General features: G+C 39.0%; 1 long non-coding RNA gene across 1 annotated transcript; it reads left to right on the forward strand.

Annotated features, from left to right (window-relative positions):
* Window positions 1-11,041: 11,041 nt before the first annotated feature.
* LOC108425032 lies at window positions 11,042-12,197 on the forward strand. The gene is made up of 2 exons (XR_001857675.2): window positions 11,042-11,231; window positions 11,660-12,197. It is a non-coding gene; the product is annotated as an uncharacterized LOC108425032 (long non-coding RNA).
* Window positions 12,198-144,179: the final 131,982 nt, after the last annotated feature.

A 144,179-nucleotide genomic window follows, 5' to 3' on the forward strand; every position in this document is an offset into this window, starting at 1 on the left:
CTGCCCGGATCAGGGTTACCGGGGCCCCACCCTGGAGCCAGGCCTGGGGGAGGGGCTCACCAGCGAGCGTCTGGTGGCCGGGCATTCACTCATGGTGCCCGGCCGGGCCCAGCCCGAAGGAGCTACATGAGTCCCCCCTCCCATCGACCCACCACCGATGGGAGGGGCAGTAGTAGGGGTGCGGTGCATTGTGGATCGGGCAGTGTCCGAAGGCGTGGGCCTTGGCGTTCTGATCCTCGGTTGCTGAAACTGGCTTTTGGAACTTGGAACGTTACCTCACTGGCGGGGAAGGAGCCCGAGTTGGTGCGCGAGGTCGAGAGATACCGACTAGATATAGTCGGGCTCACCTCAACACACAGCTTGGGCTCTGGGTCCAATCTCCTTGAGAGGGGCTGGACTTTTTTCTTTTCTGGAGTTGCCCATGGTGAGAGGCGGCGGGCAGGTGTGGGCTTTCTCATAGCCCCTCGACTCGGCGCCTGTATGTTGGGGTTTTCCCCGGTGGACGAGAGGGTAGCTTCCCTACGCCTTCGGGTTGGGGAACGGGTCCTGACTGTTGTCTGTGCTTATGCACCGAACAGCAGTTCAGAATACCCAGCCTTCATAGAGTCCTTGGAAGGGGTGCTTGAAAGTGCTCCTCCTGGAGACTCGATTGTCCTACTGGGGGACTTCAACGCTCATGTGGGCAATGACAGTAAGACCTGGAGGGGTGTGATTGGGAGGAATGGCCTCTCTGATCTGAACCCGAGTGGTGTTCAGTTTTTGGACTTCTGTGCAAACCACAGTTTGTCCATAACGAACACCATGTTTGAACACAAGGATGTCCATAAGTGCACATGGCACCAGGACACCCTAGGCCGCAGTTCAATGATTGACTTTGTAGTCGTGTCAGCGGACTTGCGGCCATGTGTACTGGACACTCGGGTAAAGAGAGGAGCTGAGCTGTCAACTGATCACCACCTGGTGGTGAGTTGGATCAGGTGGTGGGGGAAGATGCCAGTCAGACCAGGCAAACCCAAACGTATAGTGAGGGTTTGCTGGGAACGTCTGGCAGAAGAACCTGTCAGATTGATCTTCAACTCACACCTCCGTCAGAACTTTGACCAGATATCGGGGGAGGTGGGGGACATTGACTCAGAATGGGCCATGTTCCGCTCCTCCATTGTTGAAGCGGCTGACTGTAGCTGTGGTCGCAAGGTAGTTGGTGCCTGTCGGGGCGGTAATCCTCGAACCCGGTGGTGGACACCCCAGGTGAGAGATGCCGTCAAGCTGAAGAAGGAATCCTACCGGACATGGTTGGCCTGTAGGACACCAGAGGCAGCTGGCAGGTATCGACAGGCCAAGCGATCTGCGGCTTCAGTCGTTGCCAAGGCAAAAACCCGGGTGTGGGAAGAGTTCGGTGAGGCCTTGGAAAGTGACTTTAAGTCGGCTCCGAAAAGATTCTGGCAAACCGTCAGGCGACTCAGAAGGGGAAAGCAGTGTGCCACTAGCACTGTATATAGTGGAGATGGTGTGCTGCTGACTTCGACTGAAGACGTCATTGGGCGGTGGAAGGAATACTTTGAGGACCTTCTCAATCCCACCGACACGTTCTCCAGTGAGGAGGCAGAGTCTGGGGACACGGGAATAGGCTTGTCCATTACTGAGGCCGAAGTCGCTAAGGTAGTTAAAAAGCTCCTTGGCGGCAGGGCTGCAGGGGTGGATGAGATCCGTCCCGAGTTCCTCAAGGCTCTGGATGTTGTGGGGCTGTCTTGGCTGACACGCCTTTTCAACATTGCGTGGACATCGGGGGTGGTGCCACTTGATTGGCAGACTGGGGTGGTGGTGCCTCTTTTTAAAAAGGGGGACCGGAGGGTGTGTTCCAACTACAGGGGAATCACACTCCTCAGCCTCCCTGGTAAGGTCTATGCAAGGGTACTGGAGAAGAGAGTCCGGCTTATAGTCGAACCTCGGATCCAGGAGGAGCAGTGCGGGTTCCGCCCTGGTCGTGGAACACTGGACCAACTCTTTACCCTCTCCAGGATTCTCGAGGGTTCATGGGAGTTTGCCCAACCAGTCCACATGTGCTTTGTGGATTTGGAGAAGGCATTCGACTGTGTTCCCCGGGGTATTCTGTGGGAGGTGCTTCGGGAGTACGGGGTACATGGCTCTTTGCTACGAGCCATTCAGGCCCTGTACAAACAAAGCAGGAGCTTGGTTCGCATGGCCGGCAGTAAGTCAGACTTTTTCCCAGTGAGAGTTGGACTCCGTCAGGGCTGCCCTTTGTCACCGATTCTATTCATAATTTTTATGGATAGAATTTCTAGGTGCAGTCAGGGGATGGAGGGTGTCCGGTTTGGTGACCTCAGGGTCACATCGCTGCTGTTCGCAGATGATGTGGTCCTATTGGGGACATCAGGCCGTGAACTTCAGCTTTCACTGGATCGGTTTGCAGCCGAGTGTGAAGCGGCCGGGATGAGGATCAGTACCTCCAAATCCGAGGCCATGGTTCTCACGCGGGAAAGGGTGGAGAGCCCTCTCTGGGTTGGGGATGAGCTCTTGCCTCAAGTGGAGGAGTTTAAGTATCTCGGGGTCTTGTTCACGAGTGATGGTACAAGGGAGCGGGAGATTGACAGGCGGATTGGTGCTGGGTCAGCAGTGATGCGGGCTCTTTACCGGTCTGTTGTGGTAAAGAAAGAGCTGAGCCATAAGGCAAGGCTCTCGATTTACTGGTCGATCCCACCCTCACCTATGGTCATGAGCTTTGGGTAATGACCGAAAGAACGAGATCGCGAATACAAGCGGCTGAAATGAGTTTCCTCCGCAGGGTGGCTGGACTCTCCCTTAGAGATAGGGTGAGAAGTTCGGTCATCCGAGAGGGACTCGGAGTAGAGCCGCTGCTTCTTCACGTCGAGAGGAGCCAGTTGAGGTGGTTCGGGCATCTTGTTAGGATGCCTCCTGGACGCCTCCCTTGGGAGGTGTCACAGGCAAGTCCACCGGGGAGGAGACCCCGGGGAAGACCCAGGACACGCTGGCGTGACTATATCGCCCAGCTGGCCTGGGAGCGCCTCGGAATCCCTCCCAGGGAGCTAGTGGAAGTGGCTGGGGAAAGGGAGGTCTGGGCTTCATTGCTCAGGATGCTGCCCCCGCGACCCGAACCCCGGAGAAGCGGAAGATGATGGATGGATGGATGGATGGATGGATACCAGTATGTTACAGGATAGACTTTAAGGTACTATTACTGGTCTATAAATGTCTTAATGGTGCAGGACCAGTATATTTATTAGATGCGCTCCAGCAATATGAGCCGGGCAGAACTCTCAGATCATCAGGAACTGGTCAGTTAGTGCAGCCTAAGGTAAAAACTAAACACGGAGAGGCGGCATTTAGCTACTACGCTGCTCTGAAATGGAACCAGTTGACAGAGAGCATTAGAAGAGCCCCAATACTCGACACTTTTAAATCCAGAATGAAAACCTTCCTGTTTGAGCCTTTAGCTCAGTTTAATCCACTTTTATCCTGTAACGGCACTCTTATGCTCATTCATTCATTTCTATTGTTTTAATCATGTTTCTTATTTTTATTCAAATTTTTTATCTCCTTCTTTTAAATTTGATTAACTTCTTTTAAATCTATTGTTTTAATTGTTTTTAAATTTTTTTTTATTTACATAAATTTTATTTTATTTACATTAATTACATTTTTCTGTATTTTTTCATTTGTAAAGCACTTTGAATGACCGTTGTGTATAAAAGGTGCTATATAAATAAACTTGCCTTGCCTTGCCTTGAAATGAGACTCTACATCCCATTATGAATAACCGCTGGCTCACTTTTCCCTTTTCAATTGCAGTTTGCTGGAATCTGGTTGGTGGTCAAGTCACAGTAGTCTACATCTCTCTCTCGCTGTCTTTCTCTCTCTCCCTCTCTATCCTTCTATCTGTCTCTCTCTGCTTTACACAGCGGTAATAGTGCCGAAGGTAAATGCGCTCAGGAACTGAACTGAAGTGTATGTGTGTACATACTGGTCCTCAGGGGCTTCCAGCCATACTCCTTCTATTTCCCACAGAGAGGCGATGAAGCACGGATACTCTCATGCAACAGAGCATGTTCCACCCTTCTCTTTTTATTAAAGCCCCACTCTCTCACTCCAGTGAGGATTTACAGACATATAAAAGTGCTTTATATCACTCCCACCTCCACTTCATCTCCCCCCGTCCACTCTTCACTACAAACACAACAAGAGCAGAGAGGAGAAAAAGGGAATGCTGTTGTTGGAGGTTGTGAAAAATTGAAGAGATGTGAAAGATTCCAGGCGACGTTTTAATGGAGAGGGGAGCTTTTAATTGCTCCCTTCAAGGTGTTTGCAATTGAGTGCAGAGCAGGCTCCATCACAGAACGACACAGCCTTTTGTTTTAATGGGAGTGGAGAGAGGGAAAGAGAGAATGAGTGAAAGAGCATATATATCACCCCATTCCTCCAAGTCTTTTACCCTTAGGTAGATGCCATTATCTAGGTAATTGTGTGCATATCTCCTCTTGTGTTCATTCCGTAGGCATGTAATCTGGATGGAAACAGAAGGTTTCAAAGAGACACGGTCGTTAAATCTGCATACTGACGCAATTACTTTTATTAACTTTTATTAACACTGCTTACATATTTATTTCTTATTTATCTTCACAAGGCCCTGGTCCTGCATTTTTCTTGCACATTATTTATTTATTTATTTATTTTCTTTCCCTAACATCCAGTTAGGCACCAAAAGCATTCAAAATTCAATTCTACATGAACATTTTCCAGTTGCTCTTCATCTCTTGGAATTTGACTGTTTCCGCCACTTCTGATGTATGTAAATGATCTCTGTTATGGTTGGCTGCATTGCGTTGGGCTTTCAAAAATTCACAGCATGAATGGGTGGAGTTAAATTGCTTTAGGCTGAGCTGGGCATACAGTTGAAGGCAAAAGTTTGAACACCACCAAGCAAATGATATGTGACACACCCTTTTCAACTAATTCTAGTGTGCAATTTCTTCAGTTCATCATGTTGGCCACAACTTTTGCGTGGGCAGCAAGGATTTGAGCCTGGGTTCAAATCCCCGACCAGGCGACCAGGGTCCTTTCTGTGTGGAGTTTGCAGGTTTTCCCTGTGTCTCCATTGGTTTCTTCTGTGTTCTCTGTTTTCCTCCCACAGTCCAAAGATATGCAGTTAGGCCAATTGGACACTCTAAATTGCCACTAGGTGTGAGTGTGGGTGTAAATATATATGTCTGTCTGTCTGCCCTGCGATGGACAGGTGACCTGTCCAGGGTGTATCCTACCTTCCACCCAGTGATTACTGGGAAAGTTCCCCCTGTGACCCAGAAGGATAAGCAGCTTAGAAGGTGTGTGTGTGTGTGTGTGTGTGTGTGTGTGTGTGTGTGTGTGTGTGTGGGTGTGTGTGTGTGGGTGTGTGTGTGGGTGTGAATATAGTTTTCATTTAGAAACATAAGTTAACCAGGGTGCCTAAACTCATGCATATAATATCATGCACACGTGTTTTTTTCTGTGACTTTATAGAAATAATATATTTTTAAAAAGCTTTAGAAGGCCATTTTAATATGGACTGTATGGACTGAAGAACGGAACACTCTAACTCTTTTATTTAAAAACAGAAAGTTAGGAAATTTCTGTGACATAAGCCCTTCAACAGAAAGGAGCTCTGAGACACTGACAAAGCCATCATTTTGTATACTTGCAGACATTTGATTCTTCTTTTCTTCTTTTCAGCGTTTTCCCATGATCAGCACATAATGTTCTTTGTTATACCTTGCGCACATTCTTTCTATCCTGAAGGCCTTCATGGCTTCCGTGACATACGTGTCATTGCTCTCCGGCTCCCTTTGATTTTAATACACACTGGAGGAAATCTGACAGTGACCTATTTACATTCTGAATATACACCCGTACTCTGACTTATTTGTATAGGCACAATGGAAGTGCGTGGAACACAATACAAAAGATCAAAGCTGGTAAATCCTCCTTGTATTTTCTTTATTGCCAAGATGCATTTTGTTTGTGGAGGTGGTGGGGGGAGGAGAGGAGAATATCGCAATTTTGAATGTCAGGGTCAAAGAGCAGGTTTAAAGTCACAAGGTAATATTGACACGAGATAATATTTATGTTACTAAAATAATGTGATGTTACACAATGTTACCTGTTGATAAACTTGAAAAAACATCATAAAGTACCTTAGCAATGTGTTGGACCACCAGAAGTCATTAAGACAAATTCAAAGTCTCTAGAACTGTACTGGATGTAGGTGGAAAATGCTGTCTAATGCTGTCCAAAATCTCTGGTTTATTTGGGTTGAGATCTGATGACTGTGAAGGCCATAGCATGTGATTTACATCATTTTTGCACTCATGAAGCCATTTAGTGACCTTTCATGTCCTGTTGATGAAAGAATCCTGAAAGAGAACACTCCCATCAGGATTGAAATGCTTCATTACAGGATATAAGTCACTTAGAATAAGTATGTATAGATCTGCAGTGACCCTTTCCTCTAAGGTGACAAGCAGATGAAAACTATGCCAGCAAAGGGCCTGTCACAAAGCCACCTCACCCCCCCTCTTTAGGGGTCAAGCATTCAGGCCAGTACCTGTCTCTTGGTGTATGCTGCACGTGCAGTGTTCCACTTGTCAAGAATATAGTGACTCATCTGACCATATCAACTTTTTCCACATCCATGTAGACGATTACCCAAGTTTTTATACTATAAATTTGCCTTTAAAGGCACTTGTATACAACATGATACCCACATATTATACACTGCTCAAAAAAATAAAGGGAACACTCAAATAACACATCCTAGATCTGAATGAATGAAATATTCTCATTGAATACTTTGTTCTGTACAAAGTTGAATGTGCTGACAACAAAATCATCAATGGAAATCTAATTTATTAACCAGTGGAGGCCTGGATTTGGAGTCACACTCAAAGGTAAAGTGGAAAAACACACTACAGGCTGATCCAACTTTGATGTAATGTCCTTAAAACAAGTCAAAATGAGGCTCAGTATTGTGTGTGGCCTCCATGTGCCTGTATGACCTCCCTACAATGCCTGGGCATGCTCCTGATGGTGGATGGTCTCCTGAGGAATCTCCTCCCAGACCTGGACTAAAGCATGGAGCGAGACATGATGTCCCAGATGCCTTCATCTTGCAGGAACTGCTGACACACTCCAGCCACATGAGGTCTAGCATTGTCCTGCATTAGGAGGAACCCAGGGCCAACCGCACCAGCATATGGTCTCACAAGGGGTCTGAGGATCTCATCTCGGTACCTAATGGCAGTCAGGCTACCTCTGGCGAGCACATGGAGGGCTGTGCGGCCCTCCAAAGAAATGCCACCCCACACCATTACTGACCCACTGCCAAACCGGTCGTGCTGAAGGATGTTGCAGGCAGCAGATCGCTCTCCACGGTGTCTCCAGACTCTGTCACGACCGTCACACGTGCTCAGTGTGAACCTGCTTTCATCTGTGAAGAGCACAGGGCACCAGTGGCGAATTTGCCAATCCTGCTGTTCTGTGGCAAATGCCACGCATCCTGCATGGTGTTGGGCTGTGAGCACAACCCCCATCTGTGGACGTCGGGCCCTCATACCATCCTCATGGAGTCGGTTTCTAACCGTTTGTGCAGACACATGCACATTTGTGGCCTGCTGGAGGTCATTTTGCAGGGCTCTGGCAGAGCTCCTCCTGTTCCTCCTTGCACAAAGGTGGAGGTAGCGGCACTGCTGCTGGGTTATTGCCCTCCTACAGCCTCCTCCATGTCTCCTGGTGTACTGGCCTGTCTCCTGGTAGCGCCTCCAGCCTCTGGACACTACGCTGACAGACACAGCAAACCTTCTTGCCACAGCTTGCATTGATGTGCCATCCTGGATGAGCTGCACTACCTGAGCCTCTTGTGTGGGTTGTAGAGTCCGTCTCATGCTACCATGAGTGTGAAAGCACCACCAACATTCAAAAGTGACCAAAACATCAGCCAGAAAGCAGAAAGGTACTGAGAAGTGGTCTGTGGTCCCCACCTGCAGAACCACTCCTTTATTGAGTGTATCTTGCTCATTAATTTCCACCTGTTGTCTATTCCATTTGCACAACAGCTGTGAAACTGATTGTCAATCAGTGTTGCTTCCTAAGTGGACAGTTTGATTTCACAGAAGTTTGATTTACTTGGAGTTATATTGTGTTGTTTAAGTGTTCCCTTTATTTTTTTGAGCAGTGTATATCAAAATGTCAGGACAATCTCAGCTCTCTCTATAACGAGCCTTTTTGGCTGGAAGCACTGGGTAAAGGGCCTGAAAGCTGAGAAAACATAATCTGGTTTTTGTCATTCATTAATATCGCTTGTGAAAACATAGCCTTATTCACATGGATGAATTGCTTGGTGCTTGAAAGAGGTTTAACAAAGTCTTAGGTTGACAAAAGTAGTGGAGTGCATGAAAAAAAATAGATAAACGTTTTCATAATCCTCATTGCTATTTTCCAGAACTGCTGCGGCAACTGCTGCTCCTTTTTTCCTCCAAATATATTGTTGGTGACTGTGGTCTAAGAGTTCCCTTAATTACTTCGTCCACAGTGCTTGCTTCCAAAGCACCTTTTGCTTATCAATATATTTTTTTACATAATTTAGCTGTTGGATTTTGTGATGAGGCTACAGGTAAGATTGCCTTCTGATGACTCTTCCATACAGATTATTTTTGTGCAAGATCTTCTGCATAGTAGAATTGTGTACCACCACTCTTGCGTCATTTGCTGTCACTTGAGGGTTTTACTTTGCCTTTCTGGTCAGCATTTGAGCAGTTCTATATGAGAGTTTTCTTGGTCTTCCAGATCATTCCTTGATTTCCACAGGTCCCCTTAACTGTCACCTCTTAATGACATGTTTTAAACTGCAAGCTAGAAGTGTTTCAATATCTTTGTATAGTCTTACCCTGCTCTGTAGACCAATTTTGAAGAGTCAGAGAATAATGATTAGTAATGACGATCCTTTACCTGCTAAACAGTCAATTAAAGGCCTAACAAGTTATATAAGTTGTCAGACTTTGAAGTCAGAAGGGTGTCCAAACTTTTACAAATACAAATAATAATTATCATTTTTTGCTGTTGTTAAAGCTCATTTATTACAAAGTAACTGTGCCCAAATTTTTGCATACAACAATTTTTACTAATAAAGATCTACCATGAATTCAACAGTGACCCACCAATAGAAAATGGCATAAGCAATGGTTTCTTAAATTGTCCCCTGTTAGCAGATGGACAATAACACCTGAACCCACTTTATATCCGCAGTGTGTGTGGCTCACTCATTTTAATATGGGTTTGTGCTGTGTATGTGACCCAGCGTGCTCAGAGAGCCTCATGCTCTCATTACGCTTTTCTTCTGCTGTTCACAACCCCTGTGAACTTTGAGCATAGAGACTGGTGCATAATTAAGCCACGGGGACGTGGGAGCACTTCAGACGTGACAGCCAATGAGGCAACGAAGCCCAGGCTTTAGTTTAATGTAATGAATAATTCCCCACTTTCAGTTACTTCATACAATTTCTAGCACACAGCATGTAATATGCCATTGCTTTGACACATGTACATGGAATAAGACTAGTAGCCTCCTGTGGATTTTACATTTATTACTGTTTGAAAAAGCACACGTACATTTATCAAAGCTTGTTTCAGAGCAGTTTTCAGAATCAATTGTATTAAAGTGTCAGGCTCCAGTATTCAAATATTTTCATAATTGTCATAATAGTGCCATGATGTGGCATGCAGAAGAAAAGATGACCACAAATAAAACATGTTTGATGTACGTTCTTTGAGAGGAGATGCTGTGCTGCACATTTTCACCAAACTTGATCAAGTGATCAAAGTCCCTCCAATACTCTCGAAAACAAGACTCCTGAAGTCTTCTTTATGTGGAACAGTAGGGTCCCGAGTGCAACAAAGCAGATACCAAAACCTACTAGCCTCTTGAAAGTTGGAGCAGCCACATTAAAAAAAAAGATAACATTCCTGTTTCATAGAATTCTCAAAATTGTTGAATGATCTAGTGAAATGGTTAAACGGGGTCATCACTTTTGGCAAACGCTGAAGCTAGCTGCTTTGAAAGAGCCGAATAAATACAGGCCCACTCCTCAGTGTTCCCTCCAAAGCATTACACCCTTAAAACATAATGTTTATTTTAAAGAATTATAGAGGTGTATGTTTGATTTCTTGCTGATAGTGGATCACATTTTACCAGGCAACAGTGGTGCATTTACTGTTATAAATACTTTACCTCTCTACATACTTACCCTTGTTGTGGTGTTGGGGTCTGTGGGACCCATTTTCAATGTTTACCAAAATTAAAAGAAATATGTAATTTATTATTATTATTATTATTATTATTATTATTATATAAATGTGCCTTTGCTGAAGAACATATGAAATTTTCAGCACCATTTTCAGCACCTTCTCACTGTTCACCCCCTACACATTTTACACATGTGTTGTTGGGGTTACCCCACGGGGAATAAAAGTGTGGAGGTGCTGTTGGCCTGTTGTTAGTGTTTGTGTGTTTGTGTATGTGCGTGTGTGAGGGTGGACGACATGGACAGGCTGCTGACTGGCTACAGCTGCTAAAGGAGAACCCTACTGTAACCCAGTTCACAAAAGCCTTTAAAAATATCTGAACAAAACAGTTAAATGATTAAGAATTATGCTACAGAACACTAGAACCACGAATAACTCATTCTTAATTCTCAGAGAAGAAAACTAATAAATATTTAACTGTAAAAGTTTAATGTATAAGTACTTCTGAGCCTGAACCAAGCTCAATCTATATGAAATGAGCTGAGAAAATAAAATGAAATAGACACAAATATTAGAAAGAAAAATAGGCTTTATTTAGTCTGTAAATATCCATTTCACTGATGTGTGGAGGTATTTCACGTCACTGATCCAGCCAGCCAATAAGGTGACCGGTTACATTAACGTGAGGGTAAAATCCTGCTGGACTTGGTGCCGAACTTCCTATTGGATTCAGCCAGCAGCCAAAGTGGTGTGTTTTCCCTGCGAGAGAACCGAGATAAGCTAAAAGTTAGATTTACTCAATAAATACAGCGCTAGGATTGAGAGAATCTTTTATTTATTTAAACTGCTCAGCGCTTGGAACTAAAAAAGCACTTCACCGGCGAACAAGGAGTTTTACTTGCTGACATAAACGGATTTTCGCATTGGTAAGTGTCCTGCATTGCAGATGCTATAGTCGATTATGCTAGGTTCGTATTTACTTATATACAACGAGCTAAATACTAGCGGTATAGTTGTTTGAACGTGTTCTTATAACTTTGCAGTGGAACTATGAACCAAAAGTAAGCTATATTTGAGATATCTGTCGAATTCCAGAGTTTGTGAGTTTTCTGGCGCGTGTAGTCACGGCCTGTGCTGCGCGCGGCCGAGGGAGGCGACGTTACGGCGCACGCGGCAGAAGTTAACCCTTTCATTCCCGAGTGATGCAGTTTTCTTCATGTTTACTGTGTAGAAACAATGTGCAGACAACTTTGTAAGAAATGCAGTTATATGTGAATTACGTCGGTTAAAGTTTATGTTCACGTTTATAGACACTTTGAAACATGAATTTAACAGTGATTTATGACCTTATTAGAGTCAAAGTTGGCGATGGCGATCCACACTGGAATATTGACCCTAAACAAGTGATTTGCAAGCAGTGGACATCATTTAATCTGTGAAGTTCCCTTTTCCTGTTGAGCTTTGCACTGAAGCCTTTCTCCAGAGCTGTAGGAGGAGTACTTACTTTTCTATTCCACGGACTGGAACGGTCACAGCCACATGTGCATTTGCAACCTGTGGAACACCAAGGAACATTGATTATACACACAAACACACATATGGAAAAAAAGGGGATACTGAAATTGTAATGGAGTCATACTATTTTACTAAATGAAACTGAATTGTATTATATTGTTGAACTGATTGAAACCGTGATTGAAGACTGCTTATTACTGTAAACTTAAAATTTAGAATTGGATGTTTTATTTCCTACCTGGGTAGAAGTAGTAGCTTTACTGGCTAATACAGACACAAATTTGAATGGGTTATTGTAAGTTTTATTTATTTGTTTTTTTTTTATTTACATACATGTTTCTTTATTAAATGGAAATTTGCATAAACTTCCAAACATAGCACAGTGGTGCAGCGTCGTCTCTTGGGTAGTAGTTTGCCCCGGCTGCGTAGGCGATCCCGGGATCGTTCTGATCGGCCCACAGTAGCTTGGCGTTTTCTTCTTTTGCTTGTTCAGTTAAACCCAAGGTTAATGATAGAAATTGCCTTCTGTGTTATCGCTTTTAATTTACAATTCTCTAACCAAGCTAACGCCCCACTGTCAGCTAGAATCCGTGTTACACTACGCTGGTCATTGGTGACATTTTAAAGATCTGGTATTTTTACGTAAATTGTTGTGGCTGTGCTCCAGCATCCCCCTGCGACCCTGACGGAGGAGCGGCTTATAAAATGGATGGATGGATGGATGTTGTGGCTGTATTGATTAAAAAACACAATAATGTGGTGGGTCCACCAGACCACTGAGTAACAAAAACATCAACACCGCACAAAGGTAACATTTCTTCCTTCTTCTATGAAAAATCAGCTGCTCAACTCTTCATGTTTCACATGATGAATGCCACACTTTTATTTCAGCAATACTACATGAGAGAGAAACACAAACCCAAACACTTCCAACAAGACATACAAACAATCAGTACATCTAACATCAAACAAAGACCAATGAAAACGAAGGGCAAACACAGGGCTTAAATACGACATCGGGAAGACAAGGGACAGGTGTAAACAATCAGGGGGGAGTCACAAAACAAGGGGGCAGGACTAGGGATATCAAAACAATAAAGCACACGGACTATCAAAAGTTAAACAAAAAGTATGTGACAGTTAAGATTAGATATTGCTTTGTCTTATTGCTGTTTACAGCCAGTGCATCACAATGGGAAGTTATTTTGGCTCAACTAATGTTCCTGCAGGTGTATTATAACTATTAATAACAACAGTTGCTTGTAATGTGTCAACTAACAGCAATGATTTGCCTCTCATGAAGTATTCATGCTGAATACCTGACCTGGGCCTTAAAACATATTCAAACCCTGAAAAAGTGGAGCTTTGAGAGAATAAAAGAGTCATTTAGTACCTTCCATGCTGACTTTCATTCTCATTGCACTGTCAACAGATTTCAGCCTTTGAGACAGCCTTATACGTGTAGGTTTAAAGTAAAGAAAACCTCTGCATATCTGTGTGTGTTTGTGTGTGTGTGTGTGTGTGTGTGTGTGTGTGTGTGTGTGTGTGTGTGTGTGTGTGTGTGTGTGTGTGTGTGCGCGTGTGCTGTCTCCAGGCTGTTTTGCGTTAAAAGCTGCTTTCATCACATTAGCAGACCTGCGCTTTGATCCTGTCTTTGACGGCAGAGACGATTGCTGTCCACACGTCACTTTCAAAGAAGACTGAAGTCAAAAATCTTACTGTTCCCTTTCTTCATTTCTTCTGCTTTTTTTGTCCCATTGTACCTGCTTATACCTCAAGCGTGGCATTTTCCCCCCTCTAGAATTTGATTTTGGCTCTGACAGATCTGTGACAAAGGCTGTCATCTTTTTGTAACGTCTCTCTCTCTCTCTCTCTCTCTCTCTCTCTCTCTCTCTCTCTCTCTCTCTCTATTTCTTCTTCACTCTTTCTGAGTACCTCACAAGAATCTTGAGAAACTTTTAATCTAAAGAGAGATTTGACGAACATATCTATTGCAGTGCTTTATTACTGTATGTGTACTGCAATATTTCAGAATGAATCATTTATTCCATTACAAATTTGCATATTGAATTATGCAGCAAAAGGTTTAGCATCCATATTGAAACTGTGTCCTACCTACTGAAAACTGCAGAATACAGTTCATTTTAACTGGTTACAGGTTGGTTAGAGGGGCAGCTAGGAATCATTGTGTCCCAGAGACATCAAGATAATGAGGTTGACAACCAGCCTAATTCATTATAGCTTCCATAACCCAAGGGAAAAATAAATAAATACATTTTAATCAAAACACACGATTGCTAATCTTACATTTAGTTGACTGGATACTGTAACAGCTGACAAAATACCATGGCAGGTAAAGGATGATTAACCACCTTTCACAGCATTAGGAGTAGAAGTCTGGGGGCAAATGGATGAAGACTGTGATTTTCTTGACATGTACTCAAATTGTTTTCTTTTGCACAGCTAACTTTACTACCACTGGCTGGCTAGGTGAGTAGCAGGAACTGCCACAGTTCAACTAAATTCCCACAATTCCAGAAGTAGTGGAGCCAGGTGATGCTATATTTACACATTGGCATTACACATATTTTTCGTTAATCATACAGTTGGATAAAAACTGCAGTGGTACATGACCAATAACAGCATGCAGCTGTGTGAACATTGCCATGGTGATAGTAGCTGGCAAAAGTTAGTTACTCTTGTTGGCGATATATTAGATTAGACTGCAGACATGTTTACCAGCTATGTGTCAGATATTTCTCAGTGGATGCCACAGAATGTCTTAAAACTTAATAATGAAAAACTGAAATACAGAGACTTGGTACAAAAGTCTTTATGCTTGATGTGAAGTTCATTTCTTTTGCTTGGTATACCAAACCTGAAGTATGAAATCTTAGACCCTGAGCTCTGTTTTATCCCACATGTAAGTGCAGTCACTAAAGTAGTTTTTTATCATTTGAGAAAAAAAATCTTAAAGCATGGATTTTCTACCTCAGAACAACACAGAGAAACTTGTTCATACAACCCCAATTCCAGTGAAGTTGGGACGTTGTGTAAAATATAAATAAAAACAGAATACAATGATTTGCAAATCCTTTTCAACCTATATTCAATTGAATACACTACAAAGACAATATATTTAATGTTCAAATGGATAAACTTTATTGTTTTTTACAAATATTCAGTCATTTTGAATTTGATGCCTGCAACATGTTCCAAAGAAGGGGCAAAGAAGGACAGGGGCATGTTTACCACTGTGTTACATCACCTTTCCATTTAACAACACTCAATAAGCGTTTGGGAATTGAGGACACTAATTGTTGAAGCTTTGTAGGTGGAATTCTTTCCCATTCTTGCTTAATGTACAACTTAAGTTGCTCAACAGTCCGGGGTCTCATGTTGAGAAACGTTCTTAAACTGTTGGACTATTTGCTCACGCAGTTGTTCACTAAGTGGTGAACCTCATCCCGTCCTTGCTTGTGAACGACTGAGCCTTTCAGGGATGCTCCCTTTATACCCAATCATGACACTCACCTGTTTCCAATTAACCTGCTCACCTGTGGAATGTTCCACACAGGTGTTTTTTGAGCATTCCTCAACTTTCCCAGTCTTTTGTTGCCCCTGTCCCAACTTCTTTGGAATGTGTTGCAGGCATGAAATTCAAAATGAGTGAATATTTGCAAAAAACAATAAAGTTTATCTTTCTGAACATTAAATATCTTGTCTTTGTAGTGTATTCAATTGAATATAGGTAGAAAAGGATTAGCAAATCCTTTTTTATTTATGTTCTACACAACGTCCCAACTTCATTGGAATTGGTGTTGTACATTTGTTACAAGTAGAGTGGATGACTGTGATGTTTTTCTTACTGGACTTCCTAGAAAAAAACTAAATGCCTCAGCATGCATCCTAACAAAAGCAAAACAGAGAGATGAAATCACTCCCAAGTCAAAAGAGCTACACTTGCTACGTGTATCAATCAGGATAGATTTTAAAGTTCTGCTAATAGTTTTTGACCTAGAGTGTCTGTCTGTTCATGTTCCAGCACGTGATCTTAGATCTGCAGGTACTGGCCTTCTACAAATTATCTTCTATTTAAATACAGAAAACATGGAGAGGCCTTGTTCAGTTATTCTCCTTCTAAACTGTGGAACTATTTTATTAGACAATCTCACTTGAATTTAAATTCAAAGTCTCTTTGGTATTTTTTATCACCTGTCTGTAAGGCACTTTGAGCTGCCACTGGTATTATTATTATTATTATTATTATTATTATTATTATTATTATTAGTAGTAGTAGTAGTAGTAGTAGTAGTAGTAGTAGTAGTAGTGTATTAATTACTGTCTCAGAAATCAGTTTATTTGGGTCCTTCCAGTAAAGAGGGAATTACATTTTGTGACATTCTTATTGGAATCAGATGATCCTTGTTTCTTTTAAGCAGTCAGAAATCAGCTGGATGCCCATTTCTACACCCTTGCTGTAGTGTTCTGTATGCTAGCCCATGGTTACAGTACATAAACTGTATATCATATGATGGCAGAGCAGAAAGAGCACATTCAGAACAACAAACAGTCTTAGTAATTTTATCAGACTTTTCAGGGTCAGGTTTAAAGGTCAGGTCCATTTTTTTACTGTGTCTGAAAATTGTGTCATTTAGCATCCAGGACAATTTCATTTAATGCCAAGCCAGAGTGTGTATTTGTGTGTGAGTGTGTGTGTGTGTGTGTGTGTGTGTGTGTGTGTGTGTGTGTGTGTGTGTGTGTGTGTAGGGCAATGGTGTGTGTGTGTTTGCATGTGCACGTGTGTACTTATGTTTCTGTGTGTGTCAGTGTTTCTTTATTTGGGTATGTATTTCTTTGTGTACCAGTGTACTGTGTGTGTGTGTGTGTGTGTTGCTGTTTATATCAGTTCACGTATGAATGTGTGTTTGTGTGCAAGCAAATGCACAAATGTTTGTGCATTTGCTTGCCTCTTTGTATCAGTGTGTGTTTCTGTGTGCATCAGTGTGTGTATGTGTTTCTGTGTATATCAATGAATTTGTGTGTGTGTTTGTGTGTCTGTGTGTGTTTCTTTCTATGTGTATTTGTGTGTGTCAGTGTGCATGTGTCAGTTTGTGTGTGTGTGTGCATTTCTGTGTGTATTTCTGCGTAAATCAGTGTGTTTGTGTGTATTTCTGTGTGTGTGTGTGTGTGTGTGTGTGTGTGTGTATGTTTGTGTGCGTGGTCTGTGTTCTGGTTGAGAGAGGTCTGTATCTCTGCATCTGCTGAGGGCTGCTGTCAAACGAGTTTGGGAGACAGCTCTGACAGGCCCTGTGAGAGACCACCCCTGAGTCAGCCCGGCCACACCCCTCCCCTCTCACAGGCAGCTCTGACCTGTCAGTCAAATTCACATCACTCTGCAAGATTAGATCACCAAGCACTTGGGTTTCCAAGAGGTCATTTGACAGTTACAGTAAAGTTATGAGAGAGAGAGAGAGAGAGAGAGAGAGAGAGAGAGAGAGAGAGAGAGAGAGACTTAATGACTCATTAGTCATTATGTTTACAGGTACAGTAATGGTTTGATATCAATCTAAGACTGCTAGTCTGACTCAGATATGATCACAGTCCAACTAAAGTCTTAGTGTATACAATCACAAAATCATTGTTGCATTTTTGTACCAGTTCATTTTATGATCAAAAGTCAGATAAAAAATCACAACTGATTGGGAACATTTTATGATGTACGTTTAAAGACAATAACTGGAATAATTTCCCACAAGCTCTCTAACACATACTGTTCTCTGGCCTAACTACACTCCTGGGTTTTATGAATGTCTTTTCTTTTATACATATCTAATACTATAATTCTCTCAAGACACAAAAAAGGAAAATCACTAATGCATGGCCTCAAGTGGGTGACTGCTTTTCTAAATTGCCTCAGCTTTGTTTTGAAACTGAAACTATTCATTTTATAACTGTTAATGCTGATCTCATACAGGGATGATAAATGCATAAATATGTCCACAATTCACCTGTTGCAGGTACCAAAGAGCGCCTGCAGAGAGACGACGTTCATTCTGTTTTTGGTCGATATAATATTCTGTGGTCTGTTTTGCATTCACATTTCAAACTAACTTCGCCACAGTTTCTTTGGCAGCAGACCGAGACTGACCTCCTCCACTTATTTTGTTTGCACCTTAATTGCTCAAATGAATCCATTTAACGGAGCAATGGTATTTTGTTTTGAAGGGGAATTCTATCAATTCCTAATAATTTCGCAAAATTAAATGACTATAATCTTATTTGAGCAGCATTCGTTTTACCAGAGAAGGTCCAGTAATGTAATAAGTGTGTGATGTAATTGGCCAGTTCATCTGGATCAAAACATCATCTCGTGGATGTTTACCTCAGCGTTATGCACCAGGCACCAAACGTCCAAACAATAAGTGTCTCATAAGTCAGTGCCTTCGAAGGCAACTATGTCCACTGTGTCACTGGAGTTTTCTGTTATTTTGTTCCACCCACGTCAGTGCGGGCATAGCATTATAGGCTATGTAAAGCAGCAGAGGATACAGCTACACTGCCATGGATGAACCTCAGCAGACAGCATTTTATACAAATGTTAGATTCGAACTTGACTGGAAAAATAGGAACATTCAGCCTGATCCATTTTCTATTACTTGGTTTTGTTATTACATTACTGAGATGTCAGTTTGAGCGAGACTATTATTAGTGTGGAGCTCTGATAAAAATTCCAGGAGATGACTCACTCTAGAATTATTACTTGCCAGACTTGTAAAAACTACGGACATGGCAAATTTGTACTGGATTAAAATCACGGACCTCAATTTACAGCACCTCCCCAGGTAATACTAATCCACCTCAATAGGACTAAGTGTAGGCTCATGTGAAATGTACCATTCCAGAGAACCTTATAGAGCTGGTGACAGGAACCAGATGTTCAAAACACTTAATGCTTCTAAAAGCAATATCACAGAAACATATTACATTAAATGGTTATGGATATGCTGTCTGATGCCTTGTTTTAGAATATGTTTGAGATAAGATTTTGGCCTAAAATCCATTTTTTTAATCCATTCATACCAGGGAGGTATATGCAAGGTGGTACAAGGCAAAATAATTCAGAACTTCATTTTTCTAGATTGTCCACTATGTTACTATTATTAAACATGAACATATTATTACACATACAATATATAAAGCCACATGTAGGTTCACTGGTCATTATGGATTGTAAGTAATATGGCTATATTTGTGTTGCAGGCTGCCATGTATGGAGATGAGGCTGGATGTAGTTGCAAGCAAACTTTAATAAACAAAACAAACTAGGACTAACACTGAAAATGATACCAAATAAGAAACTACAAAGCTTTTACGCAAGGAACACACAGAACAAGCCAAACACAGGGCAGACATGTAAGCACCACCTATGGCATAGTGTAGACTAGACAACCAATTACTGAAACAAAGGTGTATTTATAGCTAAAAAGAATAGGGACCACCCGGGAGAAGGAGGAAAAATGAACTGCAAATGGGTGGGTATCCTAATAGGGAAGGCGGGATAAGCACGGCACAAAGGAACCAAAACAAAAAGCAAAAGCACATGGAGAAAAAGCACATAGCTACAATAAAGGGGAAGAAACAGGTACACTCAGAGGGGCAGTGGGGAGACTGTGACACTGGCATTGTGATCCCTGGTTCCTATCACTACCATTGTGTAAAAAAAAAAAAATCTGGCAGTTTTTCTTCAGTATGTGGCCCAGCCTGATATTAGCTGGACTATTGGAGATATATTTGGATATGCAAGTCTTAGATACCTCCCCTGATGCTCATCACATGAACAATGACAGCTTTCTGAATCCAAAACACACAAGTGACTAAATGTACTTTGGGGGGAGAGGAAGAGGCATCACTTATGTTAAAGATTTTGACATAAATAGATATCTTGAGTTTAGATGGAAGGAATAAAGAAAATCCAAAAGACAGGGAAGTCACGCATGAAAAAAGGCATGTTTCACATTGCAGTTTAGCCAAACAAAACCGGTCTACCTGCACAAGGACTACAAAGGGTCTAGTATACAACTTGGTTCAGTTTCTTAGACTATTTTGTCAGGCCATGTTATGCATGTAAATGTAATAACTGACCTTTAAGAGAGACTGAGAGAGTCAGACACACAGACAGACAGACAGGCCAAAAATGGTGATTGCTTTGACCTGAAAATGTTTTTGCAGGTACAAACATTAAAGGTTTTAAAGTGGAATGAAAAGGGGTTTGTCAGTGTTAAATGACTGTATCACAGAAATGTCTTCTTAACGACACTGCTGAAAGACAAAAGGAGAAATGTCAGAAAGGAGGTTTTTATTTGAGTCTTCTTTCAGAGCTCTCAGAAGGTGATATGACATTGATCAGTTTGACAGTTATAATAAATATGTCCCATTTCATCTGTATATTTTGGCTACAATGAAAAATCCTTTGAATTTCTTGGCACATATTTCCCCTTCAGCTAAATGACAAACCAAAGGCTGCCTTCACAATGATGAATGTCCGTGGAGAACGCAGCAGATGTACTGATCTTCCAGCTGCCCTTTCAGTGCACTAGTGTTGGGTTATAAAGAGGGTGGGTGGTGGCCTCCGTAAATGACTAATCAAATACGAATAAGAGTTAAAGGTCAGGACTGATGCCAATCAAACCTACGCTCACCATCTTACATTACAAAATGTGAAAGTCACCAGTCAGGTTATTAGGATTTCCAGCTTTTTCTTGCTTTTTTTCCCCAAATAACTTACTTTGTACTTTTCAGACAAACTCTACTTTTCATATGCTTTTCTTCCTAAGGCTAAGTTTAGCCTCAGTGATGGTACATAAGGTAAAGTCTTGTGCAACTAACTTGAAACTCTTTTGATAGCATCTCAACTTTGTGAAATGAGTGTCATGAAACAATCAAAAAAACGCCATGTACTCACATCAACTAATATCACTTCAACTGGCTATAAGTAGGAAAATTAAATAAAGGATGGTCTGCTGGAATAATAGAAGTTGTTTGCTATTATCCAGATAACTTAATTAGTTAGTTATCTAGCCAAGTAATGTTAGCATGACAGCATTACAGAGATGCGCATTATGTTACAGGAGGACAACTGATTAGACAGATTTCTTAAATGGTGATTTTCTCTAAATGTGACTTTTCAGTTGATTATTGAAGGTGTCTACCCCAGATGTTTCAATCTAGATTTATTTTTATTATTATTATTATTTTATTTTTATTTTTTTGCAGTGTAGATGCACTACCGACTTCATGCCTACTCTCAGCCTGACCACGCCATCCGCTAATTTTCCCCGCCCCACCTTTGACGCAGTTGTGAAAATAAGGCCTGGTAGATCATTTTCTCCTCTCTTGACTTAAAACCAATGAAAAAGAGCTTACATATTCAGAACAATGCAATATGAAAAATATTAGAACATAATGTTGTTAACAAGTGAAGTGAGAGAGAGTTGAGTGGGATTTTTTTATTACTATATTGTGAAACTGTAAAGTTTACTGGTACTTGATCTCTACACTGTGAATGCTTGTCTATGTGTGAAATGTAAGCAATTAATGAAAATATAATAAAAATGCTGTAAATATAATAAAAACCCATAACTACAGTTTTTGTCCAGACCCAGGACTGTTTGCTTCATGACTTTGGTATGTTTGGTCGAGTATGAAAGCTGTTTTTGAGCCAGGCAGCACTCCAGAGAACTGATCTCTGATGCTCCTGAAATCTGTGGTCTGGAGGTCGCTTCCAGTGAACTCTGGTATGGTCCACTGAGTGTGTGGAAGCTATCTGGTCCTGGTGCTGAGTGTAGGGTTGTGTGATTGGTATTTTGCACAGAAAAGTGACAAAATGAAATTGCAATTGATCCATGGTTTGGATGGAATTCTTAGGTATGAAAGCAAATCAGCAATAATGAGCCCCTCCCCCAAAAAAAGCCCAGAATGGGTTTTTGATTCAAGTATTCAGCACAAGTGTAAAAATGCCCTAAAACTCCTTAAATTTCTTAACATGTTCATACTTTTTCATTTTCTCTTTCTCATTCCAAGCTTGCATTGATTCTCTCTGATTATCCATGCTTTTCGTAAAACTGAGCACAGAAGGCTGTTCAGTGTATATCAGAAACACACATCACTGCTTGATGTCTTTGCAGTGCACCCAAAACATCATTTCAAACTAGTCACTGTCCCTTATATTCTCTTAAAATGCCATTAAAAGACTTCACAGCACACTGCAGTGAGCAGTTTCCAAGCGTTAAGCGAAATTTACTCCTCAGTTTATCACAACCGTTTTCACAGCATCCCTAAACATTTAAATATTTTAACACACACACAGACACTTAGCCTGAACTCATTCTTAATATCCGCTATCTTTCAACATGGCTAATAACTTGGCATAAGTGTAACGTATAATGCCAAATGTAAAACATTGGAGCTGAAGTCAATGACTAGAATCAGCTGTTTCAGGATGCGTCACATTCCATACGAGCCCCAGGAGTGTCCACTGAAGCGATATGGACTTTTGTCTACGATGCATTTATTCTGCCGGCTGATGTGCAGCTGAAAAGCTGCTTATGCTATTTACTCACCAACATCACAGTAAACACAGGGAAATGTCAGGCTTTTAAATCCCCAGCTTGAAGCATTTGAGAGTCGGACAATAGGCCGAGGATGGTACGCTGTGGCAACTGCTCACATTTCATTCAGCTGTATGGAATTGCTGTAATTGCAGCTTGGCTCATTGGCCCTATAAAGTCCTATGATTACTGTCCTCTATCTGCACTCCAAAATGGGTAAATGACAACATAACTAACAATTGTGCAAAACTAAAGTGTCAAACAAAGCTTACTTCATAATTATGTCTGCCAATAAAACAACAAATCAAGTGGAGAATTGCATTTAGATGGCTGTGCAGCTGCATGTTTCCTTGTTCTTTTTAATCACAATTGGCCCAATAAAAGCAGCATCTTCATTATTGCGCAATGCACCCAAAGAACACTTCAAGGATAAAGGGAGAGAAATAGATTTTCCATTTTCTCCATTAAAAGTCAAAGTTAAAGTGTTTAAATTTTCATGGTGAACATAAAGCTGACCCAGATACGTTCAAATGTTCCATGGCTTCAAACGCATTTGTGAAATGTGAGGAACCTCATGGGGTACTCCATGTTCATCATGCATAGCCTCACACTCTAGATGCAGTTCCAAATCTCTAAAGGCCTTCAGAACTGTCATATGTGAGGCTACATTCACATCTTTATGACTGGCTTAATATCCATCATGTTGTGTGAGCCATCGTATTCTATTTTTTTAGGTTTGCTTTATTGGTGAGGCACCTTGAGAAGGACTCTGATTGTTATTAGCAAGTATAAAAAAAAGGGTTGTTTATTATTATTGTTGTAGTAGTTGTAGTTGTAGTTGTTGTTGTTGTTGTTGTTGTTGTTGTTGTTGTTGTTGTTGTTGTGTCCCGGGTCATCGTTGCTGTCATTGTAGTTGTTGCTGTTGTTATTGTTATTTCCACTGATTATTATTAAAAGACCCACACAGAAAAATTGTATTATTATTGTCGTTGATGTTATTGCTACTGATGTTATTAATATTGTGTTTGTTATTGTTGCAGTAATTGCCCTTATCTTTGTTGTTGTTATTGTTGTTTTCATTGATTATTATTTAACTACCCACACAGGAACGGTTAGTAAGTATTATTGTCATTGTTGTTACTGTTATTGATGTTGTTGTTGTTGTTATTATTGCTATTATTATTATTGGCATTTGTAATTTAATTATTGTAGATGTGATTGTTGTTCTTTTTATTATTATTATTATTATTATCAATGTTGTTGTTGTTGTCGTTGCTACTCTTGTTTTTTTTATTATTATTTACTTTTTTATTGTTGTTTCTTTTCTTGTGCACCAGATACTGCAATCATTTTTCTGTGGTCTTACCAAGTGCTGAGCTTCTTTATCTGAAAACATAGAGCTGATCTTTCTGGCAGGTCCTCCATAAGCAGGTGAAATCCTCGCTCACAAATCACATTTCTGTTCTCTTGCACTTGCTGCAATGTTTTTCCTTCTTGTTCTCTCACTTGTTACCAAGGTTACCACCCTTGACATTACATAAAACCTTGTAGATCTAAAGCCATATGATCAAAGAGCTTTAAATCCAGATGATTAGGATTCACACAACTTTATACCATGCAGTGAGTTCACTGTGGCTGTAAGTTCAGCACGGAGAATAATGCTGTGAAAGAGACAGAGTGGGGTGGGGGGGGGGGGGTGAGATGAGATTTTGAGTTGCAAGCTCTGAATTCTGATTGCATGGGTGGCAGTCTCAAAACAGAACCATTTGCAGCAACTTCTCTTTTGTTGACATTAAAGGGTCCATGTCATTGCATTGTTATAATAAAAGTGTTTGATGTAGTATGTGAATGCTGTTAAAATTCCAGAATATACTATTAGTCAGCCTACACATCATCCATTCAGGACGTTAGGAGCCTGAATAAGGTTACAATACAAGACAGCCAATCAAAACACAGGCGGTTTACACATATATCAGACTTGAAGGCACAGTAACAAAGATATCTTGTTTAAGGGAAAAATACACAGAGTGTGGAAAACAGTCATGTGTATGATCCTGTGCCATGCATGAAGAAGCATAAAAAAGGCATCAGAACACAGGGCTTTAAAAATAAACAGTCCTGACTGCACTTCAGTTGGACAAATAAAGAAGGAAAGAAAATCACACAAATTGCAATTGTCACTTTCACTTTCAGGCATTTTAGTTCCATGTAACGTAAGTTGCACTGGAGCACAGGGAGGCCTCAGGGCTTGCCTGCACGCCAGAGAGAACTATTGGCTTCTTGATGGCAGATAATGTTTGCCATGCTTAAATTGAGCATGTAAGCAGTAGGGAGCTGTGTAGAGAGATAGAAATGACAGAAAGCCGTAAAACTATCACAACAGGGCTCACTCATCTCTCTCCCAACTCTACTTTAGCCATGTTCATGGGAATAGTAAGGAATGGTGGGGAAAAAGTTGACGTATCCATGCATCACACAAGTTTTACAGGTCTAAAAATCCAAATGAGAATTTGTAGTAAAAATGCTATTAACTGTGTAAATTTTTGTTACTAATCTATACTTGTGCAAAACGAAACAAGTGTAGTTACTACAAAGCCTGTGTAGGGAAGTCATTTCATCTTTTCTCAGTACCAGAAAATGGATGATGCTGTCAAGAGTTGAAGGGAGAGCCTTGCAAGGTCCACTATTCAAATATAGAGTGCCAGACTAAAGGGCCAATAAGAGCTTCAAGATAAATGCACCATTGGTGGAAATTCAGGGTGGGGCTTGGGCAAGGGGAAGAACAGCGAGTCATCCCCCTCAGTGTAGCATTGTAAACATTTCTATATGATTTTAGATAATATAACAATTAGCATCAAAATTATAGCCATGACTTTCTAAGTTGCAAAAGATTGCATCCTCCCTTCATGTGTCTCACAGGCGTTTAGTCCACTGCCTACCATCCCCCCCAAACCATAGATGCCACATTGGCACCTTTTTAGGGCGGTCAGCATTGCTGCCTGACTGCATTCAGTACCATTACAGAATGACAGTGTAAGAAAACTATACTATTTTAAGAACACTGCCGTCAGAAAGTGGGATAGGATTAGATATTGGAGAGGATGCAATGATTGACATTCATGTTTCTGTCATGTTTATGTTTAGATATGACCATGTGCTTGGGGAAGCACAAAGAACTAATGGTTGTGTAATTATACAGACATAATTGTTTTTTCCTCTGGTTTATATTAAACTTATTTCATTTAATAACATTTCCAGCAGATCTTAACTGGATGTGAAGGGGTTAAACACATTTATTTATAATGATTGTTAATGCTAAGTAAGCACTGAAGGAACAGCACTCTTTAATCTGTATGGATATTCACATTAGATTATCATATTGTCTGTGTGATTTGGGCATTTTGTTTCCTTTTTATGTCCATGAAGATTAGAATTGATCCACACTTGCATTATGTGATCATTTTCATACACACAATAACACTCTGATTGAGCTCTACCACTGGGCTGTAAATAAACTCGCATTTACATCTAGTATGTAGTTTTATGAAAGCTAGTTTAACATTAATGTTCAGATCTCTAGTTTTCAAACCTATATCATGTTGATTGTTATGTGTCTGACCTACTGTATGTCATTGCTGACAAGCATCAGATAAAAGTAAATCTAAATATTTATTTAGTCAAACACTTTGTCTTGCTGTGTCAGGTTGCTTAATTAAATTTTGTTGGAAACCAAGGTGCATTACAAGTATAGCACAGTGAGGATTATAACAAAGAAATTGAGTGAAAACTGGTGGAGGCATAATTAAGTTGTGTGATTAAATCATGAAAACTCATCACATCTCAGTGCATGCGTATTTGTTTACAAGTGGATTTTGACCACTTCAGCATGGCAGGTGAGCAGATATATCACCACAGATTAAGAACAACAGACAGTGCAGCATCTATGTACTTATGTCTATGCCCCAAACTACCTTTCATATCCCCTTCAGGAACTGCTTTTGAAAATCCTTTCCATTTATTGTCCCCCCAACAGTAAATGAAATATCTGCCTTTGAGACATGCATATTAAACTGGCAGCTCAGAGAGTGTCTTTATATTGCATATTGCTTTACTTTGCTGCTGTAAAGCATACATTTCTTACTGTGCCACAGAAAAGACTGAGAAGTCTGAAGCTGTGTGGCTAGGAAAAGACAGGGTGGGATGAGGAGAGACTTTTTTTTCATTTTTTATAGCTCAAATTAAGCTGATGGCAATTGTGTCAGAGTGAAAATTGATTCACAGTGGTTGCCATTGAGAAAGTGAACCAAAAGAAGTTAACTGATTGGTCTTTTTATAATTCCATGTTAGCTAGCTAAATTCCTTCCCTATGATTTTTTTTTCCGGGCCTAACTAAATACAACATTTGACAATACGGCATTACAGACAATCACATAGCAATTTCTATGCAAAATGACAATTTACAAACTTTTGCACATGCTTGTTTAAGCCTTATTTGCCAGCTTCATTTAATTTCATCATTATTTATTTTGGGCATACAATTTAATCCAGGTCAGCAGCATATTAAACTAGAAACTCTACACAAAGTAAGGTAAAATTTCTCATAAATCCCCATAGGCTTATTACATACTAAGGCTTATTGTTCAGTAATTATGTGGGCTCTAATGTAAACTAATTGAGCTATTCTTAGCTTACAGAAGTGTGTAATAAAAGTTTGGGCCTGCCGGTCAGCCCTGGCCATTTAAGGGATTGAGTTGAGTGGGGAATTTGCTAGTGCTCTGTAAAGCTTGCCCAACCATAGCAAGAGTTACTTTTAAAGAATGTACTTGTGAGCAGAGCATGAGCAGTAAGCTGGATATACACTGCTCAAAAAAATAAAGGGAACGCTCAAATAAAACATCCTAGATCTGAATGAATGAAATATTCTCATTGAATACTTTGTTCTGTACAAAGCTGAATGTGCTGACAACAAAATCACACAAAAATCATCAATGGAAATCAAATGTATTAACCAATGGAGGCCTGGATTTGGAGTCACACACAGAATTAAAGTAGAAAAACATACTACAGGCTGATCCAACTTTGATGTGATGTCCTTAAAACTAGTCAAAATGAGGCTTAGTATTGTGTGTGGCTTCCACGTGCCTGTATGACCTCTCTACAACGCCTGGGCGTGCTCCTGATGAGGTGGTGGGATCTCCTCCCAGACCTGGACTAAAGCATCTGCCAACTCCTGGACAGTCTGTCCAGGAGTCCACCCCTACATGACGTTGGTGGATGGAGTGAGACATGATGTCCTAGATGTGCTCAATCGGATTCAGGTCTGGGGAACGGGCGGGCCAGTCCATAGCTTCAATGCCTTCATCTTGCAGGAACTGCTGACACACTCCAGCCACATGAGGTCTAGCATTGTCCTGCATTAGAAGGAACCCAGGGCCAACCGTACCAGCATATGGTCTCACAAGGGGTCTGAGGATCTCATCTCGGTACCTAATGGCAGTCAGGCTACCTCTGGCGAACACATGGAGGGCTGTGCGGCCCTCCAAAGAAATGCCACCCCACACCATTACTGACCCACTGCCAAACCGGTCATGCTGAAGGATGTTGCAGGCAGCAGATCGCTCTCCATGGCGTCTCCAGACTCAGTCATGTCTGTCACATGTGCTCAGTGTGAACCTGCTTTCATCTGTGAAGGGCACAGGGCGCCAGTGGCGAATTTGCCAATCCTGGTGTTCTCTGGCAAATGCCAAGCGTCCTGCATGGTGTTGGGCTGTGAGCACAACCCCCATCTGTGGACATCGGGCCCTCATACCATCCTCATGGAGTCGGTTTCTAACCGTTTGTGCAGACACATGCACATTTGTGGCCTGCTGGAGGTCATTTTGCAGGGCTCTGGCAGAGCTCCTCCTGTTCCTCCTTGCACAAAGGTGGAGGGAGCGGTCCTGCTGCTGGGTTGTTGCCCTCCTGCGGCCTCCTCCACGTCTCCTGGTGTACTGGCCTGTCTCCTGGTACCGCCTCCAGCCTCTGGACACTACGCTGACAGACACAGCAAGCCTTCTTGCCATAGCTTGCACTGATGTGCCATCCTGGATGAGCTGCACTACCTGAGCCACTTGTGTGGGTTGTAGAGTCCGTCTCATGCTACCACGAGTGTGAAAGCACCACCAACATTCAAAAGTGACCAAAACATCAGCCAGAAAGCAGAAAGGTACTGAGAAGTGGTCTGTGGTCCCCACCTGCAGAACCACTCCTTTATTGAGTGTGTCTTGCTAATTGCCAATAATTTCCACCTGTTGTCTATTCCATTTGCACAACAGCAGTGAAATTGATTGTTAATCAGTGTTGCTTCCTACGTGGACAGTTTGATTTCACAGAAGTTTGATTTACTTGGAGTTATATTGTGTTGTTTAAGTGTTCCCTTTATTTTTTTGAGCAGTGTACAACATCATTTGCAAAATATTTAAATGTTTGCATGTTCTCTGTAGAGGATGTATTAAATTCAGAAAATCAAAACATGTCATTCAGCAGTGCCTAAACTTTTGCATACAGCTATATACTGGCTTTTAAATTGTTTTTGTCATTTCAGGATAGACTGAAAGGATCAAAGAAGGAAAAGTAAGATATCAGAATGAGAGAGTCAGAACAGGCAAGAAAAATCACACAGGTAGGAAGCGACTGAAGGAGAAAGAGCGGAGGGCAGAAAGACTGAGAAAGAGAAAGAGACAAACCCCCTAGTGTTAATGTGTGCACATTCACAGTAATGAATGTAGTTCTAACCCAGTTGCTTGGCAACACAGTAATATACTCTATCCTTTACCTGATTTGCTTGTAGCCTGGTGGAATGGACGCACGCAGGCCCCAGCCTGACACTCGTCAGGGTTAAGTCAATAGCAGGCAGGGGGAACGGGGAGGCTGAAGAGCGCCGCTTATGTGTGAGCGTGTTTCTACCTGTGCTGAAATGCTGTAGTCAGCCCTGCAGGAGACCCAGCAGGCTAGGAGGAAAACAGCCTGCTAAACCAACACACTCTCCCCAGGACTCTCCCACCCTGAGACCATCGAGACCAGCATGAATACCGACGCACAAAATTCAGCATGCGCTATGCTGAATAACAACATGGTCAGGGAATTCAGAGAGAGAGAGAGAGAGAGAGAGAGAGAGAGATAAACAGTACTTAAGGCTTTCATCTTTTGAGAGATCAAGCTACTCCACCAGTGTTTTTGTCCATCTTTCTACTGTGAGAAGACAACTCAACACTATGGATCTGAAAGGATGTGTGGCTGTCAAGCAGCCGTTACTGAGAAAAGGAAATAGACAAAAATAGAAATGTAGAAATGTTCCATTAGAAGATCTGAGAGGTGGAGTAATGTCTTTAGTGATCTTTGAAGGCAACAGAAGGCAGTGTATGTGCACCTGAAGCAATGAAGGACTCTTTAACCCATGCCCACAACCATGACTCAAGCATGGAGGAGGATCAGTGCCAGTTTGGAGGTATCTGGAGGTATCATGAATGCTGATAAGTACAAACCAATTTGAATACATCATGCCGCACTCTTGAAAATTTCTGACTGGGAAGAAATTTGTTCGACAGCAAAATAAAATCAAACACTGCTGAGAAGATCAAAACCAAATTAAAAATAAAGCTGCTAGAGTTCTCAGAACAATGGACTGGCCAACCCAGAGATTACTTGGGATTGTTTAGATTGTGAGATACAGAAAATGCAATCAACAAACTGCTAAGACTGAACTTTGGAAGTGTGGAAAAATATCCCTTTAGATTTCTTTGGAAAACTGGTCATTTTCACTTGAATCAAAATGAATGAAAGGGTGGTCTCAGAATTTTGTACTGTAATTTATGTTTTTCTTATACATATTTCTATGTACACCAGCCAAAATACAGACATAGGCTTTCACTACCAAGTCCATCTCAACTCTGAGTAAACTCAAACTCTGAACATCAGACCTGACAGAATAAAGCAGTCATCTATCCTCTGAAAAAGATTTAGACTTGTCATCTGTCTGATTGTCACTAAAATCCCATTGTTAAACCCTATCATGTATCATTATCATAAACCCTATCCGTGTATAATTTACACTGAGAGATACAGAGAGAGAGAGAGATGTGTGTGCAGTCTTAGTCCTTTCTTTTTTTGCCATTGGCCTTGGCCCTTTCTCAATTTAACAATGCCTTAATATTCTGTTAAGATTGTATTCATTTGTTAGCAGCAGTTATTGTTTCTGTTATATCTTCAAATCAATTTGATGTTGTTCTTGTGAACCTCTTAACACTTAATATCTCATTTTCATAGCACTTGCTTGTGTGTGTGTGTGTGTGTGTGTGTGTGTGTGTGTGTGTCAGCATACTAGTTACTGAAAGTATGATTGATAACTGAATAATAAGGGTTATATTTCTTTGTATGTCACATCCCATAGTTCATTGTTTGGTTATTACATGGAAATCATTGCAAAAACTATTCAGTTATTATCAAGTAATAACAATGAATTACATTATAAGACTAAAAAAATCTGCTTTGTGGCAATTAATGGGGTTTATCACCTAAAATCCATTACTTATTACATTTTAAACATTTCATAATTACAAGAGAAATAATAGAAAGTTATAGGTATGAGAACTGAACACCCAGACCCTCCAGTAGCTCCTGGCCATTTACAAGGTTTTTCCCACCCCTATGCCTTGCTTTTTATCATTCATGTATATGTTCAACTGTGATCTAATATGCTGAAAGGTGAGTGTCAATGCTTTCATCAAATAAACCAACTGAAATTTGAAATGTTAAAAGTCTCAACAAAGCCTCGGTCTTTCCAGTGGGCAAAGAGGTGCTGAAGAGTGAAAGGGTTGTGGAGTCAGGCAGAAGATGAGCTCTGGTGAACAGACGAGAGAGATGATAGGAGCACGGAGGGGGTTTGGCATTTGAGAGGTCTTTTCATGTCCACATTTGCAGCGAACGACTGCACATTTGAGCTGAAAGCCTTTTGGACCTCATTTGTAACACTGTCAGAGGCTGCTTCATGTGCTGCTGATATACTAACGACCTCTGAGTGAAAGAGAGAGTGAGGGAGGTATAGAGAGAGAGCAAAAGAGAGAGAGAGAGAGAGAGAGAGAGAGAGAGAGAGAGAGAGAGAGAGAGAGAGAGAGAGATTGAGAGAGAGTTCTGTAATAGGTGGGAGAGAGAGAGAGAGAAAGAGAAAAGCAGAGCAAACACCCATCTGGCTAACATATTTCCACTTTGATCCATCTATGAGAGCATGAGCTTTTACTGGAAAATGTCAAACCAAATCAACCCCCAACTGTGACTCACACACACAAATCGAACACCATGCAGCTGAACCTCACACACAAATGCTGGGAGATGTAAAGAAACAAAAACTGCTGTCGAGAAATGAAAACTGATTTCACTGTTCCAGTAAACAATGTATATGTTTTATGTGTTTGAGCAGTGCAGAGTTGGCAAGCAGTGGGGGAATGAATGTTTTGATCGTGTTGGCAGTCAGTAGGACTTTGGCACTATGGAACACAAATTCGACTCCAAAATAAACAGTGACTTCACATGAACAAACTTCTCATTGTCATTGTAGGGGTGATCCAGACAGACAGGAAGATGTGCTAATGCTAATGATCATCTGCTAGTCTAGTGTTGGAATGAATGAAAGGGGAATTCCACTGATTTTTCAACATTTCTGCATAATTCACTCAATAATATGCAAACAAGCTTAATCACAGTGATTTTGTGGTAGATTGCAGAGAAGCTTAACCTTTCACATTTTCTCTATGAATATGGTGGTGATAGGAACCAGGGGTGGCATTGTCTACTATGCTAATAAAGCAAATATGTATTAAATTTCTTAAACAACCAGCAAACTTGCATATGTCTTCTGAGGCTTGATAATGGAAAAAACTTGGTTTATCTGAAAAAAGATAAAGCAAGTTTTTTTTCCATTATCAAGCCTCAGAAGACACCCTAGAAAACACCCTAGACAGATTACCAGTCCATCACAGGGTAGACGCAAAGACACACACTCACAACTAGGGGTAATTTAGCATCTCCAACGAAGTGCCTGGATGTCTTTAGATTGTTGGAGGAAATCAGAGCACCCAGAATAAACCCACACAGAGATGGGGAGAACATGCAAACTCCACAAAGAAAGGACCCTGATCACCTGACCAGGGAATCAAACCCAGGTCCATGCAAATGCTTTTTTTGATGTTTTGCCTTACAGCTTTGTCTCAGCGTATTCAACGTAATTCATAACCATTTCATTTAATAGTTTCATTTGTGATGTCCTTTATAGTCATTAAATGCATGCCATATCTGGTTCCTGTCATCACTAGCACTACTTAGAACAATTCAGAGTGTGTAATTTTCTTTAGAATGCAGCCTTTTACATCAAACCACTCTGAAATGTTTTATTTACATGGGAATGATTTACTTATGCAGGATTGTTGAATAAGTTGTGGAGTTCCCATACAGAGCACATACACATTGGTCTAAGCAAAGCATATGCAGGCAAACTGTGACTATTACAGCTAGACCTTTAGTCCAGGTCTAAAAATGTAAAAAAAAAAAAAAACTTGGTCAAAAACAAGGCTAAACACCTCTATGATTAGATCAATATATATATGCTTATCTCTCTCTCTCTCTCTCTCTCTCTCTCTTTCTATATATATATATATATATATATATATATATATATATATATATATATATAGCTGTGGTCAGAAGAAAACTTTATATCTTCAAAATGACAACTTTACAGGAAAAGGGAAAAAAAATTAAATGTAAGTCAATGGAACCAGAATTTTTGGTAATTTTTGTTGGTCCATTCATCAAGAAATTTACACAAAATATATAGGACCACAGGTATATATGGCTCACTCACTCATCATCATCTAAATCAGTTATCTCCTGGGTCACAGGGGTTGCAGTGTCAATCACAGGCAGAAAACATCCTAGACAGGTCAGCGGTCCATCACAGGGTAGACACAAAGACACACTCACAACTAGGAGTAATTTAGCATCTCCAACCAAAGTCCCTGGATGTCTTTAGATTGTTGGAGGAAACCGGAGCACCCAGAATAAACCCACACAGAGATGGGGAGAACATGCAGAAAGGACCCTGGTTGCCTGACCGGGGAATCGAACCCGGGTCCATTTTGCTGTCAGGTGACTATACATTATATTTCCAAAAGTCTTTTCTGCCTTCACACGCATATGAAATTGAGTGAGATCCCATTCTTAATCTATAGGGTTTAATATGATGTCGGCTCACTCTTTGCAGCTATAACAGAGGTCTTCAAATGTATGAGGCAGTGCCACTGCTAAGAAGGCCAAAGGTTTCATACTGTGTTTTCAATTAAATTATTCCAAGGTGGTGTTAAATTAGCAGAGAGTAAGGCTTGTTAAGCTGTAGAATTTTCTTCTAGAAGTTAGTAAAACAGAAATACTTTGCAGAGCAGTGTATGCGGGTTGCTTTTCATGTGTTAACTCCCTAACAAGACCCACTAACGGAATGAGAAGTTAAAACATGCTTTTACTTAAAAGAGCCCAAAAAAATAGACATCCAAATATTCATGAGAGCAATTAAAAGGCTATGCAAACATGAAAAACCAAACATAAATACAGCCCAAGTGAGTTTTAAAAGTGTGCCAACCTCTGAGGAACTGCAGCAATAGCTGTAATTGCTGGCTCAGACGTCATCCTCCAGAGCTGGACTAATGGAGAGGGCTGTCTGATGGTTTATTGAGATGCTTTGCCGATGATTACGAGGAGATGTTATGGGATTTGAGCCTGTTAGGGGTAACAAGATCGCTGTTCACCGCACGTGTCGTGTTAGCAGGCTCGGCGGGATGGCGAGACCTATATTATTGGGTACAAACTCTAAGCATGTCGTGACGGGGAATAACGCTCCCTCACTGAGGTAATACGGTTATGCACCCTCATCAGGTTCAACTTTTGGGGTACTCGAGCTGAAAACATTTCGTCATGATGCCAGGAAGAGGAAAGTGCCAAACAGGGAGGATATTTACCTCCTTCATTTTCTCTCCACAGACTGCAAGATTATTGCCTAGCGTTATTACTGCCTTCCAACTGGGAGCAATTTATTTAGATTAAACCTCACTGTTGTTTCCTTAATGCATTTCTGGAAATATTAAATTGTCTGAGGTTGGATATGAGCAGAGAGAGGAGAACAAGGGAGAGAGAAAACAAGAAGAGTGCGCACAAAAGAGAAGAAGGTAGAGAGAAAGAGAGAAAGAGAGCTTTAAACGATAGCCTTAAATTGTTTCATGAAGTCAATGATAAACAAGGCAATTCCGACACATTTTCATCAGGACGGTAGTCAATGAAATGCAGAGAGGGGTTCTCCATGTGCCTTTTGCACTGTGAAAGTTATAATGATCTCAATTACACGCCCATCCATCAACACAAACGAGTTTGTTTTCTGCAGGTGTCACCGTCCCTGATGGAAATGTCAACAATCCTTCCATAGATGTAATGAAAATGTCAGGGGAGAATATGACAAAACGTTGGCGGCAGACGCAAGCTGTCCCAGGAGTACTCGAAGGCTGATGAAACCGCTCCGCTGCAATCGTGGCCCCGCAGCCCTGGACAGGGGTGAAAATGCAGACTGATAGAGGTTCATCTCTCTCCACTCACTCTCCAGCCAAGAACGTATTCCTTGTTTGTTGTGTCATATTGCTGACACATGTAGGAGTTAAAGCTCGGACAAGCCGTGCACCCTTAAGGTCACGCCAACCCAACATTCTGCAAGAAATACAAGAAACGCTAACATTCTAACTCTAATGCTGTATTAACATTTTTTCATGGCAAAATGTTTTGTGCCCTATAGGCCTGTTTATGCCTTCCATACTGCATTTTCAGTGATAGGCTCAGGATCTGATCTGGACTGGATCTGATTTAATGTTATGCTGGTTACATGACCAGCAGAAGAGAGTTTAAACAAGGAAACGAAAGAAGAAGGATATGTGAGGTTAGAGTTGTCCTCAAACCACTCTGTGCAAAATGGCCCTGATATTATTGTTATTATAGTTACAAGCTACCACTGTTGCACACTGAACTGACATCAGAGGACTAACAACCTCAACACAATACCCAACACAAACCAGCAAGCATTGGTAGCTAAGTTGCTTTGGCAGTAGAAGGCTACAGTTTTACTACCTGATGTTATATGAAAGTGTTTGTAGACCTACTTTCATATTATTTCAATACAATAGTAGTCTGCTTATAGCATGTATGTAGCATTGTCCATATTTTGACTCATAGGTGACCTTGTAATTCTTAGGATCCAATGACATTCTTGGGCAAAATGTAGAATTAAATATATCAGGTTTGGGTCCATTTTGTTTATAACTTCATAAACTGGATTCATTATTCCCATAGAAAAGTCTGCTTAGCCCTAGACTTCCTAATATGGGCAGAATGCCGAGTACCAAATGATGCACAGCTTTAGAGATTTTTGAGTGCACCTGGACTTCAACAATGAGATGTTCAGTGTCCATGACTCCCAAACAATTCAGCATCTGTCGTCAATTTTATTACCATTTTTATGTGATCTTGTACACTTGGCATCACCGTTATTTTATTAGCTCAAGTGAAGTGTATTAGATGAGCCCATGAAGGGACAAGATGTCAAGTGAACACAAGTGAATTTGGCAGCACACTTTGTCCAGAAAACTTCGCAACTTGATACATTTCCTTCTAGAAATAATAAAAAAAAATACTTAAAATTTTAAAACAATGATATTTAATATGCGACATTCAAGACAGCAAACTACTCCACCTGTTATCATTGACTGCTGATACAACTTCATAACCTGACCCTGCTAGTTTGCTAGTAAGCAAGCTAAAAGCTACACATTTAACAATAAAGGCAGAGTATTTTGGAGCAATGTCATAGAACAACAACTTTTTTTCCCCTCTGAAGAACCTTTCAATAGATAGTCAAAGTAAAGGTAATAATAAAAGGTATTTGCCATCAAGCTCAGCTATTTAGAAACCTTTAATTACAAAAGTGTAGTGAAAACATGTGTTTAAGATTTTTTTTTGGCCAAATCATTCTTGATTAGAAAAGTCCAACATACATCACTGCATAAAAACTGCTACTTCAAGCTGTTTCTTCTAAAACCTTGTCTAAGAGAAGGTTGAGAATCCATCCTTGTACTCCAAGTGGCCACTTGCGTAGCAATAGGTGCGAGGTACTTCCAAGTGGTGAGTTGAAGCTGGCAAGGGCAAGTTAAAAATAGTTTTGAAACGGGGTCTATTTTTATTTCATTGCTGTGGTTGGCGGCAAAAGTTACGGAATTGATCAAGCATTCTGCTAAATTACATGGCAGGCTGCCATTGCTGCTGGAACGTTCATTTGGAGCCGCTGTTCTGAAACAATGCTGAAAATAATGAAATATCTGGTTTGCCATCATCCACCTGCAATGATAATGTAAATGCAGTATAATGTTTGTGGCTGTCTAAACAATGTCTAGAGAAAAGACTGGCAAGCCAAAAAAAGAGTGAACGAGAAAAGAAGATTCTAGAAAATCCCAACAATCAAACATTAAACAATCAGACACATCAATCAATTATGACACACAATCCATTGGTTTGGTTAGTGTGCTCTTGTCTTTAAAAGCAACAATGCCAGATCTGGTTCCTTAAAGTGATGCTATAGAAGAACAACTTCTGGTTTTCAGAAGACCTTTTCAGTGGATGGTAATTTAACTAACCATTCTGGTAGATGTAATGTGTTTCAAAAAACGTGTTAAAGTTTTGCATAATGTAAAGGTTCTCAATTATTTTTTTCTTTTCGTTCCTAGAACCGTACCTGCAAGCCAGGAACCATTTGGTGTGGAAAACATGGACTCATTTGAGTGGCCAGTTCTTTGCTCTTTGTAAATTAATAGTAGAATCTAAGCTAGATAGATGGATGGATGGATGAATAGATGGATGGAAAACAAGGAATCATTTGAGTGGCCAGTTCATTGCTCTTTGTAAATTAATAGTAGAATCTAAGCTAGATAGATAGATGGATGGATGAATAGATGGATGAATAGATGGATGGAAAACATGGAATCATTTGAGTGGCCAGTTCATTGCTCTTTGTAAATTAATAGTAGAATCTAAGCTAGATAGATAGATGGATGGATGGATGGATGGATAGATAGAAAGATAGATACATATGAATGGGTGTATAAACAAGTGGCAGTCCAATATGCAATATTTATGGATGTCTAAACACATACAGCATTGCTCAGAAATCTGTTGTTTCTTGCTTGTTGTCTTCAAACACTCGGTTGTTGTGCTCCTAAGAATTTAATTCTTTTATCTATCCCTAGATTTGTAAGAGTGACATGAAAAAGATATTTTAACGGTACCAAATGCCAACACTTCACCCACTCCCACCCCTGAGCAGAACACAACCTTGTTCATAGTGTTTGTACAAATTCAAAATCGTGATCTCATGAAGTTTTCCCTCCGGTATACTGTAGACAAGATCTCCTTTGTTTTCCAAGTCAAAAGCAGCATGAGGAACCATTCCTGAGGGGATAAAAATATCCGTAGTTCCCGTAGTTTATAGTCCCGGCTTTCTTTTCTAAGTACCAGAGTTGACACTGATGTTTTTGACAGTAAATATAACCTGCAGTATGTCCATGATGCAAACAGGCAGTAAGAGAGAGCTTGAGGAGAGAGGCAAAAAAGAACAGTGGCCCACAGAACAACACTTTGAACAAGTCACGCATTTATATCCCACCAAGAGATTTAACTCGAGCTTTTATCAGGAAGAAAAGCAACCTGTGATATTTCAGGTACAGCATACATCTAATCTTACACTGCTGAATACATCTGTGTAGTGTTAGATTTTCATCAACAGTTATTTTAACCCTTGGATGTTGCAGTTATCACTACTGAGAACAAAAGCATGTTGTAATTTGATAAGATGTCTCATTTGCAGCTTATTGCAACAAAGGAAGGAATTCTGTTGAAAGTGTGGAATCTAAGGTTTCACACATTTGTGGAATGTGAGGAGGAAATTTGGTTGTTGAAATATTGTTATGGTTTTAATTTGATGATGTTCTTACACTATTCTAACCATATAATTAATCACATAATTACATTCAGAGTATTGTGCATAGCCAGAGATCACTGTTCATTTATATAATTTGCTGTCAAAATGGCCATACGTTATTCATTTTTCACCATCAGCCTCCAACACTAAGCATATTAGAATGTTCTCAGTATTTAGTGTAACCCCTGTCTGTCTTTATTACATCTTCCATCCTTTATGGGAAACCTGCATTCAGTTTGTCATAAACATTTGCAAGGATATTTTTCAGTCTTAGAAGTCAGTTGCATTGTCTGCAATTCAAGTAATATCAAACACATTCAGTGATGTTGAGATCTGAACTCTGAGGTTGGTAGTCGTTTGTTTTGAGAACATCAGCAGCTTCCTTATTTGATTCTTGGCAGCTACACATCCTTTCTGACCCATAGCATTGAGTTTTCTTCTCACAGTGGAAGGATGGACAGAAACACCTGAGGATTTTTTCAAATCTGAAAGTAACTTCAGATAACTTTCATTTAATGGCCATTTTGAGTGGAAATTCAGTAAATAAAAGGTGGTCTCTGACAGTGGTCCAATACACAGTATTCCAATTACATTAAATAGTAAAGCAAAAGACAGTAACTCTACTTCTAGGAGTTTAGAAATACCTGGCATAAGTTACACTTTATGTGTGCATTAGCTGTTTATATTTAACAACTTTGGGTGTAGATTTACAAAGTCAGTCCTTCTTTGGTCACAGATACTGCACACAGCCCATTAAAAAGCCCTCGGAGTTTAGCAGCATATGTCCAGTACGGCTCCACAGAGCTGAAATGGTCTAGATTGAGCTGACCAATGTCCAAGCTGGCCTGTTGTCATGCCTTTTCCCCCCATGACTGTACTCCTTCCCTCAGTATTATGTTCATGCAGTCTCTGCTTGAGCCTCAGCTCTCCATGGAGTAGGATTCTGACACAGAACGGACTTTAGTGAAACACATGGCCGGGCTCACGCTGTTCCAGTCTGCCTCCTGTGCCCCAGGGCTTCTGAGGATAATGCATGCTGTCTGACACTGCCTCTCTCAAGCAGGCATCCACGTTACCATGCTCACCGTCCACTGTAATAACCATGTAATTGTGCTAGAAAAAGCATGGAAATTGCTCATTATAACAATTGCTTAGTAAACATTAGTTCTGCCCTTATATTAACCTTATCATTCACTTCGGCAATTACTGTAGGTAACCAAGTCTAATCACAGTCTTAATTAGATTGTTTTCACCTGTGTAAATACACAATTACATTGGATGGGAACATAATATTAAAGTTGAATATAATCCTGGCATTTCAGCACTGGAGATTTTGAGATCTTGCTAATGTGGACAAACACGAAAAAAAAAAAAAACTCTCACTGCTAACTTAGATACAATTAGTAGTCAAAGATGACCCCAATGTCCTTACACTAGCAATGTGGAAACAACATTTGTTCAACACACCAAGCGAACAATGACATTTTCAAAAAATGCAAAGTCATATTGTAGCAGCATTGGCTTCAGGCATTTAATACTTGGAGAATTTGGTTTCCAAGGCAACTGTGCATTCCAGGAGAGCAGAGAGAGAGAGAGAGAGAGAGACAAAGAGAGAGAGAGAGAGAGAGAGAGAGAGAGAGAGAGAGAGAGAGAGAGCAAGCAGATATAATTTTTATGAGATTATATAAATGAGAAGGGGGCTAGGGAAGGAGTGATGTTATGCTGATTATGTAATGAATGAATACGGCTAGGTTGGAGAGGGGGGAATCATGCTTTCCAACTGATCATTCTCCTGTCTCATATTCTTCTCCTTCAGAAAGAAGTTTGAGACGTTTGATGGCAGTCAGGATGCTGTAGCAGGTTCCTGTGGCTGAGACTGTTCAAAGCCCTGTTCCTTCTCATGTAGAAACATCTGACTGAGTTAAAGGTACAAAAAGCATAGAGAAGCAACAGTGAAGGCACTTGTGGCCATATTTGGAGTTTTTTTTTAAAGAAGTTTGAATTCTTTTTATTACAGACTGCACATACCAGACAGTACATGGTAAAATAAAGATTCATAAAAACCTTTCTTCTTATGCCATGTGGAGTTCTCTGGGGGCCTGTATTGGCTGTAGTTTTGTCTAGCAGGGCTACTGTTGTGAGTTCTTGTTTTTGTTTCGTCTACTTCTTCTTTGCCTGCACATGGACCCATGTCTTCTTGTGTAACAAGAATTCCCTCCTTTAAATTACCATAGGATAGATTTTTCTTGTATTTCTTTTCTACACATGACCTTTTTCCAGCCTCTCTTTATCCCTTGATATTAAACAGGTTGTTTTATTACTGTGCTGTTAAAAGGATACAATTTTTTCACATCTTTAACATAATTTTGTAACTGATATTTAAGCATAGTCAATCAACCATTCTAGTGAAACTGATGAACCTAGAGTTGTCATGTCTAAGACATAAATATAACCATTTTATTTACTACCCAAGACCACAAGTGAAACTACACTGATTTTCTTATATTTTATTTTTATTTTATTTTCAGAATTACTTTCACTAACAAAAAAAAAAAGGTTTATTTGGCAACTAGTTTGCCACAGAATGCCCTGCATATGCTCTCCACCATGAAAAGGATACCTTTTTAAAAACCGACCTTTAATAAAGAAGCATTAAACTCTTCAGACGTCTAGTTCCTATGACCGCCACTGTGAACAATTCTGACTCTTTAAGAGCAATTCACAACAAACCACTCTGTTTTGGTTAGCTGCACTGTAATGTGCATATTTCAAAAGCAGTCCATGCTGAAACACTCTTATGACTTCAAAATTGGGTATTGCCTACTGATGTAGGCTGAATAGGTGATGTATGTATGTAAAAAAAAGTCAAAAATAAATCCATGGCATGAGCCCAAATTTTAACAACATAATACGAGTTGAAATCGATGAAAGTTTTAGGCTGTGACATTCACAAAAATACAGCTTATTTTTGCTTCTATCCCTCTGCCCAGTCGTCCATAAAAGAGAAATAAATAAATAATAGCCTCATCAATAAATAAACACAGACGTATTCTCATATGCAGCTTGTTGCATCTTCTCATTCCCAATCCAGGACACACTAATAGACATGGGCCATATACCACATACACATAGCTATGGCATCTACTGGAGCAAACATAGGATGAAATCATTATTGGTATATTTGGGTAAAGTGTGTAAATATGATTCATGTTGCCATATTTTGAGTAAACAAAACAGCAAGGATTACAGGCTAGTATAGGGAGATTACATAGATCAAGTTAAAACCTGTCCATCTAAGTGCAAGAGTGTTTGGAACAGGAAAAAAGGGGACTGTGTATTGGAACATATTTGTTTTTTTTTTGTTCTTTGTGTGATGGCTCCTCGAATTGTGACCATTTACTCTCAGGTACTGTTGCAGCAGCTGCCAATCACATTAACCAGGGAAATGAATTATTATCAATACACAGAGAACAGAAAGGAAAATGGCTCCTGTAGTCCACCAGAACAGAAAGCAATGTTTCGCATCACTATTCTTAATGTTCCATCATTTCAGAGCGATATGAAAACAGCATAAAAAAATCCTTACAGCAACATAATTGACACTTTGAATTTCCCAAATGTCATGCACTGAAATGTAATTTTAACCCAGAGAGGACTGTGTACTGCAGCAACATAAAAGCAAAACAGTTTCATAAATGCTTCTGTAAAAATTATGCAAAAGAAAACAAACAACAAAAAAATGTTCTGCATTTTTACCATCATTGTTGTGTATTCCCAGGGAGGGCCAACATAAACAATAATGCTGAATAGAAAATATTTTGAAAAACGCTTGGAAGGAGAAATATGGGAATTGGTTGTATATATATATATATATATATATATATATATATATATATATATATATATAATGTATACATGGTGGCTGCTGTTAGCCACAGGGATAAGTAATAACTAGTAACCTCATGTGTCACCTCAACCATTGCAGGAAAGAAAAGGCATTTTTCCAGCTCAATGATCCCCATAAACTCATATGTCATGTCACTGCAAACCATTTCATGTCTGCTTCCACTGAGTAATACTGATTTTTTTCAAGTTTCACACATTAAACTTACTGTATAACAGTAATGCTGAGACAGACTCAGAGATTTACCTATTACATGTTTAATTTTCAGTTCAAAATAGCCATTAAGGACAAGTTGTCTGAGAGAAACTTACTTTACTTTTATTGTAACTCAATGGAACCAGACTTTTTACAAATCATTTTGGTCCACTCTCCACAAAATTTACACACACTGTAAAAAGCAACAGCCATTTTCAAATTATGTCAAAAACTTTTTTTCTGACAATCCACTTACATAAGAAAGGGTCCATTCAATGGACAATAAGTTAAAAAAGGAATTTTGTACAGAGCCATGCTGGTGACATCTTGTATAAATAAATATAATGCGTGAACACGACTTAGTAAGACATTAACTTGTTCCCATGCGTTAATAACGTGTTCCTACATATTATTTTTATTTATATTGGATATCACCAGCAGGGCTCCTTTATTTTCAAAACTAGATTTTTAAAAAAAATTAAGATATAGAGAAGATATAGAGACGGGACTCATAACAACCATGCAAGAAGTGATAGCCCACCTAAACTGTCACCATCAGATCCAGAAAATCAATATCCACTCTTGCTTCAGATGTGAAAAAACCTCACAGGTGTTTCTGTTCGTTCTCCCACTGTGAGAAGACAAGTGAAGCACTCGTAGCTGTCAAGAAGCCATTAGAGTGAAAGAGGAAAGAGAGATAGACAGAATGTTCCACTAGAGCACTGAAACTGGACAGTTGAGATATGGAATAAGGTTTTATGAATTTATGAGTCTATATTTGAAATCAAGATAATTGTGAAAATGCAACTTCTAAGACTGGAGGTCAGGAAAAATATGCCTGCAGATTTATTTAAATTACTTGAAGGTAAGTCTCCCAGAAAGAATGGGTACTGTTATAAGTGTAAAACATGGACACACAAAACACAAAAAATAAATAAATAAATAAAAATATATATTTTTTAATCATCTATGTAATTTTGTTATTGTTGTATGTGTAAATGTTTTCTTCTTTTTTCCCTGATTCTGAAAAATTAACAACTTAAAAAAAAAAAAAAAACTTACTCAAAAGTTATTTTGACTGAAAAGAAAAGTGAACAGGGTCATCTTTTGAACAGTACTGTATATAATAGAGAACAATAGCAGTATAATTGGAAATAAAGCAATATAATAGGGATTTGTTGCTTTTGTCTGTACTTTCTGCTCAGTTTTATGCCTTTTTCAATTTTACATCCCAGGACAAGGGTTACTTTAAGAGCTGCATTTGTCTAGATGTACTAGATAGATTTCCGGGCATTTAGGCTGAAATGTCTACAAATGCAGAGGCCATTAGTATGTGTCAGTCCTCAGTAAAGCAGTATGTGTGTAAAGCAGGCTCATGGGCACCCAAGGGAGCCCGTGGATGTGGGGCAGTGTTGAGCCGGCTACTTCAGGACAGAGCTCAGAGTCTGCAGCCCACTGACTCTGAGGACAGAGCTTTTTTTCTGTTTGGTCTCCGAAATATAATGCTGCTTTCCAGAACAATTTGCAACAATGAATTAATGGACGCTACTGTGGTTTGTTTTTGTAATTATGTGTGCCATTGTGGCTGTGTATTGCACGCTGGAGCCCGTTAGGCAAAAACAAATGTGTGCAAATGTGCTGGCAATAATGTCCATGGTGCAAATGGCACTTGGCTTCAACTGGCAGCGCTAAGCTGTGCCAATAATTGCAATGGGGCACACTCTTGTGTATTATGGCATTGCGTGAAGCTTAGTTTTGTCTGCAAATGATTAGATGAATGGCATTGAGTTTGGGGGTCAAAAGGGAGCAGCGTTTGCTGTCCAGTTCCAGAGCAAACAGTAGTGACCCAGGGACATGGCCAAAGCCCAAAGGCTACAGCAATATCCAGACTGGATACTCCAAAATATGCCCTGCCACAAACGAAAATGTCTCTTGTCAACTCTTGAGCAAAGATGCTGAAAATCTGAAGAACAGCCCATGTTATGGTTTTTCCTTTAATATGTTTTAAAGTTTGATGTAGACATTTAGTTTCAATATGCACTATTCATTTCCTAGTGCACATACGCAACTTAAGCAGCAAAAAAAGGAAGTTTTGGATTGCTTTTATGATGTCACAAAAGTCAATACATTTACATGTCTTTGCCAATTTAGCCCACAACATTCTCAGCAGAAAAAGTGCTTTAGCCTGTTTTTTTTTTTTTTTTATGAATACAGGGCAACCCATCAGAACAAAGGCCTTTTACATATATTGTTCCTAAAGGCATAGTAGCAATAAGCAATCTGTTTAATTCCAAAGAATAAAGAAAGAATTTTCCAAATTCCCAAGGCATCTCGACATGAGTAGTCATGTGAACTGAAATAAAGGCTAAGTCCTAGTGTTTATGGTATCGGAGTCCCAGAGCCTGGAGGCGCTACCAGGAGACAGGCCAGTACACCAGGAGATGTGGAGGAGGCTGTAGGAGGGCAACAACCCAGCAGCAGGACCGCTACCTCCGCCTTTGTGCAAGGAGGAACAGGAGGAGCTCTGCCAGAGCCCTGCAAAATGACCTCCAGCAGGCCACAAATATGCATGTGTCTACACAAACGGTTAGAAACCAACTCCATGAGGATGATATGAGGGCCCGACACCCACAGATGGGGGTTGTGCTCACAGCCCAACACCGTGCAGGACGCTTGGCATTTGCCAGAGAACACCAGGATTGGCAAATTCACCACTGGCGCACTGTGCCCTTCACAGATGAAAGCAGGTTCACACTGAGCACGTGTGACAGACGTGACAGAGTCTGGAGATGCCGTGGAGAGCGATCTGCTGCCTGCAACATCCTTCAGCATGACCGGTTTGGCAGTGGGTCAGTAATGGTGTGGGGTGGCATTCCTTTGGAGGGCCGCACAGCCCTCCATGTGCTCGCCAGAGGTAGCCTGACTGCCGTTAGGTACCGGATGAGATCCTCAGACCCCTTGTGAGACCATATGCAGGTGCGGTTGGCCCTGGGTTCCTCCTAATGCAGGACAATGCTAGACCTCATGTGGCTGGAGTGTGTCAGCAGTTCCTGCAAGATGAAGGCATTGAAGCTATGGACTGGCCCGCCCATTCCCCAGACCTGAATCCAATTGAGCACATCTGGGACATCATGTCTCGCTCCATGCACCACAGACTGTCCAGGAGTTGACGGATGCTTTAGTCCAGGTCTGGGAGGAGATCCCTCAGGAGACCATCCGCCACCTCATCAGGAGCATGCCCAGGCATTGTAGGGAGGTCATACAGGCACGTGGAGGCCACACACAATACTGAGCCTCATTTTGACTAGTTTTAAGGACATCACATCAAAGTTGGATCAGCCTGTCGTGTGTTTTTCCACTTTAATTTTGTGTGTGACTCCAAATCCAGGCCTCCATTGGTTAATAAATTTGATTTCCATTGATGATTTTTGTGTGATTTTGTTGTCAGCACATTCAACTTTGTACAGAACAAAGTATTCAATGAGAATATTTCATTCATTCAGATCTAGGATGTTTTATTTGAGTGTTCCCTTTATTTTTTTGAGCAGTGTATACCTATTAGACTTTACATAAATACATTTATATACACCAGTACTGCACCATTTCCATATATGAGATGCAGGATACAGAGGGGTAGAGTATTGATAATTATGTAACTCATTGGGAATAATACTCAGGGCTACACTCACAGTGTTTCTAGTACAAGTGCTATCTGCTGAAAAAGTACAGCCCTGAAGAAATTTGGAGGATTTGGGCTCTTGAACACTGATTTCAGATCATACTGTCATTCTGTGGCATAGATAAAATGAGAAAAAAACAGTCTCACACCACTTCGCTCATTCTTTCTTTAGGCCATCTGTTCATCATTCTTGGCCTTGCCTTCATGCTTCTCTTCTCCCTCGTGTCCATGGCATGGCCATGCCAGCTGAGAATGGCCGAGCTGCTGAAGAGGCCTGGCCCCCCTTACTCTTTCTATCTCTCTCTCACTCTCTTTCCAACAGGCCCTTGGTGGATGCTGCACTCCATATGCAGTCTATGGTGCTAATTAAATAGCCTAGCTTGGCATTGATGCATGCCATGCTCATGTGAAATTTCTTTCTCCATTGTGGTGTATGTTCCAGCTGACCCACATATGCTTCCTCACTGCTTTGAGAATGTGGACCACCATGGAATTCTGATGTATGACACTTTCACACACTCTCCATGCTCGGAATGCCATACGGCTTGAAATATGTACATATCAAAGTGGTCTTGAGGGAAATAATGAGAGATTGTGGATTCCCTGTCAGATTTGCATGTCAAGAGTTATTACTGTCATTTTGTTACACTATTCAAATGTAAATGCATAATTATGTACTTAATTGCATAGGATGTTATGCAGTTAATTATGTTTACGCTCAGTTTATATTCTGTAGTGACAGATTCAAGTCTGCATTTCTGACATTTTCCCTTTTGTTGTCATGAAATGATAAAAATGTGACAAAATGTAAAGGATATTTTTCATGCATGAAACAAGACAACACACACAACAATAGCTTTATCAAATCAAATATTAAATATCGTCTTTTCAACTTACAAATATGGGATTGATTGAAAGTTTAGACTCAGCACTTTCAATCAAATCAAAAGAAAATATATCAAACATAATAGTTTAAAACACACATTTTTTCAAGTTTTACAAGTTCAAGTCTTAAGTCTTTAGAGTGCAGGTACAAGTGAAGTCATAAGTTCTTAGCAGAGAGTTTTGGTGTATTTTGTTATAAGCTGCAGGTGTTGCATTGTATTAAAGTAAAACCCTATGAAAAACCTGTCAGATTTGACACAACGTCAGAGAGGAGATTTTTATTGTAGAAAAACCTTCAGACCAAAGAACACAACTGAAGCTCTACACACAGTCAATGCTGTGTTTAAAGGAAAGAGGCAAAATAACTTGTTCATTAGTCTGGTGTTTGTGTAGTAACTATGCTAGCTAATTAGCATGATAGCTAATATAGTTATAGTTTTAGTACATTTTGAAGGAAAGAGATCTGCATCTTACTAAAACTTTAGCTAGATGAGCTGACAACTTCAGCTAAAATAGCTCGCTAGCTAGAATATTTGCTATTAAACTAAGTGCTAGCCAACATTTTCAAGTTGCTTTGCCCTTTTCCCTTAAACACTGGATTTACTTTGAGCAGTGCTCTTTTCTCTTCTGTCTAGACTGAAGTATAATAAAAGACTTGTTATTTGAAGCTGTGTTGAACCTACCACCAGTGCAAACTGCAGAAGAACAGCACTGCAGTAATGACTGTGCATGCCTGCAGCAAAACTGACACACGCATAAGGTTTTTACAAGGTTTTATCTTTTTACTGCATTAATGCTGACACTCCTAATTTAATCCATTTGGTTCCTTTTTTTTTTGGTAGGCTAAAATTCTGTGAATCTTAAAGGGGAATTCCACATATTTCTGCATAATTAAATCATTAAGATTTCATTAAGAAGTCATTCAGAGTGGTTTGTTGTGAAATGCTCCATTCTCTAGAGAAACGCTCAGAATTATTCTCAGTGGTACTGATAGGAACCAGACATCCAGAGAGTTTAATGCACCTAAAAGCTTAATTGCAGGAAATTAATACATGGAATGCTTGCAAAGGCCCTGCCTGACAGCTGAGACACTGCTTTACAATAGTTAAGAGGAAGATTTTGGCCTATTTTTAAAAGTCAGTCATGGCAGAGAGGTACACACAGGGCATTGTAAGGCAAAATAGTGCCCAAAGAAAATGTATTTGTGTGCAAACCTCTATTTTACATTAAGGTCATTATGGATAGTACATAAAAAAATTACATCCACTGCAAAGAAATTGAAGTTGGTAAGTTTCGCTAAAGTGCAGCCTTTTGTATTAAACTCTAAATGACTTTGTTTACAACTGAACTACTGAATTATGCAGAAATAAGAAAAAAATGGGTGGATCTCTCCTCAGAATTGCGAGCCAGTAAAAAAAAATTCTATGAGGTAAAAAAGCTTTATATAGATATATTTATATCTTTGTTTGGCCTGGATCCTTGCAACTTCTCTCTGTTGCTTACTTAAGATAAGATGTTTTTATTGTCATTGCACAGCGTACAATGAAAATTGAGCAGCAATCCAATGGCACTTTCTACAAACTTTCTACAAAAATACAAAGAAAAAGGACTATAAAACTATATATTCTAAGCTGACAATAGACAATAGTCAAGTGAGGTAGCAGTTAGTTATTGCACATTCCTTGGATAGCTTATAGAGCTATACAATATTGCACATCTTAAGAAATATTGCACAGAAAGAATATACACTCACCGGCCACTTTATTAGGTACAATTGCTTGTTAACACAAATAGCTAATCAGTCAATCACATGGCTGCAACTCAATGCATTTAAACATGTAGATGTGGTCAAGACAACTTGCTGAAGTGCAGAGCAAGCATCAGAATGGGAAAGAAAGGGGATTTAAGCGACTTTGAACGTGGCCTGGTTATTGGTGCCAGACGGGCTGGCAACAGTAACTCAAATAACCAACCAAAATCTCTGAGGAATGTTTCCAGCACCTTGTTGAAAGTATGTCATGAAGAATTAAGGCAGTTCTGAAGGCAAAAAGGGGTCCAACCATTTACTTGCAAGGTGTACCTAATAAAGTGGCCGTTGAATGTAGATTGCGCACTCAACAACAGATAGTGCAGTGAATAATATATAAAACAGAGGTGAAGTTGAACACGGGAACAGTGTAAAGTGTCCTATGAAGTCAGTGCCAGTAAAGAGTTGTACTTATTTTCTAAACTGTGTTCAATGGTTTCCTGTGTTTGTTTTTTGGTTCTAGCTATATGGATTTGCCTTTTATATACCCGCCTCTGCCTGTGAGGACTATGAATATTGGATATGCCCTAACAAAACCTCTCTGCAACCTACCAACATGCCCCGTTTGTTACAGTTGTTTTAGATAAAGATTATGAACAGTATATGTTATAGAGTAAACAGTGGCATATAAATTATCTGCACAGTATTTGTATGCTTTATTAAAAGGTTGGGGTTAATGAGCAACTGCAGTCTAAGACCTTTTTTTAATTAATAGCTGAAATGCATTGTACTGTAATGATACTATACACTAGCTTTGCTTGACAAATGAAAATATTTTTCAAAACTGTAAAAATATTATTTTTATCATGGTCAGTTCCAGCTCTGCAGTGCCCCTCTGGTTCAACAGCACAATGACACGTCACAGTATGCAAATCAGTTAGCCTACGTTCCTGCCCCCTGATGATGCCTCACACATGCCTAGAGCCCTGTAGAGAGATGGCTCTGCTAGTGCCACGCTCATAAATATGAAACCATATGAGCCTAAAGTGAGGGAGAACATCAGCTCTGCTTTGGATGTTTCTCCATACATAACATCTCATTGCATTTAGCGTTACTTAGTGTTCTAGTTAGTTATTATGGGTAATTCTCAATTTTTTTTATTTGTAGATATTGAGGTTTTAGCCCTTTTGACTTAACTAGTCTTATATTGATAATGTTCCACGTATGATTAAGTAGCCTGACAGGCCAATTAAATGAGGATTCTTGCAAGTCTTCATACAGCTGCTGATAAGCACCATGAACAGCTTGTAGAATGTAAAGATGTACATCCAGATGTACATCCAGAAATCAGAACTCAGGTTATATTGAATATGGACTTGCTGAACATCTAATTAGAAGCTAATTGTCAACAATAGCTATAAAAACAGCAGCCGGGGGGTGGGGGTGGGGGGACGGGGGGTAGGCATTCATTATATAAAATAATGTCATTGGAATCATATTTTCTGTTGACAATTTTGTGAGATTAGGGTCAAATAAATATTATGCAAATAATGTGGCTGAAAAAGGTCTAATTGCTCCCTCATGTCTCCACTCCTCGCCCTCTTCTCTCTCTGTCCTTGCATTTGTCTGCCACCGCCTCCCCCCCTCTCAGTTCTATGCAGTTTAATTGAGGTGCTGACAATTGAACTATGCCCTGGAAGCCATATTCAGCATGCTCAATAGATCGTAGCAGCATCTCCAGATCTCCAGTGGGAAATAAAGTGCCTTTGTCTGCTCTGTTCACCTACCTCACCCCTCTTGGGAAAATCTCTGATGCTTACAGAAATGTTTGGAGGCGCAGGACACAGCTTGAGACCAGCTTCCCATCTTCTACAGAATGGGTCTGCCTGTCACCATGACACTGTTTCCTTTCTCTCTCTGACCGAAACCATCTGACAGCTCAACCTGTGGTATGTCTCTAATTAGTGAGCAATTCCATTTGCTCAAATGAGGTCAGGGGTGTTCACCTAATGTACTGACTGCAGAATATCAACGGCAGTAATATCAAAGAGAGAAAGAATGAAAGTGGTAATCTGCACTCAATTTCTCTACTTCTGTTGTCAAAGGCTACACTGACACTGCAGGAAAAAGTGGCCTAAAATAGATTTTTTCTTCACGTGAGATTTTTTCTTACCTTTTAAAAAGGTAATCTGACATTTTTATTTGGGCTCTCATATGTTGTATTAATGTGTGGCATGGATTTTTTCCACTTTTCCAAAGTCCAGTTTTAGAAATTGGTTGCATTTATTGGTGCTGCTATTAATGATTTTGAGGTCTGTACGTTTTATCTTTTTCCTTTTTCAGTCAAGGTTACTTGACAGTTGGTGGTGATGGTTTTGGTGGTCTACCAGGTCTTGTTTGGTCATTAAAAGTCCCATTTCCTGTAAATATATTATGGAGGTCTTCAACTTCTGCATTGTGGAGTAGTTTTAACCACAGTCTGCCGCATCTGGTGTGGCCAATTAACTTCTTCAGAGGTCCTTGATTGGCTGCCGTGTCTTCATCATCATTTGTTTGAAAATATGCAGGCAGTCTCTACTGAACATGAGCATCAGTGTTGCCTTTGAATGACCATTCTGGGTGGAGTGTTGTCTTTTGTGGGTGTGAGTCAGCTCAGGCACACGATCTGTCCAAATTAGTGTCGGATATAGACCCTATTAAATATACCATTTCAAAACATTTGAGTCAGTCAAGTACTTATGCTTGCAGTGTAAACATAGCCCATATGGCTCATGTGTGAGCTTTCAACGTTTTATAGATTCTTCTGAATATCTGGATGTTTAGTATCTCTCTATTTCCCTTTCTTTAGAGAGAAGACTGGGCTCCAGTCTCCTTGATTACAAATCTTATTAACACTACAAATCTGGCAGTTGTTCTATGGCATATCTTCATGGAAAATGTTGCCATTGTTTTACAGAAAACTGGCTAGCCAACCAGCTAGCTATCACCCAGCTAACAAAACTGAAATATTTTCAGGGGAGATTCTTATTGGACGTTTCCTTTGGCAGTAAACAGAGTGCTAATCAACAGCCTATTCACAGCTGAAGAGCTGGCGTCAGCTGTTAGCATTAGTCAAGTGTTACACCAACAAAACATATCAGCCCACATCTCTACAGTCACACAGGAAGCCAAAAGGAATCTGTTTGATCGGGTCAGTGACGAACACCTCACTCCAGATGGGTTTTGGACTTCTCCCGCTAGCTATCTGAATAATTTGTGAGTGTAAATTATTTTTCATCACTATCTGCTATCTGACCGAGGACAAAAAGTTATTCACACAATATTTTGTAATGGAGACCCAAATCTACTGAAGGTCCACTATCAGATACCTGCTGTGAGCAAAATTATAAAAGTTGTTCTATAAAACACATGAAAGATTGTAGGCAGCGCTCACTGTAAATGGATTTTCACACTACAGATAATGTGCAGTTATTCATAAAAGGATTTGTCTCTGCATGTAGACAAATGGGGAAAACTTCACCCACTGCCTTGTGCATATGAAAAGAACATGTTAGCAGCATTCCCACCGCCTGGTCTCACATGACACCGAATTCTATTGAAATTCACATGTTAGAAAATCATAAGCAGCTATGAGTGGGCGATGAGGTTGGTCTTTATTTCTTTTCGAACTATTTTGTTTCTACCATTCTTATGAATTTCAAATGCCTTTTTTTCACATTTTCATGTGTGTTCCTGTAAAGTCTTGGTGAGACCAGGTTGAAATTATGTGTAATTAGCTCTGTTTGACACCTCAATGCTGTTTTTCTATTCCAGTCCTGAATATGTATGTTTCAGTCATGCATACTGTCTAATTATGTCTCTTGGTTTTCTAGGCACTGGAGAGAGATGCTCTAATTCAGGAGAAAAACACTGATGCAAGACTTGTTAACTCTGCTGAAGCAATGGCAATGGTAGGATTGTTTTAAAAAGACTGCAATTATATATGCTTGTAGAACAAAGTACATGATGCATATGAAGCTCTATGCCAATAACAAGCAAATAACTGGGCAAAAGTATTTGCTAATTAAGGACTGTTTATTGTTAAAGTTTGTTTAAAAGGCTCTGTTTTTGTCTTGGCCTTTCATTACTACTTGGTGGGGACTCTTGGGCATTCAGTGGTGCCCAAAATAATCAAGAGCTGCCTCATTTGACAGAGAAGGGCCTTTTGACTGACATGCAAAGCGATCATTTTATTTCCGCATAACATAAGGGCAGGCAAAACAGACCTGCAGCAAAAACAAGCCAGGTGAAACAGAGTGGTGTGCCTGTGGGCAAACATGCAAAATATTGTTTACTAGTTTCTAAATACTTGAAACAAAACTCCTGAATAACTTTAAATAAGTAATGCAGTATTTTCTTTTACAATCCATCTATCCTTCTTGCTCTGACAATCTATTGACACAACGTGCAGACTAGTAGGCATCTTGTTACTGGTGACTCGTTGGATGTCAACCCCCCTGCCCCCCTGCGCCCCCCCACCCCCCCCCCCCCCCCCCTTGGGGGAGACTCAACTTGGACTATCCGTGGCTCCACCCACTCTCCTCCACTCCCAGCAGACTCATTAAGACTGCTACATGTACCCCAATCTTTCCACAGGGTGTTTGTGAAGTCTTTGCATGAGATGTGAGTCTGTTTCTTGTGTTTGGTTTTCATTGGTTTTGACCCCTGCTTTTTTCTCTGATTTTGCATATGGATCTGCATCTTTTCCTGCCTACCTGTATGTTAACCCCTGCCTGCTATGACGATGAGTATCTGAATGCTTCTAAGTCACTTTGCACTTGTACTTTGCCTCAGCCCCTCTGGTACACTGGCTTGTAGCCTTTAAATCAAAAGTTGTTTCCTTGTGGTGCATAAAGTACACATGGAAGCATGGTAGTCTACTCTCTTAGCAAAAAGGGTTCCACATAGTACCAAAAAAGGGTTCTTCATAAGTACCACTTGTTTTTGTTTGAGCGGTAATCAGTAATTGAGGCAGTGAGCAGTGCAGATTATTTTTTTGCTGGTTACTAACTCATTGGGCCAGCTTGTTCATTAAAGGTAGACTTAATATTCATGAATCATTTACACATATTACAAAGCAGAAATTGATGTGTCACTGATGTACATACCATTAATCCCTTAAATGGCCAAGTCCCACCAGTGGGCCCAACACATTACATGTATCTATAGCCTAAAAATTATTTGCCAAACTGGTTTGCTAAATGTGTATCGGAAGACATACTCGCTGGTGATATATTACACCTTATCTCAGGCAACATTAAATATGTGTGTATGGCACTGTCAGCTGTTCAATTCTTTTAAACTCAGAAATCTTCAATGTTTGAGAGTACAGGTTTATGTGGACTATTTCCTTTTCTCAGTACTGTCTTCTTGACAGCTACACATCCTTTCAGGCCCATAGTGTTAAGTTGTCTGTTCACAGTGGAATGATGGACAGAAACATTTGTGGATTTTTGTTTTCAGATCTGAAGCAAAAGTGGAGCTTGATTATTTCCTCTATCAAAGAAGCATTAAGTACTGTTTATCTGATGGTGGAAACTACTGTTTCTTCACTTATTTTCCTTTGACTTTCCTATTCATTACGCAGGAATGTTATTGCATTTCTAATCTCCTCAGAAATATATCCTGAAAAACCAATAACCTCTGCTTAATAGCCATTTTAAAGAGTGACCTCTGACTTGCACAGTACTATATTTCAGATGGATTATATATATATATATATATATATTGTGTGTGTGTGTGTGTGTGTGTGTGTGTGTGTGTGTGTGTGTGTGTGTGTGTGTCACTGCCCTTTTCCAAAATCCTGGCATCTTCCCAAAATTTCTCTCCTGTCTCTAGCTCATCTTCCCTCACTTCTCTCTCCTTCTCCCTCCCTCTATCATGCTCATACACACACACACACACACACACACACACACACACACACACACACACACACACACACACACACACACAGACAGCAGTGCTAAATCTGGGTCCTTTGATCAGTAAGGTGAGACAGAATATGAAATGGCACAGCCACCTAACATGCAGAAGAGAAGCAGAGCGGCCCTGTCCCCAGGCCTGCATTTCATATCCATCGTAATTGTGTTGTTCTGAATAATTCGTATTGAGAATCCGAGCAGCGAGAACTTGGAGCACTGAGGCATTAGGAAGAACAGGAAAGGTGCCTGTCTGAAGCCCAAGGTGTGGCCAAACAATGGCTCCAGCAAACCCTCTGTTTCTCTCTACCCTCTGTTATGAAGCCCAGGATGAATTCCATGACTCTAAAGCTAGGGTTAGTCTACATGACGTTTACCCCGATTTACCCCCTGATTCTCAGTCTGGCTGAATCTAGGTTAGTTGGCTCTAGTCTGCAGATTTCTGGGTCAACAGTTGGTCAGAGAATCGAATAGTGCGTGAAGGGCACAGACTTAGGTTTTTAGCCTCCCGATTGAGTTTCAGACCAAAGTTTGGAGCGTGATCTAGTAGTGTGAAGTGCACTCAATGACTCAATCTGAATGGACACCCGCAACAGCCAATGAAAACTGAGAGTGCCAAAGAAGAAAATACAGCAAGAAAACAAAGAAAAATGGTGAGAATTCCCTCACATGTGGAGCAAAACCTTTTAATGAGCTGAGTTTAAGGCATGAATCCAATCACATTTTATATACAGTTAAAACCCTGATCACATTTTTAAATCTGTGAGCCTCACTTAAACATGTTTATCTGCCACTTCTTTACTGTGTCGGTGCAAACGACAGAGAAAACAGCAGTGAGCAGCTCAAAGTTGGGCCTCCTAGTAATGGGAGAATGTGAGAGCTCACATGAGTTAACAAGAGTTCAGTGGGCTTCATTCGGTTCAGAAACTGTTTAAAAGTTGTATAGCCCTAATCGTGTAGTGTGTTAACCCCAATACTTCAGTTGCCCAAAACATAAATAAATTAAAAAATCAGCAAAAACAGTCGTATAGTGTGAGATGCCCAATCTTGTTGTCGTCTGTCAAGACTTTAAAAGTTGTGTAGTGTAAATTGAGCAAGTGTAAAAAATAAAAAAGAGAAACTGAGTGCAGCTCCAAAAAATGTTGTGGTTTATATTTACATTGCCCTGAATGTGTAATGTGTTTGGTTCTGTCTTGTTTCAATTTAAAGAAAATGATAATATTTCTGATGAATAATGTACAGTACCTGTAGTCATTCATTTGTTGCAGTCAAGTTTCCCCACTTTTATGTTTTGAATGTGCTATTTGAAACTACAGTGGGTCACCTTAGGTATTCCCTTCTTCAATAGGGGGGTACATGTAGTTACATTTGCACTTTATTGAGTCAGATTCTAAATCAAACAGGTGGAGGTGTGTGTGCGCGCTTGTGGTATGGTACTAAGAGATAAAGTGCACAAAACTTCAAAGGTGGCTGGGAAAAAGAACATTTTTTCAGTTCCCTGTAAGATTTCACTTTGATGGTTATCCTCTTGCCTGTTTGAATCATCAGGCAGTGTTACTAATGTTCCAGGAATGTCTGGTTCTTTCAATTATCTCTTCCGCTGCTCACAATACCTATTTGCCCCCTAGCCCTGGCAACGTCTACAGGATATGCAAATAAGTCCCCCTTATTTTTGGTTGAAATAATTATATGCTCAAAAGTAGCAAACTGTCACTCACTCTTATGTTTATTTATACTTACATTTCTATTTGTATGTTTATTCTGTTTTATGTTTTTTTTATTTTTTTCCCTGCCCTATTTTATTTCCCCTGCAGTTGCTATAGGAACAAACCAGGGGGTAGTGAGCATCCAAGTTTTTTTTTTTCTTCTTTTTTTCCCCTTGCAATAGAAAAATGATGCCTTGAGCTTCTCCAGCAGATGGGAACAAGGCTGTTCTACCAACTCGTTTAAATACACTGTCCTCACATATCTTCCTCTTTCAGTAACACGCACTACTGGCATCTCCTGATATGCCTGCATAGCTTGTAGGGCCCTGCTGTGTAAACATATCCCACCCTGGATGGCCTAGTTTGCATCTGTAATGTACAAATACACCAAAAGGGGTCTTTGATGTGGTAGAAGAACCACTTTTTGTTCCCTAAAGGATCTCATGATAACCTATCAGCTAAGGCAGGCTTATGGCAAAATGCTAGGATCACTTGCAGCTCAGTTTGTGGAAGTTCCTTTTATTGTAATGCTATATGGCCAAAAGACCTGCCAAACTATTCCAAAAAAGTTGACATTAATATCTAGCCGACCCTCCTTTCCAGCTATAACAGCCTCCACTCTCCTGGGAAGGCTTGCCACAAGATTTTTGAGTGTGTCCATGGGAAATCATGCACATTCAGTCAAAAGAGCATTTGTGAGATCATGCTGATGTTGAACGAGAAGGCCTGTCTCACAACTTACTTTCCAATCCATCTCAAAGGTGTTTGTGTGGTTGAGATCAGGGCTGTTTTCAGGTAACTGGAGTTCCTCCAAAGCGAATTAGTCAAACCATGTCTTTATAGACCTCATGTTGTCCATGGGGCACAGTCATGAAGGAACAGGAATAAACCATTTCTAAACTGTCTCCATAAAGTTGGAAGAATATTGTCACTGTCGGAATAAAACCTTGTATCTCCATGAAGATAACTTTGCAGTAGAAGGACAAAAACAAATATAATGAAAGTTAATGTAAATAAATTTTTTCCAAGTAAATTTGTACCATTTCCATTGGTTTCCAAAATAGAGATATATTGTTGTATGACAGCAACAATATAACTGTCTGAAATGTCTTTGCATGATTTAACATGCATTACACTTGATTAGAGCTAAGGGGCAGAGCCCAAACCATAAAAAACAGCCAAAGACCATTATCCTTCCACCACCAAACCTTACTGTTGGCACTATTCGTCCATCAGACTGGCAGATAATTATGATTTAGCACTTCAGAGAATGTATGTCCACTTCTCCAGAGTGCAGTGACGACATGTATTACACCACTCCGTGCATAGTGATCTTAGGCGCATGTGGAGCTGCTCAGCCATGGAAACCCATTTCATGATGCTCCCAATATACAGTTTCTATACTGATGTTGTTGCAGAGGCAGTGTAAAACTCTGTAGTGAGTGATGCAACACAGGACAGACCAATTTTATACGCTTCAGCACTCTCCGGGGCTCCTACGCTCCTAGACGCTTCCATTTCACAATAACCACAGTTACAGTTGACCGAGGCAGATCTAGCAGGGCAAAAATTTCACAAACTGACTTGTGGTAAAGGTCACTGAACTCTTCAATATGACCCATTCTACTGTCAGTGTGCTCAATTATATACACTTTTTTGCAATGAGTGTGATTAAACCCCTGAACTCGAAAACCAGAATATGTGTGCATAAGTTTTTGGTCATGTAGTTTATAATCCTATGTAAAGCACTGTGTAATTTGTAACACAAATTGAAAAATGCCATTAAAATAATAGTGGTTGGGGTTGGGGTTGGGGTTGGGGTTGGTGTTGGTGGTGTTTTTATTTTTATAAACATTAGTTTAAAGCATAAATGGAAAGGTGCTGTACCAATTTAAGTTCTTTTTCCTGGTACAACACTCCCAAGCCAAGACCCTTTTAGAAATCTTTGTTTTTTAAAAAATAGATGAGTAGTGAGAACTAAAGATATGTTAATATTGGAGATATAACTCTCAGGGTTATTCCAACATTTTTTGGCCTGTTAACCATGATGCTATTGGTATTTTGGTGAATAGAAAAGTGTGTGAAGAAGACAGATTGCTTGGCCTGCTGGCTCTCACTGCTGTATCATTAGCTTGGCTAATTGGATATTAATGACTGTGTGGCTTCCATTACAGCGAATGGCACACCTGAGGACATTAATATTGCGGAGGAGAAAATGGAAAGAGCCAAACCACCACTGTAGTTCCAAGGAGAGATTGTTTTAATGAACAAAAGAGCAGACTAGAGAAGGTCCTCCTGTTTGGCCTTGGAGAGACTGGCTCTGCTCTCATATATGCTCAGTTATTGCAAATTTGAGAGCAGCCTTGAGGGAGAAAAGCTTTCTTTTGATCTCACAGCAAAAACACACATTTCAAACATCAGCTGCTTTGGAATAAATAATTAGGGAAAAAATAATATCATCAAATATCATAACTCTTTAACTAAGTAAATCCTATCTCTAACTGCTCACTCAGAATGGTTTTCTTTAGCACACATGTAGCTGCAGTTCAGTGATATGATTGTTATTCAGCACTGGCTCCACGTCATCAGGAGAACACTGTGGGGAATCAGCAGGCGAATGCTACCTTCATGTCCAAGTGGGAGCTGGGAAGTTTCCAAATTTCAAGTTGGAGAAAATTTTAAACTCAAACTCATTATTCATGGAAAGTCAGGGTTTCTCAGAGTTGCTGATCTGTGATGTCATTTGAATATGGTGGTGCCCATAGAACAAGAAGTAATAGCATGTGTTAAGCTCAGTAAACAGACTTCTGAATTTCTGTTGTTGTATAATATTTGAAATTTGTGTAAAATTTGGATGTGTACATGGGGATAAATGACTGATTGTAAGGCTAAGACCTTTCTGAACAATTTTAGATCAATCTGCACACTTTCATATCATTTTTTGAAATTCTATTTACAATAAATTGTCAGAACCTCCATTCCCTTTCAAAACAAATGATGCACTATCCAAACAGCTCTTTAATTCAACTGTAAACACTTGTAAGAGCGTTTTATATGCACATAGAAGTCAAACAAGTGCAGCTGGAGCTGCATGAATGCTTTTCGGTGGGAAGTAGGAGTTGAACGATTCTGAGCTCTTAGTTGTCGTGAACACAGCATAAGTTACAGGGAAACAAGATCATATCCTGGATCCTGTGGTCATTTTTGAGCCAGTTTTTTTTTTTTTGCTTTGTTCTATAAAGTGGTAACAGTACAGGTAAAAGTATTCATGACTTCCCAATCTTTTATTCCATAAAAAAATAGACAGTTATGAGAAGCCAGTTGTAGGCATAGCTATGATCGTTTACATTGACATTAACTGCATTTTGAATATGATGATAAAATATTATAATAAGATTATGTAGTAAGATTGTTGGGTTATAAACAGGCAACCAAAAAAGCATCATTAGAAAGAAAGAAACAAACAAACAAACTTACTTTACTGATCCCGAAGGGAAATTTCAGCAGCAAGTCAGCAAGCATATTTACATGGCATATGAGACAGATTTGTTGTATTTACATGACAGCAGACATTGGGTGGTATGAGGAAAACTAAAAGCACATTATAGACATAACTAACTCAGAGTTAAGAGAACTTACTCACTGAGAGGCTAAGCTTGAGTTTACGACATTTGTGAATGTTTGTATTAGGCTAACTTAAAAGTTAAAAGTAAACTATATCCGATGCATAATGCAGGTCATAAAATATCAATGAAGCTATTATCAATGAAACTACAAGCACTTAGCATAGCTGACAAAGCAGAATACATTCCCAATGTTTTTGTTCATGAGTGTATTTTCTTTAGGCTTCTGTAAATCACTCTGACAATAAATTAAGACTGTCCACATTATCAATTAAGACTAACATTAGATTTTACATACATTTGTTTTCACAGACATACTGTGGCATCCCGCTGCTGGCTCAAACTGTGGAAGGAGTGCAGGAGGAGTGACCATGCAGAGCAGCCACGCACACAGGCTCTCAGGAGGTGCTGAGCTCTGTCTACTTCCACTGTGTTTGGCAAGCCTTGGGCTTGTCTGCCATCTGCATTTGAGTTCTTGGAAGCAACATTCCTCTCCACTGGCACTATCCCACTTCTGACACCATTGTGGCATACAACAAGATGTAAGATACATTGCACTGGTAGTGGGGCGCTATATTTTGCTACATTTTGGCGGCATTTTTGAGTATCATGTATTAGCAGATAGATTTGGTGAATGTGTCTAACTGCAGCTCACTCTTGGATCAGCATTTGAAACCATGCTCGAATCCAACCGGTGGGATGGTACTATCTAGGGATGAACTATAGCAAATCCCACTTGTGAAAAGGTTAAAGGAAACTTAATAGAGTAAGGGAAAAAGGATAATACTTTACTTGAAGCCTGCTACAACAGCCACATTTACATGCAGCCTAATAATCCGTTAATAATCCGACTAATAGCTCAATCAGAATAGAGTACGTCCATGTAAACACCTCGGTCAGAATAGTCTAGTCCAATTGACGCCATTCTGAATACAGTTTCTATCTGATTGAACGAGGTGGGTAAACCTCTAAATAATCAGTTAAATAGAATAATAACAGCCATGTAAACGCCTGAATCCGATTACACTACAATCGGAATGAGTACATTCAGCGCATGCGCGGTGTGGCATAGCGAAAAGTTTAGAACATTCAACATGGTCGGAGCAGAAACCGGTCTGCAGAGGAGACAAAGTTTATGGTCTGATTCTTCAAAGTGTCTCAGAGCACAACGTCTTCCTCTCGCCGCTTCCTTTATAAGTAAAATTCAAGTACACTTTTCTGAGTCTGACATCATTTTAAAGCAATTAAAAACACAAGCGCGCCAACTGGAAACTCTTCTCACACTGACTGGACCTCACATGATGTTCGCTGTCATGGTAACATTTACTCTAAGCGCTACTCCACACATGCGTATCATTTTGCATCGGATTATTTGTAGTGAGCATGTAAATGAGGATTTTCCATCAGGTTGTTGAATAGAGTAAGCATATAAACACCTCAGTCTGAATAGCAAAAATCTTTGAATGTAAATGTAGCTAGTGACACAACCATGTTGTAAACATATCGTGGCAGATATTTATGATGAGTTGTTATGATGTTAACAATGTTTTGTTCAGTAATATAACCTGTCATATTACAGGTTAATTGTCATGACCTGCAACACAACAGCTTATGGAGCATGCTATTTTTTGCTAAATGTACTCTAGTGTTCGTAGTTACTTTGTTAGCTGACATTAGTTGTGACATCAGTCATGATATTTAATGGTAATAGTAAGATAACACTCTTATGTTAAAATAAACAAACTTTGTCTTGGCAACGTGTGACACCATAGAACATCTGCTATGACATGTTTATGGCATGACTGTCAATTTTATGTGGCAGGCTTCAAGTAAAGTATTACCAAAAATGTTTTAAGTGGTACATTAATGTGGAGAGATTTTATTCCTAAGAGTTTTTCTGCCCATTCATTGTGATATATTTACACAATTTAAAAGGCAGCTGCCATTTCAAATGATGAAAAAGAAAAGATAAGGGAAGGTAATATATAATAGCTGTCAAACAACAACAATGAAAAGTGATGTAAATTGTCATGAGCACTAAATAGTAATAGTACCTGGCATTACAGAATAAACATCTCTCCTCTAGTGCTTTTGCAAAGCTGGAATTGCATGATCCCAGGGATACTATATTGAATGATTTACTGTTTTACCAGAGATTTACTGTTGAGATCACATAAAGTTAAGCAGCATGTGCAGTCATTTGTAAGAATTTTCTGTGGTTGTATTTAATTTAGCGCAAATCGATACTGTGTTCCACATACGAATAGGAGTGCCAAACTTTTATCTCTGATCAAGTTTATCTCTCAGTCTTGCTGTGTAACCAGTGCAGAGATCAACTTAGACTCCTTCTGAGCAAAACAACAACCAAAAAAAAAAAAAAAACCACATTGGTGATCCCATCCCAAATTGGGGCACATTGGACTTTTAGGCAAGCAAAACTCATTAACTTAGAATCACACCACTGTTCAATTATGCTATCATTATGCTTATACTTGGAATGTGTTGCCATTACCATCACTATGTGTCTTCACAATCATAATCAAATCTGTGATGGTAATAATACATAATGGTAAGGACAGTTCTCACTTTCAAGTGTTGGACTTGTTAATCTAACTCAGTAGGTACTATGTACATTAAATATAGTTGCATGCCAAAGCTTGAATTCCACTGGTCACATTTTCTAAGTGAGAATAAGTTAATAAACACATCCTCTACAGGAAGTTCACTTAAATACTTAAATGTAAAATTTCAAGATATCGATTCACTTTATTTATTTATTTATATTGTTTATTTTGCAGAGTCTAATATATTGAACAAAAGAAAACATTAAATATAAAATGTGCCGTACCTTTTGCAGACATTAAATTCAGCAAATAAACAGTAACTGTGTCCTCTGCTGAGAATGTGTGTTAACTTTGCACTCAGAAAATCAACAAAATGTCATTTGACCAGAGCTGCACAAACTTTACATAATAGCACAACAAATATAGGTCAAGGATATATTGTGCATTTTTTCTATTAAATCATGTATTATAAACATGACTTACAGGCTCACAGTCTCCACTTTAATTCATCCCAAAGGTGTTCGGTCAGGTTGAGGTCAGGACTCAGTGCACTTTATGGACCTTGCTTTGTGCACTGGTGTGCAGTCATGTTGGAACAGGAAGGGGCCGTCCCCAAACTGTTCCCACAAACTTGGGAGCATGAAATTGTCCAAAATCTCTTGGCATGCTAAGAAAGTTGTGACCTCTGTGCACTAATCACCTCAGCATCCGCTGACCCTGCTCTGTCATTGTACGTGGCCTATCACTTTGTGGCTGAGTTGCTGTCGTTCCCAATCTCTTCCACTTTGTTATAATACCGCTGACTGTGGAATATTTAGTAGTGAGGAAATTTCACGGCTGGACTTGTTGCACAGGTGGCGTCCGATCACGGTACCACGCTGGAATTCACTGAGCTCCTGAGAGCGACCCATTCTTTCACTAATGTTTGTAGAAGCAGTCTGCAGGCCTAGGTGCTTGGTTTTATACACCTGTGGCCATGAAGTGACTGGAACACTTGAATTCAATGATTGGGGTGGGTGAGTGAACACTTTGGAAATATAGTGTATGAGTAAGTTATATGAGCAAGTAAGAAAAAAAAACAAAAAAAAAGTTTAGAGTCATTGCTCTCCAATCTTCATAAGAAACACAACTCTTTAACGTTTTTTTATTTTTCCTTTGAAAATCAACTTGGGAACAAAATAGTCCTCTAATTGAAGAGTAGCCCACATGCTTTTCACACGCAATCACTGGAAGAGGGAATCAAACCCTGATCAACAAATGAAGTTTATCAGAGGCTCATCTCTGTATATTCCTTTCTAGAGAAACTTACCAAGTCAAAATTGTTCACAATGGTGGTGGTAGTAACCATATGTCTCAAGAGTTTCATAGCTTGAAAAGCTACCTCTGACAAAACTATTACACAAAATGGTTGTGAATCAACTGCCTGGAGTCTGAGACATAATTTATAAGTAGCCCTTCGCTGCAAGGGACAGTATTACTCCTCCACTATGTTGCATCACATGGGAGCTGGCCCAGGAAGCCTTGAAGGCCGAAAACGTCCTTAGCCACAAAGAGGGAGCATTTTCCTGCAGCTGAACACCACCAGACCAGACAGCCTCATAGCTGGAATGCAGCATCACCCAAGTGGCCAGCCCAGAAAGCTGCGATGTAGCTCTGCTCATGCAGCTGAACAATTCCAGACAGCCATGTAGCAGCAATATAAATGGAACAATTTTTTTTTAATCCTCCTTTAAATCTGGTCATATTCTTCTGCTGGCTGACTATATCTATTAGGTAATGACACAAATCAACATATTTCTTTTTAAATAGCTGTAGCTGGTAAGGGTCTCTTACATGTGATGTTACAGTGTGCAAGCTACTGAGAGGTGTTATTTTTGGTAGTGTGTCTGCCTAATTTCATGACCAGCTGTCTCAAGTAAGTGCCATGATGCATATTGTGCATTGTGAAAATGTCTTGAAGCAGCCTGTTATATTTTTGCCATATCACCCACCACAGCTTTGAACCCCTGTGAAAATGTCACTGCAGTGATGAGTCATTACAGAGGAACCGACATACAGATGATATTCTGAAGATGAACCCTTGCCTGTTTGTTAGATAGGCTGATTTCTCTTTGTTCTACAAGCCTTTCTCTTACCCTTTGCTTTAAAACAAATAAGGCAGTCAAAATGTTTGAGCATCTGATCCAGGATTATATTAGTCACAAAAATTTGTTCTAGACCAGTGTTGCTACCCTAAAAACGCTTTGTGAAAATCAACAAAAAGTTTCATTGTTCCTCTTCATAGCCAGGGTAAGGATGTAATGGAATACAAGTATTGAGAAGGCATTTTCAGAACACAGTGATTAAATATCTATATTCAGTCAAAGTCTCATTTTGTAAAGCTGTATTCCAAATACTGCCTACTTTTTATATTTTTAGGTGAATACATTTACAATACTTCCCCACTAAATAAAAAACGGAATGTTTAAAATAAATGTCATCAATGCTTGTTTCTTAGGTATTTTAACATACGTGTACAGCTACCTCAGTTAGCAGCTTCTCGGCAAACACTGAAGTTCCTACCAAAGCCTGAGTAGACTGGTAAATTACTGTGATGATCAGTTATTAATCTCAGTGTTACTGAGCTCTGCTAAAGCCTGAGTAGACTGATAAATCAATGTGATCAGTTATTAATCTCAGTGTTACTGAGCTCTGCTAAAGCCTGAGTAGACTGATAAATCAATGTGATGGCCAGTTATTAAACTTAGTGTTACTGAGCTCTGCTAAAGCCTGAGTAGACTGATAAATCACTGTGATCATCAGTTATTAATCTCAGTGTTACTGAGCTCTGCTAAAGCCTGAGTAGACTGATAAATCAATGTGATGATCAGTTTCTAATCTCACTGTTACTGAGCTCTGCTAAAGCCTGAGTAGACTGATAAATCAATGTGATGATCAGTTTCTAATCTCACTGTTACTGAGCTCTGCTAAAGCCTGAGTAGACTGATATATCAATGTGATGATCAGTTATTAATCTCAGTGTTACTGAGCTCTGCTAAAGCCTGAGTAGACTGATAAAGCAGTGTGATGATTGGTTATTTTTGTCAGTGTTACTGAGCTCTGCTAAAGCCTGAGTAGACTGATGAATCAATGTGATGATCAGTTATTAATCTCAGTGTTACTGAGCTCTGCTAAAGCCTGAGTAACTGATGAAGCAGTGTGATGATTGGTTATTTTTGTCAGTGTTACTGAGCTCTGCTAAAGCCTGAGTAGACTGATAAATCAATGTGATTATCAGTTATTAATCTCAGTGTTACTGAGCTCTGCTAAAGCCTGAGTAGACTGATAAATCAATGTGATGATTGGTTATTTTTGTCAGTGTTACTGAGCTCTGCTAAAGCCTGAGTAGACTGATAAATCAATGTGATGATTGGTTATTTTTGTCAGTGTTACTGAGCTCTGCTAAAGCCTGAGTAGACTGATAAAGCAGTGTGATGATTGGTTATTTTTGTCAGTGTTACTGAGCTCTATTGAGGGATGATCAAACTAATAATCTTTTCAGTAGTGGACATGTTTGCAGGTGATAAGTGGAGCATATGTGCTGCACTGGACTCCTGCTTGTGGGATTGTGGAAAAAGTATTGGACTAAAAAAAATCACATTTTTGAAATTACAGTGAGAAACAGTATACATGTATGTCATTTTAAGTTAAAAAAAAGTTTTTCTCATGTGCTTTACCAAGATATATGTAAATGTATTTTAAATGTATTCTGAGTACGTTACTTGTGTGTATTGTAACAGAATACATTACTGAATACATTTTGAACAGTGTATTCCATATTCAGTCATCGCTACTCATTCAATGTATGTTGCCCAATCCTGTTCATGCCCTGAAGAATCTATTGAATAACGTTTTTTGAATATGTCACCATGTTTACATGTTCAAAAGCAACAAAAGAACATCAGCAAATTTTACACTACAGTGCTGAGCATCCTCTGCACAGGCTTATTCCAGGAACATTGATTTCCTAGAACATTCCGATCTTACTTTCCCAGCACGTCCCTCAGCAGGCAGGACTTACGTAATTGCCAATTAATAGAGGGTTAGAGTGCAAAAGCAAGGAGAGAAAAGAGTTCCATTAAAACCCTTCCCACCCATTAAACAATCCCTCTCCGGTCTACAGTAAACAAATTCCCCTTAACTGACAGCAAGCTCCTCTGAGGCCAATCATGGCAAATAAATGCAGAAAATGACTTCACAAGCAGTTAGCAGGCCTGCTAATTGTGTGCTTTAAGTGGAGGTGAATGTTATTTTTGTTCAGAGCAGTTGAAAGCAATGAGATAAAAGTGAAAATGAAGCGGGATATGGTTTTAGTTTGCACTAACAATACATTCAGGTGCACTCTTGTTATATGTTACTCTGGTACATACAATATACTGCCAAAAGTATTAGCTCATCTGCCTTCACACGCATATGAACTTGAGTGACATCCCATTCTTAATCCATAGGGTTTAATATGACATCAGCAAACCATTTGCAGCTATAACATCTTCAACTCTTCTGGGAAGGCTTTCCATAAGGTTTAGAAGTGTGTTTATGGGAATTTTTGACCTTTGTGCTTTCTTCCAGAAGTGCATTTGTGAGGTTACACACTGATGTTGGACAAGAAGACTTGGCTTGCAGTCTCCACTCTAATTCATCCCAAAGGTGTTCTATCGGGTTGAGGTCAGGACTCTGTGCAGGCCAGTCAAGTTCTTCAACACCAAACTCGCTCATCCATGTCTTTGTGGACCTGCTTTTTGCACTGGTGTGCAGTCATGTTGGAACAGGAAGGGGCCATCCCCAAACTGTTCCCACAAAGTTGGGAGCATGAAATTGTCCAAAATCTCTTGGTGCTGAAGCATTAAGAGTTCCTTTCACTGGAACTAAGAGGCCGAGCCCAACTCCTGAAAAACAACCCCACACCATAATCCCCCCTCCACCAAACTTTACACTTGGCACAATGCAGTCAGACAAGTACCATTCTTCTTCTCCATTCAAGCCCAGACTCGTCCATCGGATTGCCAGATGGAAAAGTGTGATTCGTCACTCCAGAGAACACGTCTCCACTGCTCTAGAGTCCAGTGATGGCGTTTCACACCACTGCATTCGAGGAAATTTCACAACTGGACTTGTTGCGCAGGGGACATCTTATCACAGTAGCATGCTGGAATGCACTGAGCTCCTGAGAGCGACCCATTCTTTCACAAATGTTTGTAGAAGCAGTCTGCAGGCCTAGGTGCTTGGTTTTATACACCTGTGGCCATAGAAATGATTGGAACACCTGAATGCAATGATTTGGATGGGTGAGTGAACACTTTTGGCACTATAGTGTGTATTCATCTGTACATAACAAGTAAAAGGGTAATGGATAAAAGGGTAAACTCAATAAGACAGAACAAAACCAGTACGATTGTAGCAGCTGGGTCACGTTCCAAGGAACAGACATAATGTTAAGGTACTAAGAAAATTCTCCACGCTTTAATATACTGGTCTTCTTCAAGATAGAGCTGCTGTTCAGATGTGCTGCTTAACAGGTTCTTTGAAGGCCAGTGTCACACTTCTGACACACCCTAGGCAAGAAGTGTGTGAAAGAGAATTCTCCATTTCTCTCCTCCTTTTCAAGGCCTGCTTATAATCATGGACCAATTAAGTTTATGTCACTAAAATGGTTGATGATGAACTGCTTTCAAAGGCCCAAAGCACCACATGTGGTTTTCCTGCTCTAAAAAGAGAATGTCTACTTTGGTTCCACATCAGAAAATTACATGACATCAACACAGTCTCATTAATTTTACTTACACCTTTAAAAAGATGAATCTTCAAGGGTTCTTTAATAGATTTAATGGTTCTATTTAGAACTATGGTTCTGTGTAGAGCCATTTGATTGAGAACATGTTGCTTATGTAAATTCAAACCAACACTTTTTAGTGCTTATCTGTCTTTCAATTTGTGAATTTCAGTTTTTTTCCAGGCATATTTTTCTAAACCTTCAGCCGTACAAGTTGGTTGCATTTTATGCTTCTCATGATCCAAATGATCCCAAACACATTCAGATGGTGAGGTCTGGACTCTGGGGTGGTCAGTCAGTTGCTTGGAGAACACCAGCATCTTCTTTGTTTTGCAAATTTTCTTTGTTTTTTGTCAATTTCCTTCTCTCAGTAGTGATTTTTTGACATTTACATATCCTTTAAGACCCAAAGCTTTGAGTTTCTTCTCAGTTTGTTTTTTAGATCCAAAGCAAAAATAGAGCTTGACTTTCTCATATCCTTCACAAAAGCTTTAAATACTGTTAATCAGACTGTGACAGTGTTGGTGATCTACCAAGTCTTTGACGGTTGTTAGGTATCCCATCTACTCTACTCAGAAATATCTCCTGAAAATGTAACATCTTGTACTTAATAAGGAAAAAGAAAAAAATGCAATGAAAGTCAATGGAATGCTATTTTCAGCCATTTCCATTGGTCCATTTGTCAAGAAACATTTATAAAATGTAAGGAGACACTCGAGTTTTCAAATAGTGTTAAAAATACTTTCAAAATTACAGCTGCAAGGTTTTGATATGACAGTGACACATATGCACTGTCTTTTAACTGGGTCTGACATAATGAAGTCTCATTATTACTCCTGTGTAATGGCCAGCCTGTCCACATCAGGCATCAGGGATCGGTTTTACGTCCTACTTCATTAAAATAAAAGTTACACAAGAACCTGATCCTGAATCAACACTTTGTTAATGACAGCTCTGGACTCTGAAGCCAGAGGCTTGAAGGAGGTCGCTTACTGTACGAAATGAATTTGCCCACAGCTCAAGCAGACTAAAAAGCTCATCCTAATCAGATGACAACAAAGACACTGAGTACCCCCCTCCACACTCTTCCACAAGAGTTGTCATTAGTATTTCTCTATTAAAATGCAAATGAAGGAACTGAGACAGCCTTGAATTTGTCAGTACATGACCGATGCAGTTGAATCACTAACCATTTTTGATAATACTATTTTAGGGGTCCATTATAATGCCCTTGCAATGCCTTTTATTAAGCCATATCAAGCCAATAGCTGGTAATTAACTGGCTTCCCAGTTTATTAAGCAATAACTAGAGTGAATTTTTTAGAACATCTTTATTTGTGTCTTATACACGATAATATTTTGCAGATTATTAATCTTTCATACCTAAATTGTGAGAAAGTCTCCTGTTTACATCACCCTAGTCATCACTTAATAATGTGTTAGTGAATAGCCAGTTAACTGCCTTGATAGGTCCTTAAGGGAAAGAAATCACAGGGACCAGGACCTACATGTGCAATGTATAGTAATACGTTAAAATAATTTTTAAAAAATGCTAAAAAAGGAAACAAAAAAAGTAATCACATTTAATGGTCATCTGAATATAAAAGCACAGTGCCTGATCTGCACCTTAGTCCACAATTGCAGGTCTATTATTTACAAATCAATAAAAAATGCCACATTAATTGTAATAATACATAATAAATTCTTTGTTATGACTTTGTAGTGCAAATGATTGAGTATAAATTATCATGTAATTCTTAGGTTATTACAGTATAATTGGTAGCATTTTATTCTTGTCATGCTGACTTGGATTCTTCCAGGCTCTGCCCATTTTCCTCCTCTCCCACACACTCACAACTCATATTGACCTCGTTAAGGCTGCTTTATATACCCTTCATTTCCACCATGTGTTTGTGAAGTCCCTGTGTTTGTCACTTGAGTTCTGAACCTGTTTAACCTGGTTTTGACCCATGCCAGTGTCTTTGTTATTTCTGAACATGAATCTACATCTTTTCCTGCCTGCCTGTGTGTTGACCCCTGTCTGCTACACCAATGAGTATCGGGAATGCTCTTAATAAAGTTGCTTCGCACTAATGATCTGCCTCAGCCATTATGTGTGCTAGCATCAAGTATCTGTAGTTTATTCCTTTAGAGTGTATAAGAGTTTAGTAAGTCACTAATACTTCCAGTACTTTAAGTTTTAAGTTCTAGTCATCATCTCTAAGGTTTAATTGTTTTGATAGTTATTTATGTATGTACGTATTTATTTATTTATTTATTTTTGCCAAAAATAATTGAATACTTCACTAATATGTCAGCATGTGTTCTATAAAATACATCAATGACTAAAACTTCCCTTTGGTATTTGAAAGCATTATCTTAGCAAAGTTTGTTAAGCATGTTTACAACTAAAAATCCAATTATTCAGGATTTTAACACAACAGATCTTCTATTACATACGTGTCATAATTAAACCAGAGTGAATTGACCGTTTAGAAATATCAAACTTTGCTGAACAAAGAACAAGATCTTAGTAGCCTTTTGAACTCTGCCTTGCAGACAACTGATACCTTAAACTACTTCCCAGTTTTTCTATAGGCCAAAAAGAAGCAAGAAAAGAAGACAAAAGCAGAGCACAAGTAAAACACTGCTGAAAAAGGAGTGCGACTACTTCCCTCAATATCTCCTGAGCTGTCTGGGAGGCAGAAAAGTCAAGGGGTGAGTTTGAGAAGTAAATGTGAAGGATGTTTGCAGAAAGCTACACAGCAAAGTGTTTGTTTGCTACAGTGCATTCTGTTGGAGCTTCAGGAGGCTGTCAGAGGCATGAGCAATGGAGCTTCAGCTGGAGAAGTGAATCGGCTTCAAAAGCCCTCAGCAGACCGAGCTGATTCAAACCCACTCCATTTTTTCCCCCAGCTACACCACATTAATAATTTATAGGAAGGCTGGCAATTTGACTTCTTTTGCTGTGCCTGGTATGAATGCACATTGACAAAAACACGACTGACAACGCTATTGTGGTTTCTTTTGCTCAAACCCAAGAACACAAGCTGTGTGCCTTTAATTTAGCATGCTCTCCTGCAAATCACACCATTTCAAACACAACACAGGGAAACGGGTAGACAGATTATGTCAAAATGAAAAGGATTAGCAAACAGTTATTGCTTGTCTTGGCATTTATGAAGATTTTCTTCTTCCTTTGCGTCTTCGCTTAAGTGCATAAGTGTGTAGTAATTAGCATGAATGCTACAATTACTGCTGCTATCTCTAGCACTCTATATTATCCATAATTAAAATAAGGGTGATTAACATAATTGCAGTTGACATTGCTGCATACACATAGCCTATAAGAAACATCTGATCATCTTAATTGTCGTCGTCACAATCCAGTTATATTCTAACCATAAATAGCACAGTTTAATTCCCTTTTGCAAAAGACAGAATGCTGAGTGAAAAATTAATGTTATGCAAGCAAAGTGAAGTCTACGAGTAAAGATTCAGAGCATTAAAGGTATGAAGGTAAGCTATGAATCTTGGCTTGGAGCTGACATATCATATCGCTGTTGTCTGAATAAAACGTGGTCTCTCCAAAATGGTAACTTTACAGGAAAAGAACAAACCTATTTTACTGTTAATGTAAGTCAATGGAACCAGAATTTTCACCAGGTCATTTTGGGTCAGTTCTTTTAGTCCATTCATCATGAAATTACACACAATGTAAAGGGCAACAGGCATTTTCAAATTATGTCGAAAACTGAAAAACATCATAAATGGAGATACAAGGTTTTCTTCCGACAACAGCGATCTAGCAGTTTCTAGGAAAACTAATTTGAATCGAGCCCATGTGTCAAAACACACAAGCAAAGTTTATTTATATAGCGCTGTTTACAAAAGGTGTTGTCACATATCAGCTTCACAGAAAAATCCAGGTGCGAGGCCCCATGAGCAAGCCAGCGGCAACAGTGGCAAGAAAAGAACTCCCTAAGAGTTAGAAGGAAGAAACCTTGAGAGGAACCAAGACTCAGAAGGGGAACCCATCCCCCTCTGGTCAACACTGGATAGCAAAGACTGTTAATGTAAAATATTATAGTACATAAGGGGAAAACAGGTGTCAAACACAAGGCCCATGGGCCAAGTCAGGCCTGTGGCATTATTCTAATGAGCCTGGAAAATTATTGCAATGTTCTATTAATTTTAGCCCATTTCACCATGAGCTGCACTACAGTTCCCAGCATGCACTGCAACTGAGGAAGTTTAAAGGGCTTTAACAGTTATCTGCAGCTAATGTAGACTATTGTTTTATATACAACAAATTATTTTTTATTTAAAATTACTTTTGTTTCATTCAAGTAATCAGTGCTGTTGTACTTTTGGCATACTTTGAATAAAAATTGTCTGTTGGGTTCATGGCAAAATGTTAAATAAAAATAAAATAAAATAAAGCTGGTTCATGGATTTGTCAAGATTTTTTTATATGGCCCTTGTAGTAGTTGAGTTTCACCCCCCTAGCATTGAAGCTGACCTATAGATGTGCAAAAATGTTTGCAATGTATTTATCCCACATACACTGATTGTTTAATAGTCACATTGCAATGTGAAAATAATTAACCTATTAGGCTTATCAGTTCTTGGCTTGAACAAAACTAGAAAAAAATCATGGGAAAAAAATTGGTATGGAACCATTACATTATGTGGCGTTTCCATATGTCTCAATCCATGTGGATTACCAGCATAAAGTATCTTGTATTGCATGGAAATCTAGTCATATATTGCTCTCTCCATACATGTTTACACAATTAACATCAGTATTTCTGTTGAATTTGTTCATTTCTCACTTTCTTTTTTATTAGAAGTGGTGGTTGGTGGTGCATTGTGGTGCTGATTTCTGTGAAATTTTGTTCTCATTCTTACACTGTATACAAACAAAACAGAACAGATATGACAAAGCCATCAAAGCATTACTCACCAGAAATAAGGTCAAATTCAAATTAAAGTTTTATTTTTTTAAATTTTGTAATTCTATATCCTGGTTTGCGTCCTCAGATTCTTTAAACTTTGCTTTCAGTCTTTTAATTGTTCTTTGACTCTGCAAATTTGTTCTCCTGATCTCTTTGAACATGGAGAGTTTTAGATAAGTCTCTTCTGGGTTTTTTGTACAGAAACATCACCCTGAATGTTTATAAGGTCTCAGCAATGTGAAATTATGAGGAATGCTGAGTTGGATTGGCACAAAAGTCACATGAATTCCGATCTGGCTGTTCAGACTGAGTTGCATTACCGCATCTCGGATACATTGAACAATCGTTACAAAGTCTGGGAAATCAACACAACACACAATTCAATACAGTTCAACATTGTTTCAACCAGACAAGCTATCCAGCTCAACACATAAAAATATATGTAACAGAATGTCATTGCAATAGGCTAAATGTGTTAAGTACACAAAATCACAGGCAGGCAGGTACAAACAGGGCCATAATCAAAAAATCAGTAAAGCAAAGCACAGGTCAAACACAGAACACTTCTATAACAGATTGTGTTTGCTGTGCTTGACCTGTACTTTGTTTTACTGATTGTTTCATTATGGATGTGTTATATGTGCACCTGTCTGCCTGGTTTTGACCCCTGCCTGTGATGGCTATAAGCCTTGGACTGCCTCTCGTTACTTCGCATCTTAGCAAATGCAGCCTGCCTGCGAACCCCTATCATTACAATGACATTGATTCTGATGTATATTTTTTTATGTGTTACGGTGGATAGTTTGTCAGGTTCAAACAATATAGAACAGTATTGAATCCACTGTGTGTTGTGTTGATTTACCAGATTTGTAACACGCAACACAAGAACCACGGCTTAGTACTCAGTCAAAGTATCAGAGACTTCGTGAGGCACAAGGCTAAATGAAGTGATATATGTAAATGATTTAATGAGCCATTTCAGACTGGGCAGGTCAAAAGGGTCTCCTGGAGGGGAAGGGGGTTGTAACCATCATTCATGAAGAAATTCTGTGTTGAATGTCGTAAGTTTATTAAATTTTTTTTGAGCACAAGGATTAAAGAAGTAGAAGAGGGGAAATATCAGCATGATGAACTTGAAGCATGTTTTTTTTTCCATCTGACATCTAAAGTATATTTTTTATGAATCTGTGCATAAAAACTGAGTAGTTTCACTTGTTTGATTTATGTGAGGGGGTATGGAATTCTCTCACTGTTTACTGTAGGAGGCCCATTTGTAGCACTGTTTTAAAACAAACCCTGCTGTGTGGAGGCTGTACTTTAGCTGTACTTAGCTGTTTTTTGTTCCTGTGAGTTATTTACATGTTTGAAAACTGGGGCATATTACAGCCACTAAGAGGGTGATTAAAATATAATTGTAAGACTTATACTAAGTTTGTGTATGTTCAAGCAAATTAGTTTTAAAAAAAACAATGGAAAATGGAAAAGTTACTTTTATGGTACAAAAACAATCTTTGTGTGAATCTTTGAAAATACTGTATCTGTACAATTACTGTCAAATTTCATAGATGAACACATGGACTTGAATCAAAGCACGTTCTACTTAAACAAAATATGTATGCTACTTTTTAAGTTGCAATAGGTTTAGCATTCATCAAGGTACAAACAATGTAAACGTACCCTCAAAGGTACAACAGTGGTTTTAAGGTCCAACTGCTTACCTTACATAAGTTTTTCCCAGGTGAAAGTATGTATTTGTACCTCATTTCAATTGATTACAGTACAATTATATCCCTTGACTAAACATACTTTGAGAGTACAACCTCAGTGACAAGGAGGCTACTGCCCCAGTGATAGTTTTGTACCTTTTTTTTTCCTGAGAGTGTAATTAATATTACTACCAGAGAAATGTAAACCAAATGGCCAAAAGAATGTGGACACCTGATGAAAACATCTATATGAGCTTGTTGGACATCCTATTCCAAAACTACGGGCATTAACATAGTCACTAAAAGCACTAGCAGGGCCAAAATTTCACAAGTGACTTGTGGCAAAAGTGGTATCATAACACAATGCCTCATTTAAAGTCATTGGGCCTCATTCTCCAATATCTTCCAAAGGTTTTCATTAAATTTGTTCTTGGAAAAGGTCCTAAGAAAAGTCTACATAAGGTTCATGATGTGCTCTTAAGCCACAGAGTTGCTCACACCTTCATGCTCTTGAGTGTGCATACATTCTGTTGTTACCTAAGAACTAATCCCAAATAAGAAAACATTAGTGAATGTCAGAATCTTCGTGAAAACTGCATAAGTAGGTTTTACGAAAAAATCTCTTCTTAAGAACGGTTGGTAATTGATGCCCTTTGAGCTCTGCCATATTTAAAGCCGCTGACACATTTTTCTACCAACATTTGGGTATAGAGGATTAGTTTAGCATCAATAAGGCAATGATTTAGCCAGTTGTCAGTGTAGTTATTATTTCAGTGCCCAGAATCCAGAAAAATGCTCTGTTGATCGTTGTTAAAGCTACAGTCACTACAGATTCAATCACTATCAGTTCCAAAATGTATCTCCAAAATCCTCTTCTGATGTCTATCTGTGCTAAATATTATCTCTAGACCACAGCATTTGCCACAGGATATGTAGATGACAAAGGAGCCCCATAATCCTTTCTTCTTCTGTGATAGCGAGCAGTTATTCTGTTTCCAGTGTGGGAAGTAAATCTCTTCTTCCCACAGAAATTGATGTCCTCCTGAAACGCTGGCTCTTCGGTTTTGAAACTTTTTTTTTCCTCCCCTGGATTCTCGAGAGATGCAATTATTGTGCAGTCAACTTGTAAGGCTTAGAGAACCAGGGAATACATGCCCCCTTCTGCTTCCGTCCCTGCCTCTACGTCAGCCATTCCTCGCATTTATTTTTAACAGCTCCAGTTGCAGAAGGGTTGATGCTCTTTATCAAGAGTTTATCCATTGTGTCTGGGCTGTGTGATGATTTGATGACACTATAGCTTCTTTTTTTTCCACTTAGTAACGTCATCTTGACTTCTGAGAAGCAGATCAAGACTGCAAGAAAGATCAAGGCTGCAGGGAAGGTTAACAGTTACCGCCGATTTCTGTGATCGTAAAAAGTTGAAGTACATTCCTTTTCAAGGGTTCTTTGGTAAGGAAAATGGTTCTATAAAGAACATGCTGTTTCTATATACAAACATCATTGTTCTATATAGATCTTTTTGAAAAGGGTTCTACATAACAACTAAAATGATTCTGTAATTGTTACAAGCTTGACATCATAACAATAGAAGAATCTTTTTTGTTGCTATACAGAATCTTTGGCAAAAAGGTTATATATAGAACCACCTACAGCACATTCTGAAGAACGCTTTCATGATGCAGAAACCCTTTAATCATGCAAATGATTCTTTGAGTGGCCATTGTTTTTTTTTTTTAAGTCTTTTTCTTTACTAAAGAACCCTTGAAGAACATTGGGAAACACCCAGCTCTGAGCCCTTCTGATGAAAGGTTGAAATGCTTGAAAAACAGACAGTTCAACACATTTTACACTCAGTTGGCGCTTCACTGTGAAACTGCAGCATACAAGGTAGTATACACTATATGGACAAAAGTATTCACACACCTACGCATTACACCTACAGGATCTTTTATGAGATCTCATTCAAAGCCAATAGGCATTAATATGGAGTTCATCCCCTTTTTGCAGCTATAACAGCTTCCACTCTTCTGTGAAGCTTTCAACAGGATTTGTTTGTGTCTGTGGGAATGTTCATCCAGAAGTGCATTTGTGAGGTCACACACTGATGTTGGACAAGAGGGCCTGTCTCACAGTCTCTGTTCTAGTATCCCAAAGGTGTTCGATGGGGTTGAGGTCAGGGCTCTGTGCAGGCCAGTGAAATTCTTCTACACCAAACTTACCCAACCATGCCTTTATGGACCTTGCTTTGTACACTGGGACTGGGTCATGCTTGAACAGAAAAGGGTCTTCCCCAAACTGTTCCCACAAATTTAGAAGGAAACAATTGTCCAAAATGTCTTGGTTTGCTGAAGATTTTCCTTCATTGGAACTATGGGCTCTGGGCCAACGCCTGAAAAACAACTCTATAACATTATTCCCCCTTGACCAAACTTTACAGTCAGCACAATGCAGTCAGGCAGGTAATGTTCTCCTGGCGTTCATCAAACCCAAACTCATCCATCAGACTGCCAGAAAGAGACCTGATCTGTAACTTTATATGGTCTTACACTTTGTGGCTGAGTAGCTGTGGTTTGCTCCCATTTTCCAGGCTTCCACTTTTCAGTAATACCTCTCATAGTTGATCGTTAAATATCTAGGAGGGGAAAAAGTAGAAATAGAGAAGCAAGCACCAGACTCAAATTCAGTGTGCTCTTTAGAATCAAGCACCTATTCATGCAGGCTGGCTTTACAAACATTTGTAAAGGAATGGATCCCTTTACAAATGTTTGTAAAGCCAGCCTGCATGAATAGGTGCTTGATTTATTGATCTATCTATCTATCTATCTATCTATCTATCTATCTATCTATCTATCTATCTATCTATCTATCTATCTATCTATCTATCTATCTATCTATCTATCTATCTATCTATCTATCTATCTATCTATCTATCCATCCGTTTCCGTTACCAGACCGTAATGGAGCTGGTAAGAACACTCTCGATTGTACTCCTGTAGAAGGTGCTGAGAATTTTGGCTGGCATGCCAAATTTCCTCAGTCTTCTCAGAAAGTACAGTCGCTGCTGGGACTTCCTGATGATGAGGTGTGTGTTGTGAGACCAGGTGAGGTCCTCACTGATGTGGATGCCAAGGAATTTGAAGGTTTTCACCCTCTCCACCTCTGTCTCACCTATGTGCAGCTCCTGCTTCCTCCTTGGATCAAAAATCATTTCCTTGCTCTTGTCTGCATTCAAGGAAAGACTGTTGTCATAACACCAGGCCACCAGCTCAGCCACCTCCTTCCTGTACGCTGTCTCATCCCCACCAGTGATCAGTCCAATAACTGTTGTAGCTTCAGCAAACTTGATGATGCTGATGTTGTTCTGGGAGGCCAGGCAGTCAAACGTGAACAGTGTGTACAGAAGGGGGATCAGCACACAGCCCTGGGGGGGCCCCTGTGCTCACTGTTCTTGTGCTGGATGTGCAGCTGCTGACTGACTGACTGGGGTCTGTCTGTTGGAAAGTTTAGCACCCAGTTGCAGAGGGCGGGTGTCAGTCCGAAGGTGAGGAGCTTTTCTGAGAGTGTATATAGGATGATTGTGTTAAATGCTGGGCTGTAGTCAGTAAAGAGAATTCGGTAACACTTTATTTGAAGGCTACCTACATAAAGGCTCAAAATTTGGGGTGAGTGCTACAGCCATAGTCATTTAGGCAGGTCACAATGCTTTTCTTTGTGAGGGGCATGATGGTGGTGGTCTTGAAGCAGTATGGCACAGTAGCTTGCATGAGGGACAGATTGAATATATCCACAAACACATCAGCCAGTTCTGACGAGCAAACCCTTACTGCACACCCCGGGATGTTGTTTGGGCTAACTGCTCTCCGTGGGTTTATTTTGTCCTGTGCACTGATGTCACAGTGAGCGATGTGTTCTGTGTGCTCTCCTTGGCCAAAGCGTCGGCCCAGTGTTGAGGGCCTCTAAGCGAGCGTAGCACTCATTCAGCTCATCAGGTAGTGTAGTGTGGCTGGTTGTGACCACCCTGCTCATCTGTTGGAAGTTGGTGAAGTGCTGCAGTCCTTGTCACAGACAGCCTGTACTGTCTCTTGGCCTCTCTGATAGATCTACACAGATCATATCTGGACCATTTATAGTCTTCAGCATTGCCTGAAAGAAATACAGCATGGCGAGCACGTAGCATGGACCAGACTTCACCATTTATCCAAGGTTTCTGGTTGGGGTATTTTCTGCAGTACTTTGTAGGAACAGTGCAGCTGCTGATGTAGCCCATTACCTCAGAAGCATAGTCCTCTAGATCAACAGTACAGTCCTCTCTCACAGCAGCAGTTCTGAACACATCCCAGTCTGTACTGTCAAAGCAGTCCTGAAGCACTCAGTTTCATTCCACACTTTGATAGTTTTACTCACTGAAAGTGTATGCTTGAGAAGTCTGTATGCTGGGTGGAGGAGGCACAGCCCTTTAGGCCCCCCTCACATTGCTGTATACTTGGATAAGTATGTTGCTCTCCCTCGTTGGAATGTTCACGTGCTGATTGACTGATTGAGTGATTGAGTGTGTCCCAATACTTTTGTCCATATAGTGTATATATTAATGTCCATTACAAGCGTTAAATTAAATATATGTAATGTGTTTTACAAGCTTAAAATATCCATGTTTAGTTTAGAATGCTGAAAAAATGTTCATGTGCATCCATGTTAGCTTAGCGCTGACATATTATTAGAGACCCAATCAGGGTAGCAGGAGAAATTAATATGACTATAGACATTAATTTTCTTATTTTTTGACTGCAGTTTGATATTTGTGGTCCAAACTAAAGACTTAGCTCTAATATTCATTTTTGACTCTTGTATGAAAGTCAAATTAATTCAACTCACTCTGAAATATCATCTTATTTTGATATTCTTTATTCATTCCCATATTTGGTGAATGCTTAACAAAGACTGTAGGCAGAGATACAGCAGACATAGTTGTGACATGTGCACTTGTGCCGGAGCACAGTGCATATGAATCTCTTTTATTATTCATGAATAGAAGAAGTGTGAATTATAGTGGCCAAAGAGCAGGTTATCTAAAGATGTCACAAAAAGATAATCTCCAGAGCATTTGACTTTCAGTGAAAATCCATGTGGATTCTAGAGCATTGCCCACATATACTTATTTGCATCATTAGCTTTGCCTGTAGGAGGTTGGAGGCATTCGTTTTGAATTGTTTTCTCCTGTATAAGTTAGGTTTATACTGATAATGATTTGCATTATCCTTTTCTTTCAATAGATTAGTCAGTTCTCAGCCGCCTACTTAGTTTTGTCTTGTTTGTCATTGTTGGCCCAGTTCTGGAATGGTGGCTCAACCTTCAAGCCTCCTGCTTCTGTTTACACTGAGCAAATAAACAACATGTTGGCTGGTGAACTGTGTGGTTGCGTGTATTAGTCTTGGGGTGGGATATTACAGTACCTCAGCATAACACCAGGATGATGGAGACAGCTGGGCTGGAAAATACCTCTACCTACAATGAATGTTAGCAATAAAAAAATAAATAAATAAATATTTTTTGGTGAAAATTGTAACTGCTTTCATGTGAATATTTATATATAATGTTGTTAATGTTCTTTGTTTTTGTTTTTTTTTTTACTGTGGCTAAATGCCCTGCATGTACCCCTCTGCTCCAAATGTATTAAAAATAAAAATTAGCTTAAATCCAATAAAGAGAGCTGGATTTTAGCTTATTAATCACGTTTCTCAGTGCATGTGAATTCTTATTCTGATTTCCTTTGGATTTCTCACTTTACACATGTCTGAAACAGACTGCTGTACCAGAAATAAGCAAGCAGCATTGCCACGATATGGCAGCAAAACACTTTTGGAGCAACATTGAGTTTAATATTAGATTTACATCATGTCGTCTTCTGTGAGTTAATTGGCTCATTGCAAAGCAGAAACCCGATTACTGCCTGACTCATGTAGACCCGCAGTTTTTACTTTGTCTGATTACTCAAGTGCATATAAACACGTTAATCGGATTACTGACAAAATCTGATTTTCTGTGGTTATCGGACTATTCAGTGCATGTAAACGCACTCAGTGCCTCAGGCATCAGAAAATATATTCATAACCACTTTCTTTAACCATTCAAATTATGTGAGGGACTTCAGAGGCATTAAACATTTCAGAAATCTACCTCCTATCACCACCAATGTGAACTATTTTTTCTGGAAACGGTCTTTGTTTGCTTTGAGTTCTCATGGAAGAAAATTACACATGTTTCAGTTCCTGCAAAATCAGAAACCAATTGAAGAACACACAGGTTTTAACACTGTCATCCAGATGCCGCAAATCGAAACAGCTGACCTCATAGAGGAGCGCTAAAAACAAAGAGTCACAGTTTTCAAACTTTGGAGAAAGAAGCCACAATCTGTGTGTGTCTGTCTGTGTTTAAAAACTTATCAGTGTTTCTGTTTCATTTTAAAATATCCAGGTAATGCGCTACTTAACATTATGCAAGATTTCCTGGAAAAGTGGGTGCACATTTATTACATTTCTAAGAGTGCTAATGTCACAACATTATGTTTATCATTTAGATCAGTAAACTGACATCCATACTGACTTAACAGATCACAGAACTTTTTTTTTCCTATTAAATAATTCAACAGGAAATGCATATTGGTGTCCACCCATGTCTCCTATTTGTAATGGATTTTGACCTGCAGGTTACCACTGCATTTGTCTTACTCTACATTATTCCTCCAACCTTCTTTAATTACCAAATAAACTATTTTTAGTTTGGCTTGCTGGAGTCAGTTGTGGTGCTGCCAATGAGGTCCACTGAGATTCAAAAGGCCAAATCATGTATAATGTAAAGTTGATCCAGTCTAGAAATGTTTTTTGGATTGACTAATATATTTATGAAAGTGGAATTCAAATATAATTGATAATGGGGTTGTGCATTTTCAGCTGTTTTTATCATTGAATATATGTCAATAGTTTATTTGGTCTCCAGTTCATAGGGTACTGACAGATTTTGAGAAACTGCAGTTATGTTTTGTTCTGGCAGCAGTTGAGTTCAGTAGGGTGCAGTCAGGTTCAGACAGAATTTTGTCAGACTAGAGTCAGGTCTGGATAGAAGTTTACTGAGCTACAGTCTAGTCTGGACAGGCTTTTGTCACACTACAATCAGATTCAGATAGAATTTTGTCAGGCTATTGTTAAGTTCAGACAGAATTTTGTCAAGTTATACTTGTATAGTGTAAACAAGCATGTATTGATCATTAGATCAGCCATTGCTCAGTTCTGACAAAGTTTACAACTTGACTGGCTTATTCCAGCAGTAGAGCCCACTTTGTGCTGCTCTTCAGTAAAGCAGTCTCTTTTACATTCACCTGTGTGGCAGAATCTGATCAATGTTAATAAACCACAACAAAACACCTCTCTATGCCAGCCCATTTCAGCCAAGCCTGAGTTTCTAAAAACTTGCTGTGTGCTCTCTTATTATCCAAAAGAGTAGTCTGACAATTTGCTGAAATTGTTACAAGGGCAATTTAGCTGCAGTTTCTATTAAAGGGGTCTTAAAAAATCTATGACCCTAGCCTTGATTTAACACTTGAGAAATAATGTATTGTTTTTCAACCAATTCTTTGTCTGTTGTAACTGTATTGTGCCAGTGATTACCAAGGACAGCAATTTTGATGAATGTTCCTGTACTTAGAAAAGAAAGTGTTTTGTCTAGACATTCATTAACAATAGAAACTGGAAAAATGAAATGATTATATGATAATAAATATTATGAGCGATAGTGATTACAATACAGGTCTACTAAGACAGACTTGAGAGAATGTCTTAACAAAGTTCTTACAAAATTTTGGCCAAACCTTTTAACATTGGAGCAACAGTAAAAATAACTATTTGCAGTGCATTCACTTTTTCTACAGGTTTGCTGGTTTCCATGCACATCTAAGAGGAACTTCTAGAAAACACTAAGCTGGTACAAATTCTCCCCTGTGGACAATTAGTTCCAACTTTAAAATAGTAAATTATACAGCTTTTTTGCATTCTTTGACAGAGGAACTTGAGAAAGTATTCTTTTACCATTCTTCCAGAAGCGCATTTGTGAGGTCAGACACTGATGTTGGACAAGAAGGCTTGTTTCCAATCTTTCATCCCAATGGTGTTCTATCAGGTTGAGGTCAGGACTCTGTGCAGGTCAGTCCTTCCACACAAAACTCACTCATCCATGTTTTTATGGACCTTGCTTTGTGCACTGGTGTGCAGTCATGCTGGAACAGGAAGGGGCCGTCCCCAAACTGTTCACACAAAGTTGGTAGCATGAAATTGTCTGAAATCTCTTGGTCTGCTGACTTTTGGTCTGCTGAAGCATTAAGAGTTCCTTTCACTGGAACTAAGGGGCCGAGCACAATTCCTGACAAACAACCCTACACCATAATCCCCCCTCCACCAAACTTTACACTTGCCACAATGTAGTCATACAAATACCATTCTCCTGGCAACTGCCAAACCCAGACTTGTCCATCTGATTGCCAGAGGGAGAAGAGTAATTTGTCACTCTAGAGAACACGTCTCCACTGCTGTAGTCCAGTGGCGAAACTTTACACCACTGCATTCAACGCTTTGCATTGCGCTTGGTGATGTAAGGCTTTGATGCAGTCCAAAACCCAGTCCATGTAACTCTTTATGCACTGTTCTTGAGCTAATGTGAAGGCCACATGAAGTTTGGTGGTCTGTAGCGATTTACTCTGCAAAAAGTTGGTGACCTCTGTGCACTATGCACCTCAGCATCCACTGACCCTGCTCTGTCATTTTACGTGGCCAACCATTTCATGGCTGTCGCTGTCATTCCCATTCACTTTGTTCTAATACCACTGACAGTTGACTGTGGAATATTTAATAGCGAGGAAATTTTACAACTAGACTTGTTGCATAGGTGGCATCTTATCAGGGTACCATGCTGGAATTCACTGAGCTCCTGAGAGCAACCCATTCTTTGACTAATGTCTGTAGAAGCAGTCTGCAGGCCTAGGTGCTTGGTTTTAAACACCTGTGGCCATGGAAGTGATTGAAACACCTGAATTCCATTATTTGGATGGGTGAGTGAACACTTTTGGCAATATAATGTATCTTACTTTTTATTCTGCTATGTTCTACACAAATGTGTTAACTCATTAATCTGAAGTGAGAGAAAAATATTTTTAAAATATTAAAGAAATATATATAAATTACTTTTAAATGTACTAAGCACTTCCCCTAAATATCAATTGTACAGTCATATCTTAGCAATTGCATTTAATGGTAGTTGGGATAGTGTAGTGCAGTGGTCTCCAACTCTGGTCTTGGATACTTTCCTGTAGAGTTGAGTTGAGACCTGTTATCTATCACGCCTTGCACCTTAACTCTAATACATCTCATCTAGCTAATCCTACACTGTTAAGACGATTGGCTAGAGTAGCTATTGCAAATTGTGGTTAGAACTAGGATCTGCAAGAAACTAGCTCTCCAGGACCAGGGTTGGAGACCACTGGTGTCATGGGCTGCTCTCAATGTAGTACATTCCCCCACAATAAGAGTCCTTGGGCAAGATTCCTAACACTACATTTGCCTACACCTGTAACAAATCTTAATAAATATGTCAAATATGTAATCATAGACATTCTGTTGCTGATGCAGGTTATGATTGCGCACCATTGTGCTTTTTTTCCATTGTGTTGTTCTGTTGACATGTGTTGCTGATAAAACTCCATGTGCTAAACTGGACTATAGATCTTTACCTGCATGCATGAGTAACAATAATGAGTAAGCTGTACTGGGCTATTGTCGAGTATGCAAAAATTGTTTTTGGTAAATATAATTTTAGTAAACAGGAAAGTTTGCCTAACTTGTTTTTCACGTTTGCATCCACACAGGTCTTAGTAGAAATTGTTCATCAGATTACATAACATAGGAACCACAATACTTACATATCTTAAAGTATTTTAAATTTGACACGTTACATGTAAATGCAAATCTTTCTACGTTCATATGAGTAATGTTTTACAAAGGGTAAAATAACTTTTACTTAAGAACAGGAGGTGTGTACTTTATTCAACACTGTAAAAATTACTGTGTATATTAGTTGACCATACACTACAGAGTTAGTACTGGCAATGGTTAAGTTTCCACTTTTTAAGTAATCTATTTTTAAATAAGTAATTATGCCAAGATTTCATATCATGTAAATGTTCTTGTCATCATTTTACAGGAGGGGTTTGCTGTTCTAATCACAGCTGTCATTGACCAACTGTTGACTTTCTCTCTCACACAAATTGAATTAATTAACTGCTAACAATCAAACCAAATATTTCAGCATCTGGTACAAGCATGTCTCATGTCTGGTGAGAAATTGTATTGAGAAAACAATGTAAGTGTGAAGAATTGCACTGACATTTTCTGTTCTCCTTCTCTCTTGTGTGGAGGCATACTCTAATGTGCAGTGTTTGTGAGATAGGGAACACTGATTGCTCAGACGTGAAATGAATAATACCTTGAGTTCTCTGTGTTCTTGCATCCTCTCCTCTGTCATGTCCATTTGTGCCAAAGTGAGGGCCTACACAGGTTTCGCTTTAGCAGTACCACTCACCATGAAAGTTTTATGCCGATGTGATTCTTCATGCAATATTACTTTGAAGGTAAGCAATATAAATGAATACAAGTGATGAAAACTTCATTAGAGGCTCATAAATGTTGCAGTGTATGATTTAGGGTCCAGTAGGTTCTGGTGATATACAACCCCAATTCCAATGAAGTTGGGACATTGTGTAAAACATAAATAAAAACAGAATACAATGATTTGCAAATCCTTTTCAACCTATATTCAATTGAATACACTACAAAGACAACATATTTAATGTTCAAATGGATAAACTTAAAAAATAAACATAAAAAGCAAATATTCACTCATTTTTAATTTGATGCCTGCAACATGTTCCAAAGAAGTTGGGACAGGGGCAACAAAAGACTGGGAAAGTTGAGGAATGCTCAAAAAACACCTGTTTGGAACATTCCACAGGTGAACAGGTTAATTGGAAACAGGTGAGTGTCATGATTGGGTACAAAGGGAGCATCCCTGAAAGGCTCAGTCATTCACAAACAAGGAGATCACCATTTTGGCGAAGCGAGGTCCACCATTTTGTGAACAACAGTTTAAGAACAACGTTTCTCAACGTGCAATTGCAAGGAATTTAGGGATTTCATCATCTACAGTCCAGAATATGATCAAAAGTTTAAGAGAATCTGGAGAAATCTCTGCAAGTAAGCGGCAAGGCAGAAAACCAACATTGAATGCCCGTGACCTTCGATCCCTCAGGAGGCACCGCATTAAAAATCCACATCATTCTGTAACGGATATTATCACATGGGCTCAGGAACACTTCAGAAAACCACTGTCAGTGAACACAGTTCGTCGCTCCATCTACAAGTGCAAGTTAAAACTCTGCCATGCAAAGTGAAAGCCGTATATCAACAACACCCAGAAACACCACCGGCTTCTCTGGGCCTGAGCTCATCTGAGATGTACTGACGCAAAGTAGTAAAGTGTCCTGTGGTCTGACGAGTCCACATCTCAAATTGTTTTGGGAAATCATGGACGTTGTGTCCTCCGGGCCAAAGAGGAAAAGGACTGTCCGGATTGTTATCAGTGCAAAGTTCAAAAGCCAGCATCTCTGATGGTATGGGGTGTTTTAGTGCCAGTGTTAGAAGGCACCATTGATGCTGAAAGGTACATACGGGTTTTGGAGCAACATATGCTGCCATCCAAGCAACGTCTTTTTCAGCGACGTCCCTGCTTATTTCAACAAGACAGTGTCAAGCCACATTCTGCACATGTTCCAACAGCGTGGCTTCATAGTAAAAGAGTGCAGGTACTAGACTAGCCGGCCTGCAGTCCAGACCTGTCTCCCATTGAAAATGTGTGGTGCATTATGAAGCGCAATATACGTCAACGGAGACCCCGGACTGTTGAAAAACTGAAGTTGTACATCAAGCAAAAATGGGAAAGAATTCCACCTACAAAGCTTCAACAATTAGTGTCCCTAGTTCTCAAACACTTATTGAGTGTTGTTAAAAGGAAAGGTGATGTAACACAGTGGTAAACACGCCCCTGTCCCAACTTCTTTGGAATGTGTTGCAGGCATCAAATTCAAAATGACTGAATGTTTGCAAAAAGCAATACATTTTATCAGTTTGAACATTAAATATCTTGTCTTTGTAGTGTATTCAATTGAATATAAGTTGAAAAGGATTTGCAAATCATCGTATTCTGTTTTTATTTATGTTTTACACAATGTCCCAACTTCATTGTGAAGTGTATCAGGCTTGATAACATGTTATATATGATATTGATATGATATTGGGCTCTAATATAAATGTAGCTGTTTGCTGTCTGAAAGTACTATCAGAAGGCTCCATATGTTTCAACGGAGCGCTGGCTGAAAAGAGAAGGCTCTGTGTGCATCGATGGAGCCCAAGTTTGGGTCTCTGGGGTCCCAGGAGAGAGATGGGCCCCTCGCTTTAGAATAAGCTGAAGTTATTATAATAGGAACCAGATGTGAACTATACCTTAAAGACAAAAACAACTGGGGTATAAATTTTTGCTCCTGAAGAGACTGAGTGGAGAACATTTGGCACGTTTCTCTCCAAGCTGGTCCTGTAACCAATCTTTGTTTCATTATAAATACATGTTTGTTTCACAAACCCTTTGTGCAGCATTGCCCCTGTCTTCAGACCATACTGAGAGGCTTTTCATCTCTATGTCTTTCCAGTGTTTCTGATTTGCTTTGTTTTTCTTACAAAGTTTTCTACCTTTGGCCTATTCCTTTCATTTTTGGTTGGTTGTTTTCGGATTGGATGCAGGTTTGTTTGGCCTTGTGTCTTGGATCTGATTTTGACTTCTCTTTTGCTTAGCCCCTCATATTGTGTATTTCCTCTCCCAATTTTGACCTTGGCCTGTTTTTGTATCATGTTCTTTGTGAAACCCGCCTGTGATTAAAGCCATCTCATGGTAATACTGCCAATTAAAACAGAAAACAATGATAAGTCATGTTTGTTTGACCTGTATTAAACTGAAAACAGCCTGTGTTTTTTTTTTACTTTTATTTTACTTTTAAACTTTAAAACTTTACCATTCTTTATAAATTTATGCTCATTCCAAACCGGCACGGTGGCATGGTGGGTTGTGCTGTCGCCTCACAGTAAGTAGGGCCTGGGTCCAATTCCCTGGCCAGGTGACCTGGGTCCTTTCTGTGTGGAGTTTGTATGTTCCCCCTTTGTCTGTGTGGGTTTCTTCAGGGTACTCCGGTTCCCCCCACAGTCCAAAGACATGCATTCAGGCCAATTGGACATGGTACATTGCCTCTAAGTGTGAGTGAATGTGTCTGTCTGCCCTACAATGGACTGGCAACCTGTCCAGGGTGCATCCTGCCTTCCCCCCGATGACCACTGGGATAGGCTCCAGCACCCCCCCTGAGACCCAGAAGGAGAAGCAGCTTAGAAGATGTGTGTGTGCTCATTCCAAACATATTTCAGAAAGGTTGGGACAGGATCAAACCCACTAGTTACTCATTAATACCTCCCATGACATACCCTGGTTTTAAACTTTACACTGGTAACAATCTTGATGGTCCTTTACTTCTTTGGTCTGAAAAACACAACATTTATTATTTCCATAGATAATCTGTAAGGGTGACTTGTCAGACCACAACACAAATTTTCACTCTGCATCATTTCATTTCAGATGAGCTTAAACCCAGTGAAGTTGGCTATGTTTATGGATGCTGTTGACATGATTTCTGCTGTGCGGTTCACAGAGGTCCTAGTTTTAAACAGCTCATGCTCCAACTTTTTCGGTACATGTTGCAGGTGTCAATTTCAGAATGAATTAATTAAGTTTATAGGGCGAAATATTACATATGTTGACTATACACTGTTTTTAATAGATTAATAGATCATTGGTTTCTGTTTTCATTTGCATTTTACTCACTGTTTCAACTTTGTTGGATTGGGTTATTTGACTAGGGGTATTAAAACTATTGCACACAATTGTATTTGTTATGGGCGATGCCAGGCTGCATCATAATTAGGGGGAGAAACATTGGTTAGACTGATTTAAATGTGGTTTAGCTTCATACTGATCTATGTTATACACACTTATAGCATAACATAGTGCAGTTGAACCAGAGGATGCAGAGGCTAAACTGACATCAGTGATAATGTTATTTTGACAATTTGATTGTCCATTTTTTCCATTTTTAAAAAGCAGTATATTTCATTTTAATGAAAAATATGCTTGTAATGTTACATATTCGTTTGTTTAATTCTAATAGACTAGGAAGAAAACCAGTTTCCAGTCTGTGTAAAAAATTGGTACTTTAACCCATACAAGTGTCATAAATCGGGAAAATGAAGAATATGGCTCCTTTAAAAATAAATATGCTATAAATATTACTTGGAGTGGTGCCATAATAACTATTTGATTCCCCTTAAAGTAGCTTTTACTAAAGGTTTCTTTGAAGAATCAATTTTGGAAAATTTAAGTATCTTCATACAATGCAAAGGTTCTATGTAAATAATAGGTTTCTCTGAACCATACATCCAAGCCAAGAACCATTTAGCAACCTTTATTTTAAGAGTGTTGATAGAGAGAGAGAGAGAGAGAGAGAGAGAGAGAGAGAGAGAGAGAGAGAGAGAGAGAGGAAGAAAGAAGGAAATAAAGAAAGATAGCTTTCTTGACGGGGGCTGAGGATGAGTGCCTGAAATCCCCCCACACAAAGTGATGTGCTCAAGAGGAGCCTCTCAATATGCTTCCTTGATCTTTCAGCTTACATAATATAATTAAACACTTTAAGCAGGCTTTAGTGAGGAAGGCAGAGTGTGTGCAGCGCATGGAGAAGGGTGGAAAATCCCTTAAGAAGGCCCATATGTGCCTCAGCGCTTGCACTGCTGCCTCAGAGTCGCACACAGTCGCTGCTGAAATCCCTTCGTTCTGCTGTTACTGCAGCTCCAAACGCAGTGCAAAACACATACACATCATTGCTGTTGTAACGGCAGCTCCACTCTTCAGAATGGTAACTATACATGAGAGGGACAGAATGTCAGCTTTAAAGGGCCCATAGGCCACATTCTTCCTGAAATCCACTCAGTGGATTTATGTACCAAAAAGAGTCAGAATTCATGTATACATGATCTTTCAATCCTTTCTTTAGCCTTTAGCAGTTTTTGTTTCTGAGCCTTTCAGATTGATAGATGTAAAAGATCTCTGCTCTGATTGGCTGCTCTATATTGAGGTATTGTACCTCTTTTGAAAAAGTAGACTGGACTAAAACACTCATAGCCCCATAATGAATGGGTGAGGCTAAACTACTGCTGGCTGAATATGCAGATTTATATAAATGCCTTTGTTTTTTGTTACATCACCAAAAGAATGAATTCAGAATGTGTGTGTTTAAAAAAAAAAAAAAAAAAAAAAAAAATATATATATATATATATATATATATATATATATATAATACAAGCCCTTTAATCTTCCCTCTATTGTATTATTTTCCCCACACACATGAGGTTTTATGTACCAAAATCAGTCATAATTCATGTTTACATGATATGCTATATGCTACAAGATATAAGACCAATACAGGCATATTACCGATGTCAAGTAAGACGATATTGAGGGTAACTAGCATTTGAAATAAAACTTGGTTAAAAAACAAAACAATGTTGACGTGGCAATGGCAATATGCACACATATTGAGTGAGAACATGGTGGGAAAAAGGAAGACACTACTAAAAAGATAAGTAGAATCAAACAGCCCATCCTAATAATATTTGCTCCACATTTGGCATCTGACATTTCATTTTCTATCTTTGTGTAGTGGCTGTGTTTGGAGTGTGCACTTCGATTCATGTGTGTGCTCAGTGTTTGTAATAATGGGAGAACATTTCCTGGAGTACAGCTCCAGCACAGCTGTGCTGATCGCTGAAGACTCTGTTGTGTGCAGTGATAAGAAAAACTGGAGGCAGGACAGACAAATATACAGATGTGATAATCAGGGCTTACGTAACGCTGGCAAGCACTAATCTAAAGCCAAAGGCCCTCTATTCCCCCTGACACACACACACACACACACACACACACACACACAGAACCATTCCATTTTCTGGCAGTGGCAGCTCTCACACTGTAACTCCAAATCTTTAGGCTTTAAGCACTTTTTTGTAACACACTTTAAATGTGTCAGTGTTTTTGTGTTACATCTTGACAGCAACATCAAAAACACTTTTAAAAAAAGATGCTTTAAATATTAATGTTTATTCAATGTTGCAATCGATCCTTACCCATTTGTTCTGAAATAAGAGAACATCTCGAAATGCCATTGCCTGTCCAAAAAAGTAGTGCAATAAAAGTTTAAAGGGCTTCTATGCAATATTGTATATGTATTTTTTTCCATTATTTTTCCTTGAGGTGCTTATTTGTATGGGTTTATATACCCTAATTAATCCCAGTCCGTGTGTTCAGGACCATATTCAACAACTTTTTACCCCTTACAATTAAAGATACTAACTTTGACTTTAAAACTGATGTATGTAAATGAGCTCTGTTCTGATATCCTGTACTGTGCTTTATTCAAAAAGCACTGCAGGCTAAAACACTCCTTATCATTTCAATGTGACTGGGGGGTTAAAGTCTTCTCTTTCTGGGGGTCATTTTGGGGAGACAAAATAGTTGTTGACAAGTGTACATGGCTGAGTTGCAAAACAGTTGTCAAAAATGAGATGTGGAATGGTTGTCAATTACAGGCAAAAAAACTTCATCTCTATCCTAAATAGGTATGCTTTTATTATTCCATCAATATATAAATCACTGTATTGAGTGTAATTGTAGGTGTACTCTGTTTATACAGATGAATTGCTATAGCCTCAAGACAGTGGGCTTCTCACTTTTTACACTAAAATTGTACAACTGATTTCCATGATATGAGCCCCAGTGTTGGTGATAAAGTACATTAAATTAATGTGATAATTTTGTACCTGTAAAAATGTTGATCTTGTAATCAAGTTGTATTCACACTCAATAAGAATTACTTGTGTTGTTCAGATGTATCTGAGCAATATTAACTTTGTGTGATGCATTTAAAACATACATTTCCTCTATTTAGACTATCCTGTGCTGTCCTATTTGTATGTGCTGCATGTACATACTGACTTTGTGACTTATGTAAATATGACTCACATAGCATGAGCTCAGGAACTCTGTGACAATCTGTATATATCACCAAAAGTATTTACTCACCCATCCAAATCATTGAATTTAGATGTTCCAATCACTTCCATGGACGTCCATGTATAAAACCAAGCACCTAGGCATGCAGACTGCTTCTACAAACATGTGTGAAAGAATGGGTCGCTCTCAGGAGCTCAGAGAATTCCAGCGTGGTACTATGACAGGATGCCACCTGTCACAGTAGTTCAGTCAAGTTCAGTCATGAAATCTCCTCGCTACTAAATATTCCACCATCAACTGTCAGTGGTATTATAACTAAGTGGAAGTGATTGGGAATAACAGCAACTCAGCCACAATGTGGTCTGCCAAGTAAAATGATAGAGCGGGGTCCGCGGATGCTGAGGTGCATAGTGCACAGAGGTCACCAACTTTCTGCAGAGGCAATCATTACATCACCAAGCGCAATGCAAAGCATCAAATGCAGTGGTGTAAAGCATCGCCACTGGACTCTAGAGCAGTGGACACATTTTCTCTGGAGTGACGAATCATGCTTCTCCATCTGGCAATCTGATGGATGACTCTGGGTTTGGCAGTTGCCAGGAGAATGATTCTTGTCTGACTGTATTGTGCCAAGTGTAAAGTTTGGTGTAGGGGGGATCATGATGTGGGGCTGTTTTTCAGGTGCTGGGCTTGGCCCCTTGACTGCACACCAGTGCACAAAGCAAGGTCCATAAAGACATGGATGAGCGAGTTTGTTGTGGAAGAACTTGACTGGCCTGCTCAAAGTCTTGACCTCAACCCGATAGAACACCTCTGGGATGAATTAGATTAGAGACTGCGAGCCAGGCCTTCTCGTCCAACATCAGTGTCTGACCTCACAAATGTGCTTCTGGAAGTACCAGACTTGATTATCACTCAGAAATAGCTCTCAGCTTTAGCATTTTATAATTTCTTTCAGATTATATTGTAAAGAAGCTGTTTGTGGGTCATTTCTAAAGGCTAGTTTCTAGTTTTTTAAATAGCATCAGCCATTGATGATTTTAATCAAGGAGAACAGGCTGTTTCTTCATCAGGACTGGTTCTAGGCTTTTGGGGGCCATAAGCAGAATTTTTGGGCCCCCTATCTTTCTAGCTGATGTGCTGTAAAATTAGAGGCTACTAACAAAGAGTACCATATGCTATGTAATTACATACATTTATAACTGATTAATTGTGTACTGCTGATGACTGGATGCTCATTTGGGGATGAAATGTTTAAAGTTTAAAATGTTAAAGTTTAAACTGCAAATAGCCTCACATTCTCAGTCCAGGAGTGTGTCCCACCATGGAGTACTTCTTGTTTACCCGGATAACTACAAGCTTAGTTGGATCTAACCCTGGGGGCAATGCTGATAAAAATACTGTCTTATTATTAGAAATATTTTCTTTCTACATTTTCTTTTTTTGATGACTCCTCCTCCTGTTTCACATGATTGGCTGTTTGTCAAAAACGTTGCACTTTATTTAATCACAGCCCAAGTATCTAAACCTGAAGTAACAGAGAAAGTTATTGCAGAGAGCTAACTATGGCTATGTTTGAATTTGTGAAGCTGAAATTTAGTCAGAAAGCCTGTAATTTAAAGGAATGTAATTAGACAGACCCCAATCCACTACTTCTTCTTGTGTAAACAAAAAAAAAAACATACATTTATCTATACCATTTTCCCCCTCACTCCAGCATTTTAGACAACATAATGGTAGAGTGAGAGCTCAGAAGTTGTTAGGGCCCCCCCTTGTGGTGTTAGGCCCTAAGCAGCTGCCTATGGCACTTATTAGATAGGCATTGGCCTTGTTCAAAGGCAGAAACAATGGCAGGTATTTTCAATTGTGTTAATTGTGATTGGCTATTGTTTTCTTATCAAATTATAGAAAAGGACTAGTGGTTTTCTTCACAGTTAGTATAGATTGGTATGTGTTTTAGAGAGTAGTAATGAGTAATGAGATTACTTAGCACAAAGTAAAGGAATCACTTTATTGTCTGAGATAAGCAATTAGTCATTTCTAATAGATTGCTTTTTTAAGTAACAACCACTTCCCTGATGAGCCTTTTAAATTATAAACAATTGGATTAACAATGTACCAGACAGGCATGGCTGCATATGGCAGTTTTTGCCCACGGCTTTATTTGACTGACAACATAAGATTTTCCTAGAAATGCGCTAGCCATTTCTATTCTGGAATGAGGGGCAGGAGTGAAATGAGCTTGACATTGATATTTGTTTTTTCCGTGAACTGCTTTTATTAAAAACACAGCCAAACCTCAGACTTTCTATTTTGTATTGACATGTAAGCTAGACTTCATCGTTTCTGCTGGGCCTTGACTCCCATAAACTGAAAAAATGTTGAGTCCAGCGCTTTCTGGACATAAAGCAATTTGGCCATGCCTGTCACATGAATGCCTCTGTTCCCCTATAAACTTTTAAACTCCTTTTATCCAAGCAGACAGACAGACGGGACTCTGGACTTTTTCTCAGAGGGTTCTCTCTGAACCCTGGGTGGCTGAATGTGAGAATTTTAGCAAGTATCTGCCATATGAGCATAGATTAATGCAGGATCCAGAGTGAATTTGAGGCGCTCGGCTCCGTCCTAATCTACGCCAGAGGGGACTGGAGCTTATTTTACCTTCTGTAGGGAGGGGTAGATATGGTAGACAATGTAATGTGAGAAAGGCTGGTGACATGCCACGCTAGCACACTAAAACAGCATCGCTCAAGGGAGGAGGAAGCTCCAGCACCTCCAAGTCTGCAGCAGCGTTCGCAATGTACTGCTGTGAAAGGTTTAGCTGCTCCTGTACTGTTATTAAGAAGCTTATGACGCACATCTATTGCTTTAAATACCACAAAATGCTCACGTCACATAACTGCCACACAGACTTTTTTTCATATGTTGCCATGGATTCTAATGCCATCCTAAAGCGCTTTTCAAAGAATAGCCTCACTATGTACTGCAGAGTGTGCCAATTACGACTTAAACTGTAGAGCAGATCAACCTCTGCTGATCTAAACAGAGGAGGAAATAAGAATCAGTGCAAATATTGTACAATATAATTAGAACCAGGGGTGGGAGGAAAAGAGCAGTATAATATCACAGTGTTTTATGTGAAGAAGAATCAAGGGTATAATTTCTCAGATGCCCAAGTATCAATGTTTTAATAGTTCATTATTAATTAATTATAACAATTATTATTATAACCCATTATATTTCATTTCATTCATTTTGAGAATTAAGCCTATTGGTAATCTAGCACAATACCTACAATCATAATTTTCTTAAGTACTATTTAGATTGAGTTAATTGTACCTGGGTAGGTGTTATACTATATGTAGTTACAGTATTACCCATGTTTCCTAGTCATTTTAATCCTGTCTATCAGCTCTTTTTTTCAGACTGCATGCTCCTGCACCTTTAAAGATGAGTAAAAACCCTGTATAACATTAATCCTCTATGAGTTGCTATAATGGCAGATATTCCACCATATCCTGAAAAAACAAAGGAATTTTGCAGTTATTCTTCCATGCAAATGCATTCAAAGAGCTATTTTTATACTCTGTGCCACAAATCAAACCATTACATATTGCTCTACCTCAAGGGCACTACTCTAGCATTACTACACCTACTACAATATTACTATAATGAATACATTTACAGGAACAAAAATATTTGATTTTGTTTTTGACTTTAAATTCCACTATTGACAAGGGTAATGATACACCTCATTCACTTAAGACAGGGTCAGTGTGCAAAATACTCCCTGGTACTCGGGGGGGTCCCATGTTGGATGGCTACTCCAGTGTTGGTTGGCTGCTAACTCACTTGCCACAGTAGCGCCAATGCTAGCTTCAATTGCAACAAAATACTTGGTTTGAGAATCTTCTTTTGGAAATGCTCTTTACTAGTTTGGAACGCAGTCTTCCACACATTAATTTAGGTCTTACACAGCTCCTCTTCTGATTTCAGTTTGAGAAATGGTTAACAATTCCGTCTTTCCACCAAACCCATGGGAAATTGGGAAAGTTTCCAGATTTACAAATATGCTACAGCATATCACATAGCTTTTCATATGTATCCCAGGCATAGTTACAATTGCTAGGCTATGAAGGACCAATTGGGTGAACTGATTTGCTACAGTACCACCCTCAGGAAGACTAGTACTGCATCTCTGGTTAGTCAAGACTACCAAAAACAGATATTCACCGATTGTGGGTGAAGCAGGCTGCATTGGTCTTTACCCTAAATTTGTATTTGAGCATTTTTTCTTACCTAATTGAAAGCATATCATTATAATAGATGTATTTTAAGGGTCCTCCACAGTTTTGATTTGGAGACATTCAAAAGGTTCATTTGGGTGAATCTTTTGTATTTTGGTAAGTATAATGAAACATCAATAAGTAAATTGAGTAGTCACTCCCCTTATATTGAGATTTGTTAACATGTGAAAATCATCAACATTACAAATTTAAGTGATAAAATTACATAATCTCACCCACTCGTTAGTATAACAAGGTATCGCAAGGAAGTCTTTTTAGGTCACAGCTTTATAGACTGATAACATTACATTCACCCACCATCGCTCTAAATGAGCATCCTAGTCGCAAGCTAAAAGCTGAATGCAGCAGCATGTGTAAACAGAGAAAGTCTTCTTTTAAAGGTAGTAAAAAGCACTAAATATATCATAATATGCCATATCACAGTATATAGCATATGACAAATCTTCACAGTAGAAGATATTATGACTCATTATAATGTGTAGAAACATTATTTACACACTTTCTAACTTTTTACATTTTCATAGACTGCTTCCAGTTGCTAAGGAATTCTGCACAGTACGTTGTCAATAATCACCAATACAAAGTTCAATTCATCTGACACTTAAAGCAGAAAAAGGTTCTCAAAGTACAAATTTGAAACTGGCAACTGATATGTCATACTATATTTTCACCACATTGTCAGGGAGCTATTCACGTTTGGTAATCACTGGTATGCCATCATGGTTTTATATGTGCCATAATCAGTCCCTGTTGGAGCTCATTCATGCAATGTAAAACTCACCGCACATCTTAATGAAAGAAGTTAGTATAACTTAATTACCACAGAAATTTGTAGTAATGTAATCTGAAAAAAAAATAAAATTTACTCAAAAATGAATTGTTGAGAAGTACAAGAAGTAACTGTCATTTTGAGTAAGATTGTTTCAGCATATTTTACAATCACTTCATTTAAATGTATTATATTAACTATTTTTATTTAACTTGACTTTACAACCAAATACAAACAGGCCAGTAATGGGTTGTTTTTAAAGACTGTTGAAAATGTAGTGTGGCTTAATGTGAGAGACAGCATGAATGTTTACATTCAAATGATTTGGACTTTCGTGCTTTGTTCATAATTTTATTTTGATGATTTCAGACTCAAAGATCCCATCAAATGGGATGAATAAGCTTGCAATAAACATTGCAATTTAGTTTAAACTCTCATCTTTACTTGATAAATATTTGGTCTTGAGTAAAACTCACATTATTTCTATTGATTATTGTACCATTTATTTATATATTGGGCATGTCTCTTCACCGTCAGTGAGTTGTCATTCTCCCCAGCCTACCTTCCCTTGTGTGAACTACATTTATACATTTTTGTGACTCCAATCAGTGCTAATGCCAATCAGCAGTGACCAAAGCTGTGGTTTAATGCTACAGAGAGTATATCTGGAGTGTACTGTCAGCATTTGGTGTGGTGGTCTATAATGTCACATTAAGGTGAATTGTTACAAATGTCTATGGTCATATCTCTGTAATACAATATGAATTTGTCAAAATGAAAGCCTACTGGTGAATTTAACTTACAAATAGTTCATTATTTTGAGTTAGAACAGCTTAAACGTAAGTCCCCAATACTCAATCATTTTAACATCAACAAAACAAATGGAATTAGTGCAATTTATTTCAATGTAAATGAGTTATTGAACTCAAAATGTTTGAGGTAATCAGTTTCCTCAAATCATTTGAGTTGACTTAACTCATCAAGTTATACAATGTGTTTACACTTGATGACCACAATGTGTGTTGCAGCTCACCACCACAGACTTCAGCTCAGTTTTATTCTTGGATTTTATGAGTTTTATTCCTGGCTCCACCACACTTCTGCTACTATTGCTTCCTCACTGATACAGCTAGGGTGACTGTGACCACTTCATTATGATTTTTATAACTGTCAAACTGTGGGTCTACCATGCTGAGTAAGAAAATAAGGCAGGCAATTTGGAAAGTCAATTCCCAATATAGTCTCACTCCTCCTCCCATGAGGGTGCTGCTTCATCTTTAGAAGCTATTGGTCACGCAGCACACAAAGTTTTCCTCCCAATTAATCACAGCTGATTGGTTCTTAGGAACTCTCAGCCAGGCATAATACTAAAATCTAACTCCAGCTGCAAAGAACATCACTAAGAACAGCTAAGAGTAATTGCTAACTGCTAAATACTGGCCCTGCCACTAGTAATTTATTTCAAATTATGATTGAAATAAAGCAATAAGCTAATAAGCTATGAAAGGCCATGTGTTAGTGATTTTAGTGGTGTTGTTAGGCACAAACTTTTTTGAAACAACAAAATATGAAATACACCTTAGTTTAATATATATATATATATATATATATATATATATATATATATATATATATATATAATTTTTATTTATTTATTTTGAAATAATGATGCACTGATACACTATATGTAGCATCTAAACAGTTTTTAGAATCAGAACTATCCATATTGAGACAAGAAAAAAAAACATTAATTTACACATACATATTTCCCTATATGCAAAAAAGTGCATCACACATTACATAGGTACTGCATGCTCATTATGTATACACTCATTGGCTACTTTATTAGGAAACCTCATTCTAATATTGAGTAAGACCTCCATTTGCTCTCACAACAGCCTGAATTCTTTTTAGCATGGATTCACTAAAGTGCTGGAAACATTCCTTACAGATTGTGATGCATGTTGAAATGACTATCACATAATTGCTGTAGATTTATCAGCTGTATATCTGCCATTGTCCTACATTCCAAACATTGGAATTGGATTCAAGTCAGGTGAAAGGAGGTACCACTGAAGTACACTGAACTCAATGCCACTTTAATTAAACTCATGAAAAGTGCATTATTGTGGAAGTAGCCATTAGAAGATGGGTAACCTGTGGTCATAAGAGGATGAATATGGTCAGTAACAATACTCAGATAAGCTATGGAATTCAAAAGAATTGCAGTTGCTATTAGGGGTCCAATGTGTGTTAAGCAACATTCCTCACACCTTTACACCACCTCCACCAGCTCGAACTGTTGACACATGCAGGTTGTGCCCATGCTGCCTATGCCAAATTCTGACACTGCTTTCTACACATCTGCCAGGTGACATTTTTCCAATCTTCATCTGTGCAGTTTGTCTGAACCTGTCCCCAATGCAGCCTCAGATTCTTGTTCTTGGCTGACAGGAGTGAAACCTGATGTGGTCTGTTGCTGTGGTTACCCATCCACCTCAAGGTTCAACATGCATTCAGAGATGCTTTTCTGATTAACACTGTTGTAGAGTGGTTATTCAAACTACTGTATCCTCCTTACTGTCAGCTTAAACAAGTCTCGCTAATGTTCTTTGACCTCTCTCACCAACAACGTATTATCACCCACAGAACTTTTTTCTTTTCACAGTATTTTGTGTAAACTCTACAGATTGTTGTGCATGAAAATCCCAGGCAATCAGCAGTTTCTGAAATACTTAAACCACCTCCTCTGGCATCAACAACATGTCACAGTCAAAGTCACTTAGATCATATTTAAGAGCTAACTGAGGCTCTTGACCTGTATCTGCATAACATTATGAACTGCACTGCTGTCACTTGATTGGCTGATTGGATAATTGCATGGATGTGCAGGTGGTCATGTGCTCCAAATCAGATGGCTGATGAATGCATTTTTGCATGCATATCATGGGCACCAGAGTGTGAATCTGTACATTCCATGTACTTTCATTTATACAGAGATTTCTAATACACTGCGGCTTTGAGTTGTTATGACTAATTGTCTTTAAAAACCTCTAGAAGAGTTGCTGACCCATTCAGTTCACACCTCACTGTTGTCTGCCATAGACACAAAAGCTCAAAGAGTGATCTCTTTAAAGAAGGCCACAAAGTATATGGGTCTGAAATGACTGTACACATGTCAGTGACATTCTGGAACACACTGACACACTAATAATGGCTACTTCTATTAAATAATTACACACTTGCTGGATATGTTGCTCAAGCCCATATGCCATACTACTGAATAATACACAACAATGTCATACATGGGGCACTACATACAGCAGGGCTCTCAAAGTACTGGTCCAATGTACTTTATGCAGCCCATCATATATGTACAACTTGTCCTTAAATCCAGCCTGCAATGCTTCTTTTCTTTTTCAATTATTTTAAAGTTTTATACCTCAAGCATAGACCTGCTTTACCCACAAGACATTGTGGCTGGGTACCTAACATATGCTCCATAAAACCAGCATAGACAAGCAAAAATAGAGTGCTGCATACAAGAAGAACCATTCAAACAAAAAAACTTGATGCAGCATGAATACGGCACATCAAGTGGTCATGGTTGTAATTAAGCTATAATAACATTGGTATTATTCTAGTTTAGACTGATTTCTGCTTTAGTGCATTTATTCCTGGCATAGAAGTAGATACTGTGAGTCTGAATTAAGAAGTAACTGGAACTATCAAACAGGCCTACTGAGATTGCAGATTTAATGGGTTATTTTGGCAAAACTTCACTTGCGCTCAGCAGGGAAGCCAGTGCTATCACAGTATGTGTACTGTGTGATACTACTATTGAATGTTTACTCAAATGAATTGCACACATTTTTTTTACAAATTCTGTTCATTTATTTTACTTCTAATAATGATTATTGTGATTTTTATTAATAATATTAGTAGTAGCAGTAGTAGCAATAGTTGAAAGCAGGAGTAGTTGTATTAGTAGCAGTAGTTATAGAAGTAGTAATTGTAGTAGCAGTAGTTAATAGTAGCAGTAGTTAGTAGTAGTCCCAGTAATAGTAGAAGGAGTTGCAGTAGTAATAGTAGTAGGAGTAGCTGTATTAGTAGCAGTAACAAGAGTGGTACCATTTGCAGTACTAGCAGTAGTTAATAGTAGCAGTAGTAGTAGTAGTAACAGTAGCAGCAGTAGCAGGAGTAGTATTTGTAGCAGTAAGTGTACTTGTTACAATTACAATAATAGTACTTGTTGTTTTAGACTGTAGTGACAGAAGAATTGCTGTGCTTTAATGAGTCTATATGTTATGTAATGAAAATCCTTACTTATTTTGGTTTATAATGTCAGGTAAGACTTCAGATGAAAAGCTCTATAGATACATTTCTTAATACATAAATTAATATGGAGAAAACCACTTGGCTAGACCCCTGACATACAGCATACTAAATATATGTAAACACATGGCAATATGAGACTAACTATAATCACACATTTTAAAACATTTCTGATATTATTGTTCCACTGAGTAAAACCAATCTTACTTGAGCACATTTCATTTTGTGTCCTTGTCTGCATTTTTTTATAGCTTTTACAATTTCTTTCAACAATTTTTAAGAACACTGCTGCAGGACAATATGTCTGGTATGAATAAAACATGAAACATATATGCATTTTTCTATTCATTTAATATAATAAATAAATAAAGAGTTCACCTTACATTAAATCACTGCTTCCAGTGAAAGCTTCTGTCCATCATCACTCAAGGCACAGACTGTGTGTATCAGATTAACCACAAAAGTTATAGATTTATGGGGCCACTTCAGTCACGGCATGAATAGGCGGTTTTAATAAGATGATGGCTCCATACTGGCAAGAGCACAAGGGGCAGCAGTCATTAGTCATACGACTGATGGGCCATTGTGAATATGAAAGTCTACCTGTAAAAGATCAGAAGTGGGTAGAATTATATTTACTCAGATACATGTACCTGAGTAAAATTGTGAGGGATTTGTACTTTCCTAGTTCAATGGTATCAGTTACTTTCACTTATGCTCAACAAAGGAATCTGCTTTGAACTTCTACCTTTTTAGTCCTTCAAATTTTGGTAATTCCTTTTTTGGACTTTTATTTTGTTCTATTGGTGACCACTACCATAGAACAACCTACTGCACACTGTCATGTAAAGTCACATAGGTGATAATACTTGAGTCGCTATGGCAGCTAGAGATTACACAGACTAGTTCACTAGTCAACTTGTCGACTTTACTGCTCGGTCGATGGCACTTTAAGCTTGATGTTGACTAGTAACTGTTCACGTGATTGTGGTAATAATAATATGGATGGCTCAAGGAAGAGAGCCTGCTGATTTCAGGGTCTGTATCTCTGGTTCTCTAAAAAGTCAGCAATGTGATGCAGGGGAGAGCACAGATCATGCTGTACAGACCTGTGGAGTTTGGCTTCATTATGACATTTCTCCACTGATCTACCATGCTTCAAAGATCAGACATTGAATATTGTTATCTCCAGTGTCCCAAAGACTACAATAAAATGTCATGTGCAGCTGGAGTGAGGGTATAACAGCCTACAATCCTGTACAATTACTCTTATTTTCATCGAATTACAGCACTCTCGTCATGGGTGAGAGACAAGGCTGCGTAGTGAGTGTCTAAATTGGATGCAAATTTGTGAGCTCTTGGGGTCCATGTATCCAGTTCCCTGAAAGCTGGCAATGCAAACCAGGGCTCATTGGAAGAGGCATGTCACACTTTACTCACCTGACTTCATCGTGTTTTAAAGTTGTATTTTCATTGTCACATGTTATAAAGTATTCCCTCTTCCTGTGGTTTTATTCATGACATCATCAGCAATTAGTCAACATCAACTTGACTTTCATGACATAACTGTTGACATTAACCCCTTAAAATTCCCAACTATTACATACTGAGGCTCATTAATCAGTAACTACAGGGACTTCAGTGTAAAGTGGCTGAGCTATTTATAAGTTATAGAAGTGTGTAATAAAACTTTAAGCCCAGGGCCAGTGGGCCTGGTCATTTAAGGGGTTAAGAAAAAGTTATTCTTTACTAAAAGCTAGTATAGAGTGAAGACTTTGACCAAATAAAGGAAAATATGTAAGTGATTGCAAAGCAATTGGTACAACAATCCACTGTTAAATTATTAAAGATATCTTTGTTTAATATAGTAAAAGCATTTGTGGGGGCTAAACATTGACATTGTAACAAACAGTAAACATTCGGTGCTGCTTAAGGCCTCTGGAATGCTTTTGATGTCAAAGTTAATGTTGCAAAACAGATCAATGGTATAAGACTATTTTGTCTTATAAACTATTGTTGATCTCAAGGAATATTTCTCAAATGTTTGGTTTATTTAGGTTTTAAATTTATTTTCAGGTTATTACAGGTCAGTACAGCAGCCTTTCCTCGAACAAAAGTACAGTTACCTCTGTGAAACAGTAACTCTTTATACACTATTTTCTCAGAAAATATCTTGAATAGAACTACAAAAGTAGTATAACTACTCAAAAAACTAAGTATTGCTTTCCTTGTTAGAACTGCAGTGAACTTATTAGCACTTCTAGCATCTATCACCAGTTTTTGTACACTGAAAAAATGAGTTCATCATTCAAATATGTGAAGTGGTTATACACAAAGTATATTATATTAGCACAATAGCTTTCTTTAAGTTGACTTGTTTTGACAGTAATGATATTTGTGTTTTGTTCATTTGCAACCGATCTTGTTAATTCACATTGCCATTTTTTTCAGTGTAAAAAGCACTTTATGAGCTTTTGGTGTAAAGTAAAAGATAACTATTTGAGTAATTTTGTAAAGTTTAGTAAGTGTAAAATTATACTGGCCAGTAAAATTAAAAGCTTATTATTATGTCCATTTTGCAGACAAGTGTGGTTTTACAATTTCATTGCTCCTTCTCACCCATCCTTTTCCTTTCATTTGTTGATTTTCTATCCCTCCATTCTTCAGTAAACTACTATACCTGTTCCATAAACTGAATCAACTCCAGTTACTTGTATAATAGTTTGACTAGATCAAACCATGCTGATGGTTATGTTATCTATGCAAGGATATGAGTAGTCTAAATTAAAATTAAATGGGGGTTTCAAATTTCACATTGTTTCTTAATTTCCCTCAACTCTTACACTTTTGTCATCTTATGTTAGCCACGTGCTGCAAATATATGCATTTCAAAATGTTAATGTCACTCTGGGAAGCTCAGCATCTCATACTAAGAAGAACATAGCAGGCAGTTAAATCTATGGTTTGAGGTCAGTTCAGTACCAGTCATTGCTGATTAGGCCTCATAGCTGTGTAATAATACACCACAATGCCATCACCAAACAAAAAAAAATACATTTTCTCAATACATTCTTCAACTCTGCTGACAGATGCTGGAGCTACTAAGAAGTTCCACTGTAGGTCTATAGGGATCTCAGTAGTTTGACCTCACACATTTAACTTTTTTCATTTTTACATCTTCTTGAGACTTTTTAATAACACTTGGAGTTTTCTTGAATGTGGTTTTGGGCTACTCTAACCATATTTAGAAACAGCTTTTGTGATCGCTTTCCTGGCACGGAGCACATGCTTCTGATTTATGGAATGCGGCTTTTAGAGTTAAAGATTTTGGGGGGGTCATTTTGTTAGCAAACAATTCCATCACTTAGCCGTACGTTTGAGACCCTGCTCAGGCATAATTAACAGCCTGCCCAGGAGCAGGCATCCATCTTCCGCCTTTAACGTCCTGCTCATTCCTCATTCATGGAGAGCAGCTCCGCTTCCTCCCCGCTTATATGGCAGCCGTCTAAAAATACTTCAGAGGTCATTTGCCATGCTTATTGCAATCAATAAGAAACCGTTCTTTTCCTGCAAGCTCGTGCTTGTTTGACTTTGAGCTTGCCACCGTGAGCCTCGCTGAGATAACAAGCGTATGTGTGTGTCTGTGCGGTGGGTGCTGCAAGGTGTGACGCAGCAGAATTCTGATTGACTTTGGTAAAAAACAGGGGATCATTGTAACTCTTCACTCAGAGAATAGGTTATATGCTCTAACAGAACAGGACCTGCTGCATTGAAACCTGGACTTATATCAAGATTTTGTCCATTTATAATTCTTAAAAATGAAATTCAAGCAAGTAAGGAAGTGTGAACTACAAATCCTGTACATTTTATGGCTCAACTTGCATAACTTGCCATGTGAAATTATCATACATGTAATCAACGGAGCTGGTCCTGAGCTCACTGTGGCCCCTAAGCAAAATTTTACAAAGAAGCCCTCCTAACTGACCTGTAAGTCATGTAAACCATTTGCAATTGCCACACACTCACACTCACACACACACACACACACACACACACACACACACACACACACACACACACTCACACAACTCACCTAACCTAAGAATAGCTCAGCCAGTTTGCATTACTAATTCTATAATAATAATCATAATAGTATTCATTATTATGTAATAAGCCTGGGATTTTAAGGGGTTATTATGATGGGTATTGCTTACTGAGAGTTGTGCATCCATATTGTCCAGTATGTCCAGCTAATCACCATTTTTATTTCAATATTTAACCAATAGTCAATGTTAATCCATTGCTTGCTATTTTGCATTAGTCCAGATTTGTAACAAACCGTGGCTAAGACACTAGATAATCATTGTCCTATTTTAAATGTTGATGATGTGCTCTTGGAGTAATCCTGGTTCTGGACTGGTTAATAGTGAGCGTCTAGGGCCGACAAGCTCTTGTAATCAATATTTGTATTGTTGCTCATCATGAAGTTTAAATTGAGCTCATTTTGAAAGGGCTATCCCTCATTAAAAAATAACAATAAAAAACTATAAAGTTCACCCCCCTTGTAAAAAAGCATCCTCCAATCTATCCCCTCTGTATCAACACCATTAGCAAATTCTTATAAAAGTGAAAAGTCTGGAGATTAGTCAAGAAACTTATACTTTGCTATATATAAACATACTTAGCAACACCACTGAAGATCAACATTTGTAAGGCCACATGACACCTGTATAAGTCTTTCATAATAACGAATATAAACATACATAATCTGTAAATATATAAAATGTCACTTGTCATTAAGACTCCTTTTTTATGTTTTAAATAACTTCTATGATAACTGCCATTTGTTGGAATAAGCCTTTACGTATATAGCTATGCCTATATAGATTTACATCAGTTATCATCCATGGCTTATGTAAGTGACATATAGCCCTATGAATGCTGCCCTTCAGTAAAGAGACCAATTTTTTGCTGTTCCAAAGAAGTTGAGCAGCTTAAAATGAATATGTATATATTTCACAGTCAAACCACTGTTATATAGTATTAAAAGAATACTAAATTACTATTAAACATGATTATACATATTTGTACTTGTTTTCAGTACAAGCTAAATTATCTGTTAATGGAATATGATCCTGAAGAAAAAAACAGTTAAACAGTAAAAAGTATGGCAACATTTGTATGGCTACAACTGTCATGCTGCTTTTAATAGTTTCCACCATAATAATAACTATAACAACAATTAAAATGTGTGTAAATGTGAAATAAATGTGATGTTTTTAGATTTACTATTTCTGTAAATTAACAGCAGCAGTGTTAAAATAGAATATATTAATGGTTTATTTACAGGAATTGACCATTACATTTTACAGTACTTTGACAGTGAAATCAAAAGAGCCCCTGAGTAGTATAATGGTCCTGATCTGTGTTGGCCCTGTCATTGGGAAACTACAAGTTCGATCCATGGCCATCTGTGGCCAGAAGTCCAAGAGACTCACTCTGTTTCTGGAAGGGCAGGATGGTCCTCCTTTTCCTTCACAATTAGGCATGACACTAGCCAATGAGGGCATCTGTTAGAGAACAAATGGGCAGTTAGCTTTTTCCTCCAAGCTTGTCGGGTTATCCAGTGATGTTGGCAGCGGTTGGAAAAGATGCCGTGCCTGGCTTCATATGTCTTGGAGGAAGCACATTCTAGCATACACCCTCCCAGCTTCATAGCAGTGCCACAACTACATTTAGGAGAAAAACTGGGGAATAATAATAAAAAAAAACTATATTATTTTTAAAGGAATCTCATTCTAAGAAACAGATATATTTATGAAATACAAGATGACTTCAGTTGCCAACATATCTTTTTTTATAGTCTATCTAAAGGATGCATGTTTTCACTTGGCTCTGAATGTAGTATGAGGCTTGATTTGAATTCAGTCCAATGACTTGACACTTGACTGTAACATTTATCTTTGTTGTATATAAACTGACTTGGGAAATTTCTTGCAAACCTTCCCTCTCTGCTCCTCTCCATTCAGGTATGCATATGATCTTTGGCAGTGGTAGAGTGCCAGGCTCCGTCAGAGCACTGTGCAGGTCTCTGGGGGGAGGCCATGCATTTTTAAACACTTTTCTGTTCCCTATTCCCTGGAGAAATGAATGCTAAAGGCGGCCGTGTACACCACTCAGAGCAGAATTAATACTGAGCTGTGAGGCACTGCAGCCAAAGCTACCATGACCTCCAACAACTTACTTCAACACCTTTATGTAGAACAAGCGCTTACTGTAGATCTGTATTTCTCACTCTGTCTTGGCCATATAAGACTTTAAACACTTTAATAACAGCAAAGTGTGGCCAGGGTTGCTTCAGAATAATCTAAGCCAATTTAGGGATTGAAAAAATATGGAGTTAAAAAGGGTTTAAAACATGTAGCTTTTATTGAACTGTTGTATACAGTATGGTCATTGCTTCAATAGTGTATGTACTGTATGTGTAGGCTTGGGGCACTATGTTAACCCGTTCAATAAATTTGTGACATAAGTTATACTGTAAAAACATTACTTAAACGTTTGGAATCAATGTTTTTCAGTAATATAAAACCTGAAAAAAAGTAATGTAAATAATTCTTAAGAAACTCTAACATTTAATGTCCAATATGAATGGAGCTGTAGATGATTCTGTAATTACTAAGAAAGCTGAACAGAACATAGGTTAGCTATAATAAAATTAACATTTGGAATGCATCATATTTGAATAGTGGTGAACAAAATATTTTAAATTGCTTGTTGTATTGCTACAATGATCTAATACTGAGGAATATTACATACTGACTACAATACACTATTCAAGGATATCATTTTTGCACTGTAAATATTATCTTAGTATTATTAAGTAATTACTATGTAACTAATATGTAACTACTAGGTAACTAGCATGAAACTACTTCGGACTTATAAGAGTGGAAAATTAATGTCACCATTTTATCACAGGAGGATACACTGGCCTGCTACTCTGATAAGCTGAGGTGGTTGATCTGCTTCATGAATATTTGATCTTTCTCTTGATAAAAGGTCTACCAATCTGAATTATACAAGAGTCTCCCTGGAGTCTGACCAAGAACCAAAGCATGTGATGTTAATTATTTACTCATCGCTTAACTGTAAACAGCCTTAAAGGTTTACAGGAGGGATGAACTCTGACCTTTTAAAAAGGAGTTCAGCCCTCTGTGAAGATGGAGGTTAACACATGTTGGGCATTGATTTGCATACATTCATATTCACATCCAAACAGTGTACTGTATAGTGGAATGTAGGTTGCTTATTCAGTATGCTGGGAAAAGTCATGTGGTCAGCTAAGTGGTCAGTACTGAGCAAGCAATGTGCATTTTACTAGCAAAATAGCGCTCAGTCTGCCTTTAAAGAGTAAAGAATGAAGTTTGTAGTAAGATATAAATAGGCCAAAAGCCTTCGTCATTCCAAGTAAGTGTTGGTAGAACAAGCAATTATTTCTGACCTTTAGGGCAAATTCAGGAGACAAGAAAGAATAAAAAAGAAGAATGTGCACCCTGGTGAAAATAGTTTACATGATACGCATACCCTCCAGTTCTTTCTTTCTCTCTCTCTCTTTCTCTCTCTCTCTCTCTCTCTCTCTCTCTTTCTTTCTCTCTCTCTTTCTCTCTCTCTCTTTCTCTCTCTCTCTCTCTCTCTCTCTCTTTCTCTCTCTCTCTCTCTCTCTTTCTTTCTCTCTCTCTCTCTCTCTTTCTTTCTCTCTCTCTCTCTCTCTCTTTCTCTCGCTCTCTCTCTCTCTTTCTCTCTCTCTCTCTCTCTCTTTCTTTCTCTCTCTCTTTCTCTCTCTCTCTTTCTCTCTCTCTCTCTCTCTCTCTTTCTTTCTCTCTCTCTCTCTCTCTCTCTCTCTCTCTCTCTTTCTCTCTTTCTCTCGCTCTCTCATAGACACATAAATATTTCATTATTTAGTTCTGTGGCCATTTCAACAACAATGATCAATGACATTTAATAATGTAACAATGATGACTCAAGTGAATGTTTTAACATTTTGCAGGGCACTCCCTCAAGGTAAACTTATTCAAAACTGGATGTGAACCTGTTTAAAACCAAATATGCTACAAATAAAAATATGTGGCACATGACATCATCTTAAATCTAGCCAATGCATCTAATCTTTCTCATTAAGGGACTGCTGAAATATTATTTCAGCTGATTTCTCAATATTTTCAACTTGCATTAAATCCTGGAAGAAGAATTCCAGCATTGTTTCCCAATATTGTAGCATGATTTAACAACTGAGATATAAACAGAATTACTCAGAATGTGAAAAGGTGCATTATGAAGAAACTGAACAGAGTTCAGAGTTTTTTTATGTAATATTAAAAATGGAGAAATAATGGTAGATCTGAAGCAGGACTTTTCTTTGGGTGCTATTTTGCCTTAATATAACCTCCCTTTTATGTATCATGCTGCAATGAATAAAAATAATACATTTTAGCCTAAAACCTGCTGAAAATTTCTAGAAAACAATGTTGCCGGCATCATGCAGTGCATTTGTAACCAATTTGTGTAATAACCTCTGGTGAAATAGCTTTTAGAGGCATTGAGCATTTGGGATGCCTGGTTCCATTCAAAGAGGCACCACCACCCCAGTCTGCCAATCCAGTGGCACCGCCCCCGATGTCCACGCAATGTTGAAAAGGCGTGTCAGCCAAGACAGCCCCATAACATCCAGAGCCTTGAGGAACTCAGGGCGGATCTCATCCACCCCTGGAGCCTTGCCACCAAGGAGCTTCTTAACTACCTTAGCGACTTCAGCCTCAGTAATGGACAAGCCTATTCCCATGTCCCCAGACTCACGTGTCGGTGGGATTGAGAAGGTCCTCAAAGTATTCCTTCCACCGCCCAATGACGCCTTCAGTCGAAGTCAGCAGCACACCATCTCCACTATATACAGTGCTAGTGGCACACTGCTTTCCCCTTCTGAGTCGCCTTACGGTTTGCCAGAATCTTTTCGGAGCCGACTTAAAGTCAGTTTCCAAGGCCTCACCAAACTCCTCCCATACACGGGTTTTGCCTTGGCGACGACTGAAGCCGCAGATCGCTTGGCCTGTCGATACCTGCCAGCTGCCTCTGGTGTCCCACAGGCCAACCATGCCCGGTAGGACTCCTTCTTCAGCTTGACGGCATCTCTCACCTGGGGTGTCCACCACCGGGTTCGAGGATTACCGCCCCGACAGGCACCAACTACCTTACGGCCACAGCTACAGTCAGCCGCTTCAGCAATGGAGGAACGGAACATGGCCCATTCTGAGTCAATGTCCCCCACCTCCCCCGATATCTGGTCAAAGTTCTGACGGAGGTGTGAGTTGAAGATCAATCTGACAGGTTCTTCTGCTAAACGTTCCCAGCAAACCCTCACTATGCGTTTGGGCTTGCCTGGTCTGACCGGCATCTTCCCCCACCACCTGATCCAACTCACCACCAGGTGGTGATCAGTTGACAGCTCAGCTCCTCTCTTTACCCGAGTGTCCAAAACACATGTACATGACACGACTACAAATTCAATCATTGAACTGCGGCCTAGGGTGTCCTGGTGCCATGTGCACTTATGGACATCCTTGTGTTCAAACATGGTGTTCGTGATGGACAAACTGTGAAAAAAAAAAAAAAAAAAAAGGGGACCGGAGGGTGTGTTCCAACTACAGGGGAATCACACTCCTCAGCCTCCCTGGTAAGGTCTATGCAGGGGTACTGGAGAAGAGAGTCCGGCTTATAGTCGAACCTCGGATCCAGGAGGAACAGTGCGGGTTCCGCCCTGGTCATGGAACACTGGACCAACTCTTCACCCTCTCCAGGATTCTGGAGGGTTCATGGGAGTTTGCCCAACCAGTCCACATGTGCTTTGTGGATCTGGAGAAGGCATTCAACTGTGTTCCCCGGGGTATTCTGTGGGAGGTGCTTCGGGAGTACGGGGTACATGGCTCTTTGCTACGAGCCATTCAGGCCCTGTACAAACAAAGCTGGAGTTTGGTTCGCATAGCCGGCAGTAAGTCAGACTCGTTCCCAGTGAGAGTTGGACTCCGTCAGGGCTGCCCTTTGTCACCGATTCTATTCATAATTTTTATGGATAGAATTTCTAGGCGCAGTCAAGGGATGGAGGGTGTCCGGTTTGGTGACCTCAGGGTCACATCACTGCTGTTTGCAGATGATGTGGTCCTATTGGGGGCATCAGGCCGCGAACTTCAGCTTTCGCTGGATCGGTTTGCAGCCGAGTGTGAAGCGGCTGGGATGAGAATCAGTACCTCTAAATCCGAGACCATGGTTCTCAGGCAGAAAAGGGTGGAGAGCCCTCTCTGGGTCGGGGATAGGCTCTTGCCTCAAGTGGAGGAGTTCAAGTATCTCGGGGTCTTGTTCATGAGTGATGGTACAAGGGAGCGGGAGATTGACAGGCGGATTGGTGCTGGGTCAGCAGTGATGCGGGCTCTTTACCGGTCTGTTGTGGTAAAGAAAGAGCTGAGCCATAAGGCAAGGCTCTCGATTTACCGGTCGATCTACGTTCCCACCCTCACCTATGGTCATGAGCTTTGGGTAATGACCGAAAGAATAAGATTGCGAATACAAGCGGCCGAAATGAGTTTCCTCCGCAGGGTGTCTGGACTCTCCCTTAGAGATAGGGTGAGAAGTTCGGTCATCCGGGAGGGACTCGGAGTAGAGCCGCTGCTTCTTCACGTCGAGAGGAGCCAGCTGAGGTGGTTCGGGCATCTGGTTAGGATGCCTCCTGGACGCCTCCCTCGGGAGGTGTCACAGGCGAGTCCACCTGGGAGGAGGCCCCGGGGAAGACCCAGGACACGCTGGCGCGACTATATCGCCCAGCTGGCCTGGGAGCGCCTCGGAATCCCCCTTGGAGAGCTGGTGGAAGTGGCTGGGGAAAGGGAGGTCTGGGCTTCATTGCTTAGGATGCTGCCCCCGCGACCCGAACCCCGGACAAGCGGAAGATAATGGATGGATGGATGGATGGTTCCATTCACCACTGTTGTGAACAATTCTGACTCACTATGTTTTTCTACAATAGAGCATTCTACATCAAACTTCCTTCAAACCTTAATCATTTATTTGGTCTTGTATTCAGACAAATCATTGAACTTCCATCTAAAAGTTCCAAGCTTGTTACATCCTAAGGCCTTTAATTCAGCATCTATATGGAAATGCAAACTGACTGAGTTCTTAAGTTATAGGAGGCTGTAATCAGAGTTTGGACATGCAGGCTGATTCTGGCAATTTGAAGGGTTGAGTAAGTTTATCTAGTGAAATTCTTTTATTCTATTGGCATACGTTGCTTCTTTTCAGCAGAAAAGCAATATTATCTGCTAACTGAATTAGATGGTTTCAATTTAAAACAATTCTAGATATTCGTGAGATATTCACCAAGTTTACTCATCCTCCACCAAACATTCTCCCTCACAAGAAATTGTTTTTGACAGGTGTTTTAAAGCTCAGTATTTGGAAAGTGAGTGTTGCAGTGCCTGTTGTGTTCATGACTGCATCATAAAGTAAAGACTATGGCCTACAGCAGCACTGTTTTTAGGTGTCTATTTTAGGACTGCAAGGTCAGAAGCCCCCAGCAGCAGCAGCAGTATAAAGGGGAGAGGGAAATAGAGAGAGAGTCTGGGGGCGAAAGACTGCTAAAACAGGGCTGGAAAAGTGTGAGGATTAATACACACGACGGGTTGGGGATTGGATATCCTTAGGGAGGGACAACTCAGTGGACCTTCTCAGTAAAAACGGCTAGAGGAGGGGCGGACTGGCATAGACATTCAAGGTGGAACATTCATTTTGGAGATGTCTCCAACAACACTGGCTTAGGCATATACCTTTACACTAGCACTTCACAGATGCTGTGTCCCAGAAGGCCAATTTGGTCACACGTCCTTGACTTATCTCCTCCTCATGGCCTAGAAATGTTTGCTAATCAATCAATTTAAAAATAGAGCTTTCCAAATGGTTCTTGGCTTGAAGGTCGGGTTTTAACTCATATAGAACCTTTAAACTTTTTCACTATTGCATATCAGATTTACAAAAATATTCTTTAGTGAGCCTTGAAAGGTTCTTCAAGGAAGCCAAAGTAGTTCCTCTATGGCATGCCAACCATGCTCTTGGAGATCTAACCTCATACACGAATATCCTGTAACTGTAACATACGCACCACTAATGGTTACAAGTTCCTGACCTGGTAACACTTTACTTGAACCTTGCTACATCATTTTGTCATAGCCATGTCATTAACATATCTTGGCAGGTATGCTATCTTGAGTTGTCTTGACACATGTCCAGTAGTACAACAGTGTTATATTGCCATTACTGGTAATTGACATCACAGATGTCACAATGTTTAATGTCATGATGGCTAACTAGAACAGATTTAGCAGCAATTAATATATGACTGGTCCTGGAGGTCTACCCCCCTGGAGATTTCAGATCCAACACACCAGCCTCTGATGTTCAGATGGTCCTGATGGCCTTCATTACCTGGATCAAGTGTGTTAGATTAGTGATGGAGCTAAATTCTGTAGGGTTGTAGATCTCCAAGACTTTTTAGTTGAGCTCATCAATAATCTGATTTGCTGGTTTACAGTGAGGGACCATGATGGCTCACATAGATGAAATATATCAACATAGGCAGGAAAATAAAATGAACCTCTGTGTAAATAAGCTAGGTCAGTATGACCTATCATTCAGTAAGCTATGCTAGTTACTTGGAGCTTGCTAGTAGCTAATGTTACCTTTATTATCTATTTGCTTTTGATCTTAACAACAGCACAAAGTAAATTAAAGTTGTTAGCTCATGACGAAACTTTCAGTTTAAGATGATCTGGCTTCACACACCATGGCTACTTACAAGCTACACTTGGAGTTGTGATGATGCCCCTCCATCTCTTCAGTGTCAAACGCTGAGCAAGGTTTGTCCAAGGTTTGAGGAACTGTTTGGAGTGAAACAGTTACATTCTATACAAGCTGTAGCACGTAAGGTGGAACAAAAGTTCAATTACTTCAACCTCGTTTAAACATCATCTATTCCAATTGACAGTCTGCTTCCTTGGACAGACTATGAAAAGTGCCAACATACCAACACAACCTGGGAAAGTAATGTGACATTTATGCATATAGTCACCATTTTCTTTTCTGTTGCTGTTGTAATTGTATGTAAAATTTGGGGGCGTGAATATTAATGAGTCAAGACTGTTACATAACATTTCAGGATTTTGAATTGGCCTGTTTAAATGCCCTCTTTTGCAAGCGTGGGATTTGTATTTGAAGGGGGACATAATGTTGTGTTTGTCAAAGGAAACGAACCCTCAGCAGGCATGGATGATGTTCATCTTTAAACAAGGTTGAAGTTGGCTACTCAACTATGCCAGTGTAAATACTGTTTTCCATTCTATTTAACCTCTTATTCACCAGGGTATATTTTGGTTTGTCCATCTGAATTTCCATAACCAAATTGCAAGGCAAATTATTCAGTAACTGCATGAAATAAATGTAAATTTTCATTTTGTTTAATTTTTTTTTTTTTTGTAAAAGTTCCCCTCAAATTAACAGAACACGTATGTTATGATCATACACATATTTCCATATGCTTATGATTTACTGCTGAAAGCCAAAAATCTTTGATGATTTTTGTAAAAATCATTTTTACAGAGTAAATCACTGAATAAACACCATTTATTTATATACATTTATACATTTAATTTATATTTATATTTATAGCCCAGATTTGTGGAAAAATGGGTCGACTTTCAATAGACCAAAAATGTGAGCTTCTTTTATTATAAGGGTTTAAAATGACATCAACCATCTATTGGACTGGAAAGAAGACAGTTACACCTCTCATGTGACACCCACTTTTTCAATGTAGCTTATGAAATATGCAAGTTATGAAGAATATGACAAAGTGTGTTTTGGAACCACCGGTGGTCTCAAGGAGTTTAAAAGTGTTATCTTTTGGCATTTTAAATCAAATGGATCAGGTGTGTTAGATTAGGGCTGGAGCTAAATTCCTCAGTGTGAGCAGACCACATAGAGCACAGGTATGGCTCCAAAGAACCGCACTTTTATTTTCAAGGTGGACTTAAAGGAGATTTATTTTAATATATTTATATTTTAAAGTAATATAATTCCCTGATAGCTCTGATAAAATAACATCGTAATTCAATCTTCATGCTGTCATCACTTTCAACAAAGGAAAGATCACTTTCTAGGTTTTGATTTTGTATGCTAATGACTACCACCCCCACTGGCTGTCTCAGTAGAGAAGGCATGGCAAAGGGGGAGATCAATTTGACAAGGTGGTGGGCTCAACAATGGCTGCAACCAAATACAGCATGGTAAGACTGCGGCCTTCCCTTCTTGTTATAGAGGTCTGCATATAAAACACCAGCGGTGAAAGTGTCGGTGGATCTCATAACTTTATATGTGTGTCGTGGTTCCCTTTCCTTGTGTCTTAGTTCATTTCTCTGAAGGCACGAGGAAGAGATGCAAGGATAAGATGCAAATCCTGTCAGCTTGTAGAATCACATGTTTTCTGTAAAAGAGAAATACACCCAAAACAACAGAGACAAGTAATGTATGTAGACACAATGTAAAGAAATGTATGTGTGAACTGGCAGGGATCTTTCCAGTCTCCTTTAAGGAGTTTTCAGCAGCAAGTTTCACTTCCCTCATTCTACTGGTTCATTGTATAACTTAGACGAGCAAACTTTGGATGACACCACCCAGTTTTAATATAAGCATCACATTCTCACTTCTTTTTAACAAAAACTAAGAGTGAGGTACAGATGTTCTGAAAAATATTAGATTAGATGACTTATTAGTATTAGTTCTTATATCTTTCTGCACAGAGTCCGTTTCAATATCGCTCCTCTTTCTTCTCATTTGGATCTAGGAGACAAGGAGAGGGGACAAAAAGACTAAGTTGCACCCTGTTACTTTTTTATTTCTACATTCATATGTGATGCTATTCTGAAAATAATCTGCACAGACTGCAAAAGAAACCAACCATGACACAGAAAATCTCATTTAAAAGAAAGCTTTTGACAGTTTCAAGCTGTGCTTCTGTACCAGTATCATATTTTTGGTCATTTTTACTTTATGAAGGTCTCCTTCAAGACCGCTTTCTCACTGTGTAGTTGAAACCAGGGCAATTGCTTCTTGTTTACTCACAATAGTTCTCTCCTGCTAAGAAAGGCCTTAATTTTCACTTTGAAAGTGATCTGCAAAAGTGGGCTTGCTAATTAACCTAATTGCCTATGCTAATGTAATATGATAAAGGAAGGGGGAAAATACTGCTCGAGTTTTAATACCCAGAAAACAGCCCAAAAGATAGGCTACAGCCTTTCAAGTTTGGCTAACTGGGGGCGTAATGTGCGGTGACAGTTTCCAGTGGTGATGGAAGGGAACATTAAAGTGGAACAGAGCACTTATTCTTTCACTACACCCGCCTCCGCGGCGGCCCGTCAGCTGAGTCTTGCCAGCAGTTACCTTTCTCTGCATTTCTGAGCCTTACTGTTCCTCAGGTTTGATTTCTCTGTGAACCAATTGTTTGCCTGTTCATTGAATTTCAAGTGTAGCCTCATTTGCCCTGGTATGTTCAGCCTGGATTACTGCCTGTTTGATGATTCGTTTGGGCTGTGTAAGATTAAGAATCCCTGAATCTGAATCCCGACTGTGGAATTAGTGACATGCACTCACGCTTCTCTTTAGCTGTTGTTAATTTATTTGTGTTTATTTTGTAGTTCTTAGGTTTTATGACAAAGTTACTTACATCACAAAGTTACAGATGATATTTAACACTGTCCAGAATGGACAAATATGGTGCATATTGCATGTTTTTTTTTTTTTGTTTTTTTTACTGAAGCAGGGATTACACTTTAGTATACAGCTACAAAAGTCTGAACATTTTTGCAAACAAACTGCATGTCTTTTTGATTTTCTCAGTGAAAAAAGTGAACACATTCTCTACAAGGAACAAATATAAACATGGCATTTTACTGCAAATTTTAGGGGCACAATATCTATTTAAATGCAGAGTTTAGCACATTAGGAAAAAAATAAACATAAAACACAAAATATCCCATAACTTTTGCACAGGCTTCATTTTCATTCTTTTTTTCTCAATAAATTCAGCAAATAAACAGTAACTGTGCACTAAATTGTGTAGAAGTGTGTTCTGTGTAGAGGAAGAGTTCCTATTTCAACTGTAAAAAAATGTAAATTGACCAGGGACTGGATCATGGGGAGCTGGAGCCAATCCTAGCTATCCTATCAGACGGAAGGCAGGAAACACCCTGGACAGGTTCAGTCCATCTGGACGCTGCTGTCAGAACAAAACCTCATATCTCTAAAATGATAATTTTACAGGAGAAGGAAAAAACTTTACTCTTAATATAAATCAATAGAACCAAGTAATTCTGGACCATTTCTTTTGGTTCCTTCGCCATGAAATTTACATACAACGAAACAAGCATTTTCAAAACATGTTAAAAACTAAAAAATGGAGATTGGATTGGTTTCGACAGCAGCGTGGTGCACCTGGAGAAAACCCACACAGACACGTGTGGGTGAAACTCCACATAGAAAGGACCCTGGTGACCCAGCCAAGGAAACCGAACCCAGGCCCTTCTTGACGGGAGGCGAGAGCACTACCCACTGCACTACCGTGCCGTCGTTTAATGTATACAATAACAACAATTAGTGTTGTAGTGTTGTTTATGTTCCATGTCTTCAACCAAATGGAAAAGAAGTGCAGATTAATTGGACGTTCATGATTGCATGCTATGAAATGAGCTTTGCAGGAAGGAGCCAAGCTGTGGAGATGGAGTGGACTGGATGTAGACACACCTATAAATGGATCTTCATGCTATCATTAAAGGTTTGTTTTTGTTTGTGACTCTGGGGCTGACAGTCATCTAAGTAACTGAATTTTGCTGGCACCATTTGTAGATGTTGGTGACATGTTGATTAAAGCTCAGATTGCAATCTAACGTTACCCCCAGCTACACAGTCTCTACAGTCTCAATGTAGTTTTTAAACCTTTAAAATTAGAAAGCAGCAGCTGCCAAGTTTGGAAAAAGTTGTTGCTACAATCTTTTGGGGTAAATTACAAGTTTAAGAAAGGCCATTAACCTCACCACGTAATATCTGCCACCCTGGCTTTGGTGTCATTCACAGCTAAAGTAATGCTTCTGCGCACTTAATTAACAGTAAATGAACTAAGTCACAGTCTTCAGGACTGATATGCGATGTTGTCATTCAGAGCCAGTCAGATTTCAGATAAACCCATCCCCTACAGTTCTGCAGGTCTATGCTCCAGTTCTGCGGTTTAGAAAACTTACGATGTGGCAAAACTGTGCTTAATGATGGGCAAGCAGAGCAGAAATTACACGCTGACTGATATATGAAGCGAGACTCAAATCACGAGCTGCATGACCAATGAGAAGCGATTATAAATAAATCTATTTCTCCTCCTATCCCTCCAGTACCCTCTTGTCTCTGAAATGTACAGCAAGTTAAATTGATATGCCAGAAAGTGAGCTCTGACCTGAATAGATGCTCTGCTTCAGCAGCACTTCAGTCTATAACGGTAGTTATGCTCCTAAGCACAGGACACATTGGTTGATCAGGCATCTTTGATGTTTGCACTCCAATTTGTTACAAATACGCTTCTTGTTTGACTTTGGCTCTGCTCTCCTAAAGGGGCTCAGTCAGCAAACAGATTAATAAATTAAGAATATCATTATCATTTTTCCTCTTTGCTACAAAACACACAACATGGAAATGTTTCACAAGCTTCTACTAAATGAGTAATTAGTAATGTAAAGGAGCCATAGGTCAAAATCTTTGCTTATGGTGCTGGTCAGGACAGCCTCTGGTCAAAAGGTCAAAATTTTTGAACCAGGTCAACATCTTGCCTATGGTACTGGTCAGGACTGCCTCTGAATATGATGAAACGTTTCAAAGGCACACCAACCCCCAACTGCTCCCCGGGTGCTGGGGATAGGGCTGCCCACCACTCCAGGCAAGTGCACTCACTGCCCCTCCCAGTGTGTGTGCATTCACTAGTGTGCATGTATGTGGGTGTCTCAGTGCACGGACGGGTTAAACACAGAGGTCTAATTCCTCTGTGTGCAAGCACAGTTGGCTAATGGTTCAATATAGAATTCAATTCAATATAGAATTCAATTCAATTCAAAAGTGTACAATTAACTGTTTTGATTGTTTTGATTTGTTTCTTTGATTGTCACAGTTGTATTGCAAGTCTCATCAGATCCAGCTGATTCTCCCATTCAGATGTTCCAGAACTGAAATTAGCAGTTTGCGTTAAATTAGTTTTTAGACCTTTCCTCTGGAATTCATTTTGGATTTAGGATGTACTAGAATGGCTTTGTGATGCTTTGGAATTATTCATTTACCTATAGACATGTGCAAAACTTTGAAAACTCCCAGTAAAATTCAGTTTTTTTGATTTTCTAAATGAAAACAAGCTAACACATCTTCTACATGAAAAAAAAGATAAATATGACATTTTTCTGCTAATTTTAGTGTACAAATTCTGTCTATTTGAATTGAACCAAAAATGATAAATAAGGTAAACCAACATGGTATGTGTGTGTCTATTCAAGCAAATGGGGAGAAAAGGTTTCTGGTTAAGTTTTGTATCAACCACCTCACCCAATTGCAGCAGCGTGTGCTGAAAGACTGGATGGCAGGCTGAACAAACTCATCAGAAAATGTGTATTTAGGCCCAAAATCCTCTCAAGACTTTAACAAGTGAATTGAATTTTCCTTTATGTGAATGGGTCTTGAGTCCTTGTCGTCTGCTTAACTGCCAAAACTACATGACTTTTACAAAAACTACAAAGCTTTTACATAATGGCTCTCAGCTTCATGTATCCGCTCTAGTTGAACATATTTGAAAAAAATAAAACACACTACATAAAATGTGTCATAAATTTTGCTCAGGGTTCATTTTATATGTCATATTTTTCCCCAATATGTTAAAGTCAGAAAATAAACAGTAATTGTGTATTAAAATGTGCATGTGTTTTCAGTAGACTGTGCATTCATTTATTTTCACATAGTAAACCAGGGGTGCCCAATCTTTTGCATTTTTTGTATTTGTATTTTTTTTTGTTTTTTTGTTTTTTGGGACCAGTCTTTGTATGTACTACAGGTGAATGACATGAAGAAAAATACAAACCTTATTTGTTATATTTTTTGCACTTTTTTCTTTTCAGTTTTACCAAGCTATAAAATAACACAATCAAAAACAAAAATTCAATGACTCAAAGAAAATATGACCAATGACAAGCACACCAGTCTCACAGTATATCTTTGGGTCATTAGTACAAAGACAGCCATTGCAATCATTAGAGCAAAGGGAGTCAATGAAGTGTGCAAGATATACAAGTCAGTGGATGCATACAGTTTTAACCACAACTAGCCTAATATTCAGCACAATAGCTCTAGATATCGTGCACAGTTAAGACTTTTTCAGCTGGTTTTCTGTAGAGTATGAGTTATAAATTGTGTTGGACTGAGAAGCCTTTAAGTAAGTCTGTAAGTCTGCATGTTGAAACTTACTCAACAATCTGCTCATACTGAACTTTACAAGCAGAACAGAAATCCTACTGAGGACCATGTTGCTTGAAAAACCTGTCACTACCTATACAGTATGTAATCTGAAAGTAGATAACATCAGTGGCAGGGTATTTCTACCATTACCCAGAGTGTACACTCGAAGCACAATTCCAGTGTGAAAGGAGAACATTATTACTTAGATCAAAAGATCTAAGGAAGTGGCCTTACCTTAAAGATACAGAGCTGTTGGACATTGATGCTGAAGTCAAACTTCTTACTGGGGTCTATGTATTAAAGGCCATTCTGCCCTGTTAGGCAGTGAACAGCCAGAGTAATGGACCAAATGCCATACAAACACTCTTGGGATGGGTAGTCAATGATCTTCTTGGCTGTTTTGTGATTAGTGATATAAACACACCAAGAGAATTAGCCAACAAAATATCAATATTAGAGTTGGCAGACCTGCTACTAAGACAGTACAATCAAGACATCAGACACTATAGAGAAAAGAATAAAATGATAGAAAAAGACATGGATGGATATTGTTTCTACAAGCATAACTCACACATGGTCATTGCTACTGACCTTGTGGCATTTTGCAGTAATAAGGATATATTTATGCCCAATAACCAACCAATACCAACACAAGCCTCTACAAAAAGGATGACTATTATACAGAATACAAGGGTTTTTTAGGGGAGGTTCCACAAGAACACCTCTTACAAAATGATGGAAAGCTCTCATATATCATATCACAACCAGAAACACTGCACATCTTTTCAAGGTGTGTCACTTAATAAGTACCTATTACCTATTCCAATGTACTATGCCTTATTATTCCAAGATCTAGACCTAATAAATTCACTCATTGGAGTCCCACTAAGAACTTGCAGTATTCATATCTCACACCAAAGTATATATATTTACCAGGAGTTCCCCCAGTCATGCTGACATCCCTTGATCCCTTTGTTGGCTAGAGGAAGTTTTTATTCTGTAGCCGCTGAAGAGCAGACAATTGCCCTAATGAAAGTAGTGTGCAATTATATGTGGTATGTAGATTTATCTGCAGTATGTTGTAGGTATTTATATTTAGTCCAGAGTATGCATCCACATTATTGTCCATTTTAACAGGTCTACTTACCATACATTTTGTAATTATACCATTACAGATTTTACAGATCTGTTTCTCTGCAACATTTGTTACCCCTGACCCCCAACCCTTTTATCCCCCTTTTCCAATTCATTAATGGTCAGGACCCACAACAGTGCAGGTCCTATTTTGGTGGTTGATGATTCTCAGCCTTGCAGTGACACTGACATGATGATGGTGTGTGAGTGTTGTTGTTAGCACTGTGTAGAGTGGATGATACACAGTAGGGTGGCAGGAGTTTTTAACCAACTCAGTGTCACTGCTGGTCTATCATTACTGTTCTGTGGCAGGAAACTGACCACTGATGAGGGACTCAAGGATGAGTAACACTAACGGTGCAGCAACAGCAACCTATAGATCATAAAATGCCTTATTACATTGCACATAGAATGCATATTTAGTACACAGCCTTCAATTATATGCAGAATGTACTATGCACCTCTATGTAGTATTTAGTACATATCCGCTGTATGGAATATGCATTTATTTGTAGTATGCCCCTTCAGTATGTAGTAGGCATTTGAATTTAGGATGTAGTATGCACTGACATAATGTAGTATGCCTCATCATTGATGTGGGCTGCATTTATAGTAGGTACTGTGTAATTATATGTAGCATGCAAACATATAGTTTACTGTATTAACTAGTATGCAGAAGGCATTTTAATTTTGCATATATTATGATTCATTGGAACATAGTATGCATTTTTGCATTGCATGCATTTATATGTACTATGTAGTATGCATGTATATGCAGTATGTAGTATGCATCAGGCATTTGAATTTAGTTTATGTAGTATGCATCTATGAAATAGAGTATGTATTCAGTATATTATACAGTTATATGTACATATATAAAACATATAAATGTGTAATATATATTTATATGTAGTGTGTAGTATAGATCTGCAGTTTGTAGTATGTATTTATATGTAGAAAGAAGCACACATCAGTATATAGTACACTTTAGTGTGTAGCAGTCATTTGGGTTTAGTATGTAATATATATTTATAAAACATAGCATGCATTCTTATTAATGTAGTATGCATTTATAGTATGTAATATGGATTTATGTGTAGAATGAAGTATACATCAGTATGTAGGTTAGTGTATACATAGCATGTAGTATTCATTTGTATTTTATTTCCTATGCACATACAGAATGTAGCATGCATGATTACATAGCACGTAGTATGCATTTTTAGTAAGTAGTATGCAATGAAATGCAGCATATAGTGTGCATTCATATGTAGTATGAAGTATACAACTTAAGAATGTAGTATGTGAATGTAATATGCATCCATAGAATGTAAAATGAAGCATTACATAATACCTAGTATTATTTATAATATTATTTATAATATGTACTGAATACATCATTACTTATCATTGAAAATATATCCGCATCAGTGTGAAGACATGTGTATGTGTGAGCAGGTGTGCGTGCAGGTGTGTTCAGAGTGAGACTCCATCTCACTCACCGTGTGGAATAAAGTGAGAGAAGAGCCAGACGTAATGGAGAAGGTAAAGTACGCGCCCACGCTCTATCAGCCGTTCCCCAATTAATACTCATATACAGGCTCTTTCGCTTTATCCTTGTGTCTGAATGCGGGGAGTGTAAGAGAATGAGTTTTATAGGGATTTATATGAGTCTGTTTCTCTGCCTGTCTGCCTCCAACTCAATCACCATCTCTTTCTCTCCCTTTCTCTCTGTTTATTGCAAGGTAGTTTCGAGTGGCACTAAAAATCTTCTCTGATTCTGGAACAATGCATTCTGCTCTGAGTATGCTGTGTATCAGAGTGCAGAGAAAGAGCAACACTTTGCTTATTTTCATGAAATAAAGCGGCAATGAAATACACAGACAGGAGCTCTAAAAAATCCCTCTCACTTTGCTGCCTAGGCTCCAGAAATGTTGCTTTGTTTTTATTTTATTTTGTGTTGAATTACACGGATGAACAAGTCTGTGCTGCGGTCTTCCAGCAGAGGACCAAGCGAGGGTGGTGTTGGTCATTTGAGATGTGAAGTTATTGCTCTTACTATACATAAAACACTTTTAAAAAGTGATGTCCTATCTGCCTTCTACTTCACTGCATCACAAGGGTGGTGGGTAGTAATTCTGTCTGCTGTGAAGAACAGCAGTGCTGATGGTTTGACACTTCAGAGTAGTAAATGATACTTCTGATGCATTTGACATGCACCACATTCATTTCACATGGTCCTATATATACTGGAATAGTGTAGTGTATTTAATGTTAGCACATACAGTATATCTAATTTGTATTGTAATTGGGCTTTCGGCTCACAGGGGCCCTAGGCGGCTGCCTACCCACTCTGGCCCAAAATAACTGTGGGCTATCTGCTTTACATCTACTGGATCTAATAGCTTTGCAGTCCTATTCGTTAAAATGATATTGGATCTTCCCACAGCTAAGTAAAAAAGGAACAGAATTAATGACTTTTTCCTTTTGTTTTAACTGGTTTAGCTGCATTATGTTGGGGTGGGAACCCAAGAACAGTGTTAAAATATTGGTACTATCTTGGAGCAAACCAGTTTGTTTTTTTTTATCTTGCTTCTGAGCTCAGGTTTAAAGGCCTAAATCATTCCTTTTTTCCCTTTTTTTGTAATAAAAGATTTAACTGTAGCATGTAAAAATGAAGTTTTTACATTGCCTATTCAACGTATGGCAGTACAGCCCCGCCTATTTGGGTTGAAGTTACAATAAACAGAACACAAGGCAGCCAGTCAGAGACAGAGCTCATATATATTATAAGCAATATGAATATATTACATGATAAAATCCCAGGTGTATTATGTATTAAGACTTATTATTCACTAACTCCAGGGATTCAATGCAAATGCTGGCTGAGCTATTCTTAGACCGTAGAAGTATATAATAAACCTTGGGCCTGCCAGTGGACCCTGGCCATTTTAGGGGTTAAATCAAAAAAGTTTGCACACTGTTATTCCTTTAACACAACTCAGCTATCGATTGGCATAAAAAAAAGTTTTAATGAATTGAAAATGAACTTTGTTTTTTGTCCATTCTAACTAAATTAGTTACAATAACCCTGTTGGTTCATTTTTTTGAGAGCAGACTTCAGGAAAATACATTAGGTGTGTGTAGATTTTTCAGGTCCTCATTTTTCATCAAAGATTAACTGTGTAGCTTGGTTAGTCTTTAGTCTACACATTTAGGCTACAGAGATACTATGCTCTCAATGCCTGACTTGTTTTGATAAACACTTTTAATAAATGTACCATTGCTCCTTAACTGCCTATCCAGACAGCATGAATAACTAGGACAGAATCCATAATATTTATTGCTTATTTATTATTATGTATTGCTCACATTTAGTCTTAAAGTGACCTAAAACAAGCAGGACCTGCCTACATCCATATGTGTGCCAACCAGAGAGCTCACTTAAAGTATAAAAATCTGTGTCAAGACTTTGAAATGAAAAGCTATGTGGAATATACAGCATACACTTTTACATGGCCTTGTGGGAGTGAAAGTGCTTTATTAGTTTAATTTGAAAGAGCTTCACTTACGCAACATTCAGAAACATGTGTTTCAAAAAGCACTTTAGTGTCTTTATATTTATCAGTAGAAATCAAACAATACTTCTTTTTTGTTTCTTTAGCAGCTGGAAGTGACTGCTGATATTTCTGTCAAAACCTTGAGGTACCAGAACTACTCAATCAACCAAAAGTTTGTTTTTTTCCCACAATAATATTTTATGTTGCTTTTCATTATTTGCTTTTTTTATAACATGAGGGAGACGGGATCATAATATACAGTAATGTTCTGACACACTGGCCTCACTCCTGCAATAAAAACATGTCTTCTGGTCACAATCAAAAAGTCTATTACATCAGTACGTTTAGTGAAATTGGCTGGTAATTTGTCAAGAGAGAGTCTATTCCCCACGGTGATTATCAATTATGATCAGAAAAAAGAGAGAACATGAGAGAAAGAGAGGAGCTCAGAGAGAAATAGATTAAAAAACAGGTAGGGAGAAAGACAAGGGGTAAAAGGGAGAGAAAGAAAAGGGGGAGAGAAAGAGACAGTGGCAATGAGAGAAAGAATGGGAAAGAAAAAGAGAGGAGAGAGAACATGAGAGGTTAAGAAAGGGAAACAGTAAAAGAAAAGACAGAAAGAGAAAGAGAGACAGAATGAGAGAGAACAGACAAACAGGGGGAGAGAGGGAAGGCAAAAGGGGGAGAGACAGATGGAAGAAAGAGAAGCAAAGCAACAGTGAAAGAGAGAAAAAAGAAAGAGAAGTAGAGAGAGATAAAGATGAAGGGAGGAGAGAGTGGATGAGAGAGAGAAAGTTGAAGAGTAAAAATAGAGTATTAGCAAAAGAGAGAGAGAGAAAGTAAGAGAAAGCAAGAGACAGAGTGAGAGAGAGAGAGAGAGAGAGAGAGAGAGAGACAGACAGACAGAATGAGGAACAAAGAGAAAAGAGAGAGGAGAAAAGGATGAGGCCAAGGCAGGGTAAGAGATTGCAAGGAGAGCTGGAGACAGACAGAAAGAAAGGGGTAGAGAGAGGATGGAGGAGAGAGAGGGAAAATTAAAAATATAGAGTAAGAAGAGAATGGGAGAGAAAGAGACAGACTGATGGAATAAGAGCGTGAGACAAAGAGAGGGAGTTAGAAAGAGAGAGACTGAGTGTTAGAGAGATAGAGACAGAGAGAGAGAGGGGTGAGAGAAAAAGACAGAGAGAGAGAGAGAGAGAGAGAGAGAGATAGAAAGAGAGAGATGGACAGAGAGAGAGACTGAGAGAGAAAGACAGAAACAGACAGTTAGAGAGATAGAGACAGACAGACAGAGAGAGAGAGACTGAGAGATAAAGAGAGAGCAAGAGAGATAGAGAGAGATAGAAAGATAGAGATGGACAGAGAGAGACTGAGAGAGAGAAAGACAGAGAAAGAGGAAAGAGACAGAGTTAGAGAGATAGAGACAGAGAGACAGAGAGAGAGAGACAGAGATAGAGAGAGAGAGAGAGAGAGAGAGAGAGAGACAGAGATAAAGAGAGAGAGAGAGAGAGAGAGAGAGAGAGAGAGAGAGAGAGAGAGAGAGAGAGAGAGAGAGAGAGAGAGAGAGAGAGAGAGAGAGTTGTGCTGCAAATAAAACGTGTGTGAGGCAGACAAATATTTGGCTCACACTTCTGAAGTCCATAAAATAACTTGAAGCTCTCCTCTCTCCCTCATAGAGTCATCATAATCAGAGATTAAAATGAATGACAGACAGTTATGATGTTAACTGTAAACTTTTATCTAAAATGTGTTTGTTTAATTTATTTCGTTTCTTTTGTGTATCCAGAGTCATTTTAGACAGACATACATGTGTGTATATTTAGTAAAAGGGGAGGGGTTGTTAGAAATGGGAACATATACATTATAGAATTCAAAAAATAAAAAGAAAGAGAGGAATAATGTTTTGAGAAGAGTCTTCATTTGAGATTTGGGCATTCCAGCTGTGTTTGAGTAACTCGTAAAAAAAAAGTCGTATCAGACAGACAATATCTAAAAGACAAAAACTAAGGAAGTCCAAATTGACAAAAGTCTTGTTTTGAATTGTTTCCAAGGTGTTCAATAAGGCTGTCGAGAGCAATTCATTTACATTTCCAGACCTCTCTGTTGAAAAAAGTTCAAATTAAGCCTTTCAGAAATCGCTATTGTCTGACCTAAAATGGCACTTGTTTTGCACAACTTACAGTACAGCTCTATTGTTTTGGCAAAAGACTGTGCAGAATTCTTCCAAAGCAATTTATAACAGCCAAGCCACTCTTCTAGAACAGAGGGCGCAACAATGAATATATTTACTCTATTTAGAAGCTTTAGAAATATTTGCTACACGGTGTTTCTTTGGATACAGAATTTAGACCATTCTGTCCTTAAAACATATTTTCTCTTGGTTCTTTATCTTAAAAGTACGAAGTAAGCTATAACAGAATAAACTATAACAGTAATAGTTTTATTTTACTGTGTGACCCACAGTGAACAAGCGAAGCACATGAAAACATTTCTCCAAATATATGCCATGCCATTGTAATCAGAGATCAAATGGCAAAAGATAGAAAACTCTACCAAAGTTGTTGGTGACTGACTAAGAGTAGCATACATTTAAGAAAAACAGAGCACAGAAACAAATAAATATAATATCTATTTCTCTGTCAATATATTTTCACTCTGCCTTCTTTGCCGCTTACATTCATTTCCAGAGCCTGGCTTTCATTTGCTCATAGAAATGTGCAGGGATATTTTTCCACGCCTCTAAGTTCAGTCTTAGTAGTTAATTTAGTGGTTCTTTTTCTGCTTCTCACCACTTTAGTCCCGAACACATTCAGTGAGTGCCTTTACATGCTCGTAAGAGGGAATTCCAATTCATTACAATTATTCAGTGGTTGGGATGCAAGCAAAGTCATTCAAAGTGGTTTTGGCTTAAAATGTTTTGTTCTACACAAACGTGTAGAGTCAGAATTGTTCACAGTGGTGGTGATAGAAACCAAACATCGGAAGAGTTTAATGCCTCTAAAAGCTACATTGCAGAAGGTATTGCATGAAAATGATATGAATGCTCAGCCTGATGTCTGAGACACTGTTTATGGCAGTTTTGTAATAAAGTTTTTGTCTAAAATGCACAATGGATGGTTGATTTATCATTGTCAACATTACATATGAAAAAATCTGAAGATACAAGCAGGTTCACTGGTGGTTTTGGATAGTAAATAAAGTTACCAACTGGCACCCACTGGTTTGTATCCTCACTGTAGAGAAATCAATAAGTTTATCTACAAATGAACCATTTCACATCAAACCACTGGAATGGTATGAAATGACTTTGTTTATATGTCAACAGCTGAATTATATTCCCCTTTAATAATCTCATAACTGAAGAAAATCTGTTTTTGTCAGTAACTTGTTCAACATGTTTCCATACATACACTTGGGTGATCAGATAATGGGGAAACTCTGGGTCTACATGAGTCAGGCAGTAATCGGATTTGTATTTGCAGCCAGCCAATGAGCTCGCAGAATAAGGCGTCATGTAAACATAAAGTAAAGCTCAAATGTTATGATCCAGCTTTTATTTAAACATTAAATCACTTTAATGATGCAACATCCAGAACCCAATGTGTCACAATCCTATTTGGCCCGCAAAAATATTCAAATTTCCTATTAATATTAGCTCATTTCACAGTGCACTGCACTACAGTCCCCAGCATACACTGCAATAATAATGTGTGCTCTAACTCTCCTGTCCCAAAAACAATCTATGGGACAGTGGTTACACCTCAGGTCTACACAATTATATGCAATTCCATACCATCATATCACCAAACACACTAGCTGCATTCCAGTTGCAGTTCAGCCAATTTAAACAAGCATTAGCTCAGCAGCTCAGAAACTGAGCCCAGATCCTAATGAACCTACAGTAAAGAAGAGATGTGTCACGACTGGCCCCTCCCAGTCCTGTCCAAGTGTTTGTGTTGTGTTTTGATCTTCCACATGCATTTGTTGTGTTTATCCTCCAAGTTCGGCCACCTTGTTTTCAGACCCCGCCCCTGATTGTTCCTACCTGTGTTTCCACCTGTGTCCTGTTATCCCTTGTTAGCCCTCTTGTAGTTAAGCCGTGTGTTTGCCCCTTGTGGTTGTTGGTCTTTGTATGTTTGATATATTGGATGTATCATTTGCTGTTTGTTTATTCCAGCCCCATTATAGTTTTCCTGCATTTCTCTCGTTATGTCTAGCTCTCGATCTCTCCGTATTGGCTATTTGAACCTGGACCATTTGGACCACGACCCTGGCTATGGATTTGCCCTGAATAAATTTAACTTTTCTCAGCATGTGTATCCGCCTCATCGCTCCATGTTACAAGATGACAGTTCAAGTTCAAACAAATAGGTAGGCTTAAAATGACTGAGCTGCTGGACACATTTAAATTTGAAATATTTCAAGTATTCAAGTAATATTTCAGGTCTGTTGCAAGTGCCTATAGTTTAGTGCTGATATTTTTGCATATTTTGAATAAACAATGGCCAGGTAGGGTCATAAAACAACATTAATTATTATTTTCCTCTGGATTTGTATACATTTTTTAATATGGCACCTTTAGTGGTGTTTGACACCGCTGATCTAGAAGATGGAGAACATTCAAATTCTTAATTTTGTCAAGCATATAGTTGGTTTTTTATATTGCTTCATAAATGTTTTGTTGCTGTTTTCCAGGTGCTGTGCTAAACGCTGTGTCTATTTCCAGGATGGCGCTCTGTTTTCACACATGCATAGTCTGAGAAAAATGAACAAAATCAGAGTGAAAGCCAACTACTGTGTCATCTAGCTCTCGGGTTTCTTATTCGGATTTGTAGACTTCAATCTAATCTAAGAAATCAGACGATGCTGCTTACATGAACACTTATACACTTACGCCAATAAAAATATCAAATAACTGGCAAAATCTGATTACAGATCAGATCTTTAAGTTCATGTAACCTCACTCACTGATGTTGAGGTCTGGACTCTGGGATGGACAGTCCATTGTTCTAAGAATAGCAGCAGGTCCTTTGTCTAACACGTACATATTCTTCTTTCTTATCTGGTTCCTTTTCTCAGTAATAGCTTCTTGACAGCTACTCATCCTTTCAGACTCATAGTCTTGTGTTCTCTTCTCACAGCAGAAGGATGGACAGAAACACCTGTGGAATTTTACAGATCTGAAGTAAGAGTGGAGCTTGATTTTCTCCCCTTTCTCAAAGATGAGCTTTAAGTACTGTTTGTCTGATGGTAACAGTTTTGGTGGTCTAGCAGATCTTGCATGGTTGTTAAGAGGCATATTTTCTCAATATTTTTTATCTTTTGAGCTCCAGTTTTGGAAACTCTTGATAGACTTATTTTTTTATATCATATTATTAATATAATATTGTTTTGATGTTTTCCTTCTTTATGCAAGGGGATTATCTTAAATCTAATCTCCTCAGAAATATCTCCTGAGAAATGAACAACTTGCACTTAATGAAGGGTGGTCTCTGCATTGCAGATTGAGTAAAAAAAATGCTGCATTATTTCTTCAGTTAAAACATATGAATCAAGAATCGTTTGAACTTATAATCTATTGATATTTCAAACATATTATTACCATTTGAACAAAATACTGAGCTGAAACTTTAACTAAAAACTATTTAACTTTAACTATTTAACCAGTGTGAGGCATTTGCCATCATCCAGAAATAGAACTAGAATTAGTGATGGAGCCGGAAACATCAATAGTCCAGAGGAAAACTTAAACAAAACACAAACACACTCCCAAAAGCTATGCCTGTCATGTTGCTGCCCTGTTTAATTGGAAGAGAGTGCACTCTTTGCCTAAAGCCATTCATTACTCTCCATGACAGACACATCAATCGATTAGACACATCACGCGCAGTATACATCAGACACTTAAACGCATGCAGGGGGTCCCGTCGTGAGGAGCCCGCTTCACACTGACAGACGGGTTGGGTGCAGTCCTTTGAATCGATGAATGTGACACAGATCTACAGAAAGCACGGTTGGACAAACGGAGCAGACCAGAGGAGCCACAGGAAAGCGGCAGTGGAACAGAAAGGGGGAGAAATCATTAACAGAATGAGCTGCTGTGGATAAGTAATGTCACATGTGGTGAAGCTGGTCAAAGGAAACACTGTTATTGGAAATCGTGGTGAGGCTTGCAAAAGCTATTGGGTTTTTAATGTACTGTAAATGATAAAAGACAAGAGAACACATTGTCTTTTCACATTGAGTTGCACTGATAATCAATACATAATGCAACTTTTTCCTTTAGCCCAACTGTGTTTGTTTTACAGGGAGTTTTATATGTTCAGTTTAATTTAGTTCAAGTTTCTTGGACATAAAGTCATATACAGGTTTAAACACCATCACATAACATGTTTTGTTGGTTTTCTAAGTGATTTATTAACACATTCTCTGTAAAGAACACACTCTTGCACATTTTAATGCACAATTACTGTTTATTTGCTTAATTTAACACAATGGAATAATACAACAGAATATGGCCTGTGCAAAAGTTATCACATATTTTAAATGTTAAGCTTAGCAAGTAAAGAGAAATTCTGCACTAAAATCTGTAGAGGATGCTTTTTTCCAGATTATTTTCACAACTAACAAAAAGTGTAGTTTGGCAATGTTTGCATGTGACTGCACACTTGTATGTCGCTGCTGTTGGAAGAAAACCTTGCATCTCCATTTTTGTAGTTTTTCAGTTTTTGAAATAATTTAAAAATGCCTGTTGACCTTTACACTGTGTGTACATTTCATGATGAATGGACCAAAAGAAACAGCCCAAAATTACTTGGGAAAAAAGTCTGGTTCTATTGACTTACACTGAAGTAAAGTAGGTTTTTTCCTTCTCCTGTAAAGTTGCCATTTTGGAGATACAAGGTTTTCTTCTGACAACAGCAATATGTAAGTGTATAATATAATTAAATGCATTTAAGCGGTTTCAGAAGAATATCATTTGTACAGTATCATATTCAAAGCTAAAAAGCACAGAGAAAGTACAGGGAAACTTTACAGTACATTATATAGTGTACAGTATAAAGTTTATTTATGAAGTATATCAAAAGTAAAAAAAAAAATTATGTCTAACAAAAAGTCAGGTTATGGCTAACTCAAACGCTAAGCATAAGCTAACAATGCACAGAGATGAATTAGGATTGTTGAGGGCAGTTTTCATTTTACAGAAAAAAAAAAATAAATAAATTTCTCCTGGTCTCTGAGAATCGCGTTGAGTATTTTGAAGGACAACGGAAAAGGAAAGAGTGAACAGTATGTGTTTCTCTTGAAAAAATGTAATTGAATGAAACACAAGAAGCCAGTTTCAATAATAAATGTGTCAAGTACAAATTTTCCAAAAACTGAACAACCTATGTGCCCTGCATCCTTCCCCCAGTTTGTCACTCCACCTTCCCGTCAATGCCCCCACTCCCCAGCTGAACCTTGCTATGGAACATAAGGCGGGGCCTGGATGGTGGAGTTCAGTACTCATGTCCTGCCTTCATACCTCCTGTGGCATCTTCCCCATGCATGTATGTAAGCCTTAAGCCTTCATGCATGTAAATGTAACTATAAATGGAATATTTTATATACATTTTGTTTATTTTTCTTTCTTTTTTTTTATACACATGCACTATAAACATCTTGGTTTGATCCAGCCACTTAGTCTAAGACGTTACTTGGACGTGTAAACATACCTATCAAATTTGGGTTATAGCACTAATTTCCACTGCCTATAATTCACATATTGGCCTGCAAACATGTCATCTGAATATCAATATTGTATTAAAGCATTTTTGATCTGGCTTGGCAAAACTCTTCTTTTCAGCATTCTTTCCTCCTGGGAGTTTTGAAACATAATTAGCATAAGTATTATTATACACCTTTTCCTTGGAGGGATAATTAGTAAACACTGTAAATGACAGGTTAATCTGTAAACATGTCATCTGAGTGTCTAGATTGTATTAAGATCATTTTTGAGCTTATTTATTCATTTATTTATTTATGTTTTTCCACCAAACTCTTCTGTTCTCTTTCCTTTCCGCTTGGGAGTTTGATAGGTAATTAGAACTCTTCCCTGGTGTTAATTAGCACACATTGTATGACACAGGTTGACCTGTAAACATGTCATCTGTATATCAATATTGTATCAAGGCAATTTTTGTTCTTTTGTTCATTTTTTTATATATCAAGCTTTCCCAAAATTCCTTTTTTCTCCCTCATCTCCTCCTGGGCTGCTGATAATGACTGCAATTAGAGATGGGGCTAATTAAGACTTCAGTCTTGCCTCCTGCTTGAGCCTGACAATGCAGCCACAGAAATCCACACAGCAATACCGACACACATCCGCCACAAAGAACGAGCCTTCGAACAAGACTTCATTACCCCCCTGCCCACCGCAGCCCTGCAGAACTCAGAGATTTTGTACACATCACGCAGGGGTCAGGGGGATAACTGCATCACTGCCAAAACCCCAAACAAACCAAGGCTGCTGTGACGGAAGAGAGCTTGTGGAAGAAAATAAAAGGCAGAGACATGCTAAGGCAGGCTCATACTTCCTGTAAGCTCTATTTAACTTCCTTTAGACTGGAGGATCAGAACCTTCAGAGTCAATAATTCCTGTCTAAGACCTCAAGGCTCACCTCTCCAGATCTGCTCTGCTTACAATTCACCTCAGGACATGCACAAACACACACACCACTGCACTGCTTCTAGGGCAAACAGAGACTTCTTCTCAAAGTCATTTTCTCTCCTAAATCTCACCATCATTGACTATATATATATATATTATATATTATATATATATATTCTGTACATACTTTTACTGTTAATCAACATGTTTTGCGTGGCACCCCAGCTGATTGACATTTTATCACTTTTTATATTTTTTTTTTTTTTACTGTGTCATCAAGACATCCAGTGTTTGCTTCTTTAGCTTTGCAAAAGGGCTAAGAGGTTAATTTAACAGCTGTTTAACCTAAAAAGGTTTTTTCAATACTCATTAGCAACATTAGCCCAGAGGTCAGAACAAGACGCAGAGCTGCAAGCAATAAATAAATCTCAAGTCTTGACCCTCAACCCCAATCTCAAGTCTTGACCCCAAGCAACTGCTTGGTCTTATCTTAAAATTGAATGTACACATCTGCACCTGAAAAACAGAGAAGAAAAGGAGAAGATGAGGAGAAAAAGCCTAAAGGTTATGTTTTGTTTTTTCATGCTGTTAACATTATACCATTTGTTTTGATTTGAACTTGAACAACAAGAAGTAGTGGATTTGGGCTCAGCTTTAACTTAAACAGGATTTCTGACTAAGGCCTGTTTCACCCCTCGCCCTTACCACTTAGGTCTACCCCTATAAATGGTTTATATATTTTATGTTTTACACACTTTATACAATTATATCTCACACACTATGAGAAATTGACCTGTAGAATGACCATAATTAACTGGCAGCAGTTTCTTCAATATAATTCTGTTTATTTACAGTACTGATATTGAAATTCACAATTGCTGTACATAGAACAGAGTAATATTATAAGTACATGATACTGTAGTCTACTGTAGATGCCTTACTGGTCACAAAAACTTTCATGGATTTATTACATACTGTTACAGTACAGTTGAGCTTCAGCTAAATGTAGCCATTTAAAGCCACCAATATGTTACACCATTAACTACAATTCTCTTAATCTTTACAAAGGACAACTTATACACAAAAAATTACAGCAGTAATTTGCACTCCTGCCACTGCTTAAGGTCACAAATCAGACAGTAACTCAAGGTCTGGTTTAATATAGCACTGCAGTATGAACTCATCAACAGAAACACAAAACATCATCATGGTTAGTGATGGTAAAGTATCCTTGGTGAAAGAACAACACTTAACCCTTTACAATCCCAGGCTTATTTCATACTAAGGCTTATTATTCAGTAACCGCACGGACTTCAATGCAAACTGGCTAAGCTGTGCTTATAGAATCGTGTAACAAAACCCTGGGTTGGGAAAAAATGCTGGGAAGCTCCACCCTCATTTACAAAATTCAGTGACAGACTGCTCAACATTGCGTATAATTAAAAGTCTCTTTCTCAACGTGCTCTGCAAATAATAGCTTAGAACTGTAAAATCAATGTTTTAATTTAACAAGAATCAGACACCCACAATGCATTGTTCTTTACATTGTGACATTGTTTGTAAGGAAAACGATCATTGCATTGTTTCCTCTGTAAATTTACAGCAGTTTGGCTCAGTCCAGCTTCCTAAGACTTTACTTTCACTCTTGTGTGCATGTAGCTAGAGTGCTTGGAGCTATCGTGTTATTTTCAGTTGCGTTTTATTTGAGGTGGGCTTCCATGATTGGCTTGACCTGTAAAGACTGATTTGGCTGAGCATGACTTGAGCTTTGTAGCTGTTGAAGTATGATCTGTTAAGAGTTTTGTTTCCCCCTGCAGTGTTTTGGGTTGTGAGTGATGCACACAGGAACTAAATTTAGCAAAACCTCCATGTTTTCTATTTTATAAAATTCTCTTGTGTTTCTATAAGGTTGTTTTTCTCTATTTCAGTTATTCTCCCTCTCTCTCTCTCTCTCTCTCTCTCAAAAAGGGGGTCAGGAATAAAGAACAAAATATTCTAGCATGCCATGTAGCTCACAGCTTGCTGCCAAACTCACACTTTCACACACATATGCACACACGAATCACACTCCGGAACACCGTGTAGTATCAGCTGCACACCAAAAAGCTCTCTGCTTCAGCACACTGTGCCAGAACCAGTAGCAGAATATGACACATCAGATGTTTCTCTCACCTCCATCGCCTCCTCCCATCCTCTAACTGCAGTCACAGTGGCAATACACAACCATGCTAGTCACATTCTTATTACGTTAAAAGAAGTGAAGCCTGAGACACAAACTTATAGTCCATCTGTTTGTTAACTACTGGCAATAAATTTACTTGTCTTTGCTCCACCCACAAATATATTCTCTCTAGTTGTATAACTGTTGTATAACTGAGTTTCCATCTACACTACCAAGCTAGACTGTGGTAATTGAAACAATGTAGGCTGTAACAGATTTGCCTCCATGGTAACATTAGCATTATACTCTATCTCAGTGGTCTCTAATCTTGGTTCTAAAGCACTGCCTTCCTGCAGAGTTTAGTTCCAACATGTTTCCAACGTGCTGCCCTGAACCTTACTTAACTCTAATACATCTGATCCAGTCAATCAGGGACTTGGGAAAAAGTTGATTAGCTGGAGCAGGTGTTTTTTTGTGGTTGGAAGTAGGCTGTGAAGGAAGGCAGCTCTCCAGGACTAAACTTGGAGACTGCTGGTCCTAACACTGCTACAAAAGTTCACTATTTAAAATAAATAAAAGAATAAAAAAATTATTGAAAGCCAAACTCACTAAACCATCAGTTTAAACAAACTAAAATTTGTAGACAGTTCTTACTTAGGGGTAGCTCAAACTTCTTCATTAGATGTAAAAATATGAACATTTAGCATTAAATAACTGAAATATTGCCCTGTTTTTGTTGATGTAAACATATTTTTTCTGCTTTAAATTTGCCTCAAATCTGTCTGCACTGAACATCTTTTAAAAACAGTTTAGTTTTGTATTATAAAATGTTTCAGATGGGTGCTTAATTGTCCTTTATACTACCAAAAGTTTTAGTCTGTTAGCCCAAGTGCTATGGTGTTACCAGGTGGCCTAAACTGAAATTTGTGAGGCAGGGATTGTCAGTACTTGCAAATGGTCAATTGTGATAAATGTTTAAACAGTATTCAGCATTAAATATTCCATAAGACAACCGGGACATTAGTAGATGCACGAGTGTCCATTTGCATAAAACATCTTGTATGGATTTTGGTTCGATCTGCACTAGAATGTGAAACATATCCATAATTTGAACCCATTGAGTTTTGGGCACTAAATTGAGTTCAACCTCTAAAATTACATTTAAATTTATAGCTTTAAATTTATCTCTGAAGCTTTTAACTTCAAATAATACGAAAGATGTTTTTAGTATTAAAAGGCAGGCATCCTCTGGGAGTTCAAGTTTTGATTGCCTACCAGTGAAAACAAATAGTGACTGTCAAGCACCCTTGTGGTAATTATTAATGATTGTTGCATTTGATTGGCTCCCATCACTTATAGAGCAATCTGCATTAAATGTGTGTTTCCCATAACCTTGGATTCACTCAGGGGACTGGCAGAAAACAATTAGGGTATATGGATGCAGAGAAGAGAAAGTTCCAAGATGTTATTCAGAACTGCTGATATTCAAAAACTCTTTTTTATTGCAATCTATATTGTGAGAGCTAATTTGATTTGGTGAATTGGCAAATGCCCCATCCTTATTGACTTTTAATCATTTCTGCTGTGCAGATTCCAATTTAGCCACCCAATTACAGGGATGTAGAAAATGACTCTTACCCCACACTACACCATACATCAAACAGAGCTTAGGAATTAAAGCCTGTACAGCTAATCCTCAGCACTTCTTTACTAATTAAGCTTGATCTATTGAATGTAAATAGTTAAAAACCTTTTTTTGTGTTTATAGGAGTGCTACAATCAAACTCAGTCAAATATACAGCAAAAATAGACATTTCCCATGGCACTTCATTTACATGCATATGACAGCTGGTGTTGAATTACAGTAACAGCTATTATTGCATTGTTTGTTAATTTGTGTGCAGACTGTGGTGGAATTATTTGTGCTTGTACCTGCACACAGTAATTACAGGCTGGTAGGGATAGGGTTGAGTGTTGAGAGTTGTTCTTCAGACGTATTGACTTCTGCATGGAGTGGTTCTCTTCAAGCACTGCTGGTTGGTGTGTCAAGTGTTTGGCACACAGAGAGACAGAGAGAGAGGCAAAGAGACAGAGTGTGCAACTGTTGACTGTGAACAGAGCATGGACTTTTACAGTGACAGTGCTATATGGATATTCTGTATTCTGCTGTTAAAATGTGCTTTCAGTGGATGGTTCTTTAAAGAACACCATCCTACATACTGTATATCCTATATAGACTGACTGGTCACATCATTAAGTACACCTAACGTGTATATATACTGTCTATTTAATCAGACTATTGAAAAACAAGGTACAAGGGGGGGTAATGAAGTATGCAGAGAAACAGATGGATTATAACAGTGGTCATCAACTCTCATCCTGGAGTGCTACCTTGATGCAGGGTTTATTTCCAACCTGTATCCATTAAGCTGCTCCGCCCTTACTTAACACTAATACATGTGATCCAGCCAATCAGGGACTTGAGACGAGGTTGATTAGCTGGAGTGAGATCCTCCACAATACTTAACATGTAACCAAATTCATTTTTAAATTTTCTTGCCAAAAAACTTGTCTCATCTGACTGTAGAAACCTGTTCCAGTCAAAGTTCCAGCAGCATCTTGCAAGCTCTAGGGGCTTATGGATTCGGTTAAATTCTTTGTCATGTATCATAAAGAAACAAGAAGTTATAGATGACCACTTAAAAGTTCACCAACACTGGTTGGTATAGTATAGGGCAGTGGTTGGTATAGTGTAGTGGGTAACACCTCTGCCTTCTACGCTGTAGACTGGGATTCAATCCCCGCCTGGGTAAGCACTCTGCATTATACCAATAAGAGTCATTGGGCAAGACTCCTGACAGTGCCTTCGCTTACTTGTTTAAAATTATTCAATTATAAGCTGCTCTGGATAAGACCAAGCCAAATGCCGTAAATGTAAAATCTGTGATTTGCTGTTTGGAGGAACTCTCTGGGATAAAAGAGGTCAAAAATTTGTGTGCAGAACCATAATTGGCCTTTTGGGGGTGCTCTCCAGTATAAAAGAGTTTTTTGAGACCTAACTCTGTACTGGATCATAAAATAATAATCATAACAGGGTTCTGTTGAGAATGTATTTTTTGATATTAGCTGGGTTTTCTTAGACTAAATGTATCTCAATAAAAGATTTGTTTCATATTGTTAGGATGAGGTTGAGCTATTTAAATACGTAGTGGTTACTTACAGAGGATGTTTTAACTAATCAGTTAGAAAATCAACAAAACATGTAATTTGACCAGAGCACACTGTATCTACACACTATTCACCTCAAGTGCACCAGCGTGGATCAGACAGGTACAGGTGTTCCACTACACTCAAGCCTCTTCAGATGTCTCTTTACCTCTGACTTTCAGCTCCAGTACACCTGTCTTTTAGCAGAAATAACACATCGGGTTCAGCTCCATTCATTCATGCGATCTGCCTTGATATCATCCAGCTGAGTGACCATTTCCAGGCAGAGCCTTCAACACCTGTTACATGACTCAGTCTATCAGCCTATATGAACACGATCAGACGAGCAGGCCAGCAAACATCTGAAGCTGGTGCCTTGACTCACGACTGGTTTGTGACTGTCAGTTTATGCTAGCTGTGTGCTTTGGTCAGCATGACCTTTCAGACAAACAGATTTGACACCAAATTAGCCAGGTCTCTCTCTCCCTCTCTCTCCCTCTCTCTCTCTCTCTGTCTCAGTACTATATATATATATATATATATATATATATATATATATAGTGTACACATAATATAATAATAAGGGTTGCATTATTGTTTTTCCATCTCCAGTTATCATTTTGGAGATATAAGGCATTGTTCTGACAGGACAGCAACAAGATATAAACCTTCATTGTTCTTAAAGAACAAACAATACTTGGTGAACTCCATTCTTTAAGGATGCATGAAGTTATTATTTTGGAGATTTTATTATAACAGTGATGACATACTCTATAAAACAAAAACTCACTGAAAAGCAAAACATCTAGCGGCCAAAGCAGACACAAACTGGCTGTGAAATCAAGACCAATCAAAATCTAAAGAGTGACCAATAGAACATTATTATTATTATTATTATTGATTCCATCACAGTGGACCAGCTGTAGTGTTCCTGGATCTTTCCGCAACCCACATAATGTCCTTCCCAGACATCTTGAGAGAAAAAGATTTGTCTGACGAGGACGCTCCACAGTGAACACAATAACCAAAGTTGCTTATCAGACTCGCTTGTTTGTATGTGTGTGTGTGTGTGTGTGTGTGTGTGTGTGTGTGTGTGTTTGTGTTGAAAAACTGTAGCTTCAAGGTCAGCAACCAATTATATAAGGGATGCTTCACAGCACAGTGTTTTCACGTCAACAGTACTGTGAGAACTGTGACCAGAGCAGCGTCTACTAATGCTATAAAAGGGCAAAAATCCAGTCTTCTACTGTCAGAGGAGAGTCTACTGAGTCTACTGGGTGTGTGTGTGTATGTGTGTGTGTGTGTTTTCAGCTTTGGTTGAGGACAGAAGAGGACTCAGATTAATGTTCTGCGATGCTTTCGAGCTTCTCTTGTCAATTACTGATGGAACATGTTGTGAAGTATTGCTAAAAGGAGAGACACTAAAGGTGAATTGATAAATTCTTTGAAACAACAGATATCAAACTTACCAGTTAATTGACTTTCTTTACCATTTACTTAGTGACTTTCTCATATTGGAAGTTTCAAAACATAGATATAAAAATGAGGCTACTTAAATATGCTTTCAATTGAGCTAGAGTCATTATAGGTCATTCTAAAGCTGCACTCGCTGGTGTCACTCGTTCCATTTTAAACTTTTCATCTCTATCCACCTCCACCCAGCCTGCCACAGCTTTGGTTGATATAGTTTTAGTTTTTTATTAGTGTTTTTAGTTATTACCTTTGATTGGATTTATTGTGTTTATTATGTGGATCAGGTGTGCAAGATTAGGGTAAGAGCTAAGCTCTGCAGGGTTGCAGATCTCCAGGACCAGGATTGAGCACTCCTTCAATGAATAGTTCTTTAGTGAAAAGAATGGGATGCAGTGGTTCCACAGCTGTAGCTTTATTTTCCTAGAACCATGTATCCACACCATGTAAGAGCCTTTATTTTTAACAGTGTAGACTGCTCTTGCTCACACTTAGTAATTCTTCTGAGTGGTTTTGGGAGAAGAAGGAATGTAGAAAGGCAGAAATGAGATGGGATATCACGACTTCATGAAACCAATTGGTCAATTCTGAAATATATAGACCAAAATAACCCAAAAGTAATCAGATTAGGTTCCAGTAATCTGTTAAATAATTTAAGTAATCTGAAAGATTACATGACTGACTACATTCTTAGTCATGTAATTTGTAATCAGAGGATTATGTATCTTAATATACCCAAAACTGGTCGTTAGCCTGAATCAGCAGCGTGGAAAGCCTAGGATCAAGATAGAGCACGCTCGCTTTAATTTCAGCACCAAGGACAGCACACCAACGCCGGGCTTCATTTTCAGTACCAAGGACAGTGCCATTCCACTGTCATAGGTTTCAGCACCTTTCCTGTCATACACAGCCACTATCCACTTGCCACCTTGTTCAAAATGCCGTGTATGACATGCTGAGCTTTCATTTGCACTGTGAGTCAGTTTATTCATTATATCAGATACCGAACAGGTGCTATAGGCACAAAGTCCATGTTACTGAGTATATAATCCTTCATGAATTTTGACAGTGACAGGTTGAATGCCTGCAAGTGAGTTATTACTTTTTGATCAAGTTCAACTAGGAGACAATTTTCTAAGCACAGCATCTGTATTAAGATGGAGTTGTAGGCTAAATGTTGGCTAAATAACACATCACAGATGATCAGATATCAAACTGATCCTATTAGGCATAAAGTAGAAAGCACATACACTCTCAAAAGTAAATGGTTCTTGGATTCAGCATGTGGTTCTAGGAAAATCCATTAATTGGTATTGAACTTTAAAATAATGTGGATGTTCTTTACTACTCTCTTATCATTTACCAATGTGGTTGAAATTTTCGGGAACCAGAAGTGCTTCTCTTGTGGCATCAACCCAAACTCTTTTTGTAATCTTTAAGAATGTAGCCTTTTATATATTTTGGCGCAGACAGCTTGAATTCCCACAAACAAGTCATTGCTTCATGATCATGTTTAGTCTCATGGGGCCAGATATGATCTCATAATAACAATACACATCTAGATGACAGTGAGTACTGTCTAAAATCCAATCATAAATTCCTCAATAACACAACAAAACAAAATGCAGTCATTGATAAGCTTTCATCAACTTTTAGCATATGTCCAGTGAAGCCTTCTAAAGCTAAAGTGTAGTTTTATATGTGGCCAGGGCCGCCAATGGGCCCAAAGTTTTATTGCACACTTCTATAACCTAAGAACAGCTCAACCACTTTGCACTGTAGTTACTGATCGATAAGCCTTAGTGTGTAATAAACCTGGGATTTTAAGGGCTTAAAAATGCACACCCTGCAGACACAAATGTTTAATTGTGTATATACAGGCTGTACAATCCCCATAATAAAGAATTGCTAATACACTGTCAGAAAAAAGCTACTGTGCTGGTACATTTTTCATTCATCCAGGTACAAACAATGTAAGTTTAAAGGTACAGCAATGGTTTTAAGGTTTAAATGTGAACGTTAAATATTTCCCAGTGAAAAGGTACATAGCTGTATCTTACCATGACCTCATGTTTTAAATCAGAGTGATAAAACAAAACCCTGGAGACAACAGAGAGTGTGTGGAATTTGGTATATTTATTTTCCCTTTATTTCAGTTCTGATGACCTAACTGTATATTTTTGTACTTTGGTTCATCAAGCACACCTGATTCAACTCGTTAACTAATTAGTAGGTACCTTGTTGTCTAGGTCAGGTGTGTGGACTAGGGAAACCACAAAAATAAACCAAGCAATGGGTCACCAGGATTGGGAACCCCTGGGTTAATAAGTTGCCCAGCACTGGACTGTGGAGCAGTAGAACTGTGTTTACTGGTGCCCCATCCAATACCATTGGGATGAGTTGGAGTTTTCATAATCAAAAACTAATCAACCAACATCTAGTATAAAGCT

Source organism: Pygocentrus nattereri, chromosome 28 (assembly GCF_015220715.1).
Source record: "Pygocentrus nattereri isolate fPygNat1 chromosome 28, fPygNat1.pri, whole genome shotgun sequence".
Taxonomy (NCBI): Eukaryota; Metazoa; Chordata; class Actinopteri; order Characiformes; family Serrasalmidae; genus Pygocentrus; species Pygocentrus nattereri.